Source organism: Mobula hypostoma, chromosome 25 (assembly GCF_963921235.1).
Source record: "Mobula hypostoma chromosome 25, sMobHyp1.1, whole genome shotgun sequence".
NCBI lineage: Eukaryota > Metazoa > Chordata > Chondrichthyes > Myliobatiformes > Myliobatidae > Mobula > Mobula hypostoma.
The window spans coordinates 29,595,488-29,739,666 of record NC_086121.1 but is presented as its reverse complement, the minus strand read 5'-3'; the positions used below and the strand labels follow the sequence as shown (position 1 = coordinate 29,739,666).

Sequence of the window (144,179 nt, the reverse complement as noted above, 5' to 3'; positions counted from 1 at the left end):
CGCGTCTTACTAAAATCCATATAGACAACATCCACAGCTCCACCTTCATCAATCACCCTCGTTACAAGACTCAATCTAGTAAAACACAATTTGCCCTGCACAAAGCCATGCTGGCTCTCCCTAATTAGGCCATGGTTTTTTAAATGCTCATAAATCTTATCCCTAAGAATGCTGTCCAGTAGCTTCCCTACCACTAATTTTAGACTCTCTGGTCTATAATTTCCAGGATCATCCCTAATTCCCTTCTTGAACAATGGAACAACATTAGCTACTTGCCAGGTCGCCAGGACCTCTCCTTGGCTAGAGAGGACATTAAGGTATCAGTCAGGGTCCCAGCAAGCTCATCTCTTGCCTCTCTCAATAACTTGGGGTATATTCTATCAGGGCCTGAGGACTTAGCCACCTTAATATTCTTTAAGAGACCCAACACTACCTCCTCCTTTACCTTGAAATGGACTAGCCTATTACTGCTCTTAGCACTGATCTCCCTTTCGTCCATATCCTTCTCCTTAGTAAATACTGAAGCAAAGTACTCGAGGACCTCACCCACATTCAAGCAAGGGTTCCTCCCTTTACTGTTAAATGGTCTCACCCCTTCCCTAGGTATCCTCTTACTTTTGATTTATGTATAGAATGCTTTGGAATTCTCTTTAATCCAACTTTCCAAGGACTTTTCATGGCCCTTGCTAGCTTTATTAATTTCCTTCTTGACTTTCTTATAATCCTCCAGAACTCTGCTTGATTCTAGCTTTCTAAGCTTTACATATGTTTCCTTTATCTTCTTGACTATATTTATCACCTCCCTCGATGTTCAGGGTTTTCTTACCTTAACACCCTTGTCCTTGTGACTGGAAAATGCTGTACCTGTACTCAGTGCAGTTGGTTTTTAAACACCCTCCACGTGTGGTATGGGGATTTGGCCAAAATCAGATGCTTCCAGTGAACTTCCCTGCAAGATCCAAGCTTATCCTTACCTATGGCCTAGGAGTTGTTACTGTTCCCTAACTGCTCACCCACTGAAGGTCAGTCACCTGGCCAGGCTCCCTGGCCTTTGCTAGTTCCAGTCCAACCCTTCATCTTGTTGGACTATTTACATATTGATTTATGAAAACCTCCTGGATGCACCTAACAAACTCTGCCCCATCTAAACTACGTATAGTAAGAAGGTCTCAGTTTATTATGAATAAAGTTGCAGGCCTCCATGACAACAACCCTATAACTTTTTATACCTTTCCTTAATCTGTCTTCAACTCCTTACCCACCTCTTTGTACCGTCCTTTCTATCTTACGGAAAACATCAAAACCCTTGAACGTTAAGCACCCATTCCTGTCCCCCTCTCAACCAAGATCTGTAAAGGCCACAACATCATAGTTCTCTAAGTGCATCATCTTTACCTGTAATACTCCTAGTGTGCAATACGTAGAATTCAACCTATCTGTCCTATTCTATCTACTACTTTGCTCCTGCCTGTTTTAACTGACCCTGATATTTACCCAACTCTTTATCTCGCCACTTTCTAACCTTAGTGCTCTGGTTTCCATCCCCCTGCCAATCTAGTTTAAACCCTCCCGAGTAGCCCTAGAGAACCTCCTGGCCAGGATGTTGGTTCCCCTCCATTTTAGGTACAGCCTGTCACATTTGTACAGTTCACTCCTAACCCTGAAGAGGCACCAATGACCCAAGAACCTGAAACCTTGGCTCCTGCACCACTTTTGCAGCTTTTCATTCATCTGCACCGTCATCCTATTCCTACCCTGACTAGCACCTGGCATCCGGGAGTAATCCAGAGATTTGGAAGTCCTGCTCTTCAGTCTCTTTCTTAACTCCTTATACTCCCTACGCAGGACCTCTTCCTCCTTTCTACCCATGCCATTGGTGCCAATGTGCACCTTGACCTCCAGCTGCAGAAGGATGGGAGAGGGAATTTAAACTGGAGAAGTGCCAAGTGATGCATTTTTGGAAGTTAAACCAAGACAGTACACAGTGAAATGCAGGGCCCTCAAGTGCTGAAGAGCCCTTTACCTAGGGGTATAGGTACATGATTCCCTGAAGGTCGTGATACAGGGTGTTAAAGAAAGCATATAGCACACTTGTCTTCATCAGTGAGGGCACTGTAACATGGCATCCCAAGAGTTGTGATGCCACGTTGCAGTTGTCCGAGACATTGAGATTACATTGGAGTATTATGTGCAGTTTTCGTTGCTGTGCTAAAGGAAGGGTGTGATTTAGCTTGAGAGGCTGCAGAATTGATTTGTGTGGTTGTTGCTTAGGGTAGTGGACCGTAGTACAGTGGACATGATCTTTTCACTGAGGCAGCTCCAAGAGAGATGTATTGAGCAGCAGAGAAGTCTCTATGTCACATTTGTTAATCTAACCAAAGCGTTTGACACTGTTGGTAGAGATGGCCTGTGGAAGCTCCTACCAAAATTCGGTTGCCCCCCCCCCCATGCCTAACCAACATCATCCATCGGTTCCACAAAGGCATGGAAGGCCGCATCAACAAGTGTGGTGAGTTGTCAGACCCATTTTCCATCAGCAACAGCGTAAAACAGGGTTGTGTTCTGGCTCCTACTCTGTTTGGACTATTCTTCACTACTGTTCTTCAGGATGCCACATCAGACCTGAAGTTAGGGGTCTTCCTACAAACAAGGGCTGATGGTGGGCTCCTCAGCCTCACAGGATTGAGAACAAAAACAAAAGTCAGGGACATTGTGACACATGAGTTACAGTTTGCTGATGACTGTGCACTGGTTGCCCACTCTCTCGAAGACTTACAGGAGATCACCAGTCGCTTTGCCAGCGCAGCCAAAAGCTTTGGACTGACAATCAGCCTGAAAAAGACGGAAGCTCCTGGCTCAAGCTACAAAGAACCAACTGCCCTCATTGATGACACTCGTCTCAATGCCGTCAACAAGTTTTGCTACCTGAGCAGCATAATAACATCCTCAGCTTCTCTGGATGTAGAGATTGAGTCAAGAACCAGAAAAGCCTGCTTTGCCCTTGGTCAGCTGAAAGATCGAGTTTGGTCACAGATCATCAGGTTGGCCACCAAGTGCAAGGTATACAGGGCCGTTGTCATATCAACCTTGTTATACGGATGTGAGACATGGTGCCCATATCAGAGACACTTATGCCAGCTTGACCAACTGCAGCAGTGTCACCTACGTTCTCTGATGAAGATCACCTGTCGAAACAAGGTTTCCAATACCGAGGTCCTCTTGAGCCAGAATGCCAGCAGTTTCAACCTTGGTAATGTCAGCCCAACTGCACTGGGCAGGGCATGTTGTCAGAATGCCTGATGGAAGACTGCCCAAGGACATCTTGTACAGCCAACTGTCCCGTGGTACCCGAAAACGAGGAGGCCAGCGACTACGGTACAAGGATGCTCTGCACAGGAGCCTCAAGAAAGCTGACATTGCCCCATCAACATGGGAGGATCTGGCTCAAGATCGCTCACAGTGGAGGGACGCCATCAGAAAAGGTGTGGACGCTGCTGAGAACAAGCTCAACGAAGCAACAGAGGAAAGGCACAGGAAGTGCCACAACAGAGCTTCTGCCCCTTCTGCCCCTGCTGCCCCTCCATGCCTCACCTGCCAAGTATGTGGCAGGCAGTACCCGTCAAGGATCAGCCTGTACAGCCACTCCAGGACGCACATATCAAACCCCACTAACTGACTGAAAAGAACTGTCATCATCCTATGGGATGGATAGCCAGAGAGCTTAGGGTAGAGGACTTAATGTCCCTGGAATAAAGAAGGCTGAGGTGTGACCTCATAATAAAATCTTGAGGGACATAAGTAAAGTAGATGGTCAGAGTCTTTTTGTCAGGGAGGGGAAGTCTAAACCAGAGGTGCTAAGGTGAAAGGAAAGTATTTAACAGGGAACCATGGGGCATCTTTTTCATGCAGAGGTCAAAGGGTATATGCAGTGAGCTACTAGAGGGCATGGTAGAGGCAGGTGGTCATTTAAGTCATTAGGACACGTTCATGGATAGGAAAAATTCAGAGGAATATAAGACCAATTTGAATGTTTCTGTGCGGGACATCTTTACGACTGAGCCTGTTAAGCACTGAGGCACTCTATTAGTCACAGTCTGGCGGTCTGAGAAGGAACAATTTATTCTGAGTCACATAACATGGGAACAGCTCCTTTAACGCACTGTGTCCATGACAAATATCAAGTAGTTATTTACCTAATCCTTTGGTTCTTTTTTAATCCTCCCCTCATTCACAGCATTCTTTCCCACCCTTTGCAATATATAGTCGGTTCTGCAAATGATCTTTTACCTCAAACTTTGACTCTATTTTTCTCTCCCGTCAGATGTAGTTGAGAATTTTTTATTTTTATTGCTTCATCTGCAGTTTTCTGGATTTTTCACTTTCTTTTAAAAAAGCTAATGTACAGTAAGGTACAATCAGTGTCACCACAGATGGGACATCCGTTCCTCAGAACAGACCTGAACCACTGACTTGTGTTTTGATGATTTGTCATGCCTGGTCTTTATGAACCCTGAAGTGTACTAAACATCTTTATTTTCCCACATAAAAATCAGTGGCATATAAGAACACAATAGCTTCAGAAGAATGTTGGGGGAAAAAAAGCACATAGACTGTATATCATAGCATGAAGGGAATAGATGTTGATGATTTTGGCTGAGGTAAATAGAATAGGAAGCATGGAACTCTTGGGCTGAATGTTTGCTTCTGTGCTGTAATATAATGAATCTCATATTGGGAAAGTAGGCATGGCCTCCCTCCAAGAGGATCACAACCTTGTAGGGTTTGGAGGCTTGGTGCCTCAATGACCTGGAGAGCTATGCTATGCTTTGGCTCTTGGTAGGGTCACCCATGCCGAACAGATCAAAGGGGAGAGGCCAGAGTAAGAGTGGGCCACCGGTCCTCCAGGTTCAGCGATTCAGCTCAGGGCTAACAACCCTGACTGGTAAAACAAAATTGTTGCAGAAATAACAATGAAGATCCCTCTACATTTGAGTGAGATGACTTTCCTGAGTCCGCTCCTGGGACTTGCATAGCTGACAGTAGTGAAAGCCAAAAGAAGCTGCTGACCTGCTGAAGGAAGCCCTGAGCACCACAGTTGGAGGACCTCCATTGCTGCCCTAAACACCAGTGGCGTAATGGACATTAAATACGTAAGGAAGCGTGGCTTCAGTATCTTTCCCTGTCAGTACTTAGTGATTGAGACAAACATTGCCCGAAAAGTCAACTATACTCTTTTCTATAGATGCTGCCTGGCCTACTGGGTTCATCCCGGCACTTTGAGGCTTTCCAGCGTCTACAGACTTTCTCTTGTTTGTTATTAGAACATTTTTACCTGCTCAGACCTGTGCATCAAATGAGACAGCATTGGAGGTATTGTGTGGAGAAGATAGAAGTTTTTTCTCATAGTTATCTTTTTCATACCCTCCAGGACCAGGACTGATGTTCAAACCTGCACAAGTTGGAATGCTCCTATCATTTGGGAAGGGACCTTTAACCCAACGGATTTCGATGAGATGTACAAGAAAAAGAACACCGTTATTGGTCTCACAGTCTTTGCGGTTGGCAAGTACGTATAGAACATAGACATAAAACATAGAACAGTACAGCACAGTACTGGCCCTTCGGCCCACAATATTGTGCCGACCCTTAAACCCTGCCTCCCGTATAACACCCACCTTAAATTCCTCCATATACCTGTCTAGTAGTCTGTCAAATTTCACTAGTGTATCTGCCTCCACCACTGACTCAGGCAGTGCATTCCACGCACCAACCACTCTCTGAGTGAAAAAAACCTTCCTCTAATATCCCCCTTGAACTTCTCACCCCTTACCTTAAAGATGAGCAGTCTCAATTCTAATAATCATTTATTTTAGAGTACAAACAAACATACAAATACTAAACAAATGAAAAACAATACTAAGAGGTAAATGAACGGCAAAGAATGTGAAGGCAAAAAGAATAAAGATGGTGCCTCTGAAAATCCATCACTTTTATTGTCGAGATAAGGAAAACTGGAAATAAACTAGTTAATAGGCTACATAATTAAAGCAATTCCATCACATGGGTAATGAGCTAATACTTAGCCGATGAAAAATGAGAAAGGTGATTAAACGGATAGTTTAGCTGCTATACCACCTTCTGCCAGTGACTGTGAAAAATACACGAGTTTGTTTAAAAGGTACAAATCTTATAAAAAGTATTATTTTTAAAAAAACAATTCTCTTTGCTGGTGTTCCAGGAGGAAACTGTCTAGACTTTGGGTTAAATTGATCTGATTGACTATGACATTCAATAGTTAAGACATGGATAGTTGGTAATTAAAAACGTAAAATGGAAATATAAAACAAAATAAAGATCCCTGAATATCTTTACGCACTTTCAAGCCCACATTATCCACAATGTGCTTAGCTTCTGGATAACAGAACTCATTTTGCACAGGAATTAATTTTACGATGGGCACGATCTAAATATGCCTGAGTGGCTGCCAAAGACCTGACATGATCCAAAAAGAACTAGTTAAGGAAATTTATTTAAAATACTACAGGAAGTAGTGTTATTTCCAGACATGTAAATCATTTCTGGAAGCCCACAAAAGTTGCCCGTGAGGCACTGATTAGAAAAGAATGATCTTTGTGGTCTCAGAGAACTTCAACATTACTCTTCCTTCGACAATGTTTCACTTTTATTGTAAAAAATATTCCATACAAACTTGCGTACTTACAAGCACACACTCAAATCAGCAGTACAAAACTTTTGCATTCATGGTCAATATATTCATTGGTGTCAAGCAACAGACATAAAAAATGCTGGTGAATGCAGCAGGCCAGGCAGCATCTCTAGGAAGAGGTACAGTCGACGTTTCGCGCCAAGACCCTTCATCAGGACTAACTGAAAGAAGAGCTAGTAAGAGATTTGAAAGTGGGGGGGGGAGGGGGAGCTCCGAAATGATAGGAGAAGACAGGAGGGGGAGAGGGGGAGGAATGGAGCTAAGAGCTGGAAAGTTGATTGGCAAAAGGGATATGAGGGGATTATGCTATCAAGTTGGAGGCTACCCAGACGGAATATAAGGTGTTGTTCCTCCAACCTGAGTGTGGCTTCATCTTGACAGTAGAGGAGGCCGTGGATAGACATATCAGAAAAGGAATGGGACGTGGAATTAAAATGTGTGACCACTGGGAGATCCTGCTTTCCTGGTGGACAGGGTGTAGGTGTTCAGCAAAATGGTCTCCCAGCCTGCGTCGGGTCTTGCGAATATATAGAAGGCCGCATCGGGAGCACCGGATGCAGTATATCACACAGCCGACTCACAGGTGAAGTGTCGCCTCACCTGGAAGGACTGTCTGGGGCCCTGAATGGTGGTAAGGGAGGAAGTGTAAGGGCATGTGTAGCACTTGTTCCGCTTACAGGGTAAGTGCCAGGAGGGAGATCTGTGGGAAGAGATGGGGGGAACGAATGGACAAGGGAGTCGCGTAGGGAGTGATCCTTACGGAAAGCGGGGGGGTGGGGGAGGAAAAGATGTGCTTCGTGGTGGGATTCCGTTGGAGGTGGCAGAAGTTACGGAGAATAATATGTTGGACCCGGAGGCTGGTGGGGTGGTAGGTGAGGACAAGGGGAACCCTAGTGGGGTGGCAGGAGGATGGGGTGAGAGCCGATGTGTGTGAAATGGGAGAGGTGCGTTTGAGAGCAGAGTTGATGGTAGAGGAAGGGAAGCCCCTTTCTTTAAAAAAGGAGGACATCTCCTTCATCCTGGAATGAAAAGCCTCATTCTGAGAGCAGATGCGGCGGAGACGGAGGAATTGCAAGAAGGCAATGGCATTTTTGCAAGAGACAGGGTGGGAAGAGGAATAGTCCAGGTAGGTGTGGGAGTCCTTAGGCTTATAGGAGACATCAGTAGATAAGCTGTCTCCAGAGATAGAGACAGAAAGATCAAGAAAAGGGAGGGAGGTGTCGGAAATGGACCAGGTAAACTTGAGGGAAGGATGAAAGTTGGAGGCAAAGTTAATGAAGTCAACGAGCTCAGCATGCGTGCAGGAAGTAGCGCCAATGCAGTCGTCGACGTAGTGAAAGTGGGGGACAGACACCAGTATAGGCTTGGAACATGGATTGTTCCACGAAGCCAACAAAAAGGCAGGCTTAGCTGGGACTCATATGGATGCCCATGGTTACACCTTTAGTTTGGAGGAAGTGGGAGGAGCCAAAGGAGAAATTATTAAGAGTAAGGACTAATTCCGCTAGACGGAGCAGAGTGGTGGTAGAGGGGAACTGGTTAGGTATGGTGTCAACTTTTTTACAGCCATAGCACCATGGCCACTAATGTGTGCCCCCCCCCATCCCCAGAGTGACACATCATTTCAATGCTTGAGGGCTTTTCACACCTGACTCAGCCCCTCCATGTGCAGTTGCAGATAGACCTTAGACTGTGATCCTTCTCCACAGAACCTTGGAGTTGGCTGCACTGAGCTTAGCACATCCCGCAATGCACACTCTTCAGCCTGGAATCTGCCAGTCAGCCAACTTGAGAGTGACTTTGACACCATTCTTCCAAACTTTAGCTTCCCACAGAAATTAGTCTTAATCTTATTTCATGCAAAACGTCATCTTAAACACTGTGTTTGTTGTGGACCTTGACTCAGAGAAATTTCAGGTCAAGTAACACTTTGGGCATCATGCCAACAGTGTCCTTAAATTTTTGCCATTGCTGTATACACTTTGGCTCTAACAACTTCTCCAATGAAGTGGAGATATTGTGTGGGACAACAGGAAACCATTCATTTTGTATCATGTCAGGAACCAAGGCTTTTCCAATGAGCTCTATTGTGCCGAAGATAGATGCGTAAGCACAGGTTCAGACGTTGTCTACTTGCTATGAGAGAATATGTCCTGCATTAAAATTCATAAAGCAAAGGTTTTCGACCAGTCTGACCTCATTGTACTGAATTGGTTACACATGAGATTGAGATCTAGGGACACAAGAACTGTTGGAATATCAGGGAAATAGGGTTAGTGAGAGGACGTTAACAGTTTTGAAGAATTTTAGCTTGTGAGTACAGCCTCTGCTACAAACATCAAATTGGAATGATTCCGTGTTGTGTATTTATGGCTTGGTGGAGCTTTCACCTCCAGACCCTATCAGCATAGGTGAAATGTCCAATATTTTTAAAACTGGCTTGCTTATAGACAAATTTAAATTCGTGTTGCTTTCACTTTCTTAAGATTGAGAGAGGGAGATCTAGGAAAAGAACGAATGAATCACAGTCACAGGAGATGGGCTAGTCTCTAACATCCATTATTAGCCTACCAACTGCCAAAGCTATCTTGACTACTCTTCTTCCCAACCTGCCTCCTCAAGATTTCCAGCATCTGTAGAATCTCGTGTTTATTTTTAGATTTAGATTATTTTATCTATGTTTTCCACTCTTAACTGCTCCCATTCATTCACTGACTGATAACCTTGTTTGCTGCTTGTTCACCCTTGTTTTGCATCATCAGCGACGTTCTCCTTCCCTGCAAGCTAACAAACCATTCTCCTTCCCAATTCTGATGAAGGGAAACATTCTGTTTGTTTGGTTTTTTTCTTTCTCCCACAGATGCAGACTGACCGGCCTAGTGTTTCCAGCATCTTCTTCTAACCACTTAAGGGTTGGATTAACACAATTTTAGGAATGAGGGATAGGGACAGATCTGTGTCAAAATTTGCAAAGTCCTACTTTAAGTTGTCAGAGTAAAGGGGATGTGTTTAGTGTGTTTACCAGTTGTAATTACTTGTTAAAATCTGTTGACTCAAATGTTCTGATGCCTGGGTTAAGTTTTCTTGGGTAAAGAAGAATTTGGTCAGTGTATTAGCTGAAAGTGTGCCTGTATTCCTGGTCTTGCTGCTGATAACTGTGATCTTGGGAGCTTATTGCTCAGCCCCCATGTTAAATTTTCCAGAATCAGAGGTTGGGGGAATGGTGGTGAGGTAATGCAAAGAAAGTGAAGACTGGTTTGGTCACCATTACGTCTGGAACTGTTAGTATTGGCTGATGTTGCCTCTGCATTTTCACGCAACTTCATAGCTTGAGATTGTAAAATTAGAAAAGAGTTGGTTGTGTGAGCCAAAAAGTGTGTGAGTCTGTTTATTATGCTTCTAAGAGGGTTTACCTTTCCATGTTTCAGCTACTTGGACTTGTACTTGGAGCATTTCCTGATGACTGCTGATGAACATTTCATGCCGGGATTCCCTGTCATCTTCTATGTGTTTGTAGATAACCTGACCAAGCTTGAGCAGATAGATTCAAAGCTGAGAGGAAGAGGGAAAGTCAGAGGTTTTAAAGTTGAACGGCACAAGCGATGGCAGGACAATTCCATGTTCCGTATGAAGCAGATCTACGAGTTGATTGACAATCATGCCAAAAAGGAGACCAGCTACATATTTTGCTTTGATGTGGATCAGTATTTTCAAAGCCGCTTTGGCACAGAGGCACTGGGTGAGTCGGTGGCTCTCCTGCACGCCTGGTTCTATAGAAAGCCAAAGTTTTTGTTCACTTACGAAAGTAATCCTCACTCCGCAGCGTACCTAGAGGGCGAGGGGGATTTCTACTACCACGCAGCTGTGTTTGGTGGCACTTGGCAGAGTGTGAGGAACCTGACAGAGGCCTGCTACCTGGGGATTATGCAGGACAAGGAGCGAAACGTGGAGGCCCTTTGGCACGACGAGAGTCACCTTAACAAATACTTATGGTTGCATAAACCCACCAAAATCCTTTCGCCAGAATACTGTTGGGATCCAAAAATTGGATGGCGGAGAGACATCCGTGTGTTCCGGCTGCTTTGGGTCAAGAAGCAGTATGCAGTTAGTCGAGAAATTAACTAATTATTTGAGAAAAGGGATTTATATTGACTTTTATCTCTTTCCCCTTGGTTGTTCTCCTGGCAGACACAGAGTGGACGAGGTGCAAAGGGGAATAGCTGAAGTCTGTCCTGAATTATATGTGCCTTATCTTCCCTCACACATATCGAATTTAGTAAAGGATCCCCTTTTCCACCAGTCTGTTGCAAGGCACCATCTTGAAAGTGGGTCTGAAGCTTATTTGAGGAATAATTGGCCTGGAGATGATTAAATCACTGAAATTTCCTGATGATGAAATGGTTCTTGGATGGCCCTCATTTCAGTTAGTATGTCCTCCTACTAAACAGCAGCCAGAAAGAACAGCTACCAACAAGCCACTCACATGCTGAGAGTTCGAGGGATTTTTTTTCAATGGACTATTCACAGATGAGGGTTCTGCAGAGGAAGTAGAAAGGGGAGATGAGGTCAGGCAGCCACCAGTTTGACAAGGAAGACGGGAAAAGGAAGGACACTACATAGGATGAGATGGAAGACGCCAGCACCATCTCGCATTCCAGATTGAATTGTCCTTCACTCTCTACCAGGACTTGAGCTGATCCTGTGTTTACCTACTGCTGTACTTGTGCACTGGGCTACATCTGTACATACATGCACGCTAATGCACGTACTAAATCTTCAGATATTTAGCGTCAGTCTATTTCAAATTACTGTAATCAGTAAATAAAATCAGAATTCTGCACTAAATTCAGATAGCCACCTAGGAATCTTTTGTTAGCAGGTTTAGCATAAATTCTCATAATTTCATTGAAACAGCTACTACCTTGATGATTTTTCATTGTAATAACCTTTAGCGTGTCCATCCAATGCCAGAAACAAATTCCTTTTAAACACGGTTCTGGGTCAAGTGGATAAAATAAACTAAAGCTTTAATGAAATATTTTTTTAAAGAATAAAAAAATCTGTGAATTATGTTTACAGAGATCCTTTAAGGTCAGCACTGATTTTATGTTGTTTTGATATCATTAATAATTTGCAGATCTTTCTTTTTGGGTATGAAATTGTATGTTTGAGTTGGGGTGAATAAATTTACAATTCTGGCGAATGTGTTTTCATTTTGAATTTGAGAGATGTACCTGTGCGTGTTTATTTTGGCACTTGTGTAGTTTTGCTGAGTTAACTCTACAAAATCTCATGGAATGGGTGAGCTCCAACTCCTTGGCATGCTTGCCTTTCTCTCCCAGATGATTGCCAGTCTGAGTCCATGCTGGGGAGCCCGGCAGATTAGACTACACTGCTGGAGCAAGTACACATACCACGTATTCGATGAGTTAGCAAAACTCAATGATTCATGAATCATTGTCAGCTGTGTCTTTAGCTTCACACGCCCTGAGATTTGCAATCTCTTCTCGAAACACAGTTCAGTTTTTTTCCCCACAGATTCCTTGGGGGATATCTGGGGAATATAAAGTTGGCGAAAACATAAGCAACAGAAGATCATGCTGAATGGTCTTTGAACTGTGGCAAGATGATTAGTGGAATTCTCTGTGGGTCTGTGTCAAGGCTATTACTTTGTTTTTCTCTAGACTAATGGCCTGGACATGTAGGGGGTGGGGTGTAAGCACAGTTTTGCAATTTTCAGTTGACATAAAAGCTAGCAAAGCAATGAACTGCAAAGAGGAAAGTGATAGCAGCAGGTTAGTGGAAATAGAAAATAAAATGTATTGGTGAGAAACATCAATTGATGCCAAGTAGAATAGAGATCAATGCAGTCCTTTTGGCTTGGATGTTATGCCAATACAAATGTACTCCACAATCAATTTAACCCTTCCTGCCTACACAGCCTGTACTCTCCATTTTTATTAAATCTGTGCCTATGTGAGAGTCTTTTCAATTTCCCCCTTGTATCAGCCTCTGCCACCACCGCCAGAAGCTCATTCCAGGCACCCATCATTATCTGTGTATTTAAAAACAAAACTAAATTGGACATAATTATAAACTTTTCTCCACTCATCTTAAACAGATAGCCTCTGGGATGAGCCATTGCCACCCTAGTAAAAGGTGCTGGCTTTCCATTCTATCTATGACTTGTAATTTTCTACACCGCTATCGTCCTCTCAGGTTTTCTTATGTGGACAGCATCCTAGTCAATCTCCTCTGCACTTTCTCTAAAGCTTCCACATCCTTCCTATATGAAGCAACTGGTACTGAACATAATACTCCAAGTGTGGCCAAAGCAGAGTTTTAAGGAGCTGCAACATTACCTGCTGGTTCTTGAATTCAATCCCCCGGCTAATGAAGGAGAGCACACCAAATACCTTTTTAACCACACTACTGATTCCCACAGCAATTTTGAGTGATCTGTAGACTTGGATCCCTAGATCCCTCTGTTCCTCAACACTGTTAAAAAATCATGACCTTGACCTTGTCCTCCATTTACAAGTGTGACCTTCCAAAGTGCATCACTTCACACTTTTCTGGATTAAAATCCATCTGCCACTTCTTAGCCCTGCTCTGCATCCTGTCAATATCCTGATACAACTACAACAGCTTTCTACACTATCCATAACACCTCCAACTTTTGTGTCACCTGCATACATACTAACCCACCCCTTCACTTCTTCATTCAAGTTATTTATAAAAATCACAACAAGCAGGGGTCCCAGAACGGATCCTTGCAAAGCACCACTAGTCACTGACCTCCAAGTAGAATGGACTCTAGCTGGCTTCTATGGGCAATCCAATTCTGAAAACATGCAGACATGTTTCCATGGATTCCACGCCTCATGAATTTCTGAATGAGCCTTCTATAGGAAATCTTGTCAAACAACTTACAAAAATTCATATGTGATACATTCACCACTCTGCCTTCATCAGTTTGTTTGTCACCTCCTTGAAAAACTCAACTAGGCTCATGAGGCATGACCTGCACCTCACATAGCCATGCTGTCTATCGATAAGAAGGCTGTGCTTCTCCAAATGCTCATGAATCCTGTCTGTAAGAACCTTCTACTCACCACTGATGGATTTTGGTTGGAAAAATAATTTGAAGCAATACAAAATATATTTTTTAAAGAAGATAAACTCAGACAATGTTGGAGGTGTGCAATTCAATTCATGGAAAAATAAAACTTTTATTTTTCAGTTCTGAGATGATCTGTCAGAACTGGGCAAGAGAAATCCTTAGTTTTCAGTAACAGTAGGATTGACAGAAGATAGGCAATATCTTTCATAGGATGAGACCAAATGAGCTAATGTGGCTTCAATATCTTCTGTATGGCTAATAGCAGGGTTGTGGGACATATTCAGCAAATCAGCTTATGCAAAATGACAGAGAAATACTGAACCTGTCTCCCAGTTAGATAACTGACAAAATGGTCATTTCTGAAACAGGAGGAAATAATGAGCAACACACAGAGAAGTTGCTGGTGAACGCAGCAGGCCAGGCAGCATCTTTAGGAAGAGATACAGTTGACGTTTCGGGCCTGGACCCTTCGTCAGGACTAACTGAAGGAAGAGCTAGTAAGAGATTTGAGAGGGGGAGGGGGAGATCCAAAATGGTAGGAGAAGACAGGAGGGGGAGGGATGGAGCCAAGAGCTGGACAGGTGATTGGCAAAAGGGATATGAGAGGGTTATGGGGCAGGAGGTCCGGGGAGAAAGACAAGGCGGGGGAAAACCCAGAGAATGGGCAAGGGGTATAGTGAGAGGGACAGAGGGAGAAAAAGGGGTGAGAGAAAAAGAATGTGTGTATAAAAATAAATAATGGATGGGGTATGAGGGGGAGGTGGGACAGTAGCGGAAGTTAGAGAAGTCAATGTTGATGCCATCAGGTTGGAGGCTGCCCAGACGGAATATAAGGTGTTGTTCCTCCAACCTAAGTGCGGCTTCATCTTTACAGTAGAGGAGGACCCCTTGTTCACACTGGTAACACTTTGATCACTTAGCAGTAAAATAGACTTCGTTTTTTGTTCTAATTGTATTTTTTCTTGTAAAAATTGGATATAATTTAAGTTTAACGTAATGTTTTGTGCACCTTGCTGAAATCATGCTATGTGCCTGTGATGCTGTTATGCAACATAGATAATTATAGGCTTCATCATCAGAAGATAAAAAATCAGGGAAGATGAGCTCAACTTTCACAAAATACTGGCCCAGCCTCAGATGGGATATGGTTTTAATTTCTGATGGGCCCCTTACAGGAAAGTTGTTTTACATTGCATTCTCTGGAATTGTGTATCACTAGCAATGTTACTCTTTGTTGTCTGTCCTTAGATGAATAACTAGCAAAGCCTTACTGTCCTTAATTATTCTGATTTTATTAAAATTCTTTGTGTTACCTTAGTGCTTTATTCAGCAATAAGGAGGGCTGGTTAGAGTTAAACATATTTGTGTGGGATTGAAGTAACAAATATGCCAGCCTAACTAAAGTCAGGAGGTTCCCTTATTAATTAACAGAAAATAATTGTTTGGATTATGATGGGGAAAGTTATTTTACCAGACTTTTTGAGTTCGGTAACATGTCCATGACTTTAGAACATAGAACAATACAGCACAGAAACAGGCCCTTTGGCCCACAATGTTTTGCCAAACTAATTAAATAAGTAATCATATGACCAACTAAACCAGTGTTTCCCAACCTTTTATCTTTAAGCCCAATGCCTACCCCCAAAGCACTTTCATACTTGACAACACTCCTGCCAAAAAGCATTTTAATACTTGCCAACGCCACCCTTCAGGAACAATATACTTTCTGGCATTCCCATTGTGTAAAAATATGTCTAGCATATGCTGACATGAGAAAAATTATTCTGCTTTAGATTTTTATTTGTCTTTAAACCTAGCTTCCACAAAACCTTGATATCAATATGATCCTTGAGCTTGATGGTCTTTAGCAAGAGTTGAAATAACTGGTTCAGGTTGTGATAGCAAAGGTCTCCATGCATAACAATGTTCAAGTAGTTTCTGCTTTTTCCACACAGTAGGCTTATTCAGAAAGTTAGAAGGCATGGGATCCAGGGAGGTTTGGCCAGGTGGATTCAGAATTGGCTTGCCTGCAGAAGGCAGAGGGTGGTGGTGGAGGGAGTACATTCAGATTGGAGGATTGTGACTAGTGGTGTCCCACAAGGATCTGTTCTGGGATCTCTACTTTTCGTGATTTTTATTAACGACCTGAATGTGGGGGTAGAGGGGTGGGTTGGCAAGTTTGCAGACAACACAAAGGTTGATGGTGTTGTAGATAGTGTAGAGGATTGTCAAAGATTGCAGAGAGACATTGATAGGATGCAGGAGTGGGCTAAGAAGTGGCAGATGGAGTTCAACCCAGAGAAGTGTGAGGAGGTACACTTTGGAAGGACAAACTCCAAGGCAGAGTACAAAGTAAATGGCAGGATACTTGGAAGTGTGGAGGAGCAGAGGGATCTCGGGGTACATATCCACAGATCCCTGAAAGTTGCCTCACAGGTGGATAGGGTAGTTAAGAAAGCTTATGGGGTGTTAGCTTTCATAAGTTGAGGGATAGAGTTTAAGAGTCGCGATGTAATGATGCAGTTCTATAAAACTCTGGTTAGGCCACACTTGGAGTACTGTGTCCAGTTCTGGTCGCCTCACTATAGGAAGGTTGTGGAAGCATTGGAAAGGGTACAGAGGAGATTTACCAGGATGCTGCCTGGTTTAGAAAGTATGCATTATGATCAGAGATTAAGGGAGCTAGGGCTTTACTCTTTGGAGAGAAGGAGGATGAGAGGAGACATGATAGAGGTGTACAAGATAATAAGAGGAATAGATAGAGTGGATAGCCAGTGCCTCTTCCCCAGGGCACCACTGCTCAATACAAGAGGACATGGCTTTAAGGTAAGGGGTGGGAAGTTCAAGGGGGATATTAGAGGAAGGTTTTTTACTCAGAGAGTGGTTGGTGCGTGGAATGCACTGCCTGAGTCAGTGGTGGAGGCAGATGCACTGGTGAAGTTTAAGAGACTACTAGACAGGTATATGGAGGAATTTAAGGTGGGGGCTTTTATGGGAGGCAAGGTTTGAGGGTTGGCACAACATTGTGGGCTGAAGGGCCTGTACTGTGCTGTACTATTCTATGTTCTATGTTGTTCTATGCATGTGGTTCACTGCACCGAAGCCTCTTTCAACAAGAGCAGGAGGATGGAAATGCAATGAAGAGCAGTTTGGCTGTTCTCCAAAGACCAGGAAACTTCATGTGACTGTGTAACCAGATGCCACAAAAACTGACATTTTTGAAAAGCATTTTTGCTGCTTCATTATTCTGAATTTCGATAATTATTTTTTGCAAGCTGTCTTGTTTTTCCACCTTGCAAGGAAATATGTTAATTACCCAGTCTAGAATTTGCAGATTGATCAAATCCTTGAATCGATTCTGAAACTCCCATCAGTGGCTGCAGGTGTAAGCAGTACTCCTGAAAATCAACGTCTGTGAAAGAGAGTGCCATACATTCCATACAGGGAAACTGTGACAATCTTCTATTCCGAATGTTTTGCTTATATATTTCCAATTTTCTGATAAATGTAGACACTACAATTTTTACCTGGATTAAATTGAAATTCTCAACCTTCAATTTCATATTTACAATGTTCATTTTGTCATACAGATCAGCTAGGTATGCTGTAACTCCACATAGAAGTTCAATCTTGTTTCCCAAGCTCTTGTCAACTTTGAGCAAAAATTCACCCCTGTTAAAAAGATCAAGGAAACATTTCAAGCAGCAGCCTTTTGGCAGCGAACACACTTCAGTGTGAAGAAGCAAGCGTTCAAACTTTCCATTGGTATCTTGGAATAACTGGTGAAATATCATGCTATTTAATGGATAAGTTTAATTTTGTTGATAGCAGATATTATAAGAGTCATCCCTGAAAAAAGTCCTTGGCTGTGCAATGTTGACGATGAATTACAGAATGGATTGCAAACAGATAGTGGAATTTCATAAATGCCACTAAACCAGGATGGCGACCTATCATATATGGTGCACAGTGTTCCTAACCAGAATACTTTTACCCTCAATATACACCTTGAGCTCTTTATATATTGACTCTCTGTTGATATTTGTTTTTCCTCTTTTTACAAAAGAGAATTTCTTCATAAACTTCAATTACAGTTGACTCATCCAGTTGTATCCCAATTTCTGTTTTTTGTAACTCTGTGCATAGTTGACACTCAATGTTTTTACTCATTTCGTCAATACAATGAGCTACAGAGTTATTACTCAGATAAATTGATTTTAAAATACTGGTATCCATTTGAGAACAGTTGTAAGCACATAATACAGCAGGCATTATTAATCTTTCACCAATTGTATGAGATTTTCCACACTTTGCTATCATTTTGGAAATGTTACAAGAAGCAATGAGACCACCGTCAAGGTCGTTTTTATCTTTCTTGGCAAAGGACTCAAGTGTGCAATACATTTCAAATGCTTCGTTCATCTTCTGGAACTGAGTAACACCACAAGTAGCCTTTCAGGAAGACTTTTACAGAAGTGTTCAGCAATCGTTATGGTTTCAGGGCTTCATTAGACAGTACAATATTACAAATAAGACATTTGGGGCATTGCTGATCAGATGGAAATAGAATAAAACAGTACTTCAGGAATATAGTATTGTATTGACACACTTTCTATAGCTTCTGTTTATTCTGCATACCCTTATACTATTCCAGTCAGCACGATTGACGAATCACGTGAGGTCTCATAATCCCCAAAGATGGCTCTTGACCGCACATATGAAGCTGAGGTCACTTTGAACACCTCGAGGAATCCTCAGAGTCAGCAGGTTCACTGATTGGCTCTATTCGACCGTTTGGTTCCGGCCAACGTGGTATTGTTGCGCGACCTGCTTTCCATAGATCTGCTGAGAAGGTTGAGAGCGTGCACTTGACCTACCATCCGTTAGATTGCATGAACTCGTTCTGTGCCGCGAGGCAAGGGGAACTGTTGGGCACCTTGGTTGCTTATTGATGCATCCCAATAGTGTCTGTAAGTTTGGATGAGATTGCTGAGTTTCAGATGCATTGTGACGAGTTCGCACTGCCTGCAGATCTATGGTTCTTCTTGTGTTCCAGTGCATCATCCCTGCTTTTTTGGATGTGCCTGCTCTACTAATGGCCGGTCAAGTCTTGTGCCTCAAGTTAGGGTGTTGCTTACTGCCACCCCTCCCCCCAAGAGTCTTGAATGCCTCCCAATGACTTGTATTTCCCCTAACACCCCCTTAGGAAATGTAAATGCCCCTTGGAGGGGCAGCACCTCCCCTGTTGGGTATCACTGAACTAAACAAATGCCTTCTGCCTACACAATGTCTATATTCTTCCATTTTCCTCATATTCATGTGCCTATCTAAACATCTCTAAAAGTCCCTAATGTATCTGCCTCTACCACGACCCCACTCTGTTTTTAAAAAAAACTTGCCCCTCACATCTCCTTTGAACTCGCCCCTCTGCTACTAGACACCTCAACTCTGGTAAAAAGATGCTGTCTGTCTTCATCTATGCCTCTCATAATCTTGCAAACCTCTATCAGATCTCCCGTCAGGCTCTACCACTCCAAAGAAAACAACTCAGGTTTGTCCAACCTGTCATTATAGCACGTGCCTTCAAATCCAGGCAGCATCCTGGTAAACTTCTTATGCGCCCTCTCCAAAACTTCAACATCTGACTAGAACTGTATACAATACTCCAGATGCAGTTAAGGGTCTTGTCCTTCACAGTGTACAGTCTCTTTACATTTGAACTACCAAGATGTAACACTTCACATTTGGCTGGTTTAAACTCCATGGGCTATTTCTCTGCCCATATCCACAAGATTTATATTCTGCTATATTATTTGCTAGTCGTCTTGTGCTATCCAGAATACCATCAATCTTCATATCATCTGCGGATTTACTAATCCACCCATCTACATTTTCATCCAGGTCATTTATACACAGTACACTACAAACAGCAGAAGTCCCAGCACAGATCCCTGTGGAATGCAATTAATCACAGACCTCGTCCCAGGATAAGTCCCTTCAACAATCAAAGTAAATTTATTCTTTCAGTACATATTTACCACCATATACAACCCTGAGATTCATTTTCTTGCAGGTATATTTAATAAATGCAATAACCATGATAGAATCAATAGAAGACAATAAGTTGTGCAAGTACAAAAAGAAAGAAATATTAATAAATAAATAAGCAATAAATATCAAGAACGTGAGATGGAGTCCTTGAATGTGAGTCCATAAGTTGTGGGAACAACTCAGTGAGGACAAGTAAAGTTATCCCCACTAGTTCTGGAGTCTGATGGTTGAGGGGTAATATCTGTTCCTGACCTGGTGCTGTGAGTCCTGAGGCTCCTGTACCTTCTTCCTAATGGCAGCAGTGAGATCCCTAGTCCCTGATGATGGATGCTGCTTTCCTGCAACAACATTTTGTGGAGATGTGCTTGATAGTGAGGAGGTCTTTACATGTGATGGGCCATATCCACAACATTTTGTACGATTTTCCGTTCATGAGCTTGGCTGTTTCCATACTAAACTGTAATGTAGTTAGTCTATATACTCTCCACTACACATCTATAGAGGTTTGTTAAAGTTTTACATGACATGCAGAATCTTCACAAACTCCTAAGGAAGTGGAAGTGCTAGTGTGCTTTCTTCATAATTGCACTTACATGCTGGGCCCAGGACAGGTCCTCTGAAATAGTAATACCGGGACATTTAAAGTTACTGACCCTCGCCACCTCTGATTTTCTAGTGAGAACTGACTCATGGATCTCCTGGTTTCCTACTGAGTCAAAAGTCAGTTCTTTCATCTTGCTAACATTGAGTGAGAAGTTGTTGTTGTGGCACCATTCAGCCAGATTTTCAGTCTTGCTCGTATATGCTGATTCACCACCTCCTTTGATTCAGGCTAAAACAGCAGTGTATGTCTGCCTATGACAGTGGCATTGGAGCTGTGCTTAGACACAGTTATAAGTCGAGGAAGGGGCTAAGCACACAACGTCTTGGTGCACCTGCGCTGATGGAGGTTGTGGAGGAGATGATGTTACTAATCCGAACTGACTAGGGTCTGCAATAGAGGAAATCGAGGAGATAGTTGCAAAAGGAGATATTGAGGCCAAGGCCTTGCAGGGTATTGATTCGTTTTGAGGGGATGATGGTGTTGAATGCTGAGCTGTAGTCAATAAAGAGCATCCTTATTTATGCATCTTTGCTGTCCAGATGTTGAGTGAAGAGCCAATGAAATGGTATCTGCTGTGGACCTAACTGAGGCGGGAGGAGAAGATGGCGGCACTCAGCCCTCCGGTGAAAAATGATATGGTATCTGTTAAATAGGGGCCGTGGACAATTCTGATTTGTTGGAGAATAGATGTGAAAGCACAGAGGAACATCTGGAGAAATTTCTGAAACGCCCGTCCGCTGCTGTCATTACTGTGTGGTCGTGAATCTTTCGGAGGGTAGGCCTCAAAATCCCCGGCCTTGCCTGCTTTTGGCGACCGAGAAGGAAGTCGAGTCGTTCGGACAGAGATGGTGCTCAGTACTCGGTGTCGGAGAGCTGATCAGAGCTTGAAGTTTTCGGATGACTCAGAGTCGGATTGTGGTCGGCATGGCAGGGAGAGTTTTTCTTCCTTTTTCCGTCTGCGTGAGATGTGGGACATTTGAGAAACTTTGAACTTTACTGTGCTCACAGACTTCTTCATCAATTTATGGTATTGTTACACTGTTTGTAACTATATGTTATAATTATGTGGTTTTGTCAGTTTTTTTAGTCTTGGTTTGTTCTGTGTTTTGTGATATCACACCGGAGGAAATAATGTATCATTTCTTAATGCATGCATTACTAAATGACAATAAAAGAGGATTACGTGTCTTCATAATCATAATCATAATTTGCCTGTGGGCAAATTGGAGTGGATCTACGAGGAGTTGATACGTTTTATCACCAACCTCTCAAAACACTTCATCACTCTGGATGGAAGCGCTACTAGAAAGAGGTTGCCATGTTCTCTTTAGGCACCAGTATAATCGAAGCTCGCTGAAACAAATGGATAAGTTGGACTTCCAAAGCGAGAGGCTGGATATGTGAGTAAATGCTCCAGCCAGTTGATCAGCACAGGTCTTTAGAACTTGGCCAAGTACCCCGTCTGGGCCAGAGGCTTTCTGTGGGTTCACCCTCCCGAAGGATGCTCTCACATTGGCCTCAGGGACTGAAATCGCAGGGTCATCGGGGGCTGAGTGAGAGTCTGATGGTTCCTCCTTTTTTTGACAGGCAAAGCGAGGATAAGAGGCATTGAGCTCATCTGGAAGCAAAGCCCTGTTTTCACATATGTCACTTAATTTCACTTTGTAAGAGGTGACAGCATTCAAGCCCTGCCACAGCTGTTGAGTATTCTTCATTGATTCAAGTTTTGTCCAGATTTGCCATTTCACCAACAAGATGGCTTTTCAGAGATCGTACCTGGACCTCTTGAAACTTCCTTTATTACCGCTACCCTCTATCATCTATTGGCAAGCTAGTTCTGAATCCAGATGGCCATGTCATCATAGATCCCATGTATCTCTAACTTCTAGATGAGCCTCCCATGAGGGACCTTGTCAAATCTATGTAGAGAACATCCATAACACTGCCTTCATCAATCACCCTCATCACCTCGTTTAAAAAAACTCAGTCAAGTTAGTAACACATGACTTGCCCTGCACAAAGCCATGTTGGCTCTCCCTAGTTAGGTTGTAGTTTTCCAAATGCTCATACATACAGTCCCTAAGGATTCTCTCCAGTAACTTAGCTACAACTGACCTGAGACTCATTGGTCTATAGTTTATAGAATTATCTCTGGTTCCCTTCTCACTTTACACTTATGACTGTGTGGGCTAAGCATAGCTTCAAGGCCATTTTCAAGTTTGCTGATGTTACCATTGTTGTAGACTGAATCAAAGGTGGTGACGAATCAGCATATAGGAGGGAGATTGAAAATTTGGCTGAGTGGTGCCAGAACAACGACCTCTTACTCAATATCATCAAGACCAAGGAGCTGATTATTGACTTCATGAGGAGGAAACTGGAGGTCCATTAGCCAATCCTTTTTAGAAGATTAGGGGTTGAGATAGACAGCAATTTTAAATACCTTGGTGTTATCATTTTGGAGGACCGGTTCTGGGCCAATCCATCACGAATAAACCCCTTCCCGTCATTGAGCACAACTACGTGTATTGTTGTCAATGGGAAGCAGCATCCATCATCAAGAATCCCCACCACCCAGGTCTTGCTCTTGTCTCACTGCTGCCATCAGGAAGAAGGTACATTAGCCCCAGACCACCAGATTCAGGAACAGTTATTACACATCAACCATCAGGCACTTGACCCAGAGGGGATGACTTCACTGAACTTCACTTGCCCCATCACTGAACTGTTCCCACAACCTATAGACTTACTTTCATGGACTCTTCATCTCATGCTCTCATTTTTTTTTTTAGGCAGCCGTTAGTCTCGTGAGACCATGGATTTGCGCCTTGGAAGGTTTCCAGGGCGCAAGCCTGGGCAAGGTTGTATGGAAGACTGGCAGTTGCCCGTGCTGCAAGTCTCCCCTCTCCACACCACCGATGTTGTCCAAGGGAAGGGCACTAGGACCCATACAGCTTGGCACCGGTGTTGTCACAAAGCAATGTGTGGTTAAGTGCCTTGCTCAAGGGCACAACACGCTACCTCAGCCAAGGCTCGAACTAGCAACCTTCAGATCATTAGATTAACGCCTTAACCACTTGGCCACGCGCCAACACTCTCAATATTTATTGCTTATTTATTTAGTATTATTCTTTCTTTCTTTCTCTGTTTGCGCAGTTTGTTGTCTTTTGCACTCTGGTTGAATAGCCAGTTGGTGTGGTTTTTCACTGATTCTGTTATGGTTTAAATTCCATTAGGGATTTATTGAGGATACCTGGGGGGAAACGAATCTTAGGATTGTATCTTGTGACATTTGAAAATAAATTTACTTTGAACTTTATTGAATGATGGAACATTAGCTGCTCACCAGTCCTCCAGGATCTTGCCTCTGGCTAAAGAGTACACAAGGATATTGGTCAAGGCCCAAGCGATCCCTTCTCTTGCCTCCCTCAATAACCTGGAGTATATCCCATCAGGCCCTGTGGACTTATCTACCTTAAATGTTCTTTAAGAGCCCCAACACTACTTCCTTCTTTACCTCAAAGTACCCTAGCATATTATTACGTGTGGTTCTGATCTCTCTGTCCTCCACCTTTTTCTCCTTGGTAAATACTGATGTAAAGTACTCATTATTGATCTCACCCACATTCTCTACATCCAAGCATCTTTATCCATAAGTGGTCCTATCCTCTCTCTAGTTATCCTCTTGCTCTTGATATATGCAGAGAGTTCCTTAGGATTCTCTGTAATCCTATTTGCCAAGGACTTTCCATGGCCACTATTGTTCTTTATTTTTGATGCAGGCATAGAAACATAGAAAATAGGTGCAGGAGTAGGCCATTCAGCCCTTCGAGCCTGCACCACCATGCAGTAAGATCATGGCTGATCATCCAACTCAGAACCCTGTACCTGCCTCCTCTCCATACCCCCTGATCCCTTTAGCCACTTTAGATATGTGGTGGAGAAGAATGGGACTGATCCTCAAGTTGATACTCTAAATTGGAGAAAGGCTAATTTGAGAAAGGATCTGGAAGGTATGGATTGGTTTAGGTAGTTTCTGGCATAGGAGAATGAGGGGAGATTTGACAGCGGTATACGAAATTATGAGGCGAATAGTTAGGGTAAATGCAAGCAGACAGGTTGGTTTGGACTGGAAACAGAGGTCGTGGGTTGAGGGTGAAAGGTGAAATACTTAAGGGGAACCCATCGGGGAACAACTTCACTCAGAGGGTGGTTTTAAGGCACTCGTGAGACCACACTTGGACTATTGTGTGCAGTTTTGGTTCCTTATTTTAGATATTGAAGAAGGTTCAGAGAAGATTCTTGAGAATGATTCCAAGAATGAAAGGGTTACTGTATGAGGAATGTCTGGCAGCTCTTGGGCTGTATTCCCTGGAGTTCAGGAGAATGGGGCAGGGGAATCTCATTGAAACATTCCGAATGTTAAAACTGAACAGATTGGATATGTCAAAGTTATTTCCCATCTTAGAGGAGTCTAGGATAAGAGGGCATGACTTCAAGATTGAAGGATCTCCATTTAGAACAGAGATGCAGAGAAATTACTTTTCTCAGAGGGTGGTAAATCTGTGGAATTTGTTGCCACGAGGGGCTGTGGATACCAAGTCATTGGGTGCATTTAAGGCAGAGGTAGATAGGTTCTTGATTAGCCAGGGCATTGAAGGGTACAGGGAGAAAGTAGGGGAGTGGGAATGACTGGAAGAATTGGATCAGCCCATGATTGAATGGCGGAGCAGACTTAATGGGCCGAATGGCCTACTTCTGCCTACAACAGGTTATTAAGAAAACAAATGGAATGTTGCCCTTCATTGCTAGAGGGATTGAATTCAAGAGCAGGGAGGTCATGCTGCAACTATACAGGGTACTGGTGAGGCTGCACCTGGAGTACTGTGTGCAGTTCTGGTCTCCATATTTGAGAAAGGATAGACTGGCTTTGGAGGCAGTGCAGAAGAGGTTCACCAGGTTGATTCCAGGGATGAAGGGGTTAACCTATGAGAAGAGATTGTGTCGCCTGGGACTATACTCTCTGGAGTTCAGAAGAATGAGAGGGGATCTTATAGAAATATACAACATTTTGAAAGGGATAGATAAGATTGAAGTAGGAAAGTTGTTTCCATTGGTAGGTGAGACTAGAACCAGGGGACATTGCCTCAAGATTCAAGGGAGAAGATTTAGGACGGAGATGAGGAGAAACGGTTTTTCCCAGAGAGTGGTGGATCTGTGGAATTCTCTGCTCAGGCAAGCAGCTGAGGCTTCTTCACTAAATATATTTAAGAAATAGTTAGATAGGCTTTTAGTAAGAAAATTAAGAGTTATGGGGAAAAGGCAGGTAGATGGAGCTGAGTTTACGGACAGATCAGCCATGATCTTATTGAATGGTGGGGCAGGCTCAATGGGCCGGATGGCCTACTCCTGCCCCTATTTCTTACGTTCTTATGCTCCTGTATCTCATGGTCTTATGAGTGTGGAACGAGCTACAAGTATGGATAGCTACTAGGTGGATCCAGGTTCAATTGCAACATTTAAGAGAAGTTTGGATAAGTGATTGGGGGGGGGGGGTGGGTGTGGGTGTCTATGATCCAAGTGTGTATCGATGGGACTAAGCAGAATAACAGATCAGCACGGACAATGTGGTGCTCTAAGACACCTGGATTAATGATGTTTTATATTCATGTCTATCCTGTAGAACTCACATATATCAGTTTCATGGATTTACATATGGTATACTGCGTGCAAATAAAGTATTTCACCACAGCTTAATCTTTTATGCGTACACTTATTTATTTTTGTTTTGCAGATGGTTGTAATCTTCTCAATCTTTGAGTAAATCACGTTAGTTGTTCATCATTTTCTGTGAAGTAAAAGAACTTCTGTTAGAATAGCTTTCTCAAAATAAATTGTCAAAGGATCAATTTAAATATACTCTTCATCTAACTCTTGGATGAAAGGTTTTCTTTTGATGAATGTGTGGGTTTGACTAACACATGATGAACAACTCACAATCTGAATCAAGCAATATTTAACTTTAATGACACTTAAATGACAATACTGCAATTTCTACTTGGAAACTTAGCTTTAATCAGTAATTAAAATAATTCCAGTTATAACTAATGGTTCCACTTCCTTAGACAGAGGTTACTTTTCATTTCAGTTCCTCATCACATATTTTGCTTTTTATTGTCTCATTACTGCCCTCTTTGGGCATCTGGATGAGACAGGTGCCTCTGAGGGGTACATGCGACACAGTACTATCCCTTGTGCCATTTTATCTCTCTTAACATTAGCCCCATAACAATCCTACCCTGGTGTTCTTTGAGGTGGTTGGCTTTGTCAGTCTTGTAGTAAGTTTTAATGGAACTTCCATACATGACATGGGCTACAGAAGGAGCATCCAGATGCTCATGGAATGTTGTTTGATGCTACTGACCTGCCCAGGTACTCCGTGTGTGAGCATTTCAGGCATATAGTGGATCCAGAATGAAAATTGTTGACTTTGATCCATGCAGTTTTTAGAAAATAGTTGACACACTGCACACAAAAGTAGCTCCAATTTCAAGCCATCCCGAATATTCCACCAAGACGCAACACAGAGCGTCATAGGAAGTCATTCCTGCCTGTGGCCATCAAACGTTACAACTCCTCCCTTGGAGGGTCAGCCACTCTGAGCCAATAGGCTGGTCCTGGACTTATTTCCATCCGGCATAATTATTATTTAACTATTTATGGTTTTATATTGCTATATTTATACTCTATTCTTGGTTGGTGCAACTATAACGAAACCCAATTTCCCTCAGGATCAATAAAGTAAGTATGTCTGTCTGTCTGTCTGTCTGTCTGTCTGTCTGTCTGTCTGTCTGTCTGTCTGTCTGTCTGTCTTTTATATTGGTGTAGCCCTCCTATGTGGCTGGAAGAGGGTTATGCAGAAACTCAGTCCCTAGCAATTTTCCTGAAATCCCAGGTGACCAGGTGTGCTAGTCACAGGGAAGAAAGGGCTAACTTGGAGTAGATTCCAGAGTTAGGAAATCAGAATCACATGGACAATGACTTTGTATTGCAGGAGCTGCCTCGGTATACTAGATAGGTTCCTGTTCTAAACAAGTGCCAGGAAAGTCAACAGCAGATGTTTTCCATCGAATGCTGATGGTACAATCTGTCTCAATATACCGTCTCTGCAAATGCTGAGCAAAAGCAGATACAGTCTCCTCACACTTCCACTTTAACCCTCTCGGTCGACAGTACGTGATGTAGGCCACCTGTGTGGAATTTCCATACCAACATACAGAAATCAGCCTCAAATCTTTCCAGTTATTTCCTTGTAGCCAGTATTGAGAACTTTTTCTACATATCTCAAGGCACGTTGCAGGAGCATTACTGAACCAGTTTTGACACTGAAGCACATAATAACGGGTGCCACAAAGCTTAGTTGGAGGCATGTTTTAATCAGTGAATAAAATGCTAAGTGCATTACGGAGGAATTTCCAGAACGTGTCCCCTGGGAGCCGGAGGGTCATCCATCAGGTATGAAATGAAGGAAAATGGGAATTCCAAGAGTGTTTGGGGGGAGGGGGTACAGAAATGTCAATGGAATGTGAGAAATGTGTTTGGTTAGGAGACGGCCGGGGAAGGACTTGAGCATGATGGAAGAAATGTGGTAGCAACGTTAAACGGATGGATATCCAGCAGTCACAAGAGCTGAAGCAAGTATACTGTTAAAGGATATCACCTTCCTTGCTACTTCAGTGACCATTGGTATTTGAGGGTGCAGAAGAGATTCACCAGGATGCTGTTTGGATTAGAGAGTATGAGCTATAAGGAGTGGTTGGACAAATTTGAGAAGTTGAGGGGAGACCTGATAGATCAATAAAATTGAGAGATCTCGAAAGGTAGACGGTCAGAATCTTTTCCCCATGGCAGAAATATAAAGTAGTAGACTACGTGCTTTTCAGATGAGAGGGGGAAAATTTAAAGGAGATGTTCTTGGCAAGTTTTTACAGACAATGGAATAGGCTGACGGGGGTAGAGATGGAAAGAGATATGACAGTGGTGTTAAAAAGTTTGTTAGTCACGTTAATATGCAGGGATTGGAGAAATGTGAATAATTTAGTTTAACTTGGTATTGCATTCGGTAAAGACATCATGGGTTCTTGTACTGCTCCATATTTAAGATCAGTTAGGGTACCTCAGTTAGCCATTCATTGTAGGCAGACACACGGGTGAAGACAGTTGGCTTGTTCTTTTGACTACAGAGGGACGATCCAAAGCTGACGATTCCGTGCACCTCCCAGGTACCTGCGTCATTTTGGCAGTTCAAGGGGCCTCCAGAATCTCCCTGGTGGGGTACAGAAACAGAGCAGAGTTGCTACAGAGGAGCTCGGCATCTGTCAATGATGCCTGTAAAACGATGGGCAATTTCTGCAGGTCAACTTACGTTGCATCCAGAGACAACTCCATCGCCACCGGCACACACCATTGACTCCTTTACCGTAAACCACCACCAGGAGGGCTTGGAACAAGTGGCGTAGTCCACGACAGGCAGGAAAGCTTGTTGCAAGACATTGGATACAGCACTACCACCACCTGGAAAGGAACCAAATCAGTTAGCACTGAGAAATTGGCAAAGATGTTTAAATGGTAATAACGTGTTCAAAGCTGCTGCTGCCAGACACTGTCTCCGTCCTCCAAGCTGTTCTATGGATTTTTCCATGTGTACTCTCAAAATCCAATTGGAATGTTCTTTATGATAAAGTCATCCCAGGGAGGTCTCAAGACCAATCATTGACTGTTACAAAGTAATGTAGCTAGAACAAGATACCAGGAGAACAAATGGTCTATTTCAACAAGTGCCTTGGGATATTAAAAAAAAACACACACTGAACGTTGGATTTGATCTCCCTTTTGGTGGATGACACCCTCAATAATTCAACCCCCCCCCCCAACACCCATCTGATAATTCCCACAATGTAGAGTCATAGCATCACTGAAAAGTATCATAGCACAGAAACAGGCCCTTTGGCCCATTTTGTCCTTGCTGAACCATTTAATCTGCCTACTCCTATCGACCTGCACCAGGTCTATGTCCCTCCATACTCCTACCATCCATGTACCTGACAAGCTTCTCTTAAACATTGAAATTGAGCTCGCATGCACCACTTGTGCTGGCAGCTCGTTCTACACTCTCACGACCCTCTGAGTCAAGAAGTCTCCCCTCATGTTCCCCTTAGACCTTTCACCCTTAACCCTTGATCTCAGGTTGCAGTCCCACTCAACCCCATTGGAATTTTGGATTATGTCCTCGAAAGTCAGTCTATTATATTGACTCAGAGAAACTCGTGGAACAAAAGGAGATGTAACAGCAGTGAAAATGAATGTTTGTGCCAGTAAACTTGGATTTAGAGGAAAGGTGTCTGCATGGTTTTTACACAGAGAGTGGTAGGTGCGTGGAATGGAGTTCTAGGGGTGGTAGTAAAGATGGATACATTAGGGACATTTAGGAGACTCTTAGATGGGCACATGGATATAAGAAAAATAGAGGGTTATAGAGGGTAGGAGGGAAGGGTTAGATCGATGGTGGAGTAGGTTTTTATAGGTCAGCACAATTTCGAGTGTGGAATGGCCTATACTTGCTGCACTGTTCTATAATCTGCTTACTTAGTTTATGTTCTTTATTCTATAATGTCCTGGAATCTTCATGCACTCATGACATGTCAGAAAGCTGGCAGTTAGTTAAATATTTTTTACCTAAGGCTTGAGTGGTGGAACTGATCCTTGTAATAAGTCTCTATAATATATTGGTTAGGAAGGGGGAGAAATTAGCTGGTGTTCCTGCTTCAACCCACAGCTGGGCAAAGCAGACATGTGGGTTTGACACAAGACTTCACAAATGAGATGTGGCCATAACTGAAGGATTTTCTGCCCCTCATTTGTGGCTTGGTTTAGTTTTTGGAGGGTGACCGGCACCATGGAGCCGGAATGCTTTGAGGAGGCGAGCAGAAAGCAAAGAGTGGAAGCAGTGGGAAAAAGCTGGAAAATTAGATGGGATCTGTAACAAAGAGTCAAGGTAATATCCAGGTATCAGTGTGTCTTAAGACCATAAGATATAGGAGCAGAATCAGCCCATCAAGTCTGCTCCATCATGGCTGATCCTGGATCCCACTCAAACCCATTCACCTGCCTTCTTGCCATATCCTTTGATGCCCTGACCGATCAGGAAACGATCAACTTCTGCCTTAAATAGACCCACGGACTTGGCCTCCAGTGCAGTCTGTTGCAGAGCATTTCACAGATTTGCTACTCTCTGGCTAAAAAAAAATTCCTCCTTACCTCCATTCTAAAAGGTCATCCCTCAAATTAGAGACTGTGCCCTCTAGTTCTGGATACCCCCGTCATAGGAAACATCCTCTCCATATCCTCCATATCTAGACCTTCCAACATTTAGTAGGTTTCAATGAGATACCCCACATTCTTCAAAATTTCTGTGAGTACAGGCCCAAAGCTGCCAAGCATTCCTCATATGTTATTACTTCATTCTGGGAATGATCCTTGTGAACATCCTCTGGACTCTCTCCAATCACAACACATCCTTTCTGAGATATGGGGCCCAAAACAGTTGACAGTACTAAATAAAGTGCAGCTGACTAGTGTCTTATAAAGGCTCAGCATTATCTCCTTGCTTTTATATTCTATTCCCCCTGAAATAAGTGCCAGCATTGTATTTCCATTCTTTACCATAGACTTGACCTGTAAATTAACCTTATGGTAGTCTTGCATGAGGACTCCCAAATCCCTCTGCACTTCTGATGTTTGAACCTTCTCCCCAGTTAGATAATAGTCCACACAATTGTTCCTTTTACCAAAATGCAAAATCATACATTTCCCAACACTGTATTCTAGTTGCCACTTTTTTGCCCATTCTTCCTATTTGTCTAAGTACTGCTGCGTTAACGCATTGCTTCCTCAGCATTACCTATCTTCGTATCATCTGCAAACTTTGCCACAAAGCCGTTAATTCTATTATCTAAATCATTGACAAACAACATGAAAAGTAGCGGTCCCAATACCGACCCCTGAGGAACACCCCTTCTCACCGGTAGCCAACAAAAAAAAGCTCCCTTTGTTCCCACTCACTGCCTCTTGCCTGTCAGCCATTCCTCTATCCATGCCAGTATCTTTCCTGTAACACCATAGGATTTTATCTTGTTAAGTAGCCTCATATGTGGCGCCTTATCAAATGTCTTCAGAAAATCCAAGTAAATTACATCCGCTGCCTCTCCTTTGTCCACCTTGCTTGTTACTTCCTCGAAGAACTCTTAACAGATTTGTCAGGCAAGATTTCCCCTTACAGAAACCATGCTGACTTTGAGTTACTTTATCATTAGTCACCAACTACTCCGAAATGTCATCCTTCATCATAGACTCCAACATTTTCCCAACCACTGAAGTTAGGCTAACTGGCCTATAATTTCCTTTCTTTTGCCTTCCTCCCTTCTTAAAGAGTGGAGTAACATTAGCAATCTTCCAGTCTGGGACCTTGCCAGAATGAAGTGATTCTTGAAAGGTCATGAACACGCATTCATTATCTATTCAGTAACCTCCCTCAGGACTCCGGGATGTAGTCCATCTGGCCCTTTTTCAAACTCAATCCCACATCTTTGCTACTATTTGGAGGCCTATATATGATTCCCATAATGGTTTTCTTTACCCGTGCAATTTCTTAACTCCAGCCACAAAAATTCAACATTCTCTGACCCTATGTCACTTCTTTCTAAAGATGTAATTCCATCTCTTACCAACAGAGCCACACCACCCCTATACCTTCCTGCCTGTCCTTTGGATACAAAGTGTATCCTTTGATGTTAAGCTCTCCACTATGGCTTTCTTTCAGCCACGACTCAGTGATGCCCGCATCATACCGACCAATCTGTAATGGCGCCACAAGTTCGTCCAACTTATTCCGAAAGCTACGTGCATTTAAATACAGCACCTTCAGTCCTGCATTCTTTGCCCTTTTTGAATTTTGCCTCTGTGGTACAGTTTAACTCTTTACTCTGTCTGCATTTGTACCCAATCATTAGCTTGCCCTTCCTTACATTCATATTACGTCCATCATCTACTTGTAAACCTGCTGGATCATCCTCAGCTCTATCATGCTGGTTCCCATCCCCCACCATATTAGATTAAACAACTTTAAACAGCTCTAATAAACCTGCCTGCAAGAATATTGGTCCCCTCAGATTCAAGTGCAACCTGTTCCTTTTGTACAGCCCCCACCTGACCAGAAGAGGTCCCAATTATCCAGAAATCTGAATCCCTGCCTCCTGCTCCAATTCTTCAGCCACACATTTATCTACCACCTCATTCTATTCCTATCCTCACTGTCAAACAAACTAACATTGCTTAGAGACTAAGCCGGGTGGGGAGAAGGTGTGTGATGCACTCTCCAATCCAATGACAAGTTTCCAAAGTCAAAGAATACACTTGATCTTTTACTAAGAAACTAGCAAAACAAACAATCTTAAAGTGATAAAAACTGATGGAAGTAAAACTAGTGATATAACAAAATAAACATTCTTAGTGTTTAAACGTGCTTAAGCAAACTTACTTTGTACTTTATACTTTATTGTCACCAAACAATTGATACTAGAACATACAATCATCACAGCAATATTTGATCTGTGCTTCCCACTCCCTGGATTACAAATATTAAATATTAAAAATAGTAAAAATTAGCAAATATTAAAAATTAAAATTATAAATCATAAATAGAAAATAGAAAAATGGAAAGGAAGGTAGTGCAAAAAAACTGAGAGGCAGGTCCGGATATTTGGAGGGTACGGCCCAGATCTGGGTCAGGATCGTTCAGCAGTCTTATCACAGTTGGAAAGAAGCTGTTCCCAAATCTGGCTGTACGAGTCTTCAAGCTCCTGAGCCTTCTCCCGGAGGGAAGAGGGACGAAAAGTGTGTTGGCTGGGTGGGTTGTGTGCTTGATTATCCTGGCAGCACTGCTCCGACAGTGTGCGGTGTAAAGTGAGTCCAAGGACGGAAGATTGGTTTGTGTGATGTGCTGCGCCGTGTTCACGATCTTCTGTAGCTTCTTTCGTCTTCAACAGGACAACTTCCATACCAGGTTGTGATGCACCCTAGAAGAATGCTTTCTACGGTGCATCTACAACATTTGTATAAAAATTAGTGAGGGTTTTAGGAGACAGGCCAAATTTCTTTAGTTTTCTCAGGAAGTAAAGGCGCTGGTGGGCCTTCTTGGCAGTGAACTCTGCTTGGTTGGACCAAGTCAGGTCATTTGTGATATTGACCCCGAGAAACTTAAAGCTTTTGACGTGTTCCACTTGCGCACCACTGATGTAAATTGGGTCGTGCGGTCCGCTACTCCTTCTGAAGTCAACAACCAATTCCTTCATCTTGCTGACGTTGAGGGATAGGTTACTGTCTTCACACCATGCCACCAGGTTCTTAATTTCCCCTCTGTACTCAAACTTATCATTACTCAAATTACGGCCTACAATTGTTGTGTCATCAGCAAACTTATATTTTGAGTTTGATGGAAACTTGGCTACACAATCATGGGTGTACAGAGAGTACAGCAGGGAGCTGAGTACACAGCCTTGTGGGACACTGGTGCTCAGAGTGATTGTAGAGGAGAGCTTGTCCCCTATTTTTACAGCCTGGGTCCTGTCTGTGAGGAAGTTGAAGATTCAGCTGCAGATCTGAGTGCTAAGGCCCAGGTTCCGGAGCTTAGGAATCAGTTTATTTGGAATGATGGTATTAAAGGCAGAGCTGTAGTCAATGAAAAGGAGCCTTGTGTATGCGTCTTTATTCTCCAGGTGTTCTAAGGAGGAATGTAGGGCCAGAGAGATGGCATTTGCCGTTGACCTGTTGCTCCGGTAGACGAATTGCAAAGCGCCAAAGTTGACCGGTAAGCTGTGGTTGATGTGTGCCATAACCAATCTCTCGAAGCACTTCATAGCAATTGATGTCAGAGCCACAGGTCGATAGTCATTCAGGCATGCCACCTTGCTCTTCTTCAGCACTGGGATTATCATTGCCTTCTTAAAACATGAGGGGATCTTAGACTGAAGCAAGGAGCAGTTGAAGATGTCAGCAAACACTCCAGCTAGCTCGCTTGCACAGGCCCGGAGAACCCGTCCCGGGACGCCATCTGGGCTCATCGCCTTCCTTGGATTTATCTTCAGGAAGGCCCTTCTAACGTCCTCCTCGGTGACGATGAATCTCGATGCCACCAGGTCCGGTTCATCCGGAGGGAGCAGGACACCTCTCTTCTGTTCGAATCTTGCGTAGAATACGTAAGTGGACTTGAGCAGTTCAAAAAGATATCACCCCCGTCCCACTCCCTAGCACTACCCAAACTAGAGACAAAGCATAAATGTGTAACAAAACTCTTTGTTTCTACCACGCCCAACCTACATGACTAACTAGCATAATAAATGCACGACACAAAATACAATACAGATAGAAAATAGATACAGTGCATGAATCCTACAACAAGATTCCAATCAGCATTAACTAAAAAAAACTCAGGTCCGCACAATGCTATTCCTTTGTTTTTCTTTAAACTTTATGTTTTCTGTTTTTATATCAACCATCATCTTTGCTTAAAATATGCAATTCCCTTTTTTGTTTCAATTTTGACCTCAACTTTTTCTTCGCCCACAGTGTACTGTAGCCGGCCATTCCCCTCTGTTTTCTGTGAGGAATATCTTTTTTCACGGATTTTTTTGTTCTTTGTCTTATTATGCTCTAATACACTTGTTTGTACCCAGATCCCACGAGCTGCAGCACATTAACTAAAATAAGAGCATCAATAAAGATCTGCAAACATTTGTGAAACTTTGCCACAGTTAACTGTTACGTAATTATAATCCAAAGCAACTGAATTGCATGGTCTTGCTGACACATTCGGTCCAAAGATTAGATACACTTGTTGTGAAGCACTACATTATTACATATATTCCTGTTTTTGTATAACTAATCAACTCACCCTTCAGCAATCCCCAGCCAGTGATATAACAGCTGTAGTTATTGGGAAGAATAGTGCCAGCAGCAGGGATACATCCCAATTCAATTTTGTCGGTCAGGACCACTGGTTCAGCAAGTTTGATAAGACCAATATCATAACTGGGAAAAAGAACGGAAAATAATTCAGTATTGATCTTTACTTCCCAGCACACAGGCCCAACGCAGGCCTCTCATGGTCTGAGGCGACATTCTGCCCCCCCCCCACCTCCCCTCCCAGCCCACAGTTTTTGAAGCAGCTATCTAAAGTGGCAGTGCCTAATACCTTAACTATCAGCTGTATTCAAGGTGACCAGATAGCAGTGGCAATGTACAGTGACGTTTTGCAGGCAGCTAACAAAACCACTAGTTATTTTGATAATATACTTTCTCTGGACTATGATTACTTCAGTCTGCATCCTGTTATCTTCCTTTTGGAGTTGTGCTTTTGAACCATCTGAATGACCGGGCATTTTTGTGTTATCCTGAAGGATTTGGCGAACTGGACTCTCGAGAATGTAGGTATGGCCATGGCAGTCATTGCTGGAGTGGACTTCAGGATGGATTGAAACTTTGGGCTGGACTACAGCAGTGGGACCTGGGCCCAAGAGTGAAAAACGAACTGATGTTATTAAGGTGATTTAAGAACCAAGCCACATGAAAAAGATAAAGGCATCAAGGGCGAGGGCGAAATCGAACCGGTGTTCAAATCACTACTCCGTGAGGCTTTATTTGGCTCAGCACTGAACTGACTGTACAGCTGTGGCCTGAGCCATCGGGCTCCTGCATCGCCTCAGTGCTGAACCGGCTCACTGACCGTGGACTCACCTTCAGGGACTCTGCAGTTTATGTTCTGTCTTTTTTTTTGTTTTTTGTTGTTGTTTGGGTGACTTATTCTTTTTTCAAGCATTGGATGTTTGTTGGTCTTTGCTGTGTGGGTTTTGTCATGGATTTTTTTGTGTTTCTGTGTTTTGTGGCTGCCTGCAAGAAGATGAATCTCAAGGTTGTATGTGGTATATATACTTTGATAATAAATGTACTTTGAACTTTGAACTATCCCCATCACAGTCTGCTTTCCCTAACCATCTTCTCAATCCCTCTCCCTGGAAATGTTCCAAAAATGAACTTTTACATCTCCAGCCTTCATGTCATATCTGGTATGAGCTTTGGACTATATCTCCACATCATGGCCTGAACCTTCTATCGCTGCACCCCAGTTATGAATCTTCCTCAGTTCTTTAACTGCTAAAATCCTCAAGCATGGCTTATATTTTGACTATTCCAACTCACTCCTATCTGCTTTTCCTTGTTCTATTATCCACAAAGCTAAGGACATACAATTTTCAGTGAATAAGGGATCTACTGGAACAATTCCCTCATTTACGGTGAGGAGTTCAGACCTGAAATCGATTTATCTCATTGATAGTGTAATTGAAGTCAGAAAATAACTGTGTAAGGAGTCATGAGTGGAGATCCAGGTTCTTCACCTGGACAAAATGTAGAAGAGTTATTGTGAGGAAAAGAATGGATTTATAACCAATGATACAATGTTGTGGTATCGGCGCTATTGTTTCTGGCTCGGCTAAAGGTGTATGGTTAATTACCTGTTTATTACAATTCTAGACTGTGCTGCTGTGAGTCAATGTGATTACTGCAATGCCTGAGTTCTGCTTAGAATGAGACAATGAGTCTATTCAGCACATTCAGGATATCACCAGTCAATAAAAAGTCATTTGATCTCATCCCTCCTTCAACACTTGGCCCATAGCACTCCAGGCTATGACTTTTCAAGTACACACCCAAGTCTGGTTTAAACAGAAATTGGGTTCTGCCTCTACCACCATTTAGTTACTGGGTATCAAATTCCCGTCACAGATCTATTTGTGATGAATATTTTAACTAGACACTACAAAGGATTTAAAGCAGAGCTATGGGCCATTTGACCAAGATATCCGTGCCATAGTTTTTCTCGGCTTGCACCTTCTCCCACCTCCCTTCTTGTGACAGCAATTTAAGGCCATTTTTTCCTTCATTCATTGAGCTAATTTCTTCTTGAGCATGTTTAATCTAACAGTCAAACACTCCATTTTGCCATAACAAGAACAAACAGTCTGAGGAGAGGAATGAAGAACATTTTCTCAATTAGTTACGTTTCTCTTCTACTGACCCATTGGCAGCAAAGATCATGCTGAACTTCTCGTGACCGAACATCTTCTCAACCGGGACGTAGACGGAGCCTGCTTCATCTTCTGAGAGGACCTGCTTGCCGAGACCCACTCTGTAGGTGTACTTGTTACTGTGAGAAGAAATCAATGCTGTAAGCATTGTGAAGGTGTCCGAATCAGCACCAGCATTACACAATTAGCAAACCCTTTTATGTCTGTTGAACCACTTGGGGAATGGGGAGGATAGTGGGGCAGAGCCCCTTTTCACCCCCACCCCTGAAATTAGGAATTCATTGTGCACCAATGGAGTGAAGCTTCCTCTGGGCTGAGGGGCTGTGAATGGATCATCTCAGTGCGACTGAGATTGGGAGGACCGTGCGTGACATGGCACTGGAACTGCCTGACTGGCTGACCAAAACCATTCTACTGCGAAAAAAAAAGAACTTGACTCATCTCAGCAACAAAATGCCACTCACTCAGCAGACAAGCTAGCAGAAAATGCAAAATGTCACACCAGTGTCACAGAGTAAAACTGAGCCCTTAAGCAGGCTCTGCAAACCGACATGTGCTGTAACTCGCTGCGGTTTCTTGACGCTGATATAGGCATTCACACAACATTTCCAATGAGCCCCTCTCCGAGGTTTATAAATCAAAGTACCATTTTACATATACAGCTTAAAATGAATGCTGCTCACGTTCAAGTAAACCAGGAATGCAGTGCCCAGTTGGGTCTTCTTGTTATCTACACTTGAGGTTTACGCCGACTCATTTGGTGTGAGAGCATCAAGTAAACACAGCCCTACTTGTGGCTCTGGGGTTCAAATGAAAACTGCAAGCACAGTCCAATCAATGTTATAAGAGATAAAACCTCTGATATTCAGAGCAACTCACCAGCCATCATAAGCAAAGCATATCCCACAGACATCCACTACACTAGGGAAGGAGTGAACAGTGTTCTAAGAGATAAATGGCTTTCATTGGAATAAAAAGAGAAAATGCCGGTAACACTCAGCAGGTCAGACAGCATCTGATGAAATATGAACATTAAAGGCCAAATACCCTTTTCAAAACACAGGAAAATAAAACGTGCCACACTTATCAAAGTTCAATCTCTTCGTGCACTAACAGTTGGAGCTCAGGACCCTCCTTCTTCACTCTGCGATCCCCTCGGACCACGTCGACATGCCGCCTGGGACCAACAATGGTGGTCAACCAGACGCTCCACACGAGTCCGTCTCCGTCTCCTCACCTCGCCGAACACCCTGGACCTCGGACTCCTGCTCGGGGTCCGACCCCGTTAGCGGACTTCACAGCACCTGGTCCATCCTCTATCTCTATCTCTCACCTTCTCCCCCAAAAACCCGCGCATCACAATATCTTACAGACACACAGAAAGCATAACAACTATCCCAATTGGTTCGTAACACCCTCTTATCAGTAACATGATCCAAACGAACTGCTAGCGGGAGGACTTTCTCAGCAGTTAACATAACAAAGAAGCCATTTTAATTATAACATAACAAAGAAGCCATTTTAATTAGACTATGCAGTTACATAAAAAAGAAACCCCTTACACTAGCACAAGCAATGTAACAAGATGTAACCATGTGAACAGTCTTAGCGAGCAGCCCACCAACCCTACCTTAACTCAAGAAACTTACTTTATGCAATGTGCTGCAGTCATAACCCATCTCGGATCAATGAGAGATCCCCCACAGATGTGACCCCAGCGACCTTCTCTGTTCACCTGGAGGGAGACCTGCAAGAAATTCAAATGTTCATCTTCAAAAAAAAATGTAATGAGGGAAATCAACGTAATGCAAATGATTTCTGAGAGAACATTTTCTCAGTTTTCTTCCTATATTTGTTGGTATAATGCCAGAATCATCACCTTACCTGAATGCAGGGACATTACAATTGGCCCAGTCACATAAAGTAATGATAACTTAGGCAGCTTATTGTCAAGTATTTCAGATTCCAGGAATCCTATATGAAAAATGGATTCCCACAGAAGAATGGGTAGCAATTGTACCCCTGTGCAAATAGGGATGGAGAACTTCTTCTTTACTCTTCCCATTGTTCTCATCTGTATGACTGCTGATCAGAGTTAATGTTATTCTTGTCCAACATTACTGTCCCTGCTCCTCCAGTAATGAACACAAAGTACAGATCAGGATCTGAAACTCTGGTTTGTTAATCCCACTGGTCCTACTTTGGTGAGATTTAGCTGGGAGCAGTGACTCATGACGTCACTCCTGATCTGCGTGATGCTGATCACAAGTATTGTGCTTTTAGCAAAGGAGACGCCACAGCTCAACAGCTTAAGCACTTTAAATATGAAACCATTTTGGTTTGAGAGTTGACGTACTTGCCATGGCCAGCTGTTGGGTCTAGCATTCTCACCGCCCACTACTCTGGAGAGGATGGGTTGGTGTACAGGATTACCACAACCGTAGACTGCAAAAGAAGACACTGTGTCAGTTTCAAAGTTTTTGGCTTTCCACCATTCCCTAGATTCTTCACCATTTTCAACTGCCTGAGAGATTTTATGGCTTCTTTCAGAATTCCTGATTGGTTTGGAATGAAACCTAGAATAAACCAACTCCTGAAACCCCCTCCCCCTCCCACTTTCAAATCTCTTACTGTCTCTTCTTTCAGTTAGTCCTGACGAAGGGTCTCGGCCCGAAACGTCGACTGGACCTCTTCCTAGAGATGCTGCCTGGCCTGCTGCGTTCACCAGCAACTTTTATGTGTGTTCCCTGAATCTTCCACAGCTTAGCACTGAACTCATCTGCAAGTTACGACAGAGGCACGTTCGGGTCGGAAATTTTATAACAATTATAAACTAATCAACAGGCCCTTTTAATAGAATGTCAGGCTATTTATTGATTTATAACTATTTTCTCTTTACACTATTTTCACTGTTTATTGAAAATACTGTCCAATTTTATAGATTGTCCCCCTATTAGCCATTTCCATTCCTTCTCCTTTACCTCTTGGTCTGTCACCTGAAATTGAAGAAGTGGTGGAAGTCTGGCTTCCAAGCTGCTGTAGCCATCACTCGGAGGGGCAAACGAATTCTTCGTCCCGTGAAAAGCACTGAAGGTGAATTCCCTTGAACTGCAATGAAGAAGGAAACTAAACGGGATCACAAAAATACTGAACTCACCTGTTGCGATAAACAGCGCAGCCAAGGCACATCGGATCATGTTTGCAATTTGTTATGGAGCTTCCACGCACATTCTGTGATCTGTATTTATAGCTAATGGGAAAAAAATTGACCTTCAGGAAAAAATAACATGATCTTAATTGTGGGAAAATAACATTTAATCGAGTTTGGTATATATTGATTGCACAATTTTTCCACACCATGAGAACAAGTCCTGAGACCCTAACCTTGAAGGAAAAATAACTTGAGGTTAGATCAATAAAGGAAAATAAAATCTATCAAGGTGAGAAGAGAAAGGCGGAAGAGTGGTCGGGGGGGTGGAGAAAGTCATGTAGAGAGAGATTTCTAATTAAAGAGAGAAAAAATGGTAGACAAAATGGCAGACAAAATGAGGAGTGATATCAATGGTTTAGAAACCAAGCAGAGGAGGTAGGAAGAGGGAAACAAGTATATCTTTTATCCACTTGGATTTATAGAGTGATATATTTTGGAAACAGGTCCTTTGGCTTATAAATTCCATTCAAATATTCATTTATATTTGTTCTATTTCATTCTCCCTACATTCCTGTCAGCTCCCCAGCGTCTCCAGCACTCACCCACAATTAATCCACCAACCCAATCAAGTCTGACATGATTATGAAGGCACAGGAACAGAGAGGGAAAAGAGAAGGAAATATAGAGAACGAGAAAGTAGACTACCACCTTATGTATGTGTCCTAATTTTCTGTTTGGATTGAAATTAAAACCAGGGTTTTTCTCCAAGGTGGAAAATGGTAAAGGCAGTAGGAAGTGAACCACTCAGAATTCCAACATCCTGGGTTCGTCCTTCGCCTTTGGAAAGAAGAAGATGGTCCACATGCGCCTGTGTACGTCAATGATGTTGAGGTTGAGAGGGTTCAGAGCTTCAAGTACCTAGGTGTGAATGTCACTGATAGTCTGTCCTGATCAGACCATGTTGATGCCATGGCCAAGAAAGCTCTCCAGCACCTTCTCTTCCTCAGGAGGCTAAAGAAATTTGATATGTCCTGTCAGCCCTTACCAATTTTTATCGATGCACCATAGAAAGCATTTTATCTGGGTGCATAACAGTTTGGTATGGCACTAACTCAACATGTGACCACAAGAATTGCAGAGAAAACAAGAGTAAATCTGCAGGTGCTGGAAATCCAAGTAACACACATAAAATGCTGGAAGACCTCAGAAGGCTGGGTAGCATCTGTGGAAAAGAGTAAACAGTGGACGTTTCAGGCCGACACCCTTTAGCAGGACTGGAGAAAAAAAGATGATGTGTAGGTTTAAAAGGTGGGGGGAGGGGAGGTCGACTGTAGTCTTCTGCATGCTGCGTGACCTGCTGATTTTCTCCAGCATTTTGTGTGAAAAACTGCAGAGAGTTGTAGACAAAGCTCAGCACTTCATGGAAAACAACCTCCCTTCTAAAGACTCTGTCTATACTTCTCACGGTCTCAGTAAAGAAGCCAGCAAAACCAAAAGGCCCCACCTGCCCCAGATCTTCTCCACTCCCCCATCAGGCAGAAGATTTTTTTAAAAAGGCCTGAAGGCATATACCTTGAGGTTCAAGGACAACTTCTATCCTACTGCTAGCAGAAACCTGAAGAGACCGCTTCAAATCAAGCAATTCAAATGGTTCAATTTTGTAGCAGAGAAGGTATACAATATACAACCTGAAATTCTTACTCCCTACAGACATCCACAAAACAAGAAACCCCATAGAATGAATAATAGAAGCATCAGAACCCCAAAGCTCCCCTCCCTCCCCCACACATAAACAGCAGTACCCCTTCCCCTCCCTACAGCCTCCCCCACCATCGAGCGAGAGAGAGAGAGAGAGAGAGAGAGGTCATCCCTGCAGCAGTGAGAGAGGAGACCAACAACTCACTGTCCCGATGAGATAGACTCTATCTTGTTATGATCTTGTACTTTATTGTTTACTTGCTCTGAATTTTCTGTGCAGCTTTTACACTTTATTCTGCATTGTTTTACTTTGTTCTACTCTATGCATGGTGTAATGATTTGATCTTTATGAACTGTATGAAAGACAAGCCTTTCACTGTTTCTTGGTACATACCACAAGAACAAACCAATAACAGTGCCAATCCCAAAAGAGTTAAGGTTTCATACTGAAGAGCCTTGGTTAGAACTGGAAATGAGACAAAAAAAAATTGCAGAGCAGGAGGTGAAGGAATACCTCTGATAGGGTGAGACCAAATGAATAAATAGAGCCAAATTATATTTCCTTATTTGAATTGAGTTTTGCTAATAGCGGAGCTGTGGGTCAAACTATACTAGTAGAAAGGGAAAAACTGAGCCAAAAGGGATAGATTGCGATCTGCTTTTGCAGTTTTTTTAAACAGCATCTGCAGTTTTTTCTTTGATTGCTTTTGCTCACCCTTAGTGTCCAGGACAATTTGTCCTGAACAACTTTAAACAAGATCATTGGTAAATTGGTTTATTATTGTCGTGTGTATCGAGGCAAGGAAAAGCTTTGTTTTGCATGCCATCCATAGAGATTATTTCGTCACATCAGTACTTTGAGGTAGTACAGGGGAAAGGCAGCATGAAGTGTAACAGTTACAGAGAAAATGCAGTGCAGACAAACAATAAGGTGCAAGACCATGACATGTTAGATTGTGAGGTCAAGGGGTAATCATATCATACAGGAGGTACATTCAGTAGTCTTATAACAGTGGAATGGACGCTGTTCTTGAACCTGGTGGTACATGCTGTTAGTCTCTTCTGCCCTTTGGGAGAGGGAAGAAGAGAGAAGGTCCAGGTCCAGGGTGGGTGAGGTCTTTGATAACGCCGGCCACTTTATTGAGGCAGCAAGAAATGTAGACAGAGTCCATGGAGGGGAGGCTGACTTCTGCAACGTGCTGAGCTGTGACCACAGTTCTCTACAGTTTCTAGGGCAGCCTATTTGTTGCCATCCCAATAGAATGCTTACGATGGTGCAACTATAAAAGTTGTTCAGGGCAAATGGAGACATGGTGAATTTCTTGAGGAAGTAGAGCTGCTGGTGCTCATTCTTGGCCATGCCGTCTATGTGATCAGACTAGATCAGGCTGGGGGTAATGTTTACTCCTAGGAACGTGAGGCTTTCAGTCCCCTCAGCCTCAGCACCCATGATGTAAACAGGATCATGTGCCCCATCCCCTTCCTGTAAGTCAATAACCATTTCTTTCATCTTGCCGACACGGAGACAAGGGTTCTTGTCAGGGCACTATTTTACCAGGACAAGCGGTCTACTAATAAATGCTCTGTGGTATGATTCAAAATCTCAAAGTTCAAAGTAAATTTATTATCGAAGTACGTATATGTGATCATATACTACCTTGAGATTCATTTTACTGGAGGTATTTATAGGTGTAGCCCCTCCCGGCCACCCTCAGGGTTGCTCGGCTCGCTGTCGTCTAGGGAAACAGCCTCGGCCCCGCCAAACTGGATAATAGTTTGTTTGGATGCTGTGTGAGGTACCCCACCCCGCCCAAATAACAGACAATACACCAAATGCAATTAAATGATTTACAGTTTATAGATATTACTGGAACTATATAATTAAGAGAGAATTAAATATAAAAGGAAAATAAAAGGCGCCACACTTATCAAAGTTCAATCTCTTCGTGCACAAAACAGTTGGAGCTCAAGGACCCTCTTCTTCACCCTGCGACCCCTCGGACCACCTCAACCGGCCGCCTGGGACCAACAACGGTGGTCGACCAGACGCTCCACATGAGTCCGTCTCCGTCTCCTCGCTGAATGCCCTCCTCGGGGTCCGACCCCGTTAGTGGACATCACAGAACCTCGTCCATCCTCTGTCTCACTCTCCCGCCTTCTGCCCCAAAACCCCGCGCATACAGTATCTTCAAATACACGAAAACCATAACAACTATCCCAATTGGTTAATAGCACCCTCTTATCACCCTCTAAATCAAAACAAGCTGCTAGCACAAACTTTCTCAGCATTTAACACAACAAAGCCGCATTCCCCACATTAACATAACAAATACGCCATTTTAATTAGCCTCTGCAGTAACATAAAAATCGAAACCCCCTTACATAGGAAAATTAATGAAGACAATTGAATTTACTCAAACTGTACATAAACAAAGAATGACAAATAAGCAGTGTGCAGAAGAAGACAAATTGTGCAAAAATATATATACTGAGAATTTGACCTGTAAAGAGTCCTTGAAAATGAGTCTGTAGGTCATAGTCACTTCAGAGTTGTGGTAATGAAGTTATCGCACCAGTTCAAGAGGCTGATGATTGTAGGGACTATAACTGCTCCTAAGTCTGGTGGTGTGGGACCTAAGTATTATGTAGCTACTGCCGAATGGTAGTGACAAGAATAGAGCATGACCTGATTGATAGGGTCATTGAAAATGGATGCTCCTTTCTTGAGGAGGGTTTGCATATGTGCTCAATGGTGCGGAGGGCTTTGCCTGTGAAACACTTACTGTAATCTTTTCTGTTCCTGGGTTTGGTGTTCCTTTAGCTGTGGAATTTTTTATCGTTCTCATGTGCACAAAGGTGTGCTCCTTGTTTACACAACAATGGAAAATGACTGAAATGCTTTTGAGATAATGCGGGGTGTGGTGGGGTGGGGAGGAGAGGGAGAACAAATCATGCAAACACTAAAGTAAGCAAAGAGCTTCAGAACCGGAGTTTTAGAAAAGACACAAAGCCAGGCCTCACCGCAGCTGGAGGAGGACACAGCCTCAGTTCATGGCAAAGCTGGGTAGATGGTGTACAGCCACAGATGTGAACCCAGGCGTCACTGTAGCCGGAGCAGTACAGAGCCTCAGTTCAGCACGGAGCTGAGTAGACGTTGCGGAGCAGCGGGCAGAACCGGGCCGAACACAGAACATAAGACAGTACAGGCCCTTTGGCCCTCCAAGTTGTGCCAACTTTTTAACCTACTCCAAGACCAATCAAACCCTTCCTTCCCAGATAACCCTCTATTTTACTTTCACTAGTGGGCCGATTTAGCAGTCTCTTAAACGTCCCTAATGTATCTGGCTCTATGGCCACCCCTGGCAGTGTATCGCATGCACTTACCACTCTGTGTAAAAACACTACCTCTGATACCACCCCCCCCATGCTTTTCTACAATCTCCTTAAAAGTAAGCCCTCTCAAATTGCCCTGAGGAAAAGGTGCTGGCTGTCTACTCCATCTAGGCCTCTTAACATCGTATGATTATGAAAACACGCAGTCCTCTTTTATTGTCATTTAGTAATGCATGCATTAAGAAATGATACAATATTTCCTCCGGTGTGATATCACAAAACACAGGAAGACTGAAAAAACTAACAAAACAACATAATTATAACATATAGTTACAACAGTGCAACTATACCATAAATTGATGAAGAGCAGTCCATGGCACAGTAAAAATGTTCAAAGTCTCTCAAACGTCCCACATCTCACGCAGATGGGAGAAGGAAGAAAAACTCTCCCTGCCATTGCCAACCACAGTCCGACTCTGAGTCATCCGAAAACTTCAAGCCTCGGATCAGCTCTCCGACACCAAGTACCGAGCACCATCTCTATCAGAACGATTCGATCTCAATCTCAGTCGCCAACAGCAGGCAAAGCTGGGGATTTTGGGGCCTTCCCTCAGAAGAATCTCAATCGCTCAGTAGCAGCGGCAGCGAACCTGCATTTCAGAAATTTCTCCAGATGTTCCTCTGTGCTTTCACGTCTGTCTCCATCAAATCAGAATTGTCCACAGCCCCTATTTAACGGATACGATATCATTTTCACCAGAGGGCTGCGCGCGCGTGGCGCGCTGCTATCTCCTCCTCTCTTATGTTCCTCTATCAAGTCACCTCTCATCTTCCTTCACCCCAAAGCTTGTGCAACCTTTCCTCATAAAATATGCTCTCTAATCCAGGCAGCATCCTGGTTAATCCCCTCTGCACCCTCTTGAAAGCTTCCACATTCTCGCCACAATGAGGTGATCAGAGCTGAACACAGTGCTCCAAGTTTGGTCTAACCAGACTTTAATCGAGCTGCAACGTTACCTCACGGCTCTTGGAATCAATCCCCCGACTAATGAAGGCTAGCACACCATACCCACGCAGATTTGTCATCAAGTGAACTACACTTTTCATGCATCGCATCAGGAGGTGTTTTGCAGTCCAACCTCCAGGGCAATGATACTGTGCGGCACTCCACACAATGTTATGCAGCTGTAGGACGGTTAGATATTCAGAGCACAGTGGCTTATTAGACACTTCCAAAGTAAAATATTTTTAAAACCATATAAAAATAACCTGGAAAAAGCTGGGAATATTCAGTTGATCAGACGGTAACAGTGGAAGGAGAAGCAAAGTAAATGTTTCGGCTCCAGGACTCTTCACCTTCACTGGGAAAGAAGGAAAGCAAGTTAGTTAAAAGTGGGAGAAGATGGGGTTGGGGGGGGTGGTGATGGTCGATTAGATGAAAGGATTCTATGTGATAAAAGAGGCCAAACTGGTGACTGTAGCAGTTAGAGGCAGACTATTCTTCTTTGTCTGACATGTAATAGTTTCACCAAATAGCTGGAGATTCACATGGTTGGACATTGCACTGGTTTCCAGCATTATATTCTCAGTAGGTGCCTCTTAAACATTGTTTTTGCACATGCTCCTACCACCTCTTGCTCTTCTGAACCCTCCAAATAGTCAATCTTGTGCACCCCATTGCAGGGTAATTATTAGTGTTTTCTCTGTAATTGTTATGTTTTCCTTGTCTTCGCAATGTTACAAATTTTCATTCATGTGCACAGAAAACAAAATACAGGAAGGTAATGGTGAAGGTTTCTGATCTGTTCAATTGAACCTTTTAACTACAGTTGGCACCTCCTGATTTTGGCTCAGTGCTATAATGATTGATCAGATTAGGAAGTAATTTTCTTTTTACCTCTTGTCAAGTGAATCTGGGTAACAATCTGGAACAAGTAAGGTAATTTAGTGGTAACAGCCTCTTCTACCCCTTCCTTCCCAATCTTGTCAATACTATGTATATTAAAAAATATATATCCCTTGATCAATGTTCTGAGGAAGCCCCAGAGAGAACAAGGTGGGTGGGAGGAAGGAAACTAAATGAATGATAAGTTAATAGTGCTGTTATGAGGGGTATAGATAGGGTAACTGAAAGCAGTCTTTTACTGAGGTTGGGTGGGAATACGACCAGAGGTCATGGGTTAAGGGTGAAAGGTGGGAAGTTTAAGGGGAACATGAGGGGCACCTTCTGAACTCAGAGGTTCATGAGAGGGTGGAATGAGCTGCCAGCACAAGTGGCGCATGTGAGCTCAATTTCAATGGTTATGAGAAGTACATGGATAGCAGGGCAGTATGGCAAGGACTAGATGGGCTGAATGGACTGCTTCTGTGCTGTAGCTCTCTATCTCTATGTTCTTTTCATATTAATACTCGACATAAAATAAGTAATCTGATTCTTAAGTTGTGCAGTAAGTCCTCCAAATTACACGTATCTCAAAAGGTGAAAGACTTGGTTCAGAGACTCATAGAAGGAGGAGGCAATACCAAATGTTGTTTTAGTCTGTTGAATTTCACACAGTTTGTGTATAAGCATTATGAAGAAAGGAATTAATCTACCCAAGGTCATGGAAAGACTTGATAAGAATATACATGTGCTTTCAAGGTCTTGGCACAAGGCAATGTGTATGAAGCAAGATGGATGGTGATAAAGTGGTGACACCGGGCCATTCCCCAGTGTTCTAATTATTAATTAAAATAAAAGATTAACCAAACACCTTAACCTTCAGGAAGGAGACACACTGCAGAATTAATGGTACTGCTACCTCACAGTTTCAGTGACTTGAGTTCAATTGTAATCTCTGGAGCCGTCTGTGTGGAATTTGCACGTCCTCCCTGTTACTGTGTGGGCTGCAGTTTCCTCCAAAACCTAAAGAAATGAAAGTTGGTAGATCAATTGGACACATTAAATTACCTTAGAGTGTAGAGAAGAGAGGTGGGACGTGGGGCAGTTGCTAGGAATGTGGGGAGAACAAAATGTTCGTGTTGTTGGGTGTTTGATGGTCTCACGGGCTCAGTGAATCAGGGAGCTGTTCTCATGCTGCACCACTCTGTGATTACTGAACTGATCAAACAGGACTCCGATTGGAGCCATTATCGTAATTAAAGTGACATCTGCAGTCTTGATGGTGACTAAGAATCTTTCCATGCAGAAAGGTAGCACAGGGTAAAGTTAATGGCATTGTGAACTCACAGTTCCAACGACCTGGGGTCAATCCTGATTTCCGGTGCTGTCTGTGTGGAATTTGTATGTCCTCCCTGCTGCTGAGTGGGGTTTTCTCCAGATGCTCCAAATTCCAACGATCTAAAAATGTTGGATGGTTTTATACAGGGAATGGATCTTTCCCCATAATTAGTCGCTTTCCTGAACCTGGAAAACCAACCCTCTCACACCTCCAGTCAGATACTTTATTGAGACTGAACTTTATTCATGATCAGCAACCAATTGAATATCATCTAATCCAGGGGTGAAGAACATTTTTGAGAGTGTGTGACCAAATTAACAATAATCTTACAAAATGATTTTGTGTGCCATGGCAATTTTGAGCAGTTTATCATGAATTATTGAATTATTAACAATAAGACCATAAAACATAAGACACAGGAGCAGAATTAGGTCATTTGACCCATCGAGTCTGCTCCACTATTCAATCATGGCTGATCCTTTTTTCCCTCCTCAGCCCCACTCCCCATCCTTCTCCCCATAACTTTTGATGCCGTGTCCAATCAAGAACCTGTCAAGCTCTGCCTTAAATACACCCAATAACTTGGCCTCCACGGCTGCCTGTGGTAACAAATTCCACAAATTCACCACCCTTTGGCTAAAGAAATTTCTCCACATCTCGGTTTTAAATGGGTGCCCCTCCATTCTGAGGCTGTGCCCTCTTGACCTAGACTCTCCCACCATGAGCAGAATCCTTTCCACATCTAATCTATCTAGGGCTTTCGGCTTTCAACATTCAAAAGACTGAGATACTCCTCATCCTTCTAAATTCCAGTGAGTACAGACACAGAACCATCAAACATTCCTTGTATGATAACCCCTTCATTCCCAGAATCACCCTTGTGAACCTTCTCTGATCCTCTCCAAAGCCAGCACATCTTTTCTTAGATGAGGAGCCCAAAACTGTTCACAATACTCCAGGTGAGGCCTCACCAGTGCCTTATAAAGCCTCAGCATCACATCCCTGCTCTTGTATTCTAGACCTCTTGAAATGGATGCTAACATTGCATTTGCCTTCCTCACTATCGACTCAACCTGCAAGTTAACCTTGAGGGTGTTCTGCACAAGGACTGCCAAGTCCCTTTGTAATCTCAGATTTTTGGATTTTCTCCCTGTTTAGAAAATAGTCTGCACATTTATTTCTACTTCCAAAATGCATGACCATGCATTTTCCAACATTGTATTTCATTTGCCATTTTCTTGCCCATTCTCCTAATCTGTTTAAGTACTTATGCAGCCTACCTGTTTCCTCAACACTACCTGCCCCTCCACCAATCTTCGTATCATCTGCAAACTTGGTAACAAAGCCATCTATTCCATCATCTAAATCATTGATATACAGCATAAAAAGAAGCGGTCCCAACACCGACTCCTATGGAACACCACTAGTCACTGGCAGCCAACCAGAAAAGGATCCTTTTATTCCCACTTGCTACCTTCTAGCAAGAAACCAACGCTCTAACCATGTTAGTAACTTTCTGTAATACTATGGCAGACATCCCACCTCTCCCAGAACTTCCGGGAGTCTCCCGCATATTAATAGTGGCTCCTTGATGCCCGCAAATTATATACAATATCACGGAAATCAATTTTTTTGAGAGCGAGCGAGAGAAAAGCAAGAGAGAGCGCGAGAGTGGCCACGAGAGAGAGCGCGCGCGAGAGAAAGAGCAAGAGAGAGTGCACGAGCGAGAGAGGGAGAGAGAGCGAGAGAGAGAGAGACAGACAGAGAGAGCGCGAGCGAGAGCGCGCCATGGCAGAGTGTTCCAAAAAAATATATAAAACGTACGTCACCCCAGACTACACTAAAGTGTACCCCTGCCTAATAGGGGTCAAAATAATGACAGTGCTGCTCGCTGCACTGTTTGCAACAGTGACTTTTTTATTGCCCATGGTGGGTTAAGACTGTAAAAGACATGTTGAGGTGAGTTTAACAGGTGTGTCATTCGTTCATTAGCATAGCTAATGTTATTTAAACTAGCTGGCTAGCTGCTAAGGAGCTACTCTATCGCAGACCTCCCACCTCTCCCGGAAATCTCCCGCAAGTTGATGGTGCTATCTCCCTGAAATGAGTTTTTGCGGGGTGGGCTGTCTGCCATGGGCTCTTAACTTGGTAAGCAGCCTCATGTGTGGCACCCTGCCAAAGGCCTTCTGAAAGTCCAAATACACAACATCCACTGCACCCCCTTTATCTATCCTATGTGTAATCTCCTCAAAGAATTCCAACAGGTTCGTCAGGCAAGATTTTCCCTTAAGGAAACCATACTGACTTTGTCCTATCTTGTCCTGTGTCACCAAGTACTCATCTTTAACAATTGACTCCAGCATCTTCCCAAACACTGATATCCAGCTAACTGATCTATAATTTCCTTTCTGCGGCCTTCATCCTTTCTTAAAGGGTGGAGTGGCATTTGCAATTTTCCAGTCTGCACCATGACAGAGTCCAATGATTTTTGAAAGATCATTAACATCAAATCCCCAACCCCTCCCTTACAAAAAAGAACAGCGGGAATAGCATCAAACTCCCAACCCCTCTTCTCACACAAAAAATTAACAGATCACCCACTCAGAAAACACCAACAAGAGCAGCTGGCCCCCAAATTCCCAACCTCTTCCTCTTACAGAAAGTAGCATATCATCCACCCAGCAATCAGCAACAAGAAAGAAAGCACTGGGAACTGAAGGAGACTAATATAAAGCACAGTTTACTAATCACACAAATCTCAGAATATCAAAAAACATCCTCCCGTAAGCAATTCAAGGAGAGTGGCCGCACAAACTCAGTCCTTCCATGAAGAGCAAGTGGCACGCCGGGTCCAAATGTTGCTGACCTGGCTACAGGCCGCTGTCAACCCCGTGGCCTCCGTTGAGAATGACTGCTGAATTCCTCCGCATTCACCTAGATGCTGCAATCTTCCCCAGTGCTTTGAAACTTTTTCACCCAGAGAGTGGTGGAATTAGGCGGGAGGAGAGAGAGCAGCGCACCGCGCATGCGCAGCCCTCCGGTGAAAAATGATATCGTATCCGTTAAATAGGGGCCGTGGACAATTCTGATTTGATGGAGATGGACGTGAAAGCACAGAGGAACGTCTGGAGAAATTTCTGAAATGCCAGTTCACTGCTGTTGTTACTGCGCGGTCCGGAATCTTCCGGAGGGAAGGGCCTCAAAATCCCCGGCTTTGCCTGCTTTTGGCGACCAAGATTGAGGTCGAATCATTCGGACAGAGATGGCACTCAGTACTCGGTGTTGGAGAGCTGATCGGAGGCTTGAGGTTTTCGGATGACTCAGAGTTGGACTGTGGTCGGGTATGGCAGGGAGAGTTTTTCTTCCTTCTCCCATCTGCATGAGATGTGGGACATTTGAGAGACTTTGAACTTTTTACTGTGCTTATGGACTTCATCAAGTTATGGTATTGTTGCACTGTTGTAACTTTATGTTATAATTATGTGGTTTTGTTAGTTTTTTCAGTCTTGGTCTGTCCTGTGTTTTGTGATATCACACCGGAGGAAGTATTGTATCATTTCTTAATGCATGCATTACCAAATGACAATAAAACAGGACTGTGTGTCTTCATAATCTAAATCTAAATACGTAGAATGCTCTGCCCCAGAAGGCAGTGGAGGCCAAGTCTCTGGATACTTTCAAGAAAGAGGTGGATAGAGCTCTTAAAGATAGCCTAATCAAAGGTTATGGGGATAAGGCAGGAACTGGATACTGATTGTGGATGATCAGCCACGATCACAGTGAATGGCGGTGCTGGCTCGAAGGGCCGAATGGTCTACTGCTGCACCTATTGTCTATTGAACTGGAGTCACTCATGACCCCATGCCTCATCTCTGGTCTTTTCCATGAGGCAGCTCATATTTTTGGTCCTCTCCAGACACAGCAAATTCCAAAATGCATGGCGCAGGCTCCAACAGTTTCCATAACACAATCAATCCAAAAAGAACAAGCACAAGTGAAATAATGGAAGAAATTCATTTTCTGGAAAATGTCACATCTTAGTGAGGAAAAATGTAAACATCGAGCTCAGGAAGCAATATACTGGCAAAGGATGAACCAAGATATCAACCAGACCACTGCTTCATGTGAAATCTGTCTTACCTACAGACCAAACATCAAACAGAACCACTTACACCACACCTTGTAGCAGACACGCCATACTTCAAAGTTGGAGTGGATCTGTTTAATTGTAATGGGAGGTCATACGGTTGTAACAGTTGACTTTTCCAGTTACCCACAGGTTACAACACTGAAATCAACATCCAGCTTCAGTGGTGACCTGGTCACGCTGGTGACGTTCAGAATAAAATGTTCTAGCACTTATCCACGCCATGCTTGTCTTTATTCTGAACAAATATAACACACATTTGCACAATCTACACATCTATTTACTGGTTATTAGCCCCCCCCCCCCACTTTCCCCTAGAACAGTAGGACGTATCAGTTTCAGTCACATTGGTTGAACTGTAACCCTGTGCAGTGCAGTGGTAGCTAATAGAGTTACTCCCATGCCTCTCAGTTAGCCGCTGTCACATGGGAGGAGTTCACATACTGTACAAGCAGAGTGTCAATAAAGTTTAGTTGAAAATCCTGCATGCTAGTGTGCTCTGCATTCTCCTTCAATATCTCCCTCAGACTATGTAGAATTGGCACATTACTACCTCCAGATGACGTTAGCACAGCAGACGGAACTTTTTAAAAGACAATTCAGTAGTTTCGTGCTTATCATAAAAAAGCTTCCGAAATACTAATGGTGGTCGCACAGTAATGTACCTGGTAGAGTTGCTGCTTCATTACTCCAATGACTCAGGTTCAATCCTGACCTCTGGTACAGTCTGCATGGAATTTGCATTTCCACTGGTACTTCCACTTTCCTTCCACAATACAGAGATATGCTGATTGGTCACTGTGGATTGCTTCTAGTGTATATATGAGTGGTACAATCTGGTGGGTGCGTCGAATTGATGGGAAGGTAGGTGTATAAAAGGCAATTAGTTTTGGGTGGTGTGCACAGGTTCATGATAGTTAATGCAGTCATAGTGGGCCTCATTCCATTAGATTAGATTATGAGGACACGCAGTCCTTTTTTATTGTCATTTAGTAATGCATGCATTAAGAAATGATACAATATTCCTCCGGTGTGATATCACAGAAACACAGGACAGACCAAGACTGAAAAACTAACAAAAAACACATAATTATAACATATAGTTACAACAGTGCAACAATACCATAACTCGATGAAGAACAGGCCATGGCACAGTAAAAAAGTTCAAAGTCACAGTAAACAAGTTGGAAGTCCCACATCTCACGCAGACAGGAGAAGGAAGGAAACTCTCCCTGCCATGCCCGACCACAGTCCGACTCTGAGTCGTCCGAAAACTTCGAGCTCTGATCTGCCCTCTGACACCGAGTACCGAGCACCATCTCTGCCGAATGCTTCAACCTCTGCCTTGGTCGCCAGCAGCAGGCAAAGCTGGGGATTTTGGGGCCTTCCCTCCGGAGATTCTTGATTGCACAGTAGCAGCAGCAGCGAACTGGGCATTTCAGAAATTTCTCCAGATGTTTTTCTGCTTCTCACGTCTGTCTCCATTCTGTAGGATTGAAGGGACTGATTGTATTGGGTGGGACAAAAGTTACAATGAGCCAAACATTGAAAGGCTAACTGGCTTTCTCTCCACTGAGCCAAATGGAATTTTGTATCAATCGATCAAGTTTAATTTTTCCAGTGTTAATATAGGATTTACTTTTATGGTAAATTCAGAACTTCAAACCATGGTGGAGTAAACTGAACTCAGGTTCTCCGGACAGCTCATTCAAAGATATATTAGCAAAATGCTGGTAAAATTTCCCTATGCAGAAAGAGGATAAAACTAGTGAGAAAATATTGTCGTCTCAGTTTTCCAATTCTGATCTTTGACCTGAAGTGTTGACTCTGTTTCTCGTTCCACCGATGTTGCCTTGTGTACTGGGTTTTTTCCCTGAGCTTTCTGTTTTAATTTCCAACTTCAACTCTCAGCCCTTTATTGATTTTCAATACGTCCTCGATGCCTAAATTCTACCTCACTTTCCCTCCTGTGGAAGTGTGAGCAAGAGAATAGCATTTAACTGTTTGAGCTTCCCTTGTTATTCAAAGATTCAAGATATAAGCATCCTGCAGGTTGCTCGGGATTGGAAAATGGACGTGGACTTGGAAAAAAAGCTTGTGTTTCCCCCAGACATTGCGGCTACAACACTTCGGCCAGACATGGTCCTGTGGTTCACAACAGCCAAGCTGGCATATGTTGTGGAATTGACAGTACCATGGGAAGATGGTGTCGAAGAAGCTTATGAGAGGAAAAAGACCAAGTACCCTGAACTGGCAACTGAAGCTGCCCAGAATGGCTGGAAGACCAAGATTTTCCCTGTAGAAGTGGGATGCAGGGTATTCGTTGCTACATCTACGACCAGTCTATTGAAGAAGATGGGGGTGAGGGGTCACTCCCTCCACAAGCAGTCAAGTCCTTGTCAAGTGAAGCAGAAGAAAGCAGCAATTGGATTTGGATTAAGAGGAAAGACAACAACTGGGCTGCAAGATGAAGACAGGAGGGTATGGAACTGAGGAGGGTGTATCTGGGACGCCAGGTAGCACCGTTGAGCCCTCTGGAGACGTCGTGGGCGTATCAACGAAACGTCAAAGAAGGAGGGTGCCCACATGATGACCCCGATGACGTACCTGCCCTCCCTCCTTGCCACCACTCCAAACCCACTGCCAACATCGAGACTGCCAACTTGCCATAGTGATTGAAACATCAGGTCCTAGTAGCTCTGCTATGATCAAAGCACGTATGCAGAAATTTGTCCTCTCCACAGATAGTCACAAAACAAGAAGAACCATGGAACCAACCCGTTCAAAGAAAAACATCGAACATCAACCCCCCCATGCGCAAAAGGCAACAAAAAACGAGCAAAAGCACAGAATATAAAATCACAAAATCAGAAGGTATATTTCAGTATAGTTCAGTACAATCGTCACTGATTCACCCATCATTACTGGCTATCTTGCTAGTACACACGCTCAAAATCAATGCAGGTTAATGATATAATGAAATACTGTACCAGCATCAGAGGAAGAAATCACCTGTAACTTTTTCCAGAGACAGAAGTTAAAGATTAACTGAATAAGCGGTAGGTGTTTTTTTTCAGTTATTTATTGTTTCCTCATTTATATTTGCACAGTTGGAACAGTAGAGATGCCAGGCAGGGTAGTTGAGTGCTCCACTTGTGGGATGTCGGAAGGCAGGGAAACCTCCAGTGTCCCTGATGACTACAACTGCGAGAAGTGCATCCAGCTACAGTTTCTTCCAGGAGCTGAAAGAATTGCGGATCATTCCGGAGGCTGAGGGGCTGATGGACAGGACATATAGAGAGGTAGTTACACACAAGGTGCAAGACACAGGAAACAGGGTGACAGTCAGGAAGGAGAAAGGGATTAAACAGCCGGTGCAGAGTGCCCCTGCGGTCATCCTCTCAACAACAGACATACTGCTTTGGGTGCCGTTGGGGCGATGACCTAGCAGAGGAAAGTCACAGTGGTCTGGTCTCTGGCACAGGGTCTGGGTCTGTGGTCAGAAGGGAAGTGGGGAGAAGAAGCGAGTTGTGGTGATAGGGGATTCATTAGTTAGAGGAACAGAAAGGAGACTCTGTCGACAGAATGAGGTTCCCGGATGGTAGGTTGCCTCCCAGGTGCTAGGGTCCAGGATATCTCAGATCAAGGCTTCAACGGGAGGGTGAGCAGCCAGATGCCATGGTCCATATAGGTATTGATGACATAGGTAGGAAAAAGGATGATGTTTTGCAAAGTGACTGAAGCACCTTCAATTACTCCAAAAGACTGAGGTTTGGTAAAATACTGAAAGGCTTTTATTCGCTGTACAATATGACCTCCACAGTGAGTGTCTGCCCCCGGACTGAGGGGGAGGGGCAAGGCGAACACCTTTATACAGGACTCTGTGGGAGGAGCCACAGGGGCAGTCAGCAGAGAGGTGTGTCCAGACAGGTAACCGAGTTATGACATATATACATGGTTTACCACATTCACCCCTCCTTTTTTTTAAAAAGAGTCCCGCGGGGTGAAGTGACTGACAATATTTACAAGAAGTATATTTACAGGTTAAGTCTATCAGGCGGTCGAGTCCGTCGCTGTGATCTACGTAGCACCGGCGATGGCGGTTGTGCTGGCTCCGGCCTGACTTCAGGTGCCAGCGCGTTAGGCGTCGGTAATCCCTTGTGCGTGTGCGTCGCGCCCGGTATGGGAGTGTCGTGTGGTGTCTGTATAGGGTTTGGGGTGCACGGTGTGTCATAGGTACATATATTGGTGGGTACGGGGTCAATAGTCACCACGGAGTGTTCAGGGTAGGGGCCCGGAGCTCCTGCAGGCGCCAGGTCACGGATGGAGACCATGTCTTCCCGCCCATCAGGTAAAACCACATAGGCATACTGGGGGTTCGCATGAAGTAAGTGAAACCTCTCGACCATCGGGGAGTATTTATTGCTCCTCGCATGTTTCCGAAGCAGCACTGGCCCCGGGGACGTCAGCCAAGTTGGTAGGGTGGTTCCAGTGGTCGATTTTCTGGGAAAAGAAAAGAGCCGCTCATGAGGGGTGGCATTGGTGGCTGTGCATAACAGGGAGCGGATGGAGTGGAGTGCCTCGGGAAGGACCTCCTGCCAGCGGGAGACCGGCAGTCTCTTTGACCTGAGGGCTAAGAGTGTGGCTTTCCACACTGTGCCATTCTCCTTCTCTACCTGTCCATTCCCCCGGGGATTATAGCTCGTGGTCCTACTGGTTGCAATTCCCCTAGCCAGTAGGTATTGGCGCAGTTCGTCACTCATAAAAGAGGACCCTCTGTCACTGTGGATATAGCATGGGTATCCAAACAGAGTGAAGAGCTTGCGCAGGGCTTTTATAACTGACGAGGTAGTGGTGTCAGGGCAGGGGATGGTGAAGGGGAACCGCGAGTACTCGTCAATTACGTTAAGAAAGTACACACTGCGGTCGGTGGAGGGAAGGGGGCCCTTAAAGTCAACACTCAGTCGCTCAAAGGGGCGGGTGGCCTTGATGAGTGGTGCCTTTTCGGGTCGGTAGAAGTGCGGTTTGCACTCTGCGCAGACTTGGCAGTCCCTGGTCATCGTCCTGATCTCCTCAAGGGAGTAAGGCAGGTTCCGGGCTTTCACGAAGTGGAAAAGCCGGGTGACTCCCGGGTGGCAAAGGTCTACATGTAGGGCGTATAGCCGGTCGATCTGCGCGCTGGCACATGTTCCCCGGGATAGGGCATCGGAGGGCTCGTTGAGCTTCCCAGGCCTGTACATGATGTCATAGTTGTAGGTGGAGAGTTCGATTCTCCACCTCAGAATTTTATCAGTTTTGATTTTGCCCCACTGTTGGTTACTAAACATGAACGCGACTGAGCGCTGGTCAGTTAGCAGGGTGAACCTTTTGCCGGCAAGATAGTGCCTCCAGTGCCTTATAACTTCCACTATGGCCTGGGCCTCTTTCTCTACTGCAGAGTGCCGAATTTCAGGGCCTTGAAGGGTACGGGAGAAGAACGCCACTGGTCTTCCTGCCTGGTTGAGGGTAGCAGCCAGCACAAAGTCGGAGGCGTCACTCTCTACTTGGAAGGGAATGGCCTCATCCACCGCATGCATTGCTGCTTTGGCAATGTCCCCTTTTATGCGGTTGAAGGCCGCGTGGGCCTCGGCAGAGAGGGGGAATGTGGTGGACTTGACCAGGGGGCGGGCCTTGTCTGCATAGTTAGAGACCCATTGGGCGTAATATGAAAAGAAGCCCAGGCACCTTTTGAGGGCTCTGAGGGTATTGGGAAGAGGGAGTTCCAACAGGGGGCGCATACGGTTGGGGTCAGGGCCAATGACTCCATTCTCCACGACACACCCAAGGATAGCAAGTCGGGTGGTCCCAAATACACTCTTGTCCTTGTTATAGGTGAGGTTGAAAGATTTAGCCGCTTGGAGAAATTTTTGGAGGTTGTTGTCGTGATCCTGCTGGTCGTGACCGCAGATGGTGATGTTATCCAGATATGGGAACGTGGCCTTCAGTTGGCACTGGTCCACCATCTGGTCCATTGCCCTCTGGAAGACAGATACACCATTCGTGACACCAAAGGGTCGCGCAGGAATTAATAAAGCCTGCCGTCCGCCTCGAAGGCAGTGTAAGGGCGGTCCTCCCGGCGGATGGGGAGCGGATGGTAAGTGGATTTTAGGTCTATGGTCAAGTACACCTTGTACTGTGCTATCTGATTGACCATATCCGCGATGCCGGGTAGAGGGTACGTGTCGAGCTGCGTGAACCTATTGATGGTCTGGCTATAGTCCACGACCATCCTATTCTTCTCCCTGTTCTGAACAACCACCACCTGCGCCCTCCAAGGACTTGTGCTTGCCTCAATGACCCCCTCCCTGAGCAGCCGCTGAACCTCTGACTTAATGAAAGCTCTGTCCCCCGCGCTGTACCTCCTGCTTTTAGTTGCCACAGGTTTACAGTCGGGGGTCAGGTTGGTGAACAGCGGTGGGGGAGGGATCCTGAGGGTGGAGAGGCCGCAAGTGGTGTCGGTAGGGTGGCAGTTGGCATAATGTTGGGTGGGATGCGCGGGTCGGTGTGTGGTCAGTAGCGGGGTACGTGACATATCTCTACAAAACAGGGGATTTATGACAGTAATTGGTGGGAGGGGCCCATCATACTTCATTGTCACACTTTTCAGGTGTCTCTGGAAGTCCAACCCCAACAGCACAGGGACACACAGTTGAGGCAAGACCAGTAACTTAAAGTCCCGATATTCTGTGCCCTGCACCACTAGTGTCGCTACACAACCCCCCCCCGGATGTCTGTTGTATGCGACCCGGAGGCCATGGTGACCCTCTGACTTACCGGCCGTATCATGAGTCCACAATGCTGCACCGTGGCCGGGTGGATAAAACTCTCCGTGCTGCCTGTGTCAAACAGGCAGCTTGTCCTGTGCCCCTCCACCAGGATGTCCATCATTGACCTTATTGACCTTGCGAGCTGGTGGGGAGCGCTTTGGTCGAGGGTCACGGAAGCCAGGGTGGGGTCGCTGTCTTGGTCCGGCGCGGTGGGGTAGCCTGTGAGCACCCGTTGGTCGTAGGCGGTGGGAGGTGGCGCCGACCAAGATGGCCGCCCCCATGTCTCGCACGTGGTGGCGGCGTGCAGGGAAGATGGCGGCCCCCATGTCTCGCACGTGGTGTCAGTGTGCAGGGAAGATGGCGACCCCCACGTCTCGCATGCGGCGCTGCTCGATCCCGCTCGCGGTTTTGACTTACAGACCTTGGCGAAGTGGCCCTTCTTTCCGCAGCTGGAACAGGTAGCTTGTCGGGCCGGGCAGCGTTTCCGGGGGTGCTTCTCCAGTCCACAGAAGTAGCACTTCACGGACTCACGACTGGCTGCAGCCAAGGTCGATTCGCCGGCGGGTTGTGGGGTCTGCGGCGCCCACGAGGCCATCGGGGGATCACGTGCCTGGAGAGCCTCGGAGTTATGCAGAGCGGCCTCCAACGTATCAGCCAGCTCCATCGCCGAATTTAGGGTAAGATCGGCTTTTTCCAGCAGCCGCTCGCGCACGTACACTGACCTGGTCCCCATAACGAAGGCGTCTCTCACTAGGAGTTCTGCATGCTGCGCTGCCGTCAGCTCCTGGCAATTGCAGGCCCGCACGAGTGTCTGTAGGGCCCGGACAAACTCAGCACTCGATTCCCTGGGGCGTTGTTGCTGTGTCGCTAAACGGTGCCGAGCATAGACGCTGTTTATCGGCCGCAGGTATTGTCTTTTGAGTGCGTTCATCGCGCTGTCGTAGTTCGGCTGGTCTCTGATCAGCGAATAGACCCGTGGACTGACCCTGCAGAGTAGAACTCTGCGCTTCGTTACGGGGTCAGTCGCTTTAATCTCCTCTAGATACGCTTCGAAGCAGGCCAGCCAGAGTTCGAAAGCGTTTCCAGCGTCAGGCATTTGCGGATCGAGGTCTAATTTGTCTGATCTCAGGTCTCAGAGCCTGTTCCATGTTTTAAAATGTACAGCGAATAAAATTGAAGCACCTTCAATTACTCCAAAAGACTGAGGTTTGGTAAAATACTGAAAGTCTTTTATTCGCTGTACAATACGACCTCCACAGTGAGTGTCTGCCCCCGGACTGAGGGGGAGGGGCAAGGCGAACACCTTTATACAGGACTCTGTGGGAGGAGCCACAGCGTCAGTCAGCAGAGGTGTGTTTCCAGACAGGTAACCGAGTTACAACATATATACGTGGTTTACCACAGTGACTTCAGAGAGTTCTGTGCTAAATTAAAGGACAGGATTTGTAACCTCAGGATTGCTACTGAGCCACATGCTAGTGAGGCCAGAAATAGGAAGATCATACAGTTTAACTTGTGGCTGAGCAGTTGGAGTAGGAGGGAGGTAATTTGGCTTATTTCCAGGGAAGGTGGGATCTGTACAGAAGAGACAGTTTGCACTTAAACCGGAGGGGGACTAATATCCCAGTGGAAAGGTTTGCTAACTCTGCATGGGAGGGGGTGGGGTTTAAACTGGAGCTGCAGGGGTATGAGAAACGGGTTCCAGGGTTCCATTGTTTGAGATGTGATAGAGCAGGAAGGAGGCTTTACTGGTCAGGGAAAATGTCACGGCAGTGCTCAGTCAGGACAAGCTGGAGAACTCATCTAGTGAGGCTTTATGGGTGGAACTGAGGGACAAGAAAGGTATGACCACACTAATGGAACTATATTGGGATTTGGGATGCTATTTTGAAGCTGTATCTGTGAGGCCTAATTTGGAGTATTGTGTGCAGTTTTGGTCACCTGCCTACAGGAAAGATGTAAATAACATTGAAGAGGACAAAGAACATTTACAAGGATGTTGCCAGGACTGGAGGATCTGAGTTATAAGGAAAGATTGAATAGGTTAGAACTCCATTCCCTAGAAAATAGAAGATTGAGAGAAGACTTGGTACAAATACAAAATTATGAGGGGTATAGAAAGGGTAAATGCAAGCAGGCTTTTTCCATTGAGTTTGGGTGAGACTGCAACTGGAGGTCATGGGTTAAGGGTGAAAGGTGAAATGGTTAAGGGGAACCTGAGGGGCAACTTCTTCACTCAGAGGGTACTGAGAGCTGCCAGTGCAAGTGGTGGATGTGATTTTGATTTCAACGTTTAAAAGAAGCTTGGATAGGTACATTGATGGGAGAACAATGCCATGGGCGATTCCAAGCCCAGCTGCAAAAGGAGGAGGGTTGTGCATGGGGATATCAACCCAATGCTACAGAAGTGCCAACAGAAGCTCAAAAGACCTCAAGCCTGGCGGAGGAAGGATTTTCTCCTGGAAGACTTATGAAGTTGCGTGGTGAAAGTGGAAGCCACAGGGCTGATCAACCTTCTCTCAGCCTAGGACAGGGGACCCTGTTGAGTTGCTGTTGGCTGCCTATGCCCCAGGAGGGGTGATTGGCTTACACACACAAACGTTGATGGGAGGGGTATGGTCAGGGTGCAGGTCGATGTGACTAGGCAGTTTATAGGTTCGTCATGAACTAGATGGGCTGTTTCTGTGCTGTGATTCTAAACTCCACATCCTTCCTCAGAAATGACTTCGAATTGAATATCTCATTTACTTTACGAGTTCAGATGAGTTCACATTTCTACCTTAACACCTGCCTGTCATTGAAAGATTGACGGTGAGCCAGTCACAGCTGACTGGCTCACCGTCAATGCATTTCAACACTTCTCAATGTTGGATAATTCAGCCACATAGGAAATGTGAATTGCTCTCAATTCCTAGGTACAGTGTCTACACTTTAAAACAGTGGTCACTTTTATCGCGGGAAGGGCCAGGCCGATAACCCATATGACTTCTGAGGGCCACGTGAAAAAAAATAATTTGGAGAAGTTAAATCTTAGAGATGCTCTGAATAATATTGTCAGCATGGAACTTCATATGTATTCTCTACACTTAATTAAACAAATGGAAGATGCTGTCATTGTAATTTATTGCAGTCTTAACCACAGACATTTAAGCAACTTATTCAATTTATTAAGCAATCTATTTATTCATGTAGTTCAGGTAACGAAAAGTTGGTCAATGTGAGGTGAATCTGATTTGCAAAAGCATGGGAGTGGTACCAAACTCAACTCCATTTTTTAGACATGTACAGCCAGAACTATCATTACATTAATTGTCTGAAGATTCCTGGAAACGTAATTGCACCAAAAGATGTTGGTAGTGTGAGATGAGCGGTCATAAAAATGGAACAAAATGATTAAGAGATAAGCTAGTGCAGACTAAACTCTTGCTGGTCTGATGTTGTTATATACAGCACATCAGCAGGCAGTGCTTAAACTCATGAAGTAAACAATTTATAGCTGTCTACCGATGATAGATTGATCCCAATAATTTGTATGTTTTTCTTTTTTAAATTCAAATTTTTATTATTGTTTATTCTTATTTTACAAAGCAGCACAGCATATCACAGAGCAGATACAGTACAGCATATTTGCACAGGCATCCCATGACAGGAAAACAAGTAAAACTTAGAGACAGAAAGAAGTTCTAATCTAAATTTAAATTAACATACACCAAAATTGATCCCATGTGTCTTGCACTTTTCCCTCACTGTTAATTCTTCCCAACATGTGTTCATATGATGAAATCTTAATCATTTCCTCAGTCCATTCCTTCACAGTGGGACATCTGGGTTTTTTCTAGTTTTGCAATATAATTCTTGCAACTGTGATTAGACCCCACCTTTAAAATAGTAAATTTGTCATTGTTTACATTAGGTTTCATTGTCCTACCACCCAAGAGACAAAGCTGTGGGCACAAGGGCAATTTTTATGTTTTTCTTCGTCTCCCACACATTCCATCCCCTGATTTCGAGAATTTGACTCATTACCTCCTCATATTTGAAACATGCGTAAATAAAAGCAGCAGTAACCGTCCCCACCCCCAGCAGTACAAAGAGCAACCGCATGCAGGGAGGAGAATTTGTGTCAGGTAATAGATAATTGCAAAGGTTCATGCAATACGGGAGGGAACGTGATGACAGGGTGGATGGAGACCAGAGGACCTGGGCATATCCAGTGTTTTAAAATCAACAACCTATTTATGGTTGGAGAAAATTCATACCAGTTAATATGTTACTACATGAAAGGATTAAATAAAGAGTTTAAAAAGAGGGTGCTGAGTTGCAAAATTCTGTTCCCAAACATTTTGCAAGTGTTTTACCATCTTGCACTACCTTTCCTAAATGGAATGTTACATACGTGGCCAATTTTAAGATGGGGAATCAAGGCAAAGTATTATCCAGGTCCTCGGGAAGATTAACATTTTGTAGTTTAGTAAGTTCTATTTTCTTATTATTGCCAGGTATTAAAACTAACGTCACTGCTTTCTAATCCTCTACCATGCGTCTTTCCAAGTTTTAACCAACGCGTCATGGGTTCCGGGGCATATTTAGTGAATGATGTGGTTTTTCAATCTATAATACTGAGGCAAGTGTAGTGAGGTCATGAGCTGGATCCAGATTATGGAAAAGGAGGTACTTACTGTCTTGAGGTGAATTAATAGGCATCCGTTAGTCTCATGAGACCATGGATTTGCACCTTGGAAGGCTTCCAGGGCGCAGGCCTGGGCAAGGTTGTATGGAAGACCGGCAGTTGCCTGTTCTGCAGGTCTCCCCTCTCCATGCCACCGGTGTTGTCCAAGGGAAGGGAATTAGGACCCATACAGCTTGGCACCAGCGTCATCGCAGAGCAATGTATGGTTAAGTACCTTGCTCAAGGACACAACACGCTGCCTCAGCCAAGGCTCGAACTAACGACCTTCAGATCACTAGACGAACGCCTTAACCACTTGGCCACACGCCAACACAAGGTGAATTGGGGTGGATTAATCACTAGGTCCTGACAAGGTATCCCTTTGGACCTTGCGGGAGGATAGAGCAGAAATTGAAGGAGCCCTGGCGGAGATATTTAAAAAGTCCCTAGCCATGGTGAGGTGCCAGAGGACTAGAGGATAGCAAATACTGCTCTGCTGTTCAAGAAAGGTTCTAAGATTAAGCCAGGATACTACAGGCCAGTGAGCCTGATGTCAGTTATTGGAAGGTATTCTAAGAGCCTGGACTACCACAATGACCCCCATATTTGATACAGGGGTACCTAATAGTCATAGTCATACTTTATTAATCCCAGGGGAAATTGGTTTTCATTACAGTTGCTCCATAAATAATAAATAGTAATAGAACGATAAATAGTTAAATAGTAATATGTAAAATTATGCCAGTAAATTATGAAATAAGTCCAGGACCAGCCTATCGGCACAGGGTGTCTGACCCTCCAAGGGAGGAGTTGTAAAGTTTGATGGCCACAGGCAGGAATGACTTCCTATGACGCTCAGTGCTGCATCTCGGTGGAATGAGTCTCTGGCTGAATGTACTCCTGTGCCCACCCAGTACATTATGTAGTGGATGGGAGACATTGTCCAAGATGGCATGCAACTTAGACAGCATCCTCTTTTCAGACACCACCGTCAGAGAGTCCAGTTCCATCCCCACAACATCACTGGCCTTACGAATGAGTTTGTTGATTCTGTTGGTGTCTGCTACCCTCAGCCTGCTGCCCCAGCACACAACAGCAAACATGATAGCACTGGCCACCACAGACTTGTAGAATATCCTCAGCATCGTCCGGCAGATGTTAAAGGACCTCAGTCTCCTCAGGAAATAGAGACGGCTCTGACCCTTCTTGTAGACAGCCTCAGTGTTCTTTGACCAGTCCAGTTTATTGTCAATTCGTATCCCCAGGTATTTGTAATTCTCCACCATGTCCACACTGACCCCCTGGATGGAAACAGGGGTCACCGGGACCTTAGCTCTCCTCAGATCTACCACCAGCTCCTTAGTCTTTTTCACATAAAGCTGCAGATAATTCTGCTCACACCATGTGACAAAGTTTCCTATCGTAGCCCTGTACTCAGCCTCATCTCCCTTGCTGATGCATCCAACTATGGCAGAGTCATCCGAAAACTTCTGAAGATGACAAGACTCTGTGCAGTAGTTGAAGTCCGAGGTGTAAATGGTGAAGAGAAAAGGAGACAAGACAGTCCCCTGTGGAGCCCCAGTGCTGCTGATCACTCTGTCGGACACACAATGTTACAAGCACACGTACTGTGGTCTGCCAGTCAGGTAATCAGAATCCATGACACCAGGGAAGCATCCACCTGCATCGCTGTCAGCTTCTCCCCCAGCAGAGCAGGGCGGATGGTGTTGAACGCACTGGAGAAGTCAAAAAACATGACCCTCACAGTGCTCACTGGCTTGTCCAGGTGGGCGTAGACACGGTTCAGCAGGTAGACGATAAAGTGGTCAGTGACTGTAGTCCCATATGTTCATGGTCTTCTGCTGCTGTAGCCCACACCCACTTCGAGGTTTGATGTGTTGTGCACCCGGAGATGCTCTTCTGCAGACCACTGTTAAAATGCATGAATATTAACAGTTTAAAGTCCTATGTAGTTTATAGTAATTTCTCGTCAGCTTGAATCAGTCAGGCCATTCTTTGTGGACTCCTTCAATTCATTTGGATATGCACCAAGTACAGAGAGGGAGAGAGAGATACACTGAAGCGGGTCGATAGTTCAGAGACTCTAATGTGAACAGGGTTTAGGGTTTTAAGAGAAACGAGACCAATAAGGGCAGTTAACTAAATCTCTCAAATGGAAAATTAGTTGCAGTAATGTATGGATCTAGTTCTTTTAATGTAATGCCCCCCACTGCATAGCACTACTATTGATTTGTTGTCTGCGCATGTGCTGTTGAACACATGCGCATTGTTCTCTCTCTCTCATTGCAATGTAAATACCCCCAGTAAAGCCATCTCTTGTGTGCGTGCTTTTATTAATTGATATGTAGCTGTGCACAGACACAACAGATACCAACACTACAGCTGAAAGGGAATCTCTAAATATATAATCAATACTGCGAGTCTTCAGTGTCAGTTGACTCGATGGTCCACTTTCTCAGGCAAGGCCAAATGCAAGTAGGTAGCATAACATTGCTGTGCTTTGTTCAAGCATCGACAAGCGCTACAACAAAAAGAAGGGAGTTAACTACTGCCATAATGAAATAGTAATTAACTGACACTTGCATATTCACAAGCGCAATTGCCAAATCTGCTGTGCAGCCGAGTCCACGTTTGTCCTCTCACTAACCAGGTGCTTTCACCCACAAAACTGCTGCTCACTGGATGTGAGCACCCATTAGCCTGATATCATTCATAAAGGGAAGTGAATGATATCCCTTATGATATCATTCATAACGGAAATGTAATTTCAGCAAGGAAGTGTAACAGGGCACTTAGAATATAATAGCAAAAATAGGTAAGATCAATATGGCAATCATGTCAAATAAAAGAGAATTTGAGACTATAGTTCAGTGGTTAAGGATGAATTAGTTGAAGAAGTATATTTGTCGTTCAGGAAGGTCTTCAAGAGGAGAACCCTCAGTTTATTACATAAGGTTCGAAGGCACAGAATTGTGGATAATAGTGTGTTTAGTGAACAGAGGGTGGAGAATAGGAACAGATAATTGTTTACTCTGGGGATTGTGATCAGCGCAATGCTGCAGGGATTGGTGCTGAGGCTTCCGCTGTTCGCAGTCAGCGCACGTCAACAATTAGGATGACAAGCCATGCAATATATCACAGAGTGCTAATGATACGAAGGTAGGTGACAGCTTGGGTTGTGAGGAGGATACAGAGGGACTATAGACTGACTAGGAGAATAGGTGAAGACAAGGCAAGTGCTGCCAGTCATTATATTGGAAAGGGAATCGTTGAATATTTATTAAATGATGTGAGATTGGATAACATTGGGATTGAAAGGAACATGGGAACAAATTATTGAAGGTTAATTATGTTAGCTCAGCAAACATTAAGGAATCAAATGGTATTTTCAGAATACTCAGTGATGCTTCTACCTATGGCAATCATGTTAACATTGAGTGAGCTGTGGATTCTGTGACCAGCTGCATGGAGCAGTGTACTGAGGATGTTACCATTATGAAATACATCCAGGTGAGGGCAAATAAGAAACCATGGCTTACTGCAGGGGTCCGTGCCAGGCGGAGAGATTGTGATGCTGCTTTTAGATCGGGAGATGCGACAGCTCTCAGGGAGGCACGCTTTCAGTTCGATCCAAATCGATCCACTGATGATGCAATAGCCTCTGCCCTCCACTCCGTCCTATCCCACCTGGAAAATGGGGGCTCATACGCCAAACTGCTGTTTATAGACCAGTTCGACACTCATTACCATCACACCCCAGAAACTGGTGTGGAAACTGTCCTCACTGGGTCTCAACACCTCCCTCTGCAATTGGATACTCAGCTTCTTAACAGTAAGGCCACAGTCAGCCCGTGTGGGCAGCAATGTCTCTGATCCCATTACACCGAGCACTAGCACTTCCCAAGGCTGTGTCCTCAGTTCACTGCTGACGTACGACTATGTCGCAAGATCCAGTTCAAACCATTTTATCAAGTTTGCAGATGACACAACGGTGGTTGGCCTTATCAGGAACGACGATGAGACAGAGTATAGAGGGGAAGGAGAGCGGCTGGTAGATTGGTGTGAGAACAACCACCTGAGTCTGAACGTGGAGAAGACAAAGGTATAATCATTGTGGGCTTCAGGAGGGTGAAGACCAGTCCTCTGCCTCTGCGAATACATGGCTGCTCTGTAGACAGAGTTAAGTGCACCAAGTCCCTGGAAGTTCACATCAGGGATGATATCACCTGGTCCCTTAATATCAGCTCCCTGAACAAGAAGGCACAGCAGCGCCTCCACCTCCTAAGAAGACTTAGGCAAGCAAAGCTCCAACCTCCCATCTTAACTGTGTTTTACAGGAGCACCATTGAGAGCATCCTGACAAGTTGTATCTGGTATGGGAGCAGTCGAGCATCGGACCTGGAGTCCCTACAAAGGACTGTGAGAACAGCTGAGAGTATCATAGGGGTCTCCCTACCATCCATCGGAGACATTTATCAGGAGCGCTGCGTACACAGGGCTCTTGGTGTTATTAAGCATCTCCACCCATCCATCCAGCATTGTCTTTTGACTTTTTTCCACCAGGCAGGAGACTACGAAGCATAAACACAAGAACAGTCAGGATGAGAAACAGTTTCTTCCCCCAGGCCATTAGGCTTCTGAATTTCTGGCTGCATCACATTTGAAGTGTCACTGGTTAATCTGTTCTGTACCTTACGATATTTAATATTAATGCACTTTAGTTCGTTATTTATGTGTGATTCATCTGTAGACTTTATCTTCACCTTGCTGTGCTATTGTGTGTTATGTGTACTACTGTGGTTTACACCCTGTTTCGGAGAAACGTCTCGTTTCTATGTACATTATATATGTTATCGGCATGTATGTAGTCAGATGACAATCAACTTCACTTGACTCCATCTCTGGAATGTTATGGATAAACCTGACCATCTAATGAAGGATATAGTGGCTATGGAGAGAATGCAATGAAGGCTCACCACTCTGATTCCTGGAGTAACAGTATTGTCATTGCTATTGGTATCAGTTTATTACTGGCACACGTACCAAGAAACTTCTTGTTCTTTTGTTTGGTGTGCCACCCAGATTACATCATACATAATATACATTGAGGGAAAGCATTCCAGATCGGAACCGCAAAGCTATGAAAAATCCCTTATCAACTGAATCCTTTGCTATTTAGCTTAAGCTAAGGTTAAGGTTTAGGTTCACTGCTAATTGACTCACTCTACTTGTTTCATTTGTTTGTTTGTTTATTTGTTTAGAGATACAGCGTGCAACAGGTCCTCCCCGCCCAACGAGCCACAGCGCCCTGTGACCCACTGATTTAACCCTAGCTTAACCGCAGGACAATTTACAATGACCAATTAACCTACTAACTGGTACATCTTTGGAACGTGGGAGGAAACTGGAGCACCCAGAGGAAACCCACACACCCACAAGGATAACGTACAAACTCCTCACCGATGGCAGCCCGAGCTGCATTAGCATCATGCTAACTGCCCTGCTACTATGGCACCCAATGTTATGGAAGTGCTTTGTTAAATTTCTAAATCCACTTGTGGTGACGTGCGAGAAATGTCTAACCCCCTTGATTTTAATCATGGGTGAGTGCATCTGAGTAACTGCTAAGTGGCTTAGATAAACCAACTTCCTGTTCTGCACACTGGGTATACTCGTATGTATATCACTTATTCCGCTTTAAGTGTTAAAGTGCATTGAAGGCATGAAGAGTGGAGATTTTCCTGGCAAGAGCTTGTCAGCAGACAGTAAGGCTCCAAAATCGCCCATTAGACAGTCAGCCTTTTCTCGTGATTGAAAATGAATCAGCCTGTCTCCTTGGGGCATTGAAATGCCTTGAACAGCTAAATTTTCCTCAGCTTGTTTTAATACCATAAAACCATAAGATGTATGAGCAGGATTAGGTCATTTGGCCCGTCGAGTCTGCTGCACCAATTTGTCACAGCTGATCCATTTTCCTCTCAGCTCCAATCTCCTGCCTTCTCCCCATAATCCTTCATGCCCTGACCCATCAACCTCTGCCTTAAATATACCCAGTGACTAGGCCTCTGCAGCCCCCCTGTGGTAACAAGTTCCACAGATCCACCACTCTCTGGCTAAAGAAATTCCTCCTTTTCTCCATTCTAAATGGACAGCCCTCTATTCTGAGGCTGTGCCCTCTGGTCTTAGACTCTCCCACTATGGCAAACATCCTCTCCACATCCATTCTATCAAGGCCTTTCAACAGTTGTTGGGGTTCAATGAGGCCATCCCTCATTCTTCTGAATTCCAGTGAGTAGTGGCCCAAAGCCTTCAAACACTCCTCATATGACAGGTTTTTGAATCCCCAAATCATCTTCATGATCCTCCTTTGAACCCTCTCCAATGTCAGTACAAGGAGCTCAGAATTGCTCACAATACTCCAAGTGAGGCCTCGTGAGCCTTATAAAGCCTCAACATTTCATCTTTGTTTTTATATGCTAATCATCTCAAAATGAATGCTAACACCCTATTTGCTTTCCTCATCACTGACTCAATCTGCAAATTAACTTTTAGGGAATCCAGCATGAGGACTCCGAAGTCCCTTTGCAGCATGTATTTTTGAATTTTTTCTCCATTTATAAAATAGTCTATGCTATTAGTCAAAGTGCATGACTATACACTTCCCAACACTGTATTCTAGCTGCCACTTCTTTGCCCATTCTCCTAATCTATCTAAATCCTTCTGTAGCCTCTCTGCTTCATCAGTACTACCTGGCCCTCTACCTATATTCATATCGTCCATAAACTTGGCCACAAAGCCATCAATTCTGTCATCCAAGTTAATGAAATGTAACGTAAAAAGTAGTCCCAACACAGATCCCTGTGGAACACCACTAGTCACCAGCAGCCAACCAGAAAACACTCCCTTTATTCCTATTCTTTGCATCCTGCCAATCAGTCAGTGCTCTAGACATGCTAGCATCTTTCCTGTAATACCTTGGCTCTTGTCAAGCAACCTCACGTGTGGCACCTTATCAAGTGCCTTCTGAAAATCCAAGGACACAGCAACAACCAATTCTCCTTTGTCTATCCTGCTTGTTATTTCTTCAAAGAATTCCAACAGATTGGTTAGATTGGTCTTTTTTAAGGAAATCATGTGCCTCCAAGTTCCCTGAAACCACATTCTTAACAATCAACTCAACATCTTCCCAATAACTGAGGTCGGACCAACTAGCCTATAATATCCTTTCTTCTGCCTCTCTCCCATCTTGAAGAGTGGAGTGACATTTGCAATTTTTCTATCCTCCAGAACACTAAAATCTATTGATTTTTGAAAGATTATTACTAATGCCTCCACAATCATTTCAGCTACCTCTTTCAGAACCTTGGGATGTACACCATCTGGTCCAGGTGATTTATCGAACTTCAGACCTTTCAGTTTCCCTAGCACCTTCTTCCTAGTAATGGCAACTTCACTATCTTCTGCCCTCTGACACTCTCAAACTCTGGCATACTGCTAATGTTTACCACAGTGAAGACTGATGCAAAATACTTATTCAGTATGTCAGTCATTTCCTTGTCCCCCATCACTATGTCCCCAGCATTATTTTCCAGTGGTCCGATATCTACCCTTGCCTCTCTTTTACTCTTTATATATCTGAAGAAACATTTGGTATATTCTTTAATATTATTGGCTGGCTTACCTTTGTACTCCACCTTTTCTTTATTTATGACTTTTTTTTAAGCTGTATTCTGTTGGATTTTAAAACATCCCAATCCTCTAACTTCCTACTAATTTATTCTATTATATGCCCTTTCTTTGGCTTTTACTTCTCTAGCTAGCCTTGGTTGTGTCATCTTCCATTTAGAATAGTATTTCTTCTTTGGGATGTATTTAACCTATACCTTCCGAATTGTTTATGTCCCCTTCCAGTCACCTTTGGCCAGCTCCGCTCTCATGTCTCTGTAGTTCCCTTTAGTCAATTGTAATACTGATACATCTGACTTTAGCATCTCCTTCTCAAATTGTAGGGTGAATTCTATCATATTATGATGACTGGTACCCTAGGAGTTCCTTTACCTTAAGCTCTCTAATCAATTCTGGGTTCATTGCACAACACTCAATCCAGAATAGCTGATCCACTAATGGGTTCAACCACGAGCTGCTCTAAAAAGCCATCTTGTAGGCATTCTACAAATAGCCCCTCTTGGAATTCAACACTAACCTGATTTTCCCTATCTACCTGCATATTAAAATCATCCCTGACTCTCGTAACATTGCCTTTTTGACGTGCACTTCCTATCTCCTGTTGTAATATGTCGCCCACATCTATGCTTCTGTTTGGAGACCTTATATATCTCCCTTCAGGGATTTTTTCCTTTGCAGTTTCTTAACTCACCCACAATGATTCTATACCTTCTGATTCAATATCACCTCTTTCAAAGGATTTGATTTCATTTTTTTGCCAACAGAGTCACCTCAACCCTTCTACCCCTCTCTGTTGGTGTTCAAGCATGGAGATTATTCTCGTGAAGCTTGTTTCTGTTTTCAACAGGGTGAATGAAAAAGAACCCTTATTTTTTTTTTAAATAATACAAACCCACTACTATAAACAACTTTTGATTAAAATTTCTTTAGCCAGATGGTGGTGAATCTATGGCATTCTTTCCCACAGACAGCTGTCTGTGCAGGCCAAATCATTGGGTATATTCAAGGCAGAGGTTGATAGGTTCTTGATTGATCAGGTATCAAAGGTTAAGTGGAGAAGGCAGGAGAATGGATTTGAGAGGGTTAATAAATCAGCCATGATGGAATGGTGGAGCAGAGTTGATGGGTCGAATAGTGTAATTCTGCTCCTATGTCTTATTAGTAATGTCAATCTATTTAAGTAAATTATGTTCTTGCTACAGAATCAAGCCATGGGGTTTAGACCACACACCTGGCATTAAATCGGTAACCCGTACCAATAACTAGTAGATAGAGCCCCGGCCTCAAAGCACCAGAGACCTGGGTTCAATCCTAACCTCAGGTTTTGACGGAGTGGAATCTGCATGTTTACCTTGTGGCTGTGTGGGTTTCCTCCGAGTGCCCTGGTGTTCTCCCATTTCCCAAAATTGTGTGGGCTGCTTGGCTAGTTGGCCACTGTCAATTACCCAATGTGTGTAGGTCATCGGTAGAAAATGGGAGCCATTGATAGGAGTGTGGGAGAAGAGAATAAAATGGTTAGTACAGCATAATGTTCTGTAATTGGGTGCTTGATTCCAACATGAATGTGGTGGGCCAGAGGCCTGTTTCATTGATGTATGGTTCTATAATTTTTTTGCTTTATTTGTCTGGATATTCAGTAAATAATACCACAACACCACTTGAAGGAGAACACGGAGCTTGACTAACATCTTGGCCTTCTTCTATCCTTCAACTTACAATCCCAGTAGGGTCGTCACTCAATTAATTCACTGTTTAAGGAAAAGTTGTGCTCACAATTTTTCTTATGAATTTAACTACACAAATATGAGGATTTCATTCAGTGAATGCAAGTTCTTTCTTTTTTAATTGCTGCAGATGAATGACTTAGCGGATGGTGTAAAGAATAAAGTTCAGTTGTTTAAGCGACTGCATTTTATGTTCGCGAACATTGTACCTGCATGTTTATTTTCAGTACAAGGCTTGTCATCATTGAAAATTACTACCACAATTCTTAGGGTAGAACTAGATTTAGCATTGTCGTCATATTTGTCACTATTATTGAAATTCTTCCCTGCCTTTTGTTGACACAGGTGTTTAACCATTCATTCAAACTGTACCAAAGGTAAAAGTGGGGTATATGCTCAAAGGTCCTGATCCTATTTTTTTGGGCTATCTTCTTGGTTTGTGAAATTACCTCTACCCTTCAACATGGAACTAGCTTGTGTGAGGATATTTTATGCTCTTGATGGAAGAAGCAACAATTGTAATTACATGCCAATAATCTGCTCACCGATGTTCAGTTTAGTTGTGGAGAGCACTATCAGAGCACAGTTAGGAGCAGGTGGTTGAAGAAGAAGGGATCAAATCAGATAAATGGGATTATATGCATAGAAGATAAATATCTGCAGTGACTGGTTACTGTGAGCAACCTGTTATTGTTGCTGTAGTTCCTCATTAAAGCCTCATTAAAACATGATCGATGTAGAACATAAATTTTTTTTGTCTACACATGAGCAGTCCAAGCCACACTTGCCTTAGCTTGGGTATTCAAATAGCTAATTGATAAATGTTTTCCCTAGCCCCCTTTCAGTCCTACACTTTCAAAATAGGGAGATAAAAGAAGATTAGTACTGACTACAGGACAAACATTGACAACAGAACACAAACATATGGATACAAAATGATAACGGACAAGTTCTGGAAGGTTGTTGTGGGTGGCAGACTGGTGCAACTGGTTAGAACTTCCACCTCACAATGTCAAAGAGCTGGGTTCAATTCTTAGCTCGGGTGTCCTCTGTGTGGAATCTGCATGTTCTCCCTGTGAGCCCTTGAGTGCTCCAGTTTCCTCCTGTGTCTCAAGGATGCTGGAGGAACTCAGCAGGTCAGGTAGCATTTAGAGAAATATATAAACGGTTTACGTTTTGGGCCAAAACCTTTCTTCAGGACTGAGAAGAGGGAAGGGGAAAGAGGTTAGCTAGAAGTTGATAGGTGAAACCAGGTGGGTGGGAAAAGTTAAGGGCTAGAGAGGAAGAAAAAAAATCTGATAGGAGAGGAGAGTGGACCATAGGAGAAAGGAAAGAAGGAGGGGACGTAAAGCAGGTGAGGTAAAAGGTCAGAGTGGGGAATAGAGACGGGGGGGATTTTTTTTTCATGCTAGATAGTAGGTTAATTGGTTACTTTATAGTGTGCATAATTGAGAGGTGGAATCCGGGACAAATTGGTGGGGATATGGGAAGTATCGGTTACAGGGAAAATTAATGGGGAAATAGGACTGCTTGGAGAGATTGCAGAGACTTGATAGGCTGAAGGATCTCCTTGTGTGCTATAAGGCGATACTAAAAACTTTGGGTCAGGTACCAGAGGCAAACGTTAAAGTAACATTCAAATGCAGAGAGTTGCGTACGCAGCTCATCAGATCACAAATACCAGCCTCCCCTCCATAGACTCTGTATACTTTCCTGCCTTAGTAAAGCAACTCCTATTCTGCTGTTATAAGATTACTGAATGGCTCCCTGATACAATAGATGGACTCTTGACTTCACTATCCACCTTGCTATGATCTTGCACCTTATTGTCTACCTGCACTTCTGTAGCTGTTCCACTTTGTTCTGCATCTTGTTATTGTTTTAACTCGTATGGTTTCAATGCACAGTATAATCAAACCATAACACATAGGAGCAGGATTAGGCTATTTGACCCATTGAGTCTGCTCTACTCTTCCATCATGGCTGATTTATTATCCCTTGCAACCTCATTCTCTTGCTTTCTCCCCGTAACCTTTGACACCCTGACGAATCAAGACACTAAAAACCTCTGCTTTAACAACCAGCCTGCACAGCATGAATTGATCTGTGTGAATAGTATGCAAGACCATCTTTTTACTTTACTTGCCATGATAATAAACCAATTCCAATCCCATTTCCAGAAACCATTTGGATCGGGTTAGCAGAAAAAAATTCTGAAAACACAGGATAAGATGTATTACAGGTTTCAAGTGGCAATTAAGTTCTTTTTACAGAATAATTAGAACATAACCAAGACTATGGTAGCCAACCATTCTTATAATGTAGATAGGGCAGATACAAAGAACATAGAACGTAACATAAACAATAGGAGTAGGAGTCGGCCATCTGGCCTTTCGAGCCTGCTCTGGCATTCATTAAGATCATGGCTGATCTGACCATGGACTCATCTCCACCTAGAAGAAGTCCTATCCAGCAAAGGAACCTTGATGAATTTGAGGGTTCACACAGTTTCTTGTACATGTGGAGGAAGTCTGTGGATCAAAGATATCAGGATCCAGAATGGCTCTGAGGCTAATACATTGGAAGTTCAGGTAGCAATCGCCGGTGAGATTGCTCTGCTGCCGGAGAGGGGAGACTGTCTTTTGATCACTGATGAGATCACTCTGCTACAGAGAGGAGAAAATGCCTTTTGATCACTGGTGGAATAGCTTGCTGCCAGAAGGGGAAAAGCCAACCACTGTGCTCAGGGAGTGTTACCCAGGTTTTCTGCAACTTGGACGTGGACTTGGACTGTAGACTATTTTTACAGTCTTATCGTTTTTTTTAATATTGTTTTTTTTCTTACCCAATCTTTCTCTTTTTTTGTGTGCAGGGGAGGGGAATTTAGGGGTCGATGTGCATGTTCCATTTTTGTTCATTTTTGTGCGGGAGGAGGGATTTGGGGAATCTATACTTCAAGAATTAATAAACCTTTGAACCTTTTGAACCAAGTGACCTCTCCACTCCTCCTCATCCCTGTTATCCAACATCATTGACCTTGTCTCAGTTGTAAAAGTATTTCTCAGTTGTAAAAGGTCACCAGTGTCAATGAAACCTGGTGTAACTTTGAGCAGCTGCTAAAGATTCAGGGACCACCTGCCTCTCTCCCATATACGCTACTGTCCTTTCTCCTCTAAAGGTTAATTTGACACCTAGATTAATAAGCTGTCAGATAAGAGACAACAGGCTCTTTATAAATTCTGCTCCAGACAGCTTCATGCATCACTGGTAGAGAGATGATCTCGCTTGTGGTTGCTGCGTTCCTCCTGGCTGGTGGTAAGATAACTCAAAGTTTGGTACTTTTCTTGCCTTGCTTGTTCTCTCTTGCTTTCTCTTCACCTCCAAGTATTGACTCTTTCGTGGGGAATACCAATGCTATTGACCTGGAGACTCTTGCAAGCAGAAAATAAATTCAGGACGTGCCTGCCAGCAGACTGTTCAATGGAAGGGGGGAACTCAACAATGAAAATGCAAATAATAACTCCAGTTATGGGAAATCTGAATTAGAAATAGAAAATGCTGGAATTTGTAGGTCAGGATGCATCTTAGAACATGGTCACAATTCTCAGTGAGGGGAACCCAGAACCAAGATAGGGATGGGATGAGTGGAGACTATATGGTGAGTGCTGTCTTGACTTTTAAAATAGAAGTGGTTTCCAATTTTCTTTTACATCCTGAGGCAAGAAACAATGGAAAAGTGGCCCCTATCCCAAGGAAACAGACTTTGCACGTCAGATTCCACAGCTTCAGTCTTCAGCAAGTGTATAAATTAGTTTGAGAAGAATAGCGAAGTTGACGGTGTGGCTCAATGAGGCAGCAAGTAGTCCAGCTGTCTCTCAGCTTTAGCGACCCCGATTCACTCCTAACCTCCAGTGAGCGACCCCGATTCACTCCTAACCTCCAGTGAGCGACCCAGATTCACTCCTAACCTCCAGTGATGCAGCAGTGCCAGGAAAGACCCGAGATTTGGCTGATTTAAGCACCGGGCCAGTTTGAAAAGGTCAGGGTGTCAGGGTCAGAGGCAAGGGATGGGCCGGTGGTCAGCTTACTGCTCCGCCAGATTTACTCATCTCTGTGCTGAACTGAGGCTGTGGCCTGCAACTAACGGGCTCCTGGATCAGCTGTGGCTGTGGACCCATTTTCATGAATTTCAGTTCCAAAAGTAAGAAAAGAAAGATGGCGCCGGTAACTGGTGACTTTGCGCAGGCTCTCCCAAGCAAATTGCCCTCTCCACTATCCTATACCCGAGAAACCCTTCTAAACCTTCAATCTAGCAAGATCAAGATCAACAACACCCTGGTGAAGCTACTGACCCAGCCGGAGACCACCGCGCCAGAATTGCTTCTTAAACTCCGGACCCGACCAGCGAGGCCCACCACGTTCCCGGAGACCCGCGGTCTTCCACCGTGCCGGAGCGCTTGGAGACACGGCCCATTCCGACCAGCAGCTCTCCGCAGCAAACAACCACACAGGAGTGACGGCGGAGACCTCAAGGTGCCCCAGACGCTTCCCCGGAGCGACCACTGTAAAGCCCCGCTGGTGGCCATCCACAGCTACCGGAAGTGAGGCCTCTGCCGCCAACCTCGGAAATCGAGCCCGAGGCTCGGCTGGAGCGGAGGCCTCCGCAACCGTGACTTAGCTTAAGGACTTGTTTCAACCAGGAGCCCGGCCATCCGGGATTAAGTGTCGGCTTCGGGGCCTGACCCAATCGACAGCCCGGGCCCCCGACAGCTGGAAGTGGCAGCGGAGCCTCTCCCATTACTCGGCCCGACCCGGAGCACACGACGACGCGACCCGCTGATCGATTCCACCAACCTCAAAGAGCTGACAACAACACACTGCATCGATGGAAACCTGGAAAGATGCACTATTTACCGAGGAAGCGTGGGAAAAGAGCTGGGCTGCTGGTCAGATTGAAGCTGAGGGGCTTCAGGGCCCCTATGCCCACCATCCTCCTAGCTAATGTGCAAGCCATAGAGAACAAGGTGGGTGATCTTAAAGGGAGACTCACCTACTGCAGGGAGATGCAGAACTGCTGTGTATTCTGTTTCACCGAGACCTGGCTCTCCCCTGCCACCCGACTGTGCCATCCGACCAGAGGGATTTTCAATCCATCCGATGGACCGCACAGCGTCTTTGGGCAAGACGAGGGGAGGTGGTGTCTGCCTACTGATCAACACTGCGTGGTGCTCAGACACAGTGGCACTGACAAGCTCCTGCAGCCCGGACCTGGAACACCTGTCAGTGAAGTGTCGTCCCGACTATCCGCAACGGGAATTCACCTCGGTCATACTGACAGCGGTCTACATTCCCCCCAGGCGGGCATGGAGTGTTGTCTGAACATACTGTATGCCAACATCAGTGAACTTGAGACCAGGTATCCAGAGGCTTTGCTCATTACAGGCGGGGACTTTAACCAGGCCAACCTCAGAAAGGTGCTGCCAGAGTTATACCAACATGTCTCCTGCCCCACTAGAGGCCCGAGTATACTTGACCACCGCTACACAGCAGTCAAGGATGCCTACCGTTCCGTCCCACGACCTCACTTCGGAAATTCGGACCATCAGGCAGTACTCCTCCTCCCGGCTTACAAACAGAAACTGGAGCGGGAGGTCACGGTGTCAAAAGTAGTGTCGCGTTGGATATAGGATTATAAGATTGTAGCTGTCTTTGTTGAAGTGTCTATGGCAATACAGATGGAGATACACAAGAATTGACCTGTTGGTTCCACATGAAATGGTCAGCAGAGGGAATGTGGCTACAAATAACATTGCGTATAAACAATCTTTGGAGGGGGATATACTATTAATTACAGTACTTGAATCAAAACAGTATTTTGTGATGATTGGATACAGACCAATGCTGGGGTCTTGTCATGACTTAACAACTAAATGATACTACATTCATGGAAAAAAAATCATCACCCCTTAGATGTAACCATAGAATTAGTTACCTAGTGACCAATGAAATGTTATAAGTATTATTGCACAGGTTGTGGTTTTAAGTCATCTCAGAACTCTATATCGGGTGGCTTCTCCTTAAATTGTCAAATAAACTGAGAAACAATCTATCTGGGATTTAATCTAGTTTATGTAGATGCAGAGGGTGATTGAACTCCTAGAATATTTGGTGTATTTTCAGGGTTTGCTAGAGCCACTCCAAGGGCAAAATAAATGTTCTGGTGAGTACTATTGATTTGAAAAGTCCTCCCATTGAACAATTCACATCCAACTAGAAAGGTATGCAAGAAAGTAAATTCTGGCAAAATTAGAATGTCTCAAATTCAAAGCTGTAAGAGCTTGAAGACATATCTTCAGCCAATGAAGCAGAACTCGATATATAGAGGAATGGATTTGATGAGGGAGATCTTTCACCTTTCTCATAAACTTCAAAGAGATGGATTCAGATGACAGAGGAATGGGTTAGAGAGGGGAGATCTTACACCTCTCTTGTTAACATCAGAGACACAGATTCAGATAATTGAGGAATGGGTTGGAGAGGGGAGATTTTTCACCTCTCTCATAAAACATCAGACACATTCAGATGATGGAGGAATGGGTTGGAGGAGGAAATCATTCACCTCTCACGTAAACATCAGAAAGAAGGATACAGGAACAAGACAGGCGTTGAAGGAATGGCTTGACCGATGATAATGACCACCATATTGGGCAGTAAGAAGATTTGTGAGGAACATTAAGAAAAGCTCTCCAATATCCTTAAAAAAAAAAAGAGGGGTATTCGAAGTTGGTACGTGCCTGGATTCTTCCACACTGATCACCACAGTAGGGCAGATGAAACAGGACAACATTGTGTAGTGGTATGACTGGGATAGCTGTCAAATACCAAGAGGGCATTATAGAATATACTATATTCAGAGTTTTGTTTATGGCACTTGACATAAAAAGCATGTTGTAGCAGAACAAATGTCCTGTACCATTAAACAAGCCAGATGTGGTGCGAGTACAACAATAACAAACATCTCACTGGTATGCTCTCCTGAAGACAATGAAGTCACAAGGTGGTGACTGTCTTTGTAGTAACATCTATTCCAGTACAGATATACAGTAGGGAAGAGCTCATTAACCCATTGGCTCCAGATAAACAAGCCCTACAAGATGAAAAAGATATAAAAGCTATGATACTTTCAACAGTAGGGGAGGTACTGGGGAGAGGCTTGTGCATGCAGATGGTCAACAAAAGAACTGAGGCTACAGGTCTGTTGACGACAATTGGTTTTAGGTGGGATGTGATATTGATTGGTTGATTGATTGAATCGAAAGAATCTCTTGTTCTGATCAGAAGTAGGAGTCTCAGCTCAAGTTGTTCAAGATGTAATAACTAAATATCCATATAATGGTCAAGAAAATGTTCAACTATGATGTGTGAGCTTTGCATAAGCACCAACTGTGCTTAGGGCATAACAAAGACACTATGTGTTGCAATTTTGATGGAACACTGCATCTGAGTGACCTAATTAAAACTGTTCAATTGTATCAATTTAAAAAAAGAGAACTCAAGTTTTGATTAATTAGTATGAATGTAGAGGGTGAATGTATGAAAAAAAAATTTAATCCAAAAGGTGGACTGAACTGCCATTTACCTTGCAGCCTATGGATGTGGTGTCCAAAGGATTCCACCTCTGAATCCCAAGGTTGTGGGCGGCGTAGAAGCTGTACCTCACAGTTGGCCTTGGCAGGTAAGACATCCAAATGCTTAAAGTCGTAGAGTCATGGAGTAGCATGAAACAGGCCCTTCAGCCCAACTTGTCAATGGTGCCCACCAAGCTCATCCCAAAAAAATAACTTCCTCCAAATTTAAAAGTATGTCAGCAAGTGAGGTGGTGGAATTCCAGCCAAATGTAGTCAGATTGGCATGATTCTCATGATGTAGTCTGGCAGTGGAGCACAGAACTGTTCAGAGTTTCAAATATGAATGCAGAAACTACTACACCCACTAATCTGTACTTCGAGATCAACAGAGGATATTGTCCCTGGGAATGTTTACTGGGAAATTAGAATTTTCAAACAGTTGTATTTAATGTGTACAAACTTCATTCTTTTATTTAGGAAGCCCTTTCACATCATAATCACTTCCATATGATACTTCTGTGAAAGTTATAGACAACATTTCCCACAGATGCTCAAGACTAGAAGCCAACTATACTTTATTAGGACCTGACATAACCGAGCAGTCTCAATATATTTCAACTTAGATTAGTCCCCACTAAAGAATGGCTCTATAGTTTCCAATACAGCTCACCAAAATTTAGTTTAGGATTTAAGTTACTGGAATCATCTCATTTGGCTGACCAATTCACACTGCACGTCATTGCTTGGTTCTAGTTTATTCCTGAGCAATGTCATCTAATTTTAAAGTAACCATCAATTCCTTTCTTCATGTCCTTGATTGGCTTCCACCAGTAACATCTCTGCCACACACCTTCACAAATCTGCGACTGAATTCCTGTTTCTGGGGAAATAAATATCTTTGGCATCTTTCCTAAATTCCTTTATAGAACGTGGCTCCTTTTCTTGCAAGACCATCTTTTATTTTCTACATTCAAGTCTGCATTAGCAGATGGATGGAAGTGATCCAACTTCTTCACATTCTGTAACACTACTGATTAAGTTACTGCCAGGAGAAGTTAGCCGTGTTACATCAAAGCAAAATAGTTGCAATATTGGCTCCCCAAAAATGTAAGTTTGAAGATTCAAAAATAATCAGAATTGAGCAAAAGATACCCAAGGCATTGATGAGCCTTGGGAATAGAATACGAGGGAGTGAGAAATTGGAACAAATGAGCTGAAGTTAATATACTTCCCCAATGACTGCGACTGGAAACATTATATTGAGGAATAAAGAAATCACTGCCTTTTTGTGCCTTTTTTTTTATAATGGAAAATTAAAATCTCCTGGAATTATTGAGAACCTTGAGTTTAGTGGAACTCGCAGAAATTAACATTGGAGCAAATAATGGGGCTGAAAGCCAATAAATCCCTAGGATCAGACTTGAAGATAACGGATGAGATGACTGCCATCTTCCAAAATCGCATCAATTCTACAATGGCTCTGAGACCAGAAGACAGCGAAAGTGATCCCACTATATATGAAAGGAGTGGAAGGCAGAAAGGAAGGAAAATTCTGTCAGTGGTGATGGGACACTTGCAAAATAATAGCAGGATTGGGCCGAGTCAATGTGGATTTATGAAGGGCAAATAATGTTTCACTCAGCTTTAGAATGGATATTAACATTGGGGAATCTCACTGAAACCTTCAAATATTGAAAGAGTGGACTTGGAGAAGATGTTTCTTTTAGTAGGCGAGTCTAGGACCAGGAGGCATAGCCTCAGAATAGAAGGACAACTCTTCAGAACAGAAATAAGAAGGAATTTCTTTAGCCAGAGGGTGGTGAAGATGTGGAATTCATTGCCACAGATGATTACGGAGGGCAAGTCATTGGGTTGATAGGTTCTTGACTAATCAGGGTGTCAAAGGTTATGGAAAGAAAGCAGGAGAATGGGGTTGAGAGGGCTAATTAATCAACCATGGAGCAGACTTGATGGGCTGAATGGCTTAATGCTGCTTCTGTGTCTTATGGTGTTATTAATTGTACTGAGGCTGACGCTAGCAGAATAAATACGGGAGAACTAGTGGCTTGTTTGGAATTTCAGAAGATTTACATTTTTGGTCATTTCTTTATAGGTGGGAGTGTCCTACATTTTAGAATTAGCTGCTGTTTCCATGTAAACTTAGTTTGCAGTCATTTCACGCCATTTCCTATTACAGCAATCAGTTTACCAATTAAAATTGTGCAGGCCAAGAAAATTGGTGAGTGAAATAGGGAATTCCGGATCTTGAGCCTGCCCCTCTCTTTAACGTGACACTGCTACCACTTTGCTGAAGTATCCTCATACCTATTGTGATTTAATGACATATTAATCTTTAACTTGAATACTTTCAACAACTGAATAAATAGGGATAGAGAATTCCAGGCTCATGATCCCTTGAGAAAAAAAAAATCGCCTCTCCTTTTAAACTCCCCAGTCAAGGCTTTGTGTGCATCCTGTAAAGAACTTGTAAAGAAACTGTAAAGGTTTGGGGCATGGGCTTCATTGGACTTGAAGCATAAGACGACTCCTTCACCCATGAATCAGCCTTGTTGCCTTATCTCTAAGACAAGTATATGGGCCCCTTGATAAAATGACCAAATAATACAGGTGTGTTTTCATCAAGTGATGGGAACTGTGACTGTACAACACCGGAAGGAATCTGGAATATCCAAACGATAGGATCTGCTCCTGCTCACTCCATTTTGTATGATGGAGATCCTCGGATTTCTCCAGTAGCAGAATCGCAACATCTGGTAAAATGGCTTAAAAAAAAAATCCACAGAATCTATTCCTCTTGGACGTTTGCCACTAGATGTCAATGAAGCCTATTCAAATTCTCCAGGCTTCAGCACTTTTGGACAAATCTACCACACAGTCCATGCATTCTAATTCTTCTCCCTGAACCTTTCTTCAGCCTCACATTTCGGACACAAGCCCCCAAGCTCTCTTTTCTCATCTCTCTCTGCCTCCTAGTAAATCCCCTCCATTTGCTAAGGAATAACAGTGATTTGAGAAAAGCTGAATAGCTGGAGGGAATTTGGTGGATCAAACTGCAGAGTGCAATTTCAGTTGCAATCCTCTTGGAACGAGCCTGATAAAAGTTCGTTGACTGAAAACATTAACTCTATTTCTTTCCACAAAGGAGCAGCCTGACCTGCCGAGTGTTTTGAGGACTAGTCCCCATCTTATTTGGTAGCCTGGTCCTTGTCTCTCGAATTCCTTCCTCAAATCTCTCCACTCCACTGGGTTTAATCTTTTATGCTCTATAGAAGTTCCTACTTTCACCCTTTCTTGCTTGATAGGGTCTTTAGTTTTATTCAGTATCCCTCCCTTGAATCACTTTGTAGCATTTCAGATAGTTGAAGGTGAGACACAAGTGTATACTGTCTAGAGGAGCTCTGGTTTGTGAGGGGATTTGATAGAGATATTTAAAGCCCTGCTGAGGACTGAAACAGCAGATCTAAGCAAATTGTTCTCGTTAGCCAAGTGATGATAACCAGAATGAAGCTGACTGGCTAAAGAGTCAGCAATGAAATGAGGAATCTTTTTCCTTTTACACAGGGTTGGTTTAAGGGTTTTGCAACTCGCTGCTTTAGGATTGTAGTGGAGGCAGATTCAATTGTAGTGTTCAAAAGGGAACTCGAAAACTATTTTAATTTGCAGGACTGGAAATGGATCCAATTGGATTGCCCTTATGTTGGGGAGATAAGCATGTAATAAACTGAATGGTCCCTACTATTATTCAGTGATAGTGTAATTCTGTTGCTACCGCATATAAGTGCAAGTATATTCGTAGAAGAGTAACGGCACCATCTGGTGGCGACTAAGGACTATTACAGGTCATCAAATCAATGGTTCCCTACAGGGAAACATTTCTATCATCCAAGGGGAAAGAGCTCAAACGTTAAATATTCCTTTATATTTGTCTGTAACACTTGAATCGTATTAACCAAGCCAAATATATTTCCCATGTCAATATTTTATGAAAGGCTATATAAGTTTCTATTTCATTGTGGTATCTTTGGGAATACAGCTATTGCCATTAAGTCAAGAATTCCAATATATTGAACCCAAATTAGGATGACTTTAAAAGCCCCCTCAGCACAATAGTACAGTAATTAATTTAATCAATGAGTTTACAGGGACCTCAAGTTCATCTTGGGGTGTGGGGTTAAATCACACCAGCAGAATTTAAATTCAAGTAATTAAATATATCTGGAATTCAAAAAAATCTAACATCAATAATAGTGACCATGACACAACACCTACAGTATGATTCACCAATGTTTTACTTACCCAGTCATATTGCAGAGGAAATTTGTGACCTCAGGTCCATCATGTGGTTTATTTGAAATGGCTTGAGAGCTACCCTATTCAGGGCGCAAATGATGACTGTTAAGAAATGGTGGCTCTCTCTCTGTATATCTATCATTTGAAAATAGGAATTAAGAAAATGTCCTTCCTGTTCCCTGTCTGAAGAGGCTAAATGAGGGAGATACATGGGAGGTGGTGTATATAGGAAATGCTGGCAACACTCACATCATCTGTAGGCAGAGTTAATGTATCATGTTGAAGACCTTTCATCAGAACTGTCCATTAAGGAATCATAAGTTAGAGTTCCACAGCTTTTGTAACTGTACCTCCCTCCACTCTGCTTCCCATAAGGACTCCCTCCTATTCTCCTGTTTTTATGGCTCTATCTTGATATTGAGAGGTTCTATACCACTGTTTGTGAGATGACTCCCCTTTGCCTTAATCTTCATATTGAGCATGTCACCCTCCCCCGGTCAACTTCAAAGGGAACCCACTACAGGGCAACAGCCCTTCTTCTCCCCTTTCGGTATTCCAAATGGGACAATTCCCCCTGCACCTCTGTTGGTCACTCTTTCCTCTCCACCAACACGCATTCCAATTTTCACAGCACCTCCCCATACAACTGCAGGAGACTCAGCCACTACCTTTTACCTTTTCCAGAAACCCAAGCATTCTTTGCAATCTAACAACACTGTGTTCATTGCTCATGGCGCAGTCTTCCCTTTGGTGGAGAACCCAAATACAGACTGGATGTCTGCTTTGCAACATAACTCCTTCTATTCTGCAAGGGTGGCCCTAAGTTTCCAATTGCTTGTCACTTTAATTCTCCATCCCACTTCAACTCTGTTTGGTGTTCCACTGATGTCTAAAGCAATCCTAAGGAACTGTTCATCACCTTCCACATAAGCATGTTACGGCCCTCAAGATAGGGCAGAGTTCAACACACTTCAGACAACCAGCCTTTCCATTTAAGTGAGGACTGGATGGTCTTGATCAAAGACCATCCACCTCTATCATTAACTCGGTGTTTCTCCCACTATAGACCCAAGTACTTCCAGCATTCCTGATTACTTCAGATTTTCGGTGCATTCTGCACTCTGTGTCACAGTCGCAGCATTATTTTTGTAGTTTCTTTTGTCTTCATTCCTCTCCTCCACATTTGAGCAACCATGATGAGCAAGCCTTCCCCACCTCTCCTAGTGAGCATTAACACCCCTTATCATTCAGACTTCCTTCACATCTACCCTACCAGACAACTCCTTGGTTCTCTCTAGCCCAAGCCTTACTCTGTAGCTTGAAACGTTTTTGAATTCTTCTTAACTTTCAGATGAAAGCTCGTTCTAGACTCAAAACCAGTTACTTCCCCCAAGTCATCAGGGCTAATCAACATCGCCACCCATTAACCCACTCCACCACCACTATCTACATATCATCTAGCATCATGTTATGTACAGACAGTTGATGTATATATTTGCACAGTTTACTTATTTTTAAAAATTGTGTTCTTTATGCTGATTGTAGTATTTTTTTTTAAATGCTGTATTGGATCCAGAGTAACAATCATTTTGTTTTTTTTATACTTGAGTACTGAAGAATGGCAATAAGCAATCTTGAATTGACATGAAAGGTGAACTGCAAATATCCCTACACAAATGGCAGATGATCAGCTGAAACTTTCCATGATTTCAGTTACAGTAGTTGCAGTTACTTACTCTTATAGCGGATATAAACCTGGTCAGTCCATGGCAAACACCTCGAGCATTAGCCCAGCTGCTTCCATCCATCACACATGATGTGACTTTTGCCAGAGCCACAGCTTCCATTCTGGTTTTGTAGACACCATTTTGACTGACGTCTGGCTAACAGTGACACTGATACACTGATGCTGGAACACTCAGCAATGGCAAATATTGATGCAAGAGAATAAGAACTGTTTCACCCACACATCACCAGCTCAGTTTCTCTGCTGTGCAAAGCAGCAGCTCATCAATGTATTGCCAAACCACTAAATAAGTGGGACATAATTCTCTGTCAAAGTGGCTGTAGAAGTAGTGACAAGTGTACATCATAGATAACAGTTTTCTTCTAGAAGGATTACTCATGAAGATGATCCAAGTGTCTAGTGGAGACATGAAGAATACTGTTAAAATCAGCCTGAACTCATCCATAGCTTGTCCTAAAATCAGGTCATATGGAAGGTAGAGGGATTGAGCAAAGGACAATACATTGGAGGTTCAATGGTGAAAGGCAGAGGAAATCTTACGAAAGGCCTCACTTTGAAATTTGAGAAGGAGAAACTAAATTCCAATGTGTTGGTATTTCAGTGGAAATTACAATGGCTTGAGTGGGGAACTGGCCAAAGTTGACTGGAAAGGGACACTAGCAGGAAGGACAGCAGAGCAGCAATGGCTAGAGTTCCTGCAAAAAAAAGAGGGAAGTGCAAGACAGATACATTTCAAACAAGAAAAAAATTTCAAATGGAAGGAGGACACTACCATGGCTGACAAGTGAAGTCAGAGCCAAAGTAAAAGCAAAAGCGAGGGCATACAAGGAAGCCAAAGCTAGTTGGAAGATAGAGGACTGGGAAGCTTTTAAAAACTTGCAGAAGGAAATGAAGTATGAGAGGAAGCTGGCGACTAATATCAAAGAAGATACTAAAAGCTTTTTTAAGAATATAAAGGGTAAAAGAGAGTCGAGGGTAGATATAGGACCAATAGAAAATGACACTGGAGATACTGTAGAGATGGCAGAGGAACTGAATGTGTATTTTGCATCAGTCTTCACAGTGGAAGACATCTGTAGTATACCAGACATTCAAGAGCATCAGGGAAGTGAAGTTTGTGCAGTGAAAATTATGACTGAGAAGGTGCTCAGGAAGCTTAATGGTCTGAGGGTGGATAAATCTCCTGGACCTGATGGAATGCACCCTTGGGTTCTGAAGGAATTAGCTGGAGAGATTGCGGAGGCATTAACATTTGAGTTTTCAAGAATCGATAGATTCTGGCATTGTACCGGATGACTGGAAAATTGCAAATGTTACTCCACTTTTTAAGAAGGATGGGAGGCAGCAGAAAGGAAACTATAGGCCTGTTAGCCTGACATCAGTGGTTGGGAAGTTGTTGGAATCGATTGTTTGGGATGAGATTATGGCATACCTGAAGGCACATGACAGGCCAAATCCAGTATGGTTTCTTGAAAGGAAAATCCTGCCTGACTGACCTACTGCAATTGTTTGAGGAAATTACAAGCAGAGTAGACCAAGGAAATGCAGTAGATGTGATGTACTTGGTTTTCAGAAGGCCTTTGACAAGGTGCCGCACATGAGGCTGCTTAGCAAGGTGGAAGCCCATGGAACTACAGGGAAGTTACTAGCATGGGTGGAGCATTGGCTGATCGGCAGAAAACAGATAGTGAGAATAAAGGGATCCTATTCTGGCTGGCTGACAGTGGAGTTCCACAAGGGCTGGTGTTGGGACCGCTGCTTTTTACGATGTATGTCAATGATTTGGACGATGGAATTAATGGATTTGCAGCTAAATTTGCCAATGATACAAAGATAGGTGGAATAGTGGGTAGTGTTGAGGAAACTGAGAGCCTGCAGAGAGATATAGATAGTTTAGGGGAATGGGCAAACAAGTGGCAAATGAAATACAATGTTGGAACATGTATGCACTTTGGTGGAAGAAATAAACAGGCAGACTATTATAGGATTTAGATGGGAAAAGAATTCAAAATGCAGAGGTGCAAAGGGACTTGCGAGTCCTTGTGCAAGATATCCTAAAGGTTAACCTGCAGGTTGAGTCGGTGGTGAAGAAGGTGAATGCAATGTTGGCATTCATTTCTAGAGGTATAGGATATAAGAGCAGGGATGTGATGTTGAGGCTCTGTAAAACACTCGTGAGACCACACTTAAGTATTGTGTGCAGTTTTGGGCTCCATATTTTAGAAAGGATACACTGACAAGGGAAGAGGGTTCAGAGAAGATTTACAAGAATGGTTCCAGGAATGAAAGGGTTATCATATGAGGAATGTCTGGCTGCCCTTGGGCTGTATTCCCTGGAGTTCAGGAGAATGAGGGGAGGATCTCATAGAAACATTCCAAATGTTAAAATGCCTGAACAGATTAGGTAGGGCAGTTATTTCCCATGGTAGGGGATTCTAGGACAAGAGGGCACAACTTTAGGATTGAAGGATGTCCATTTAGAAAAGAAATGCAGAGAAATTAGTCAGAGGATGGTAAACCTGTGGAATTTGTTGCCACAAGTGGCTGTGGAGGCATTTGGTGCATTTAAAGCAGGGATAGATAGGTTCTTGATTAGCCTGGGCATCAAAGGGTATGGGGAGAAGGCAGGGGAATGGGGATGACTGGAAGAATTGGATCAGCCCATTATTGAATGGTGGATCAGACTCGATGGGCTGAATGGCCTACTTCTGTTCCTATATCTGATGGTCTTATGATCTCACAGGCTAAACATGAGGAGTATGCTTCCCCCTCTTGGGAAGAGACTGTGAGCTAGGGGCTTAGCCTTAAAGCAAGGTACCTCCCATTTAAGGCAGATGAGGATGAATTCCTTTTGCAAAGGGCTGTGCATTTTCTAATTTCTTGCTCCAGAAAATTGCAGAGAGGCTTTCTTTTTGAACAGAGGGTGATTTTCAAATCAGTAAAGGAATCAAAGGTTATGTGGAGAGTGTGGGAAATATACACAAGTTGAATGATGAAGCAGGTTTGAGGGATTGAAGGCCTACTCCTGTTCCAATTTCTTTTGGCCTTACAATATCACAACCTCACCTCTTCTTCCACAACAGTCACCTTGAAACTCACTAGCCCAAAATGAAAGCAAGTCTACCTTCACAAGGAGGAAATGCTTATGAGAAAATTTCATAGTTTTGGCTTTCTAACCTTACAGACAACGGACAGGTCTGTGTTTAACTTCATATCCAGCATCTTAATTATGTTTTTCTTGTTCCATCCTCACTGAGGTCTCTCTCCAAAATCAAGAATATGGCTACTGGGAGCACGCTTGTGGAGGATCCCTTATTGCTGACAACTGGATACTGACTGCTGCCCACTGCTTCACGTGAGTTATTCGATGACACAAATTAACTGAATGATTGACTGAGACTAGTAATTCACCAGTTCTCTGCTCATTGATATCTTGATTTTTTTCAACACTGCTGCACCTCAATTTTGCATCCTCTAATTAAATGTGCCTCCACCCATAATACCCTCAACACAGTATGATTATGTCACATCTAGAATGATCATGAAATGGTGAAAAGGAGGTAATCAGGGGAAGAGTAGAATAATAATTTCCATTAGGATATCAGATGTAGGCTCATAGGGGGAAATGAGAACAGAGGGGGTAGGTAAAACCCAGCCGACTGCAGTCTCATTTTTTCAGCAGACCTAATTCTAAAGTATTCCTTCACTACCCCTCCCCCACTACAAACTATAGGAATCAGGATCCCAAACTTATTACCATATATTATATGAACAGAATTAAGCCTTTTGGCCCACCTGCTCTGCTCCATTTGATCACGGCTGATCCATTCTCCCTTTCAGCACCAGTCTCCCGCTTCCTCCCATATTCCTTCATGCCCTGACTAATCGAGAATATATCAAACTCTGCCTTAAATATACCCAATGACTTGGCCTCCACAGCCGACCTTGGTAACGAATTCCACAGGTTCACCATTCTCCGGTTAAAGAAACTCCTCCACATCTCCATTCTAAAAGCACACCCCTGTATCCTGAGGCTGTGACCACTGGTCTTAGACTCCCCCACCATCCTCTCCAACCTCTTCTCCGTTGGTGCTGCCCTGCATTGCAAACCAGCGTCCTTCATCAACCTTCTTTGCTGCTTAAAATTAAAATGATGACCCATTACTCATTGTTCTTATTCTTCCTATTTTAAGAGACTGCCCGAGGTGCCGGGTAGTGCTCGGCGCACACAATATCAAGGATCCAGAAGCGGGATCTGTTGTAATTAGAATTGACCGAAGGAAATTCTTTGTCCACAAAAAATGGAATTCAATACTTTTCGCTGGGTAAGTTAACATCTTGTCAAGGAAGATGTGCAATTAGGTCTCAATGAACATTGATCTGTCACATGGGGGGCATTGGGAATGGACCCAAGTGCAAGACACAGACACTGAAGTACAAAGAACAGGACTAGACTAGAGTAGGGACGTGACAGGATACAGACAAGGAGCAGGGACAAGAACGCAGACTAGGGCTTGGACCCCGAGCCAGAGACTGGACAAGGACCCAGAACCTGGGTCTTGCCTCGGGCTCGGGCGCCAGAACCAGGCATGGACATGACCTGACTGCAGGACTGGAGGCTGGGGTCTTGAGGCTTGAGGCTGGGGTCTTGGTCTTGAGGGTTGAGCTTGGAGGCAGGCTTGGGTCTTGGTCTTGAGGCCTGCAGGCTGGGGTCTTGGTCTTGAAATGCGGAGGCTTGGGTATGGACTCCGAGCCAGAGACTGGGCAAGGACCCAGAACCTGGGACTTGACTCAGGCTCGGACTCCAGAACTAGGCGAGGACAAGACAAGGCTACAGGACTGAACATGGCTTGGGTGAGGAACTCCTGGGTAGGGCGAGACACAAGGACAGGTAAAGGCACATGGACAGGACTCAGATAGGACTGGACTGGGCACAGACTGGACGAGGGCCTTCAGGAGCATGAAGCCTTGGACTAGAAGAGACAGGAGCATGGAACACAGAGCCGGGACCCCTCCTTGGGAACAGGACGTGGGGCCAGGACTCATACACAGAACACTGAACATGAAGAGACGGATCCCAACACAAGGTGGCGGCAAACAGCCAGACCCACCTAGCGAAGGCGTGGACACAGAGACAGATCCCAACACTAGGTAGCAGCAAATGGCCAGACCTACCTAGTGAAGGCGTGGACACAGAGAGACAATTCCACACAACGAAAGACAGTTCCTTATCTTGACCTACAAGGCTCCGGTCTTGCTCCAATGCTAAGACTTCAGTGATACAGGCGGGGTATCCAGGCTAGGTGAGCAGGCAGAGTCAGGCAAGGTATCCAGGCAGAGAGTCAGGCAAGGGGGCAGAAAGACAAGGAGGGAAACAGAACAGTCCAGCAGGGAATCTCAAGTTTGCAGAGGTATTTATGTCTCAGCCCCAAAACGAGAAACAGGTGCCCACAACAGAAACTGGGGAAACCAGAAACCCCGGAACAAGGAACCATGGACCAGACCGTGAACCAGAACACAGACTTCCTGGACCAGACCATGACAGGATCCCAATTTCAGTGATGTCATAACATTAAAAAATAAAATGTTAGAAGCACTCAGGTCCGGCAGTGGCAGCGCAGGTTGACATTCTGCAACTCACATCAGTTAGTCACTTTGATTGTTCAAACTCAGATCAAGGGGCCGACTCAGTCGCAGAAGGTACAAAAGCTTTGTCATCAGGCTCACTGGATACTGTCCAATAACTTTGGAATCTGCTGCTAAGGCTGCAACTTCAATTAAGCTGCAAATAATTTCACTAAATACTTGTTTACAAACACTCAACCATAGTTCAATATTACTTCTCCCTGGTCCCCCTCCTCCTGTGGTCCACTCTCCTTCGTCTATCAGATTCCTCCAGCCTTTGATCTTTCCCACCCACCTGGCTTCACCTATCACCTTCCAAATGACCTCTCCTCTCCCCCAACCCCCACTTTTGTTTTTATTTCTGGCATCTTCCCCCTTTCTTTCCAGTCCTGAAGGGCCTTAGCCCAAAATGTCAACTGCTTATTCATTTTGATAGAAGCTGCCTGACCTGCTGAGTTCCTAGACATGTTGTGGGTGTTGCTATGGTTCAATAATGGTGGGAGTTGACACTGAACCAGAGAGCAGGATTCTTCCCAATCTATTCTACGCATTGATGATTGATTTTCGAATTCAGTAAATTCTAAAACCAGGATGTGCCTGATAATTGTATTTCCTGAGAAATCTCTTAAGGTTAAAAACAACACAATTCCAACACATGTACTGGAAAATTGTGCATTTTTTAAACTTGGTATCTTCAAATTCCTGGTCCCAAAATGCCAAATGGTCATACGTAAACTCTTTTATTCAACAGGAACGACATTGCACTCATCAAGTTGACCAGCCCGGTGACCCTAAGTAAGCAGATTGATCTGATCTGTCTTCCGAAAGCTGGCACTCTACTTCCCCTTAGATATCCCTGCTACATCACAGGATGGGGTAGATTCTACAGTGAGTGATGCAAAAAATGTTTTCAACACACTGTATGTAGTTGATTACTATTTGTGACAAAATGTCACTGTGAAAAATATGTTCATTTTTTGATAAGTATTTATATAATTTACAACTGTTAAGGTCCAGGGTCATTTATTTACACTAAACTTGCTGTACTGTGGAAACTACCCTGGGAGAAAAAAAACTAAGAGGCTAATCTCACCTGTCAGAACAGAGTACAATCTTACTCAATATTACTCTGTGAGGGTCTGTGCTCTATTCTAACCAGTGACTTTTAATTTCATTTCTGCAAAAGCTGTTTTACACCCCTATTTACTGCCTCCTTCTGGCACCAGTGGAGCTTGTCCCAAAACATACAGCTTCCACTTTCCCCGAGTATTGGTGACAAAGCCCAACATTCCAAACCCATTTCTAACTGCAATAGTTTAGTCATAATCAATCTTATTTGCCAATCCTGGTGAAATGCCAACTTCAATTCCATCAATGCTGCCTGACCTCAGTTCCTCCAGCATTTTGTGTGTTGCTCTGGATTTCTAGCATCTGCAGAATCTCGTGTTTATTTGCCTTTTGCCAATTTGTAACCCAATGAGGCGATAATCCAGATGACCCCTTTTGAGGTTCTTAGTATCTGGAGCCTCACAATGAATATGCAGAACCTGTTACTATTGGGAGGCTGAATATCCTACAGCAAATAACACCCCCCCCCCCCGACCCCCAGTCCAAAGCCTTTCCACCATTTACAATGAATCAGTTAGGAAATCAATTCCTCTTGCTGGGATGAACACAGCTCCAAAAAATACTCAACATCCAAAGACAGTAGTTGCAAAATCCCATAGTAGGGACATGGAGGGCTATGGTCCCAGTTCGGGTTGATGGGAGTGGGCAGTTTAAATTGGTTTGGCATGGACTAGATGGGCTGAAGAACCTGTTTCTGTGCTGTACTTTTTTGACTCTACCCTGTAAAGGGGGAAGGGTGTGGGGTGGAGGGAGAGATACCATCTTGTCAGTGATGCCCAGTTCACAAAAACAACTGATGAATACAGCAAAAGCCCCCACTTTCTCCTTATTTCCTTACATCATCAAATGATACGGGATGAAGGCAGGGGAGTGGGGATGACTGGAAGAATCATATCACCCCATGATTGAATGGCAGAGCAGACTCGATAGGCCAGAATGGCCTAGTTCTGCTCCTATATCTTACAGTCTTTAACATTGTAGGCCATTTCAAGCAAGTCTATGCCAGCTCACGGAGCAACCTCCCTTCAACCAATTTGCTAGCACTTATCTGCATACTATGGCCAACTTATCTACAAACATGCATCTCTTTGGGGGAAGCCCACTCAGTCACAGGAATAATCTGCAATCTACAGAGCCAAGTTGCAGGAACTGCAAGGCAGCTCTTATTATCTGTGCCATGATACAGCCAATACAGACATTCAGACTCACCTACCTAGTAAAGAAATGAATTGGAGTGGGTCATCACCATACCAAACAACATCTAGCTAGCTTTATAATCACTTTAAAATACACTGCCAATTCTCACAGGCAAGATTGCCATTAAAGAATCGGAGCATCCATTCTATATCCAGAGGAAACGTTTTGGAACATGATGAAGAGCAATCGTATCCAAAATTTTAATTCACTTGTTTGTTTCATTCTCAATACAGCAAACGGTCCCTTTGCTGATAAACTCCAGCAAGTTCGTGTGCCGACCTTTAACTATGCACAATGCTCCAGCCCAGGTGGGTGGAGACCTTTGAAAAGTATAATGATGTGTGCTGGAGGAGATGGTATTGTTTCTGCGTGCCACGTAAGTAATTTGAAGTATGAAATTATACTGTTTGAACACTTTAGAAATAGCTTTTTGTTAAATAATAGTGGGAGCCTAGATAAAAAATCTCACTTCCAAAATATAGTTAAAAACACTGAGTGGAACACAAAATGCACTCTACTTGATTTTTAAAACAGCTCAATGGGCAACTAGGATCAAAAAGTAAACATTCGGTAACTTTTAGCTCTGGGTAAATGTGAGTAAATTGGTGAACTCTACACAGTTAATCAAACAGGAACATTGCTAGGGACTGGAGTGAAATTAATGTTAAGGCAGGATGCAGAATAGTCCCCAAACTGACAACAAACTGTTACTGCCAAGTCAAAGAATGTTACGGCACAGAAGGGTGTCATTTGATTCATCCTGTCTCACCTGCTAGTGATAAACATGATGAAATTAGTTTTAAGTTGGTGCTCTAACAAGGTTTGTGACACTGTACTGTATTATTCCCTGCATCCCCACCCATGTGAAGGTGTATTTACCATAATTAGAATATAAATGCTCATTTCTAGATGTGTTTTTTTTTCCTCAAATCAATAACTATTTCATGACCAGATTTTGTGCATTTATTGCCAAGGAACTAGCCTCAAGAAGCACAAATAAGTATCAAACTCAAGTGATAGGTTTCTACACACCAATCTACCTTTGTCTTCAGCTTGTGCGATGAAGTGGCCCCACAGCCAACATGTAAACAGGAAAAATGGCAGGAGTGTTCGGAGATTACATTTAAGCTTATCTTTATCTAAAAACAGGGTGATTCAGGTGGACCCTTGAACTGCCAGGTTGCTGCTGAAAGATGGGAAGTGCATGGCATCACCAGCTTTGTTTCCACATTCGGTTGCAACATCTGGAAAAAGCCAACCATCTTCACCCGTGTATCCGCCTTCAATGACTGGATTTCAGAGGTACATTACTGCTTAATTAACAGCCATTGTAAGAGGCTCAAATACAGTAGTTCTGGATTCATGAAAAACGAAACATCTGTGTCTGCTTTAATTCACCTCGATTTATTTCATCCAATTCCAGTCAAGTGTCTAAAAGAGAATGTGGACTGACTTCCATTTTTGCCTACTACCCTATACCAAGCTGCAGCTATTCGAGACAACCAAAGTGATTTTTAAACCACACATAACAAAGCTCACCAGCAGCTGTTTAAAAAGTACGGATGGCTAGGAGAAACAAAAACTTCGTAGTGTGCATTTCATTTCAATTACATGTTCTGCAGTTAGTTATATGTTTGAGATTTGTAAGATTTGGTAGATAGAAAATAGGCAAATAGTTGTCAGGATTTTTTTTGTGCATCTACTGTGTTCCCAAGTAACTTCAATCTGCAACCTTTTACCAGTCTGTACTAAAACATTACCTGATAAATGTACTTGTGTCATTAAGGTCCAGTCAACCTGCATTCATGTACATAAAGCACAGATCTCCTGCAAAATACTATTGCATTTGCTTATTTTATGCCATTTCCAACATGGACAAAATGTCTGCAGAATATCAGGGTGTGTGGTTCAGTCAAGTTGAAATATGGTAAATTTACATCCAATCCAGAAATCTGCAGTGCTCCATCTACTTTTTAAACGATGGCAGCAAAGTGCAAATTAAGTACTGTAACTCAGTGAAATATATTATGAAAATAGTATACTCACGACATTTTGAAAAACCAGCATGCCAGTAGAGAGAATACTTCTGGTAATATCTGCTTTTATTCAGCTTTGAGCACGAAATGATTGCTAATTAAAGTTTCTCAACTTAAATACGATTCCCTTAGTCTTGTTTATCCTGTTCCTTTCTGTAATCTTCCATAAACCAGGTTCCTGCTCAAGTACAGCTTCACAGCCCTTAGTGTTTGTTCTTTATGCACTGGTTAGGTCATTGAACAGTGGCAGTTGATTCACATTGCAACCCAGCTAAATGCAGTAGTCACACTCAATCAGCAGGTGTCACTGACAAGGAGCAGAACCCTTGATTGTGGGCTGGTAGCAATTAAGGCACAGCATAATTTAGCTAAAACAGTTCAGAAGTGAAACCAGGCATAATTATAGTTTTTGTAAATTTTGGACACGCAATTATTCATTAGGGTTGAGGAGTTAGCTCCTAGTTTCTAAAATGGACTGTTGACTCAATAAATACAAGTTTTTCATTTTCCAGATACAGCAGACACAAACATCTGTGACAGAATCAATTTTGTAGTATCTGATTGTTCAGGAAAGGAGTTGCATTTCTTTGCCACATCAAAGTAATCATCTGTTTTATTTCACAGATTATGGTAAACAACTGAAGTCCAAGGGGATGAAATATATTATTCAAACAGACTGCCATAAGTCAATAAAAACATTTGCTTACAGGTGTTTTCTTACTCTTTTGTTTTTTTTTAAATTAATAGTTGACACACACACACAAAAATCTGAAAGAAGCTATTGAGGGCTATTCTCACCGCTAACATCCTTAGTTTTTGTATCCAGTAGACTGGAAATAATTTCCAGCTAAGTCGTAGTGCTATTCTTCAGGAGGTAGAATTAGGTTTTGTTGCACAGAAGTATAATGTCAAGAATGACAATCTACCAGTAAACTTGTCCTTGAATTAATTAAAGCAATGAATTTCTTTAATCCAATCAAGTGCAAATCTGTAAATAGGCTAAATTTAGAACATGTGGTGTGTATAGCATCAAAACATATAGTTTCATGTTCATATTAGTTATTGTTAACTGGTTTCGTACAGTTGCAATTTTTTTTATTTTTAAACTTGAGGAGAGAAGATGGTCAGGGATTTAAAAAAAAATCCTATTTACTAATCAAATGCTTGGTAGGAAACCTAACTGTAAAAAGGTAGCACACAATTCTTCCATTTCCTCTTAAAATCGCAGAAAAGCCATATGCAAATTAGTCCCGAACCTCTCCTTCAATGGTATTTTATCCTCCTCAGCCTTTGGCATTTCAGTTCCCATCTCAAGCTTCAGTCACCCAAAGCCTCACCATTCCTGCAATGTAACTTTCTTGATTACTATTCCAAGTTGCTCCCAACAATTTCCACATACTTTACCCAAGTTACCAGGAAAAGAGAGTTCACTAGTGTCTGTAATTCCCACCTAGTCTGTTATTCCAGACCCAAAGCAATGTTGTTGACTCTTAAACGTCTTCAGAAATGATCTAGCAAGTCATTCTGTCCCAAATGCCAGATGAGTAATAACTGTCTGTTCCAACAGCTATACTATTTCCATTATGCAAAATCCTTGGATATCCTCACAACTTTCTGTCCATCACCACAATTGCTCATCCATTACAGCATTATTTCCTTCATAATAATGACCCAATTATGTTAGATTTTCTTCATCAAACACCCCCATAAATCTCATACTAAGCCCCAGTCTCTCAAAACTGTAACCTAATTACTGTTTCGCTGTCCTGTAGATCACAACAGCTGACTTGCAAGTCTCCTGACTTCATTCCACAGCAGTGATATCCTGGGGCTGAGAAATGTGACAATAGGATGCCTTGGGTTCATACAAGGTGACATGTCATAACTAGCCCACCCAAAAAATCATTTCTACGTAGCCTTACCAGGACCCCTCCCTCTTACACTTGGCATGTTCTTTCCTCCAACCTAATCCTAGGACATTGTATTACACCTTCTCAAAGCTGGCAACCTCAGTCTGTCCCCATCTAAATACAAACCTCTTACTGATTCATTTGCACACAGATTGTCAGAAGGCAAATAGGCAAAGCTAATTTAAAGCCATAAAAATAATGAAAACCATGTGACCTAAGTTCTGCAACAAGGTGATCAACTGAGGAGATGGTACAGAAGATTATCAGGATGTCTGATGTCACATGCAATACAAACAATTAAAATATTTCCTATTAAAACACAGCAGACAAGTAAATGAACACATTCCTTTTCCAAAGCTGCAGAGATTGAAGTCAATGTTAGGTGAACACTCAAATGTTTGGATTCTCTTAATCCATTACAATTTCTGGGCCAATATTTCCAGTTGAGTCAGATCTTTAGGACAAAAGTACGTAAAACGTTCTTTAAATTTTAGATTTTAAAAAATCTTTTAACTTGGGAGCACACATTAACATATACTAGGTGTTTTCACTATACAATAAACTGGAAAAAGAAAGATGATTTATAATGAATTTATAATGAGTAATCCTTCCAAATTCTGCAGCTGTAAATAGATCAACCAAGTCAAGAACCAAATCCATAGTCTCACATAGTGGAAGGAAACACGAGGCAAAATTTATTCAATTTATTGCAGAAAATACAAAAGTAAAAAAAAGGAAAAAAGGTTTACAGCACTGAACAGGCAACTAATTTGCTACAAAATCACTTTCTAAACCTAATGATGCCAAGAAGCTAGTCACTATTAACCAGAATGAAAAGGAGATGCTCCCTCCCCACCCATCCATCTTACTAAACAAGCTGACAGTTCACCTCTACTTGGAAAATGTCAAAAATTTGCAAATATTCAATTTTATTCGTCGTTTTGAGATGACTGGGAAGCCATTAAACACAGTGGAATTCCCTAGGCACAATAGTAACACAATGAACAATTCAGAATTGTTCTCCTTTGGGGTAACAGCTGAAGGAGGACAAAAAAAATCAAGCCCCTATTCCCCCAACAATTCTTCCCCCCAAAAGCATTTTGTGCTGTTGTGAGGTTTAGTGAGAAGAGTTTGAACTACAATAGCTTCAAGTCTTGGTCAACATCTTTTCCAAAAGATATTTTTTTTTTTTTTTTAAAAAGATGAACTTATAACTTTACCTGAATATATGCTTTTCTAAATTTGGACAATTGAAATGGACAAGTGAGTCTTGTTTAAAGACCAGCTGGACTCCCAGTATCAAAATTTAAATGGACACGATCAGGTTGTACATATCTGGAGTGAGTAACTCAAACTTTTCTGTACAAGCACAAGGAATATTTATGTTCTGTAATAACAAGTACAGCTGATTACAGGCCATTTGGCATACAAGACACCGAACGGCATCAACAGCTTGCATTTACCCCAAGGAGAAACATTTAAGAAAACAGGTTCAAACTTCCCAAAGGACAACACTGTTATCTTGCACTAAGTCTAACTATGCTAATCATTTTATATCCAAATTCCAGCTAGCTCAGTATTTGAAAGATAGCAGCAATTCCAAAGTTAATGAAGTTACTTTATTTTTGAGATAGTCTGGTGGAATACCATGCAACACTTACAGAAAAGAGTGCATACTCACAGCTACTGGTGCAATACACTGTCTGTGCAACTTGCACCTGCAAAGTTCTGTGGTACATCTATACCCAATGCTATAAAGGCTGGACCTTTGAAACCAGAAGAAAAAGAAGAGTAAAAATTTGGGCCAACTTTTCATGTTTGCCATCTTGGATATTTAAACATTGGCTGTTTCAGGAAAACATGAATGCAATAGAATCACACAGGGTTATTAAGTCCCACTGCAGATAAAGGATCAATATTTTAAAAAAAACACATACTCCCCTTCACAGCACTATCAGCTTTTAGCATGGTGGCTTAGCAGGGTTTCACAATCCCAAGAGAGGGGACAATTAAAGTCAGACAGTCCAGCATGAAGGCGGACAAAGTAACTGATAAATTAAAACTGAGGAGGAAAAAGCATTAAATGTTAGGAGAACTTATTCACCATTTTACAAAACAGAATTTTGCTTCACTTCTTCAAAAGGCCAAAATCAGGAAACTTAAGATGTGCTTTTCTAAGATTTAAATATGCGATTGTTTGCACACAACTTCGACATTGGTGCAATTTTAAATTCTGACGTGGCAGCCAATTTTCAGTTTCTTTATAGAAAGGCTGCCCAGCTTGAAGCATCCCCAATGCTAAAGGTAAGACAAGACATGTCAACACTGCTAGCATTAAGATGCCTGCGCCACCTTTTGTCAGAGGCTGCATCATAAAAAGAGAAGTCACCACTGCTGACCCAGATATCATGAAGCAATAGCAACAGGAGTACAAAATTGTGAACAAGTTGTGGTTCTGCCAAACCACAATTGCTAAATATATTAGTCTGAATCCTTCATCTTACCAGCACTGTTTATGGAATGATATAACCAAATCATTAAGGTTCTTCCAGCACCTGGGCATCAGAAGACCAAATCAGTTTAAATTTTTCTTAATACATTTCAAGGCTTACATGATGAAAAACAGGGTAACTACTAATCATTATGAGTCTGTGGTGGCTGAACCAAGTGCTGAAGAGATCCTGTGCAGTAAATCCCATTTTTCTACTATTGCATCCTTCAAATAGAAAGCTTTATGTAGAATATTTTTTATCCTGTTCAAAGGCCACAAGAACCAGCTTTAAAGTCTCGCGGGCATAGTTTTGTTAAAGTAGAATCAGCCGCATGGTTTTCTGAATGACCCCAGCAAGAACCACACTTACTTGAGTGTGTAAAGATGGCCATGCTGTAACATCAATGTAGTGGCACCATTCAGAAACTGTCAATATTGCACACATTACAGCTACTCAGGCCACAAAGTAATGGAAGAGATGCCAAAGGAGGACAAGCATTGAAACTCTGGTAATTAACAGAGAAATGAGAAAAACATTTGAGTTTACTATATGAGGATCTGTTTGTTTGGTCTCATTCGTGCGGCACAGTTTAAATGAATGACAACTAATCCTAATGCCCTTGGTTTGTCAGGAGTAAGAACAAAATAATGAGGCTGCAGTATGCAGATTTTAACATGAAAAATTGGGACTAATGCTATAAGAAAAGTCAATATGTTTATCATACCCATCGTGTCCATATAAGCTTTGCCAATAAGGGGATAGGCTGTATTCAGAATATAAATACATTCTCAAAACAGCCTTTAGTTGGAGAAACTGTTCTACACCCAATAAAACACCTTTTGAAAAAAAATTGCTCCAATTCATTTTCTGAACACCAAAGATATCAGATAATGAACAATTGCTAAGCCATTGGTACTCAATGTAAATGGGACCCCCATTTCTTTATCTTGGCAGTTTCCTTCCATTATGTTCCTTGGGACCTTCCAATTCTTCCTGACGGTAGTGTCAATTTCACTCCAAACCCCTTCCCATCAGAAAAACAGCCAAAAAAATGGTTTAATCCCAAACATATACAAATGAGAGAGTTTTGAAGTCTCAAGACTGCAATGATTCCTAACAAAAAAGACCAAAACAGTGGAGATTTGGGCTGATAAAGTTAGTGCACAAAGATTTGACCTAGAGACCCACTAATCCCCTTGAAGGAGAAAAAAATGGGGGAATGGACTAGGGCTGAAAAAAAAATCACTACTATTAGCTTATCAGAAATAAAGAACTGTAACCAAACATGAAGCTTAATTAAGGTACGAGAAGAAAAGTTAACTTGGGTTTATGATAGGCAAATCACCAAAGTTCAGATCAATATATTGGCAATGAATTGGGAAACAGTAAGGCAGTTTTACACTGTGTGCTGTTGACAGGTATGTTGTGCACCTGCTATCAACAGCAATACAACATGACCCACAATCTCGTGGAAACAGAATTCCAAGTACAGCAGTCAAAAGCATGGAATGCAAACTTTTTTTCTTTAGACTCTTCAAAACACAGTTTATCAAAAGAGACTAAGCAGTTTGCAAAGTGACCAGGGGTCTTTGCTAAAGTACAACTCCTCCAAAAAAACTTCATGGGCAGAGCAGAAGTGCCTTTTTACACCGAATCTCAACATACTACCCATGTATCTCCTTGCCCTACCAAAATATACTGTTTGAAAACATGGATTGCCATATTTAGACTAAGGGAGTTGGTTGAACTATTGAAAAATTCCTGCACCCACCACAACTAACGAGGAATAAATTTAACAAACAACAAATATATCCATTGGCCATAACATTTAGCCAGCCCAGAAATAAAAGGTTAGAAGTTAAAACTTGCCAGTTTGATAAATTTAGCGCAGCTAATTGAAGGTCAGGGTTCCAAATGTTTCAGCTTGTTTACACCACTCTTACTGGCCAATTAAAAGAGCCAAACCTGGGTTTAAAAAAAAATACAAGGAGTTCCAATACATCAATAGGAATTAGCCTTAACCAAACAAATAGTAATGCAATGGCCAAAGAACACAAGTAAAATTAACTATCTGCGTGCATTGTTAAATCAGTTGCTCTGGAAACACTACATAGCTGCATTTGTAATTGTGATCGTGTAAGTACCACTAATATTTTTTATGAATTGGAAAATCTCTTTCTAAGATGTTGTCCATTGCCTGGCTCCCTGTTCAGTGTGGATTTTTTTTTATCTCATTGACCAGTGCACTGTAAACTTCAGCTGCCTTTGTTCAAGTGAAGCTTTCATGTGTGGCTGCTCAGGCTACATCAGATAATCCGTGGGTTATATTCAGGCAACTTCTTAATCCTCTCTTTTTCTGCTTCACTTTCATCTCTTGCTATCATCAGTGAATGAGCATGGCCCATAGCAACCTGCAGGAAGAAAAAGTAAATGAAAACGTGTTCCTGTAAAGTGCCACTGGGCACAAGGTGGTGACTGGCACAGATCTCCAGAAACAGTTATACTGCATCTTTTACCTCAGACTGCCCCAAAGACTCGTCAGTACTTCTGAGGGCAGTCACATAATGCAGGAAATGCTGCAGCCAATTGGCACACAGTAAGAACTCCAGATTACGCAATAATTAAAACAAAATAATTGTCAGAGGGATCTTTAAAAATCCCCTATTTTTCTCTGAAATAGCTCAAGGAGATTTATTTTTAAATTTTACGTAAATGCAGAAAACAAATAGGACCTGATTTGGAGTCTGATCAGAAAAATGGTACCCCACAATGCAACATCCCCTTTGTAATACAGGTGTCAGGGAACTATTTAGTTTCTGTGATAGGACTTGAGCCCACAACTTTCAGGACAGTGGTCAAGAGTGCCATCTACTGAACCATAATTAACCTATCAGAATACACATATGAATCAAATAACAGAATCAGAACAATACAGAAGGGGAACAAACCTTTTTGACCCACCTCTTCTCTGCAGACTCTGGATACCCATCTACAGTAACCCCTTTTGCCTTCATTACAGTTGTTGCTCCCCTCTACATAATTCACATTCAATTACCTGCTGAAAAATCTTTTAAGATAGTAACTGCATCTGCCTCTGCCACTTCCAGTGCCAGCTCGTTTTATGTGATCAGCACTGGGTGTGTGGAAAGACTTATCTTCACATCTCTACCCGACAGTCATGAGCTTTTTCCAAACAGGTGAAGATCAAATCCCTTTTTATGATGTCAGCAATACAGAAGCAAACATTTTCTAGAAGTCTGTGTGACAGGAGATGAACTTCTACCCTCACTGGAGCTTCTTTAGGAGGGAAAAGATTGCAGGCCCACCTCAGAAGATCCTACTCTTCACACCAGGCAGCATAGCTTAAATGATGTATCCTAATATTCCTGAAAGCTTAAAGACGAAAGCAAATACAAGTAGACTCTCTTACCTGCTCAATATAAACACCATCCAAGGTCTTTATCTCCTGTGCAGTAGTGGAGGATTTGGGTTTGTTGTCTCCATAGCCCTGCAACATTAGTTATGGTTTAAAATTATACTGAGACCATCACATGCAGCCCCACCAAGGAAGGGCACCTTACCAAACGATTTTGTTTATGAACAAGCTGCAAGGCACAAAAATTATCCGACGATAAAGTAAAATACCCTCTGCATATTAAAGTGGTTATTCTCATCAAACTTAACATCGATTGCCAAATTTAATGAAGAATCTTATCAAATTTTATTGACTTGAGTCGTGGCGGAAAGAAAGTATCTGGGTAGTATTTGGTTGTGGGCGGGCTGCTGGTGTAGAGGCATCAGCACTAGACTTCAAGGCAGATGGTCCTGAGTTCAAAGCCAGCCGGGTCCCAACCTGGGCAGCAGCAGTATCTGAACAGAAGAAAGGTCTGGCAATCTACTTCCGTATCTTGCCATGAAAACCCTACAGAACCTACAGTCCAGGAGGTCCCGAAGAGTCAGACTCGACTTTAACAACTGAACAACGAGAAAGAAGTATTTGGTTATAGCATCAATATCAGTTGCAACTGATTTAAATGGTATACTAAATTATACTCTTACCTTGGATACAAGTTTGAAAATCTAAGAACTGTCATGCTTTTCCAGACAGCTTCCACCAGATGTCTCCCAAAAAGCAACATCTGGAGGTTTCCAAACCTGCAATATCCTTCATTCTAATACAAGTCAACATAGCTTAACAATTAGCTTCTTCCTTTGCTGTCAACATAGCATTATTGCTCGGCTAATTTTTAAATTATCTCCATAAAATTCTTCAACCCATTCTAAAACCTTCTGGCTGTAGTGTCAAAAGTAAATTCAAAATTTACAAATAATACTGCACAATTGGACATGCTTGAGCAATGATTCACAAAACTGCTTCCTAATGTCAGGGAAACTTCCCTCATTTCATCTCCTGTTCCAGATTACCAACACTAAAATCTCACTGTTAACACTATGGAGACCAAGGCACTAAGGCAAGAGGCCAGGCAATGTGTCACACCAGCACTAGATGGTGTCGAGGGAGACAATCCCCCGGTTCTCTGCTCCCCACTCAGCCTCCCCTCCCAATATGCCCTCTATATATACACACACACAAATATAACTAGACAGCCTGAAGCAAGATGAGATTAGGAGAGAATCCCTTTTCTGTTAAGTCAAGCTGGGGCCTCACGCACTACTGTAGGACACTGATGCACTCAACTCACTAAAACCCATATATGCTCTTGCTTTATTCCTCCTTTCCCTGCACTAACTATCCTCTTATAAATGCAATTATTGATCCATACAGAAAACCCACATAGAAAATTCTCAACCATTCGAGCATTACAATTAGAATCATGGAATTCACAGATCAGAGCAATGTTTCCTCAGGAGCTTCAACAACAACCTAGCAAATGAACTCATTCTCAGGATATATGCTGCCAAACCAGCTGAGCGCTTTCTGTTTACAAATCATCTATCTCACTGCACTCCAAAACTGACAGTGGTCCACCCTTCATTCACTAACACTAAATATCCACAGTAGTACAAACTTTGGGCTGGGATCTTTCCTCCCAAGTTAAATGACCACTCAATCTGAAAGCTGTAGTCTGTCCGAACACCAGTGAGAACCATAAAAGTGCCAGCATTATTTATGACAATTACCTGAAATCCTAAAAGGAACATGCTCTAAAGAAGCATTTCCCTGTAAGTATCAGAATGTAAAGAATGCCAAAGACTTCGATTGAGCTCGCTGCAAACGTTTAGATTATACTGTAGCTTTGAATTAATATTTTCTATAAGAAATGAGAACATTTACACCAAACACTGCAATACTGACAATAGTAGTTTTACTCTAACACCATAAAGAGCAGAGAACAAATAAGCCTACAAATTGAGTCCCAGCTGAAACCCTGTGTCAAATCCAGACCCCCTACAGGAGAGAAGCTCACTGTCACTACAATCAGCTTCACCCTTAAGCTGGTGTATGTGGAAAGTGAAAAAACACATTGAACCAACAGATGTAAAGGCTCCATTAAACACCATGCTAATGTAACTTTCTCCTCTGAAAGTTTCCGTATCAATGAGACCTAAAGGCAAACTGGAAAGTGGATATACATATTTAAATCACCAATCTTATTTCATTTTCAATGAACATTTCTGACTCTTATTCTCACTCAGCTCACACCCAAGTTTTGGCAATTAGACTTTTCAAACAGAGGGCGACCAGATTCTTGTGGGGATGAGCTTGGAATGAAACTCAGTTTTTGAGCTGCAGTTATCTTCCTACCACCATGGGTCTTACCAGTTCTCCAAAAGTAGGCGATGGTCCCCAGCTGATTGTGCTCTCATCAGCTGCCACAATGATGCTGCTTTTCCTGAAAAAAATAACAGCAAAAGTCGTCCACACTATTGAAAATTGGCTGGCCATAGAATATTTTGTAGAAGTAATATTCGGGTCATATTCTGCATGGAGGTCAGTCACCAGTGATGTGCCTCAGGGATCTGTTCTGGGACCCTTACTCTTCTTGATTTTTATAAATGACCTGGATGAGGAAGTGGAGGGATGGGTTAGTAAGTTTGCTGATAACACAAAGGTTGGGGGTGTTGTGGATAGTGTGGAGGGCTGTCAAGTGATTCCAGCGGGACATCGATACGGATGCAAAACTGGGCTGAGAAGTGGCAGATGGAGTTCCACCCAGATAAGTGTGAAGTAGTTCATTTTGCTAGGTCAAATATGATGGTAGAATCTAGTATTAATGGTAAGACTCTTGACAGTGTGGAGGATCAGAGGGATCTTGGGGTCCGAGTCCATAGGACGCTCAAAGCAGCTGCACAGGTTGACTAAAACAACAGGAATTCTGCAGATGCTGGAAATTCAAGCAACACACATCAAAGTTGCTGGTGAACGCAGCAGGCCAGGCAGCATCTATAGGAAGAGGCGCAGTCGACGTTTCAGGCCGAGACCCTTCGTCAGGAAGGGTCTCGGCCTGAAACGTCGACTGCGCCTCTTCCTATAGATGCTGCCTGGCCTGCTGCCTTCACCAGCAACTTTGATGTGTGTTGCACAGGTTGACTCTGTGGTTAAGAAGGCATACGGTGTATTGCCCTTCATCAATCGTTGAATTGAATTTAGGAGCCGAGAGGTAATGTTGCAGCTATATAGGACCCTGGTCAGACCCCACTTGGAGTACTGTGCTCAGTTCTGGTCACCTCACCCTACAGGAAAAATGTGGAAACCACAGAAAGGGTGCAGAGGAGATTTACAAGGATGTTGCCTGGATTGGGGAGCATGCCTTATGAGAATAGGTTGAGTGAACTTGGCCTTTTCTCTTTGGAACGATGGAAGGATGAGAGGTGACCTGATAGAGGTGTATAAGGTGATGAGAGACATTGATCATGTGGATAGTCAGAGGCTTTTTCCCCAGGGCTGAAATAGCTGCCACAAGAAAGTACAGGTTTAAGGTGCTTGGGAGTAGGTACAGAGGAAATGTCAGGGGTAAGTTTTTAAAGCAGAATGGTGAGTGCGTGGAATGGGCAGCCGGGAATGGTGGTGGAGGTGGAGGTGGATACGATAGGGTCTTTTAAGAGACTCCTGGATAGGTACATAGAGCTCAGAAAAAGAGAGGGCTATGGGTAACCCTAGTAATTTCTAAGGTAGGGACATGCTTGGCACAACTTTGTGGGCCGAAGGGCCTGTACTGAGCTGTAGGTTTTCTATGTTTCTAAACAGACTGAAATCTGATGAAGCACAGCGAATGAAGTTTTTCCATTATACAGATGCTACTTGACCAAGCTCTGCCTTAACTGCTTGTCACATTCTGTTAGTGTAGCCATTTGGCCCACTGATTCTTTCACAGATCACAAGAGAAATCCCCTTCCTCACTCATTTCCCTGCAACCAAGTCTTGCCTGATAATTAACTACCCTCCATTTTCCTACCACTGACCCATACACGAGAGAACTTGCAAAGAGCCAGCACGTTTTTGGGAATTGAGAGGAAACGAGAACTCTCAGAGATGCAGATGGTCGTGAGAAAACAGGAGATCTCCTCCCAAGTAGCACCAGAGATCAGGATTGCACTCAGATCACTGAAGCTGAAAGGCAGTCGCTCCGCTGTGCCGTCCATTTGTTTTCTTCCCTTACTTTTTATTTTTGATTTGTCACAGCCTCATAAGCTGGAAATTTAATTTCTGCTTAACCTAGATAATGTGTGCATTTGTTCACCGTTTCCAGGACACTCATGGCCTTTATCTACCAACGGCCACTGAGGAGAAAATTTTCACTGAACACTCTTGTAGTATTGTAGATGCTCCAGACTCTGCGGGTATGATACACTTGAGGGTAGGGAACAGGGGAGGAGGGATGTTCTTAAAGATATATTCCAACTTTTCTTCCAGCAGATTGGCAACTCATGCAGAAGCTATCAATTATCTTCCCATTTCCTTCCCAAAGCCCATTTGTGTCTCTTCCCTTCCTGGATCTCTCCTGCTCCATCTCAGGGGATAACCAGCCATAAACATTCACTACAGAAGCACTCACTCCTGTAGTTAGTTGTCTTGACTATACTTCCTACCACCCTGCCTCCATTCCAGTTATTCAGTTCCTCCATCTTCATCATATTTTCTCCAATGTTACATTCCACATAGATACCTTGCAAAACCTCTCCCTTCTTCCTTAACCTTGGCTTCCCCTCTGCTACTGCGGACAGAGTACTTGGCTGCATTACACCCAATTTCCACGGCTCTGTTCTATCTCCTCTTGGATGGCGCAAGAACAGGGCTTCCTTGGGCCTGGCTTCCGAACCCATTAGCCTCCATATCCAACACTCAACTGCAACTTCCAGGTCACCAGCAAATAAATTATTTTACTCCAGGTGAGCAAGTCAAACACGAGAAGCTACAAATAAAGATCTACATTTCACTGATATATGGCTGAGCTGTAGCCATCTACTCACCCACTAGAAAGGCTTCGAACCTTCCACCCACACAGGTCCTGCACCACTTTGGGATACATTGTGCAATCCCGAGAGGTGTTGGTTGCACCCCAGAAGAACAAGCCACCTATAGGGAAAGAGAAAAGAAGTACTTACAAGCCAAGCAACACACACAAAATGCTGGTGGAACGTAGCAGGCCAGGCAGCATCTATAGGAAGAAGTCCAGCCGACGTTTTGGGTCGAAACCCTTCATCAGGACCAATGGAAAAAAGAGATAGAAAGGGATTTGAAAGTGAAAGAGGAGAGGGGGAGACCCGAGACCCGAAATGATAGGAGAAGACAGGAGAGGGAGGGATGAAGCCAAGAGCTGGGAAGTTGATTGGTAAAAGGGATACAAGGCTGGAGAAGGGGGAGTATCCTGGGATGGAAGGCCTTGGAAGAAAGAAGGGGGGAGGGGAGCACTAGAGGAAGATGGAGAACAGGCAAGGGGTTATTGTGAGAGGGAAAGAGAAGAAAAATAATAATAATAAATTAGGGATGGGGTAAGAAGGGATGGGGTTACAAGACTGTAGTGACCATTAACTAGGCAAATAAATTTATTACAAACGTAGATACAGTGCAGAACAGACTCTTCCAACTCTTCAAGAACACTGCCCAGCAACCCTAATTTAACGTTAGCTAATCACTCGACAACTGACGTTGGCCAATTAACCCACCAACTTGCATATCTTTAGACTGGGGGAGTAAAGTAGACCAGCCGGAGGAAACACACAGTCACACGGGAAGGAATGGAGAAACTTGCTTACACAGGAAGAACAAGAATTGAACTCAATGCCCTGAGTTGTAATCGCGATGCGCTAACTGCTGCACTACCATGATGCATGGGATGAGCTTCAAGTTAAATTGACATGGTATGTTTAACCAGTGTTGGCCCCAGAAATCACTGTTCTTTAAATGATGCTGCAGAATTATTCACAGCTACCAATTGCAACAAGAGGTGTTCCTTCATTGTCTCAATTGATCAATTATTCAAGAACGTAGTACTCCTTTTAATGCACTGAGGTGTCAATGTAATTTAGGATTGTTCAAAGTGAAGTGCAAGTAGCAGAATATTAATTCAGTCCCACCAACTGTTGGAGAGGGAAGAAAGAGTAAGTAACAAACTTTCCTACCCAACCTGACCAAAGTGCTGATCTCAAAGCCTGCGATTTTTAAATGCTGTGTCAGAACTTTATCACAATTGCTCAGTCTAAATTTGCTTTTATACAGGTCTACTTGCATTTGTTGGAACTTCTCAAAGCGCACCAAACCTCAAGAATCACTTTTGACCCGTCGTCTCTGGTATGTAGGCAAACATTGCAGCCAGTCACACACAGGGGTTAAAATTTAATATGCAGTGCTTAATTATGCACAGGAAGCTGACAGTAATGCCTCGACTGGATCGGATCTGCTAAAGAATGCAGCTTGTCACTCAGGCACCCTACACAAACTGATACAGCACACTAATGAACAGTACACAATGCCAAAGGACTGAACAGAACCAGATGCCCAAGTCTGCACCCTTAGGAAGAAAATAAAAATCCAAAACATATAGCCATCGTCACACTGAAAGCTTAACGTGTACAATCAGTATAACAAACACATCTTAACAGAAACAAAGCACAAAACCAATGCAGGCACAAGCATACATAGTATACGGTATATATACACACAGGTTAAAACACTAACACAGGGCTTACACATGTCTTCCAATATTGTCAAATACTAAAATGTACTATATTTCTCATTGGGCTGTGCTCACAAATACCTTAAGTCTGCAATAGAAGTGTAAGTTTTTATTTCATTTACAAATGGACACAAAACATTGTATTCAAAGAGTAATCACACAGGTCCAAAACTATTTTAAGAATATTAAGTCCCTTTTCACTTGTGGAAACTGAGTCACTCCATCTGAAAAACACATGGCGAGTTGCAGAAAAAGAAGAGGCCAACAGTATGATTAGACAACCACGGAGCAGCAAGCCTGCAGAGATGGTGTAGCAGAAATGGCCCCTGTGATATATTACATACAGAAGCAACAGACACTTTACAACTAGTCTACATTAAAAAAAACATTATTGAAGACAATGTAGATTACTAACCCATCTCACTGACTGCGAACGAACAGGTGTTTCCTGCGCAGATCTGTACAGCACCACGACCAGGGAAGTCAAACAATTTAACAAGGCGTGGGACCATCTCATCCTTCTGTTCAGAATGTCCAAGGCGACCGTATCCTCCAAAGCCCCAAGTGAACACCCTCTTCTGAGAATCAAGAGCAATCTAAGGAACGCACATCTTGATCAGTAAAAAAGGAACCATTCTTCGATTTCCACCCCCCACCACCACAAGTCTGCAGTAGCAGCTGCACAATTTGTTAATTCAAAGGATTACAGCAGAACAACCTTCAAAGACATGTGCACTGAGGACTGACAGGGGAGCAGCCAACCCGACTTCACAGCGGCAACGAGAAAAGGACAGGTGCCATCAACCACAGAAAAGGGCTATGGGAACTGTGATTAAAATTAGCACTTGGGATAGAACAGAGTAGCGACCAAAAAACACACTTAACATAAATACAAAACGCTGAGCAGACACAGCAGGTGTGTCAGCAGCTGGGAACAAAGGAAGAAAAGACTCCTTAATATTTCAGGAGCAACCCCTTGACCAGAAGTTACTCGGGGGGAAAAAGAAACAGCTACCCGCTGAATGAGTGCAAGGCAAGGCAGACAAGATTTTCTCACCCAAAATATCAAGGCTGGCCAACAAATCAGGAAACAGAAAGTAAAAAGAAATTCTCTTCAGGTAGATAAATGGTACAGGGCAGCCAAGGAATACATTCTCTGCTTGGTTATAGAGCATTAAGAGGTCAAGCATTCTGTGTCAATTTGATATCCACCCCTGCTTAGATTGTGATGAACTACTGGAACTGTAACAAGCCATGTGCACCCTCTTACCCCACCCAAAAAAAATGTTGCTAGCAAGTTGCAGGATTGAAAGAATGAATAGCAATACATGTTCGAGCCAGAATAGCTTGAAACTTGACTTGCTACTGTATTTGTTCATCTCTGAAGTAGCTCTACTCAATAGTGCATCCTGTAGTCAGGACAGCAATCCTGATGGAGTTGCCACAGATATTTAAAAAAGTTAAGGTGAGTATTGATCCTTTAGATTAGAACATGCCTCAGGAAATTAATAATGGAAAATAAAGCAATTGTGGATGAATTAAAAAGGCATAGTTGCATGAGACTTCAATATAAAAGATATGCAAGAACACTGGACAACAAGAGCAGAAGCAGTTACTTGGCCCCTCAATCCTACCCCAACATACAACTTGATCATGCTTGATTTTGACCCAGGCCTCATTTCCTATTCTGTGCCAGTTCTCCTTCGCCCTCAATTACCCAATCCTCTAAAATGTATGTATTTCCACTATCACAGAAGTAGCTATAAAATTAGGAATGCAGGGAGGCAGAGAGACAAACTCAGGAAAGTTGCAAGTCACCAAGGAAATGCTACTGAACAAATTGATAGGCTGTGAGCAGAGCTGTCCCCAAGTCAAAATGGAATTTTCCTTACTGATGCAAAGATTTTAATTTTCAAGAATTCCATGGATTGGGACAAGTACTAATTCAAAAGGGGAGACAAACGAGAAAACTGTAGGCCAGTTAGCAACATGTACTATAGAGAAACATTATAAGCTATTGTTAAAGACTTTGCATCTCGACATTTGGAAAACGTAGTCAGGCATAATCAACATGGTTTTGTGAAAGGAAAATAGTGTTTGACCAATTTAATGAAGTTAATTTAAGTAGTAATGGGAGAACAAATCGTTGTACTAGACTTAGATTTCCAAGGAGTACAGGACCAGGGAGGTACTACTGCAGTTGTACAAGGCCTTGGTGAGACCACACCTAGAGTTTTGTGTGCAGTTTTGGTCCCCTAATCTGAGGAAGGACATTCTTGCCATAGAGGGAGTACAAAGAAGGTTCACCAGATTGATTCCTGGGTTGGCAGGACTTTCATATGAGGAAAGACTGGATTGGCTAGGCTTATACTCTCTGGAATTTAGAAGATTGAGGGGGGATTGAAACGTATAAAATTCTAAAGGGATTGGACAGGCTAGATGCAGGAAGATTGTTCCCGATGTTGGGCAAGTCCAGAACGAGGGGTCACAGTTTGAGGATAAAGGGGAAGCCTTTTAGGACCGAGATGAGGAAAAACTTCTTCACACAGAGAGTGGTGAATCTGTGGAATTCTCTGCCACAGGAAAGAGTTGAGGCCAGTTCATTGGCTATATTTAAGAGGGAGTTAGGTAAGGCCCTTGTGGCTAAAGGGATCAGGGGGTATGGAGAGAAGGCAGGTACAGGGTTCTGAGTTGGATGATCAGCCATGATCATACTGAATGGCGGTGCAGGCTCAAAGGGCCGAATGGCCTACTCCTGCACCTATTTTCTATGTTTCTAAAAGGCATTTGATGAGGTCCTGCTTCAAAGAGGGCAAAAAAAAAAAAAAAAAGGCTCATGGTGTCAGAGGAAATCTTCTGACTTGGATACAAGATTGGCCGGTTGACAGGAAACATCAAGCAGCATAATCGGCTCTTTGCAGGCTGGCAAGATGTATTTAATGATATGCTATAGGGATAGGCATTAAAGCTTTTCACAATTTATATATCTAAAGATACTGTGCCTAAACTGGCTGACGACACACAAGTTAGAAAAAGTGAAGATAACAAGGAGGCTGCAAAAGGGACACAAGATAGTTTTCACGACTGGGCAGAGATCTGGAAAATGGAGCATAATTTTGGAAGTGAAAATGTGCCCTTTGGTTGGGAGAAAAAGATTATGTGCCATTTGGTTGGAAAAAAAGTGAGACTACAGATGTAGAGGGATCTAGTGATCCAGGTTTCAATCCTCAGGAAGTTGGTATGTAGGTGCAACAAGTAATTAAGAATGCTAACAATATTATTGAGAGGAAGCTTCACACAAAGTGTGAGATTATACTTCAGCTATATACAGTGCTTGCAAGACTACATTTGGGGTAATGTGTATAGTATTAGTCCCCCTACTTTATGACACAAGTGCATTAGAAACAGTGACAGTAAGTTTAAGTAGACCAATATCCAAAATGGGCAAGTCATCTTTGACTTATTTGGTTAGCATTCTGAAGAGTGAAAGGGGACTAGACTGAAACAAGATCCTGAGGGGACATTAGGGTCAATGTGGAGAGGACGTTTTTAAAATTGTGCAAGCATCTACACTAGGGCTCACTGAATAAAAATAAGAGCTTGCCCATTTAAAACAGTGGCAAAGTTCCCCCTTTCAGGGGTTGAGAGTTTTGGAAATAATTTTCCTCATAGGATCATTTTAAAGCAGGTTAAATATTTGCAAAATGAGGTGAAGTTTTCCATGGTAGATGGGAAATGGAGATGTGGTTACAATCAAATCGTCCATGATCTTATTAAATGGTGGAGCAAGCATGGCAGTGATCAAGTGGCCTATTCCTATCTTTATCTGTTCCACATATACTCTGGCAGTTAAGCACTTCTCATTTGCCAATATATGTCAGGAGAATATTAATATTCAGAATAACCTAATGTCTCCAGATCAAATCATAACCTCTTTTTTCTCTCCCTCCCCATGAATAGGGACTGAGTACAATACGGCAGAATACAAAAAATGGGTTAGCTGATTTTCACTGTATCCCTGAAGAAGAAAAAACAATGAATTTCAATCTACTTTGTTCTCGTCCAAAGGACAGAAATATTGCCTCAATCACAATTTCCCCTCAAATTATTTCCTTGGATTAAAACTGCAAGGGAGATTATACTGAGCAAGGAGTTTGTTGATAGGCTCCTCAAAGTGATGCCATTACTGGCAGAGAAAATAAGGTTCCAATGCAGCGGGCATACCCCACAGGTTTTATCACAAACATATATCATTCTCTCATACCGTATGGTTTGCTCCACAAGCCACTTCACGGACAACAACATTTGGCACTGGTAAAATTTGACCATCCTTGGTCTTCTCCAGAAAGATGGCCACCCGCCGTGGTACCACCTCGCAGTCAAACTCAATTCTCTGGGCCCGAGCAATGAATTTCCCATCAGAGTTGTGACCTATTTGAAAACATAAATTACAGCATTTTACACGAAGAAACAAGTCTTTATCTGTTCCACAGATCTTCCATCATCTCTGCCACATTTTGAGTAAAGATATTTCAAGAATTCACTTATGAATAATCTTTGGTACCAATGCCTCTAATTTTGTACACCAATGTGTGGGCACATTGAAGACCGCTCATTTTTATATCAACTTTCAATCGAAAGATCAACAAGTGAAGCTTTAAATGTTAGCCAAAAAAATGGATGAATTCTCCAAAATATTTCACAAGGACCTATCAGTACAAGATATCCAACACATTACTAACATGGAAAAGTACTTCAGGCCTAGAATAACTGGTCACATTTATTGTTTCTCCACATCCAATGGAAGACAAAAAAGACAGGCCGAACTCTGGAAAAAATATACTTAGGATAAGGATATAGGTAGACTTTCGTTATATTTAAAATACAGAACCGCTATCATTCATATTAAAGATTTCCTTTACATCGAAACATTATGAAGATGCTCACCACTTAGAATCACTAAAATATGGTGTAGGATGCAGACATTTTCCCCATTATGAAGAGAGAAACAAACAGAACCACAGTACAAGTCTGATTAAAACTAACAGAAAAGCCTCAGGGCTTTGTATCTTAACACAAAACATTTGTAACAAAATACATAACCTAATGGCACAAACAGACATTCACAAGTTCATAGTCAAAATATGTGTATGTAACCGTATTACCTTGACATTCATTTTCTTGTAAACATTTACATGGAAATAAAGCAATACACTAGATTTTACAAAAAATCTATATAAATAGACAAAGGCTGATAAATAATCAATCCAGGCAGAAAGCAAACTGCACAAATAAAGAAATAATACCAAGAATGAGTTACAAAGAGTCCTAGAAAGTGAGCCTGTAGGTCGTAGAATCAGTTCAGAGCAATTGGGATTGAAATTATTCACGCCGGTTCAGGAACCTCCTGCCTGAGGTTAGTAGCGAGCAGAGGGCATAACCTGGATGGTGAGAGGCTTTCCTGTGCCAGATCTCCATGCAGCACTTCCAGTGGTGGGGAGGGATTTGCCCATGATGGACTGAGCTGTGCCCACCACTTTCTGAAGCCTTTTCCGTTCCTGGACCTCGGTGTTTCCATACCAGGCTGTGATATAACCAGTTAGGATACTCCCCACTGTGTACCTATAGAACTTTGTAGAAATTTCTGGCAACACGCTGAATCTACTCAAACCTCTAAGAAAGTAGAGGCAATGTCATGCCTTCTTTGTGATGGCACCCATACACTGGTCCCAGGATAGATCCTTTGATACATTAGCGACAAGGAAATTAAAGCTATTTTGACTCTCTCCACCTCCATTCCCTTAATGAAGGCTGGCTCATGGACCTTGGGCTTCTTCCCCCTGCAGTCACACCGCTCAACCAGATTTTCAGACTCCCTCTACGATTTGGCCAACAGTGGTGTCATCAGCAAACTTAACTGGAGAAGTGCCTTCCAAACCGTATTGCACAGTAGTTCTATATTAATATAGAGAGTAGGATTTTGCTTTGGAACTTCTATGCTGCCCAAGAGGAAGAGTTAAGCAGCTTGGGTTTCTGTTTTAGAGAGTTTAGAACAATTAGGAGGTAATGCAATTGAAACAAATCTGGTGGGGGTGGGGGGCACGGAGGGTTCTGACAGGGCAGCTACTGAGAGGGTATTTTCTCACAGGAAAGCCTGAAACCAGATTAAATAGATTCAATACAAGGGGCTGCTCTTCAAAGACAGATGAGCAAGAAACTCTTCTTTGGAACTTGCAGGTTTTGAAACCCCAAGGCAGAGAAAGCTATGGAAGCAGAATGCTCCAGTATTTAAGGCCATGATTCATAGCTTTATGGAAAAGAGCAGGAAAGTGGGTGAAGGCTGTCAAACAGCCACAATCATATCCAGCGTTTGGATCTGAGGACTCTGCTTTGGTATGAAATGCTGTTGTTTGCATGATTTTTTTTTCCTCTTGTGCATCAAGTGTTGGTCTTTTTTTTAAATTGTGTTCTTTTGGGTTTCTTGCTTAGTGGCTACCTGTAAGCAAGTAAATCTCAAGATTGCATGATTTATACATTCTTTGGTGATAAATGAATCTTGAATCTTTATTGCCAATAGCCAATCACCAAAATATCTACTGACCAGTGCCCTTTAGTTCTTGCAAATGAGCCTATTTTGGACCAAATGCCGCTCTTCCTTGGATGCCATGGGCTTTTATTTTTACTGATCAGACTACCATGTGGATTTTTGTCAAAACACTACTAACTTACTGAACTTACAGTGTACAACACTAATCTATGGTACTTCAAAAAAAAAGTCCTAACTTATTAAGATTCATCTTGTCATATACAATTCTGCCCTCTGCAAAATAACTAAATTGTCCTAATTTTCTTTACGATAATTTTCTAATCAATGTTGAGCTGCTTGTTCAGAAATTTGCCCTTTACTTTCTGCCCAACCTCTCCGTAGGAGCCACGTACCTATTTTCCGTCTGGCTGTCTGTATTGTATTTCGTATTGCGCGTTTTACTATGGGTTATGGTCATTTGTAACATGGGTTTGGGCACGGGAGAAGTAAATGAACATAGTCACATGTTCACCCTTTGTGCCGTTTGTTTAGTTTAGTTCAGAGAAATACCGAGCAGAGGATGGATTTTTTTTTAATTGACTGCTTATTATGGTAGTTTTGCTATAGCTACTTTAATCTTAGTCTTTGCTGGTTTCATAATAAAGGATCGAACGTACTTTTTTCAGACTTGGATCTCAATTATTTGGAAGCACAAAACAGTGTTTATTCCATCACTCAGTTTCTCAGCAGTTTTGGTTTGCTCCCCCCCCCCACCCCCCAAATGCAGCTGACATACCCACTTCCTCCAAGTCACTTGGTCATATTTACCCTTCAGACAGAACCTACTACTCTGTTCACATTTTTTTGATGTTGCTTCCGCTTTTAATAGGTCAGGGTCTGAATGGACACAGTTGAGGGAGAATATGGAATAGGTTAGGACTTTACTCATTGGAGCGCAGGAGAATGAGAGGAAATTTGATAGGGGAGGGAACGTCGACTCAAGCCATGAGAGGCCTGTATCGGGCATTTTCATGCCTTACAAGGCGCAGATTGGAAGTCTGTGTGGGGCACCACTCCTCACACAGACTAGAGCAATGTGTGATTAAGTGCCTTGCTCAAGAGCACAAACACGCTGCCATAGCTGAGGCTCGAACTAGTGACCTTGAGGTAACTAGACGAACACCTTAACCACTTGGCCACATGCCCAACACAGATTTGATAGAGTTAATCAAGATTATGAGGGTATAGATAGGGTAAATGCAAGCCGGCTCTTACAACGTGGATTGGGCAAGATGAGAACTAGAGGTCACCGTTTAAGAAGCTGAAATATATTTAAGGGGAACTTCTTCACTCAGAGGGTGGTGCAAGTGTGGAGCAGAAGTGGTGGGTGCACATTCGATTGGAACACTTAAGAGACGCTTGTACAAGTACATGGATGGAAGGAATATGGAGAACTATAGTCCAGGTCAACGGGACGAGACAGAATAACAGTTCAGAATGAACTGGATGGGCTGAAAGGGCTGTATCTGTGCTGTAGTGCTCTAGGATTCCAATTCCGTGAACTAACAGGAAAAAATGACAAACGTCAGATACAAAATGACAGAGCATCAGTGCCGAAAAGTATACCACAGGGAAATGCCATTCAACCCACCTGAAGTGATGCTTTTCAAGGATATGCCATTATTTTGACTTTTCCCTCGTGACCCAACCCATGTTTATTTGTCAAGATCTACACTCCTAACAGGTTTTCTGGTCATCAACATAGTATCCATGGGATCCTGGCCACTGTACTTCCTATGTCACTGCAATGTTTGGAGAGATCAGTCCAGCCACAATTTTCCATCAAAAACAACATAGGAAGGGGAGAAAAATAACAGAAGGTATGTTCTCTAATTACACGAGAAAATCTGCCGATGCTGGAGATCCAAGCAAAAAAAAGACACACACACACACACAAAATGCTGGAGGAACTCAGCAGGCCAGGCAGCATCTATGGAAAAAAAAAAGAGCACTGTTGACGTTTTGGGCCGAAACCCTTCAGTCCTGCCAAATGTACTGGCAGACATCTACACCCTCTCATTTACATTACAAATTTCAGGAATACAATAAATACAGGATAGAAAAAATTATTTAAAAGGACTAGGAGGAGAGGCTAAAGGAAGCAAGTGATAACCATTAACACCAAGCTGAAATCCAGCAAATCCTGTTCCGTCTCATTAAACTACAGCTTAAGAAAAGCCATATTCACACAAGGAAATTAAACATGAACATCAGCTAATGCCTTTCAATGCCTTAATCTGCCATTGATCATAAACGAAGCACTCACTAAAAGCAATAATGATTTCTTTGTAAGTTTTTGAATCCAGGCAAGTTCCTGAATCCAGGCAAGTTCCTCACTTTATCAGGGATAACATTCAGTCCACTGTATAATTGGAATCTGCGCTATATTTCACGTTGAAAACTTAGTGCACCACCACACTCTTGGAAGTGAGGCAGACTTGTATTTGTGGCACATTGCACATCCGTTCCTAAGCGTCCCAAACTGTTTTGAAATACAGTCACTGTTGTAATGCAGAAATATCAAAAAGGAATTAAGACCAGCCAAGAAAGCATCCATAGAGAAAGAAACAAAGCTAGCATTTAACGCCACACTATCATCAAAACAGCTTTCCTGGTTTGGATGAAGGATTATTGATCTGAAGTTCCACTTCACTGTCCATAAATACTTCATGACCACCAAGATTTATTTTACATTTGTTTCATGGAGCTGGACATGTTGCATCTGTCAATTAAGAAGAATTCAATACAATGCATCATGTAATGATGTGTCAATTTCCATGGGACATTTAACAATGAGGCATCACGGGAAAATAAAAGCATTTACAATCATCCTCATTCTATCAAGACATCTCAAAGCACTTCACAATCAATGATCACTTTTAAATTTGGGAAACCTGTTGGCAAATTCAACAGTTAACTGCACACAGCAAAAACCTAAAGAACAGTTCTGAATGTTCAGTGTGTGGGCATTTCTTTTTTTGGTCATTTGCAGTGGCTTACCATCTTCATTCCAGTTCGTAATTTGAATATGTGGTAAAATGGGAGATTTGGAAGAGAAGTATCAATATTCAAAGGGTTGTTCCCCACCCCTCAGAAGCACACACAGACTTACCAAGCTGTCCATATTCCGGATGGCCAAAAGAATAAAGGTTCCCTTTGCAGTCAGCGATCATACTGAATTCTGCACCACAGGCAATTTTCACAATTGGCTGGCCATTGTACATAATCTGAAGAAAGGAAAATGAGAAGAATAATCAGAACTAGCCGATTAGTCCACTGGAGATTAGATAAGGTCCAGTATTAAAATGGTCACAACACAATTTTAAATTGCACAAAATTTATTGTCCTTTCTGCAGCTATGATAGTCTAAACACACCCTTTTGATCATCTGATTGCTAAGCATGCATATTTTATTTACTGACAAATAAATTACAGTGACACATCTTCAGTCACCCCTTGTGACCATGACTGACTATACTACAGGCTCCTGCAAACCTTATCATGCTCCCACCAAGACCCCATGAACAAGCAAAACTTATAAATATTGTGGGAAAATATGCTTACAGCAAAATTCACTGGAAAATCAAATGATGATTTTATTCTGGAATTTTCCCCCTTCCTTTCAGCCCAAAGTGCTGACTGTTTATTTATTTCCATTGATGCTGCCTGATCTGCTGAGTTCTTCCAGCATTTTGTGTGCATTTCTCTGGATTTCCAGCATCTGCAAAACCTTGTGTCAATGTAGAAATACCATGCTACATGGTTTAGAAGGCGCTTCTTCAAATGCCAAGCCACTACTATGCACCTTTAACCTCAAGTTCTTTACAAAGAATATATTTTAGTGATGCACTACATAAAATCTGCATACAGAGGGAGGGGAGAAGGCAAATGCAGAATACTGAGAAAACTCAAGAGAGACAAGCAAAATGGCTATGAGGTCCTGACTGTGACTATTCATACTCAATACCTTTGCTGAAAACATGAACAGAGACCAGAATGCAATGTCCTCAATCTCCATCATATGCAAACAGCTAAACATTCAATAAACTCGCATGAAAACAGGTTCATTTGCAGAGGGTGCCACTGAATTACATTTCACAGGCTCAGAGTTTGAGGTTGCGAAATGTAATCCATTAGACCACGCAATTATGAGAGATTTAAGAATAAACTGCAATAGGTTAGGTGGATGGGAAGTATCTGTTAGACAACTCTTTACCTGTGCAGGGCAAGGCTCTGCTTCAGTCTGGTTTCCAAGGCCAAGCTGTCCCATTTTGTTCTCACCAAAGGCATAAACTGTTCCATTTTCTAAACAGAAAAATAGGAAAACTTGTAGCTCACTTGTCAATCATAAAACTAGATAGCTCTCCAACACTGCAACAAAGGGGATTACAAGAATTACTGACACTCGCCTGGATTTTCAATATTAAAATTAGTGACTGATGTTACCCAATACCTGCAGCCAAGCTTCTCACTGGCTCAAAACACTGAAGCTGCCACTTGCAGGCAACCAGTCAACCAAGCAAACAGCAGAGTTTTACTCTGCTCAAAGCTTCATTGTGAAGTTGGTACAAGCTTGGTAGTTGATCCATCTCAGTTTAAAATTGGGGAACCGATACTGGGTTTAAAGGATGAGTCAATTCGATAAATCTGCGCGAGTTAGAAAGACGGACTTGCACATTGCCAAGCGATGTGAATGACAAGCAAACAAATTCACCATTTTGATAGTCAGCCATTTGGAATTAATAACAGGGATCACTTGACAAGTTGAACAACTTGCCGCTACACATCAGGACACTAATGAAGAGCAACATTGTTTGCAATAGAACTGTAGGACCACTATCAATCGGACTCAGAAGACAGAGACAGAGAGAAAGAAAACAAAGTTGTTTTTGCAACAGGGAAATTATTTTTTGATTAGTCTCCAGTGCAGTCAGATGGGAATCACTTCCTTTAGTCAACAGAGTCTAATGCGTTTAGTCATCTTGATTTAAGTTTGCTGGATAATAATTTACGCAACAATGACAAATGCCTTGCAGTTAAAAAATGTTCAGAAGTTGCAAATTGTTTGGTAGATTCACAGCTTTCACAATAACTTCATTAGGGTGCTGGTGCTATAATAAACACAGCTGTTCCGCAGGAAATTATCTGCCATTTCTGATTTGAACTGTCTTCACCTCCAGCATGTTATCTGCAGCACCAACAGGACCTGCAAGGCCACAAATCCATCTTCGCACCACTTAACCATGAGCAATACAAAAATTACTCAACATTAGTGAGCAACTGAAAAAACATTTCCATTATTTTCACCCAAGTATGAGAGAAAACACAGCAATCCTACAAACCTTGGCAAATGAAAATAGAGAAGAGCTGGGAGCTCCTGGGCTAACTGGAATAGTTTAAACTGCACTGCTCTACAAGAGCTCTAGTGCGCATGCAACGGTCGTGCATGCAGCCTGGTACAGCCGTTCCGATCTATTCTTACTTTCTTCTTCTTACTTTTTAATTTACGTTATTTTTTTGTATTTTTTTTCTCACGGTAACACATCGAAGCTGCACCCTCTCTAACATGCTGGTAGAGAGTTTTATTCGGGTTTTTTTTTTAAGCACTGGAAGTGATTACATCCCGATAAGTGGGACTGAAGCAAGGTCGCATTGTGTATTCTAGAAACCAGCTAATGCCGGCTGGTTTAGCGAGCAGAGCGGCCGACATCCCTGCTGAAATCCGGAGGAAAATACACACAGGATGCAGAGGGGGATCACAAAGTCAAGGAAAGAGGACCGGGTCAAGACAACAGAGACTTATGGAGAAGAGGAGTTCGGTGGGTAATACCGTTCTGGCTGACCGGAAGTGCACTGAGAGCGGTAAGCGTAAAGGAGTTGGGTGCTTACTGATCTGGTTAACAACAGATGGTGCAATCCGGGGCATACTACGATCGAGGAACGTGTTTGCAGACTGGATATTGAACTTTTTACTGTTGGACTTCAGCCACATTCCACTGTGATACAACACTTGGCGGCACGAGAGGTCGTTCCTGCCTGTGGCCATCGAACGTGCAGCTCCTCCCGTGAAGGATCAGACACCTTGATCCAATAGACTGGTCCTGAACTTATTTTCCATCTGACATAGTTTGCATTTTGTTGTTTGATTGTTGGTGGTTTTTGTATTGCTATATTTACGCTCTATTCTTGGTTGGTGTGGCTGTAATGAAACCAAATTTCCCTCGGGATTAATAAAGTATAACAATCTATCTATCTACAAATTGGGAGCTAAAAGTCACAAGAGAACAAACAAATTCTTGAGGCGCAGTCCATGACTTAATAGGCAAGAGTTGTACATGTTCCTCCTCAGATTGTTAAACCATTTTGGGCTAGGAAGTTGAAGAATAGCATTGTGGCATTCAGAAGACAACCAGACACTTCAAATAATTAGGAAATTAAATCAGTCACTGATTTAACAATCAGCCGAAGTATCCTCCCCATCAATTGCTCTGCTTCACTTCCTCGTCAATGAAATGGACATCGGTGACTATACATAGAATCTATTTACTCCCCTTGAAGATATCAAAACCCACATTTAGATTCAGTCAAAATGGGAGATTAGACAGCAATTCGCCATGCAGAAGACAAGTTCTAGCAAGCAATGAAACTCATCAAGAAACTCATTAGAATTATATTTGGAATAACATTAACAGGATTTTCTCCCACAAACTCAGCCTTTATTAGGTCTCCAGTATGAAAGAGGGAGGGCTGTGGTGTGACGTTTCCCTCTCCCATCTTCCCCAATCAAATTTTAAAGGGGTATTATTATTACAATACAACTGCTACAGCTAATAATCCGTTTAAATTGTCAAAAAGGGAAGATTCTTGAAGGATACAACCAGAAGAGTATCCAGCCCAAATTCCCTTCCTCAGAATATATTGTACATGCATTTTTACTGCATTCAATGCAAAGAACTGCAGGTATCAACAACTGTTTTAAAAAAAAAGTGGTGCCTTAAAGTTACATCTGTTCTTTTTATGTTTATTACAGACAGAAATATAATTATTTATAGCTTACTGCTAAACTACATTTCCATTATTACAGAACTTAATAACCTTAAATTCAGATTAATTTTCAGAATGGTAGTTTTTGGAGAAATGTTAAACACCAATTTGAGGTAGACTATGTTACAGAAGTTTTCAAAGCCAATTACCTCAGTTCTGTCCAGACAGAAAAATAGAGTATCTGTTCAGTATAAAAAATTACGAAGACAACATTAGGGTTTTCCGTACAATCCAAACGCTACCTGTTAAACAGAGACTGTGATTACGTCCACAGGCTCCTGCAACAATTGTCTGATCTTTGAGAGCATCAATCAGTCTGGGGACCTCTCCTCGCTTTGTGTCTCCATGTCCAAGCTGCCCTTTCTCACCTCGACCTAAGCAGTGAGAAAACAAACAAGAGAAAAAGAAAATCTGTAAATAAAATATTCTTCAACATGAAATGAATGCTCTACTGGAGCCAATATTACCAAGACCTGTAGGTGCCTTCCTTGTTCTGATGCATGGAATAGTTTGTCTTAAAGTGTTTACCTTTTATCAAAAGAGCAGTTTACATTAAAGTTATTCAAGTTGATCATTTAAGTGAACAGTACTGATAAGGCAATACCAAAACCCACAGCTTAATTACAAGTACAATGGTTGTATGGAAGTTGGCAAAACTGTTCCGGTTCATCATAAATGCAACAATGGTTTTCATAGAAGCAAAGTGATGAAAAAACTGTAAGCTACAATTGTAACCAATGAAGAATTCAAAATATTTCTTGTAAGAATAGTTACAATGTGGAACTCACTACTTCAGGGCACAAATAGCATTGACAAAGATGTGGGAGATAGGAATAGAATGTTAAAACAGATGAGACTAGATGAAAAGACACAGAGAGACATTTTGCACTTTTGGTTTTTATACCCATGTGAAATTTACAGCACAATCATGCAAAAACAGGAAATGTACCAGAAACTGGAGTCACTGATTATATCCTTCTCAAGCAATTGAAAGAGACTGCAAACTGGCATCATACTTGACCTATCATGGCAAAGCCACCTTCAGGACCACCAACTTCCACCTCACCAGATTCCAACCTTGCTTCAGTTCAACTGCCAGTAATGTATTCATGCAGATCTTTGTTAGCACCGTGAGCATTTCTGGCCAGCCTGCTTCATTTCAAAGCAGCCAAAGTTCTGGCCGACTACACGACAAAAGGCAGGAGTAACTCAGCAGGTCAGGCAGCACCTATGGAGGCAGAAGGAAGGCAGCTAATGCCAAAGAGGGAAAGGGAGAAGGGCAAGACAGAAAAGTGATGGTTGGAACCAGGTGAAGAGTGCTATGTATGATGGGCAGATGGAGGCAGATAAGGAGAAGGGGAGGATGAACACAGGCACATCTGGAAGACTAAACCTTTCCCTCTCTACATCTTTCTGCAATTGCCCGGATCATACATCCCTCAACCACTCCACTCCATCCCATCCCAGGCACTTGCCCCTGCAAGAGTAGGAACTGCAATGTCTGTCCATACGCCTCCACCCTCAACATCATCCAGCAACCTAGAGCCCTTCTGGGTGAGGCAGAGATTCACATACATGTCCCTCAAAATTAATTTATCTATTGTATTTGGTGCTCACAATGTAACCTTACCTACATCAATCAAGACCAGCTGTATTTCAGGTGACCACCTTGTCAACAAGCACCTGCATTCTAGGCACCAAATTCTGAAATTGCTCCCAAAACCACATAGCCTCCCTTAAAAATCACTCACAAAATGGTGGAGGAACTCAGCAGACTCGGCAGCATCTATGGAAAAGAGTAAAGGGTCTCGGCCCGAAACATTAACTGTTTACTCTTTTCCAAGGTGCTGCCTGATCTGCTGAGTTCCTCCAGCATTGTGTGTGTGTTGCTTTGGATTGCCAGCATCTGTAGATTTTCTTATGTTCTTAAAACTCAACCCATTTGGTCATCTATATTTATGTTACTATACATAGATTGGAGCACTGTTTTACTTGAAAATGTCTGGCGATCATCGAAGACACCAAATAAATAGATGAAAGCAGTTATTTTGATGAAGCAGGGCCTTAAGGTGTTTTGTGGCAGATCTGATGATGAATAGCAAAACCAATTGTGTGCCAGTTCCAATCACGTGGCATAAACAAGAGGCCAATCTGTATTCACGACCTTAAGAATGTACAGCACAATTATAAAATATTTTGCAACAGCTGGACTGATAGGAGTGGATTTTAAGAATATGAGTGTATAACAGGTAAAACTCAATTGCAGGAAAAGAAAAACTATGCACTTTAGTAAAAACAATAAGGAAAGCAAAAACAAATTAAATGGGGTACAAGAACAGACACAAGGTAGATGGCATTTGTGCACAAAACTTCGAAGCTGGCAGGAGGTTAGTAAATTAATAAGGAACACACAGTCGAGCATTTCACAATCATACAACAAAGGAAAAGCAGCAAATCTTCGCAACCCATTAATTGATCTCAGTTGGAATACTATACAACTCTGTATAGCATATTTTAAAGAGAAAATTTGATGAAGTTACAGAAGTTTACTAAAACATTTCCTAGAATTGAAGGACCATATTTTCTTGACAGGCCATAGAATGCAAATGTTTTGGAGTGGAGAAGGTTATGAAGTAATCTAACAGAAGCATTTGAAAACTATCAAGAGTTTAGACCAACAGCATTTCAACAGCTTAAAAGATCAATAATCAGGTAATAGATTTAAAGTAATTGGCAAGAAAGTTTTTGTTAGAAAATGCCACCAGTGTATACGGTTGAGAATGAACCATAATACTCAAATTCCATAAAACTGGACTTCACAACCAGGTCGAAGTAAAAGCAATTCAGAGGAAAATACACAAGGAATAAACTGTCGTTTTCTTTCTACTCTACTGCACTGCAATATTGAAAATTATATATGTATAAAAAGAGAAGCTGGAGGCTTAGAACCAAACCTATGTACAAAATTGATAAGCAAAGTTCTGCTGGTAACTGACTTTTAACCAAATTAAGCATTAAAAACTTCGCACATAGCTGTCAAACTGTTGCTCAAGTTTCAGCACCACTTACCCCAGCTCCAGATCTTTCCCTCCGTAGTAATGATGAGATTGTGAGCAGCACAGGATCCTGATGACACTGTCCGCACACGTATTCCCGACAGGCAGCCATACCGATTTGGACCCCACAAATTCTGCCCCAAGTTGCGGTACGCAGCTGAAGGAATTAAGATCGATCAAGTCATTGCAAGAAAAAGGATAACAAAATGACATTACACACTGCCTAGTTGGCATTCCATCACATTTTATCACAACACAAAATTACCAGCACCATTTTCAATAATCAAGATGTCTGTAAACATACCCATGCTCATACCATCAAAACTGTTATTGTTATTGATTTGTTCAGTAAATAATATTAGTGTTAGCTGCAGGCAAAATCAATACAGCTGAACCCATTACTAAATATCAAATATGAGGGTACTCAAATTTATTCCCTCAGTAGCACATTAAGATATACACAGGTGAAATACAAAATACACAGTGCAAGTGATCCACTAATCTCCTTCGTGGTATAACCAATTTTTTGGAGGCAATTATGGGACTAACAGCAAGTTAGACCCTGGACTCTCGGGAGTAACTAGGGAGAGAGTAGAACCATTCAAGGACAAAGAAGGGAATTTATGTTTAAAGCTAGAAGTAGGTGAGATACTATACAAATACTTCGCGTCAGTATTCATCAAGAAAGACATGAGTATAGTGATATCAGGGGTATGCTCATATTCGAGGGCATATTAATATCATGGGGCTGATGGATTCTATCGTATAGTACTGAGAGAGGAAAAAGAGGATATTTCTGGAGCATCAGATCTTTGTATCCTCTGTAGGCACAAGAAAGTTCCAGGGGACTGGGAAGTTCCAGTGTTGTTCCTTTGCTTAAGGACATTAGAGACAAAACCAGGAAATTATAGGCATTTGGAAATGTGGGCAGAGAAATGGAAGATAGACTTGTGTGAGGTGTTGCACTTTGCGAATTCCAAGTTAACGGGCAAGTATACATTAAATGGAAGGTCCCTTAGGAGCATGGATGAAAAGATATCTTGGGGTACAACTCCATAGCTCCCTGAAAGTAGCAACACAAGTAGACGGGTGGTAAAGGGGTGTACTCACATCCATTGGTTAGGATGTCGTGCACAAAAGTCAGGAGGTCATGATACAGATGTATAAAACTTTGTTTAGGCCTTATTTGGAATATTGTGTAGTTCTGATCACTGCATTACAGAAAGGATGTGGAAAAGAGCACAGAAGGATGTTGCCTGGTTTAGGGAGCATTGGCTATAACTAGTTAGGACAAATGGATTGTTTCGACAGCATGGATGGCTGAGGGACATTCTGATCAAAGTATATTATGAGAGTAAGGGTGGGGACAGGAGGGGTTGAGAGTTTAAAGGAAATGTGTATAGCAAGTAATACAGAGAGAGGCAAGTACCAATGCTCTGCCAGGGATGCTGTGGGAACAAATACAGTAGCAAGGTTTAAGAAGCTGTTAGACAGCCATATCAACAGATAGGGAATTGAGCTATATACATACCATGTTGACCAGAATGCCAGTTTAAACTGGTATTAAGGTCAGCAAAGACATCAAGGGCTAAAGGACATGTTCTTGTGCTGTACTGTTCTATGTTGTAAACCTTGATTTTAAAGATGATGTGCTTTCAAAAAGAAATGTGCTTTCTAGTGACATGTACTGTAGCAATAACTTAAATGACCAAGACCATGATCGTGCAGCAAGGTCATTTGCACAGAAGCCTCTGCGGTGGAAACATTGAATAGAAAACCTCCCAAAAATGTTTTGTCATGCAGAGTTGCAATTTCAGTTAATAACAAGGCTACGACCCAGGAAGTAGTACAGCCTACCTTGTTGCTTGGGAACTTCTTTACGGCCAATCAAATCCCAGTTTGTGGCTCCACAGATAAGAAGCTGACCTTTATGCTTGGATCCTTCTAGTTTCTATGAATATGCATTGAAAACAAAAGAGGAACATTCAGTTTACAACACTGCAAAAACCAGTCACTGCGATAAATTGCAGGCCACGCTATATCCTTTTAAGTGTTCACGATCAGATAATGTTGCATTTCAATGATTAAAATTACATATGGAAGCCTAGAATGCACATGTGTATTTAACAATTCTACAAGGACACTTTTAGCAATGGCTCACCTGGTAACTCCTACAGAAGCTAAATATATACTCAAGCAAAGTTGCATTTATACAGCACATGACCTAAACAGAACATTATTTACATCGCCTTAAACATGACCTCGAGATGTGTCATTGGAGTCACCAAAAAAATAAAATCTGACATTGAGCCACATAAGGAAGTCATGTGGCAAGTGATCAATCCCTCAGTCAAGTACAGTTGGAGGAAAGCAGCTTGGGAGGAGATTCTAAACATTCAGGCCTTGCCAGCTAAACAGCTGTGGTCACACCACTGCGTACTGAGAAGACTTGAACGCAGGGCTGGAAGAATTTACAAAGAGGGGGAAAAAGAAAGCAAAAAGCCATTAAGACGCTGTGAAGTAACAAAAGCAGATTACACAGAACCAGAAGCCAATGAGCACAGGGAAAGCAGGCAAAGATCTGGGACAAGTTGGAGGACGTGAAGAGCAGAGTTCAACAACCTCAAGTTTATCGGTAGAATGATGGTCAGCTGGAAAAGATTAGGACTGGAGGTTAGATTAGGATTTCAGCAAGAGATAAACGTAATTGTTTGCTGTGATGCTACAGCATTCTGTCCTAAAACTTTTCAAAAGGTCACCTATAACTTTAAAGCTGCAACCAGTCAGATTTTACCTGAGGAAGATACAGGGGGTAAATATATACTAGTCAGTAGCTAGGAAATGAGGCTTATGGGAAGGACTGAGGGCAACATCCTCAGTCGTCGTGTTTCGTCGGAAGAAAACTCCGTCAGGCATTGCAGAACCATTAGAAGCAGCAAGAAGGAAAGGCTGGATGCCATCTACAAGCAGGGAGAATTCTGGAGGAGCAGAAGCCTTCAGATCCAAAGCTGCAGTAACATGCAGTTCCCTGGCTATATCTGAACAAACATGGAACCAAGCAAAGGCTTCTCCCAGGCAGTTCAAAATCAATACAAAGCCGCTGGAGGAGGATTGTGTGTAAAGCTGTTGCCAGTTCGAATCAAGAGACATTGCTAAGAGCCACCTGAGTACGGTGGCAGTTGTGAAAACTCAATTGAGGGAGCTTCTGAAAAGGCTACAAGATACGATATATCGCTTGAGGGCAAAGGGTTGTGGTTTTGAGGCAAGCTGCCAGCAGAACTGAAGAGGAGAAAAAATATTGAGGAGAGAGAACCAATTCAGCCCATGAGGGACTGAGGAAGGGAAGACCAGTGTGGCAGTAGGGGGTAAATAACCTGCCAGCATAGAGTTACGGTAGGTTTCAAGGGAATGAGCAGAAAAAAAAACAAAAATTAGAGAAAGATACAAATTCACAGGACAGTTTGGTCTGTCACGATAAGAAAAGTGAGTGAGTAACAGAAGCAGCCAACTGTTTGACAGATCATTCATGATCAAGACTAAGCTCCTCTCACACCTATCAGAAGGGTGGTGGAATCAGGCTTTAATACTTGGTTTTTCCCAGGATGGCCCTGATAAAATCCAGCTGTATTTTACTACTGCCCTCGTTCCAACATCCACTACATTGGCAGACAGTTTGTCTGACATCCAAGAGTAGATGAGTAGAAATTTCCTCCAATTAATAACCATTTCAGTGCCTTTCCTAAAACCATCAACTCTGTCACCTTTCTGACTGAACTGCTGAATTAAACCAGAAGGGAAATCCATGCCATAGCCAAATCCAAATTGCACCTCCGTTTTCTACTTCCAAACGCTGACCCCTCAATTCATCTGCTGTCAAGTTATCTTCAGCCATCATTTCTGTTTGATAATTCTTCTACCCCTGCAAATCTATTGCACGTATTCTAAGCTGTACAAAATTCTGCTCCCCATTACCCTTCTGCTTTCTAAACCAGAATGGCTCAGAATTAAGGAAAATTTCCAATAAAATCTCTTCACTTTCAGATCACTCCATGGTCTCATCATCAGCAACATCTCCATAAATCTCCTCTAGTTTCAATCCTGAGACACACAGGCCACTTGAGTTTTGGGTTCACATATCAGAATCTCGTCACGCCACCACTGGCGGACATGGCTTCATTTGTCAAAGCTCTAAAATCTAGTATTGCCTCCAAAAAAACATTTTGCCTATTCACCCTCCTTATATGCAGTCATTAAAGTCCATTCGTTGATCACATTACCTGTGGATGATTTATCCAGATGTTTCTTTTGTAGTTTGCTGTTCGTTTTTTCTCTGATACGTCACATTAAAGGTGCAAATGAAAGTTATTGTTTTGCTTAAAAGGGGGCCTGAATATTGCCCAATCAGCCGCATGACACACAGCATTTAAAAACTATACGCCTGGGACATAAGGAGTGAAAATGCAGCCCAAAATAGGGAGCTGCTCAAGCAGCAAAGCATTTTACAGGGGGTAGGGGGCCAAAGTTGAATTCAGGCACATGATGGGGCAGATGAACAACTGCAAGAGGTCTACAAGGTCAGAAAATTGGCATCTGAATACTAAAGTTGCAAGTGAAGACAGTTCAAAAGGATTAAGAGAGAATATTTAAAAACGTAAACATGAGAATTCTGCAGATGCTGGAAATTCAAGCAACACACAAAGTTGCTGGTGAATGCAGCAGGCCAGGCAGCATCTCTAGGAAGAGGTACAGTCGACGTTTCGGGCCGAGACCCTTCGTCAGGACTAACCGCGTTATTGAATATAGAATTGCAAAGAAAGAACAGAAGAGAAACAGCCTATTAAACATGCCGGTATTTATATATACTGGGAATCTTTACTCTCAAAGCACTGCTGTACATCAAATAGAAAACAACTTTATTCTGGAGATTGAGACAAGAGCCATCAAAGACACATTCTGAAATAGGGACTTGTTTTCTCTGCAGGATGCTAACTAATCAGACAAGGTATTTTTCAATATTTATTTTTATTTCATGAGTGTATAATGTGTGCATGCATATAAGGATATTTTATTTCATAGGAACAGGTCAGAAATTTAAATAAGATACTATTCACTTGCTGCTATTTGAGACCATCCTAAATGAATATGCAAAAACTATTGTGGCATGGCTGATATACTGACAAAATTTGGAGATTAAAATATATCAAACTGAAATTGATTACATTAGAATGCTTAAAAATGATTGCCATGAAAACCTTCCCAAGTCTACTGCTTACAATTTCATTTGCATGCCAAGATCCATAAGATTTCTTTTTTAAATACCTTCCATAAGATAAATATTTTAACTTTCTTGTTGAAGTCATCAGTTCACTTCTGTAGTTTTACTTCCAACAACTGTAGAATGATGACTGATTAATCTCATTTGCATTAGATAAACTAAACAGGCAAGTCATAAATGCATTCACAGTGGTGTAGATGACCTTGAAGTGGACATACTGAAAAGGGGATCTTTATTTTGCATAAGTCTTTTTAATGTTCACATCACCAGCTTTTACATTCCATGACCCACACCACTGACCACACTACTGAGGACACTGCAACTATTCATCCAAATAGGGGTCTTTGATAGGCCTCTGCATCTCCTTTTGGTTTCTAAATTGTATTATCAGTTTTTTTTAAAAACCTGGGCCAGAAAAACACTCCCTAATCTAACTGGTTCTTTTATAAAACATAGAAAGGGAACTTATTGCCAAGTTTCAACTACTTTAAAAAAAAACAAGGACTGAAGCAATGTTCAATATGGTAGAATTACATCCTTTAAGACCAATACTTGGGTATAATGAAAATATCATTTACATTTAAAAAGATCTGTTAGTCATTGCTTACCAAAGACAGCATACTGTACAACCATGAACATGCGTTTTGGAAGCATGACAAGTGTGCAATATTTGTAAATACATTTTTTCCATGTATAAAAGCTTACTAGTTATGTTAATTGACTGATATCTTTGAGAGAAACAAATTCAAATCCCTCCACAGTAAGTGGGGGATTTAAAATAAGTCAAATAAATGTGAAATTAAAATCTGCAATATTGCATTAAGCAAAATAGTAGTAAAAATCTGCTTTGAGGATAGAAAATCTGCTGTTCTTACCAGTGACAACATATCCACACTAATATAATTACTGTTCAACTCCTCTCTGAAATGGCACACAAACCATTCAGATCAAGATTAAATTGGAATGGGCAATTAGTGGCATTATTAGTTAAATTCAGGGTCAGTACACACAGAGAAGTTATGGCATTTCTTGAAAGCAAACAGTGAATGAAGCACAGTACAGTATCACTGGTCATTTAGTAGCCCTAAGAGCCAAACTGTGGAGGCAGAGTGATAGTGCCTTTTCTGACCTAAAGGCAGTATTTGACCAATGTGGCAAATTTAAATCAGTCAATGGGCAAAGGGAAAAAAAACACTCCAGTCACTGGAATCACATCTTATGACAGCTGTTGTGTAGGTGGTCAACCATCCCAGGCTCAGAACATCACTTCAGGAACTCATCAGGAAACTGCCCTAGGCCCAGCTGGAGTCCTTGAAACAAGGGATCACAGTCTCACATTACAGGTCAAAAGATATAGGGCTCAAATGAGGAGTGACTCTGAATCAATTGCAAAGAGATGGCTTTAGTGGCCAAGTCGCTGAACACCAAGGAGAGAGAAAAAATTGCACCAACAGATAGTTCTAAAGGAGGAATACTCATTCCTTCTCCCATGTTTCTATGTGATGGAATACCCTACACTTGTCCAGCTGCATCAACACTTAAGAAGCTTAACATAATGCAGAACAAGGCAGCAAAATTGATTGGCATTCCATCCATGACCCTAAACATTCATCCTTTCCACCAGCTTCTGCAATGTGTACTATTTATGTAATTAATTATTCACCCAGTTTCCAACAGCACCTCCCAAACCACCACTACCAGCAGCAGCAAATATATTCCAGTTATTCTCCAAAGCAGCCTGACTTAGGAACAATGCTAGTGCTTTTCACTTCTGGGTCCAATTTCTGTAGGGCTGCAACAGTTCAACTAAAGGTGGTGATGTGCTACGGTTAAGGCCAGCCAATTAAATTAATGGCTGGTCAGATGATGAAAAATAAATGTTAAAGCAGTCAAGATAGTGGCTCAATACAGTTTCCTAGGAAAAAATGCTTCCCCCCCCCCCCATAATCTGCTATCCAATGTTTTAGCATCTCCTCACCAAGTGACATTTGCTATTCCCCCTTTCAACTCACCAGCACTCTAAAACTTTTACTTGCACCAATTAAACTTTAATTTATTATAAAGCAGCAGCATAACATCTTTTTTAAGAGGTACAAATAGTTTGTATTTCAGGATGTATATTCTATACATTTCTCTGACATTAAATGTACCTTTGAAAAATCCAATTGGTATTTCTAAGAACTACAGAAAATCTAAATTCCTGAGCCTACAGTTTCACTGTACACTCATCCCCAATAATGTGCATTATTTGATGTTACACAAAGTGCAGTTGCCACAAGTTGACTCCAGTCTCATGGTGTACGAGGTGCACAAGCCCTTGAACAGCCATAGTTCCTTAACGCACTGAAAACTGGATACAGGGAAACTAGGCTATTTCTGTCAATGAAACTTATTCCATTACCTCTGGGATGACACAAAACTACCTTGTTATGTCCCGTAAACAAAGACCAAACCCCTCACCCTTCACAGGATATTTATCACAGTATCAGAAGACCGCTAAATATCATTCTTGCCTGCACCATTGGATCCCAAACAGAAAATATAAAATTACCTCTAGAATTAAAAAAGTTCACAAGAATAAAAAAAGACACATGCACATAGATATTGCTCAAGCTAGTTCTTCAGCCTTGAAGCGCTAGGGACCCTTGATTGATCCTGACCTCAGGTACCTGCAGTTTGCACCTATCTCTTCATGGGCCCAGTGGGTGAATAGCTTTCTCATGTACACTAACCAATAGGTTTCCGTAGCTAGACAGCTGCAATTCCCAGATCAAACCAAGGGCTTAAAAATAATCTGTGCAAGTCACTAGCAGGTAAGTAGACTGCTGACGCTTCAGGCCCCCCCAAGGAAAACGTTCTCCAATTTGCCTCACAACCAACATGAGTCAACTTCAAAGCTGCACAAATTTCTCCCCAACTTCACACAAAGACTCCAACACCGCTATAAGCCAAAAATTAACTCCCACCCGGTTCAAACCAGTTTAATTGCACAGCACAAAAACTCAAGGAACTTCTCAAAAGTACTGAGATTACAATAATTGCTACAACCTCCAAAATGCAACACAAATGGCAGGTTTATAACAAAAATTGAAAACTTTGTAACAGTATAAATTTAGTAAGAGACAACTATACTAAAATTTTTGACAGCAGAGTTATCAGCAACTTAAATAGAATCACACTGAGGGTCACTGCTACAAAAATCCATTCATATTTTCTACTTCAGAAGAACGGGGCATTTTGTTACATAGGGCCATATTTACAATACCGATTCTCAAACCAAAATGATAAACCCTACCTTACAAGATACCAAAAATCACACTGCAGTTGTTTATTGGGCCCTCCTAAAGCCAATAAAGGTTTTAGTGTAAATTCATAATGTAGAGGTTTCAGCCAAGTATGCTTTCTCATTAGCCTATGACAATGACAGCCATTTTGTCCATGGGCTTCACGCCAGTCAACCTCATCAGTTCTCTCTTTTGTGCTTGAACTCTGTTATTCTTCCCCTCATGTACACCAATCATTCATTTTTGCCTCTTATCTATACAAAGGATAATTTATATTAGCCAATTAAGAGTAAATGCTGTAATTATACCTGCCTCTACCACTTCTTTAGCTCATTCCTTAAATGCATCATCCTCTGTTCTAAACAGTTGCCCCTCTTGTACTTTCTGAACCTTATTAAACACCCCAACCCTGGGAAAATAAAAGATAGTAGCTATGCATCTTGATCATGCCCTCTCAATGTTATAAACCACAGCCTGCTTCACAGGCCTAGTTGCTGCACCATTGTCATTGTTAACCACCTTGCATGGGATTCAGAGCTCCTCTGTGCCATGGGTAAGACAGGGTCACTCAATGTACCAGTGCATGGTAATTCTAGACTTTTGGCCACCAGAGAAAATGCACTGTTAGGGAGGTGACAGGAAAGGGAAACTAAGATGCAAGATCAGCTGTAATGTTATTTAACGGGAGGAAAAGCTCAGCTTAAGTGGCGAGTGGAATAAGTTTGCACTTACCAGCCAGTGTTTGACACTCTGCAGCTTCACAAAAAGTTAAAAAAGTAGAGAAGTACCCAATTTCTTTCACGCACAACACTTTATTTAGATACAGAAAAATAAAAATATTTTGAGCAACTTTCCCTTTAGACACTTGTGCCATGACCTGAGAGTGATCTGAATAGCTGGTAAGGCTATAATGGCTTTCCATTATAGTTTTACCAGAAGCATGAAGAGCTGCTTTATAAGGCTTCCCAGAAAATAGATCCAGAGTTTTCAGAAGTAAAGACTCATAATTTAGGTAGCCAGGACAAACAAAAACAATTAAATTTCTCTCCCCCCCCGCAACCCCACACAAATCCGGGGGGAAAGGACCTGTATGCTACTACAAGATCGACTGTTTCTGACCACATTTCAAGTCTATGATTCTCAAAATAAAATTTCGAACGCGCAGATTGGAATGCAAGTTTCGTAACGGGAAAAAAAAAACAAAATATTGCCCGTTTTTCAGCTGTGGCCGCAGATCATCGGCCTAAAATGTTGCGTGGTTTACTTGATAGATGCTGTCGGAACTGCAGCGCATTTCCAATTATCTGCCTTGTTTTCTTTTCCATGTGCGTTTCCAAACTTCCCTTCCTTCCCCTCCGGCCTCTTGCTGCCAACAGACATTGTCCCACGCTCCAATTGCTCCTACAACCTACACTTAAAACCAGTAATACAGAAATCCGCATTCGAGTACGCCCACTCGATTACACGCTCCAGGACGGCCGTACTTCCACACTGTCACCCCGCTCTTCTTTCCCAGCTGACACCAAAACGTTTGAACACTCATCGAACAAATATAAGCGTTCGGGTTCAGTACTTGCGCTGGCGTTTCAGTTTCTCCCGACACAGCACCCAAAATTCTCACAGGAATCGAGCGCTTTGTGTGTCAGATGCACATGAAACGATCACCCTGTGCAATGTGACTAAATACACATTTTTTTTAAAGCAGTTCTGACTCAAAGATGCCAGCGGAAAATACGACCCGCATCTTCTCACGCTATATAAATACCAGGACAGTGTCTGAGTACCGCCGCTCGCCCTTTTAGCGCTCCTAGTCCTAATGACTTGCGGCACGGCAAGGATCCACCTCCGGCCGCGGCACAAGGCAGCCCGGGACTCCCGGTGATTGACAGGCCAGCGTCGCGCCTGCGCACATCCCTCCCGTCTCCCGGACCGGGGAAATGGCGGGAAATTAGAGCCACAGAAACGGACAAAATAAACATTTTATATACGAGAAAAGTTAATAGTAACCATCTCTAACGGCTTCGGGCGAAATGCAACAAAAGGTAAAAGCACAGAAAAAGAAACAAGCCGTAAAGACGGAGTTTAAAGAAAAACTCCGGACTATTTTAAGGAAAGGTGAAAGTTTCAATAAAAATAATAAAATTGGAACGGATTCGTGTGAATAAAAGCGGCAGGGGTTTATTTAAACTGCGAGGGAAGGTGCGGCGGTAGGGGTTGCGACTCCTGGCCGGTGCGCGGCCTAGTCAGCCGAGAAGCCCAAGCCTCGGGCCGGCCGACATCCGGAACCTTGTTCGGCCCATGGATGAGTTTTGCAGCCCCCGGAGGCGGCTGAGAGAGCAGCGGGTGACAACTCGGAGTGCCCCGTTGTCTGTCTCTCACCGTACACCCCTCGGTCCTGGGCGTCTCTTTGTTTGGAAGCGAGTGGGGCCGAGCGGCGGAGCGCAAAACAACCGGCCGCAACCGAACAAAAACAATAAATGATCCAAATTAAATAAAACTAAAAACGATCTGCTTCCCTCCCGATCCTCGGCAAGCGAGTTGGAGAGGGAGGGAGAGAGCGAACGGCGGACGGCTCGAAGCCTTCCATTAAACACCTTCCCCCGAACTCCCATCCCGGGCTCGGGCCTGACGTCAAAACTTCCAACAAAATCTCCAAAATTCAAACAAATATTCCCGGAAATAATAAACACACTTCGCACAGGAGTCGCTTTTGTTACTCGCTGCGGAAATAATAATAAAAAAAGTTGCTTTCTTCTCCCTCTTCCCTACTTTAAACTTCTATACTTTAAATTTAAAATAAAACTCTTCCCCTCCACCCAATAAAACAACTTTGAGGGGAGTTTTGATGGGGTTAGTGACAAAACGGGAATGGCGAGAATTTTATTTTTAAACTATAGTGACTTCTCCCAGCCCCAAGCGAGCGGCCCGCCGAGCCCCGAGCTTGCTTACTATTTTCTCCTTGGTCTCCTCGGGCTCGTTGACGGTCTGCAGGGCCGGCTTGCCCATCTTCTTGCCCGAGTTCTCCAATTCCAGCTCCTCTTCATCGCTGAAGTCCCTTTCCCTCTTCCTTCCACCTTTTATTTTCTTCTTCTCCACCTTCTTGCGAGGCATCTTTTCTCAAGCAGCAACAACAAACAAAAAAAAAATTCGTTTCCCCCTTTGAGCAAAAAAAAATCCTTCTAGTTTTCCTTTAAAAGCAAATTTAACTCTTTCTCCAGGTGATCAAATATCCACCAACTTGATTGAAAGTCGTAAAATATATGTATATTTTTTGTTTTCTTTTTTTCTTTCTGCCGGGTTTTAAATCCAAAGATTTGTCTCCTTTTCTCCCTCAGACTCTGCCTTTTTATTGATCTGAACAATAGATCTCTATGTCTGAAAAAAACCACGTGGACCCGCCTCACATCTGTCTGCCTCTTTTATATATATTTTTTCTAAATAATTAAAGCATCAAACTTCCGCCTTTTCTTCCTCTCTCCAAACGCTGCACGAAAGTGCCTTGCTTTTTTTCTTTGCCCCGTTCGCAGATCAACTTTAAGTACCTGGATTCGTTTAATTGGGAAGGAATGATGCTGTTGTTGCAAATGTGTTATGGGGGAGGGAGACTGGGTTATTTTCTGCAGGTTTTTTTTATATTCAGCCCACCCGCCGTTAGGTTAAAATGTAAATCTGCCCCTGAGTCTGTGACATGATGTGACAGCCCTCTATTCACAATCAGTCATGGACACACAACTCAGGAAGGAAAACTAGCTTTTACAAAAGAAATCTCCTAAGCTCCTCAGACATTGACATCTGCTGGTTGGGAGGGACTCTTTTAAACTCCGTATTTATGATAGTTAAAAGAGTGAAAAGTTACTTTTATTTCAATGGTAAGGTCAGAATTTTGCAGTTCTAATAAGATTATGGCCCTGAAATTGAACTCAGTATTTCTACTTGCAAATGATTCTAGAGTATTTACAGCATTTTCTGCTTTAACTTCAGATTAAAATTTATTTTAATTTTTTACTAATATTTACCTGTCATTTGTTATCATGATGCATTGTAAAACAGGGTCAGGGGAAGAACATATCAGTGATAGCACACAATTATAGGGGCTACAAAGACAGATTGAAAGGAATAAAGTGTTCTGAACAGCAGATACCTGTGGACACCACTACTTGGAAATCCCCCTCCAAGTCACTCACCATCCTGACTTGGAAACATATCGCCATTCCTTCATTATTACTGGGTTAAAATCATGGAATTCTCTCCCTAACACCACCATGGGTATACCTACACCTCTGGGACTGCAGCGGTTCAAGAAGATAGCCCATCACCACCTTCTCAAGGGCAACTAAGGATGGGCAATAAATGCTGGTTTAGCTGGCGATGCCCACATCCCGTAAATGAATCAATAAAAAAAGAATTTTAGTTGGAAATAATCATATTGCTCAATTTTATCAAATTTAGGTTTATTAATGTCAATTTGCTTAATTGCCCTATAATTATTGTTATTCTTCAGATAAATGATATTTGAGCCTTTAGTGAGTGAGCAATACATACTCTGAATTCTTCTTATGCAATATTATTAACAACATTATGTTGGCCACACCAAAATGTTAACTGTTGAATGGTTTCATCGAGAACAGATATGATTATGGCTTCGCCTGGTGGATCTTTGCTTTCAGCAGTCAGACCAATTATGGTATTGTTAGAATTTGGAAAGGAACTACACCCAAGATTATACATTTAAAGGTATAACATAATTTTGAGTTACTTCTTTGGCATATTTGCTTGTTAAATGCCATAATATTAGTTCAAGTATTCCTATTGCAGCTTTGTGTTGTTCAAAAGGACACTGCAATGATAACAAAATAAAACACATTCGATCTTACAATCTTGACTTACAGTATAAGGAAAGATTCCTTGATGGAAATCCTATAGATTCTCAATTCCATTCCCAGCGTATCTGAGCTCCGGAAATTTGATTAGAATGCTGTGTTGCAAAATCTGTAAGGAAAGTGCCCCAGAAATTTAATTGTGCACTTTTGCATTTATGTGCATCCGGTAATGGAATGATCAGAAAACTGATCAGAGTGTTAGATTACTTTCAATGCAGTTCTTGAAAGATGCCAGATTTCTACAGGGTTCAGCATGTATGTGGCACTCGAAGACATACAGGCTTTGGACACATGCAATGTCATGTATGGTGTACAATACACATCTGATTTCCCTGTAATACAGCAACTAAAAACATAGGAGACAAAGTAAAATATATAGTTCATATGGATATTACAAACATCTTACAATGTATGGTTTAAAAGCACTGATATAATAGAATTACAAGTTTAATCAAGGTTGTAGATTCTTCACTCTGTGATCTTCCCAGCAGCATCAGGTTTATGAAAGTTCTAAGTTCAGCAGGTAGCTTTTGGAGTACTTCCATCTTTGAATTCAACAATGTCATCTAACCTCAAGTCTTTTTTGAAACAGTACATGGTGGCTCTTGAACAATAGTTGGACTGACTTCAGATACATCATAAATCCTGCAGTTTTTGCTAATCTCTTGGATGTCATTTGTTAGGATTATATGGGTCAATGTGGAATTTCTTTCTCGTCTTTGCAAGATAATTTTAATGTTTTTTTCTGGCAAATAGCGCTTGTGCATTCTCACAAAGGAGCAGGCTGTAGCTATTTGCATCAATGTCTTGATTACTAATCGTTAATTTTGAAATAGCTTTGTTTTCTTTTACCATTGCTAGTGGTTTATACATGTACTCCTTAATCTCTGTAAAGCTCATTTCTGTAATTCGACCTTTTTCATTGGGACACTGCTTGACTATCACGGTTTAGGCTTAATGCACTCTAGTTCTCTATAGTAGACCTTCCTTTCTACAGTTAAAGCATCTTATTGGTCTGAATTGGCATACTTGGGCAGGGTAGCACATGGGAAGTGTGGAGAGGCATGAAGAACATCATTGTCTTTAATCAGCCTAGTTTTAGAGCCTTGGAATGGGCTAATGAGTTAAACCAATTCTTTAATAGGTCCGACAATTGCCCTTCTGGTCACATCCACCCCCCCCTCCTCCTGAACACACCAGTCCAGGTGCTGAGGCACCCAGTACTCCCTCAGCACCAATGCCCCACCTCCTCCCTCCTTCCCCTTCCAGTTCAATACGCGGAAGAACAACACAGGCTACCCATGTCTACATCCCCTCCTTTCCCTGCATCTACCACCACACCTCCACATACCAACTGCTACTATCCCGATAATCACCTCACCCAGCCCCCACCTTCCACCAACTGCCCAGTCGTCATGGACTCACCTTCACTACTGAGCAGGTGAAATGGGCTCAGACACGGCAAAGCATTGGGACAGGGTGGTGTGAACCCCAAGGTCTTGAAGGAGTGTGCTGAGCAGCTGTGTGGAGTTCTCCAGTGCATTTTCTCGCTTTGAAAGGGTCCCGAATGTGTGGAAAACATCATGTGTGGTCCCAGTAACCAAGAAGGGCCGACCGAAAGTCTTGAATGACTATCATCCAGTGACCCTGACCTCACACATCATGAAGACCCTAGAGAGGG

The 144,179-nt window shown here is 42.7% G+C and overlaps 4 protein-coding genes across 9 annotated transcripts in view; 2 read left to right on the top strand and 2 right to left on the bottom strand.

Annotated features, from left to right (window-relative positions):
- The window catches only part of LOC134337709 (N-acetyllactosaminide alpha-1,3-galactosyltransferase-like), a 90,139-nt gene extending 78,214 nt beyond the window's left edge, over positions 1 to 11,925 (top strand). For both annotated transcript variants that reach the window (XM_063032908.1, XM_063032907.1), the window contains 2 exons: positions 5,429 to 5,566; positions 10,156 to 11,925. In XM_063032908.1, the coding sequence (XP_062888978.1) occupies positions 5,429 to 5,566; positions 10,156 to 10,852 (835 nt within the window). In that variant the 3' untranslated portion in view covers positions 10,853 to 11,925. The remainder of the gene's footprint in view (positions 1 to 5,428; positions 5,567 to 10,155) is intronic.
- Positions 11,926 to 26,269: 14,344 nt separating this feature from the next.
- Positions 26,270 to 98,298, bottom strand: LOC134337878 (chymotrypsin-like elastase family member 2A). Of its 5 annotated transcripts, XM_063033191.1 has the most exons (12): positions 53,247 to 53,268; positions 49,115 to 49,225; positions 48,687 to 48,790; positions 47,155 to 47,246; positions 40,861 to 40,953; positions 40,060 to 40,148; positions 39,353 to 39,450; positions 37,694 to 37,822; positions 35,513 to 35,649; positions 28,931 to 29,079; positions 28,682 to 28,831; positions 26,270 to 26,353 (listed from the first exon to the last, which is right to left on the bottom strand). In XM_063033191.1, exons 5-12 carry the CDS (start codon positions 40,898 to 40,900, stop codon positions 26,336 to 26,338), a joined length of 810 nt encoding a protein of 269 aa, XP_062889261.1. In that variant the 5' UTR covers positions 40,901 to 40,953; positions 47,155 to 47,246; positions 48,687 to 48,790; positions 49,115 to 49,225; positions 53,247 to 53,268; the 3' UTR covers positions 26,270 to 26,335. The 5 variants fall into 5 exon arrangements, with proteins under 5 accessions (XP_062889261.1, XP_062889259.1, XP_062889258.1 ...); XM_063033189.1 differs by lacking the exons at positions 47,155 to 47,246; positions 53,247 to 53,268 and adding an exon at positions 56,244 to 56,264; XM_063033188.1 differs by lacking the exons at positions 47,155 to 47,246; positions 49,115 to 49,225; positions 53,247 to 53,268 and adding an exon at positions 97,843 to 98,298.
- On the top strand, positions 77,436 to 98,534 carry LOC134337880 (chymotrypsin-like elastase family member 2A). The gene is made up of 8 exons (XM_063033194.1): positions 77,436 to 77,475; positions 81,807 to 81,895; positions 91,104 to 91,201; positions 92,040 to 92,171; positions 94,223 to 94,359; positions 96,030 to 96,172; positions 96,946 to 97,098; positions 98,457 to 98,534. Exons 1-8 carry the CDS (start codon positions 77,436 to 77,438, stop codon positions 98,472 to 98,474), a joined length of 810 nt encoding a protein of 269 aa, XP_062889264.1. The 3' UTR covers positions 98,475 to 98,534.
- Positions 98,535 to 100,412: 1,878 nt separating this feature from the next.
- rcc2 (regulator of chromosome condensation 2) lies at positions 100,413 to 141,306 on the bottom strand. Its single transcript, XM_063033187.1, has 12 exons — positions 140,568 to 141,306; positions 130,917 to 131,010; positions 129,073 to 129,216; positions 126,246 to 126,377; positions 123,176 to 123,264; positions 122,072 to 122,186; positions 116,638 to 116,804; positions 112,789 to 112,969; positions 110,668 to 110,773; positions 108,017 to 108,089; positions 105,665 to 105,742; positions 100,413 to 104,645 (listed from the first exon to the last, which is right to left on the bottom strand). The coding sequence occupies exons 1-12, from the start codon at positions 140,727 to 140,729 to the stop codon at positions 104,541 to 104,543; spliced, it is 1,446 nt and encodes a 481-aa protein (XP_062889257.1). The 5' UTR covers positions 140,730 to 141,306; the 3' UTR covers positions 100,413 to 104,540.
- Positions 141,307 to 144,179: the final 2,873 nt, after the last annotated feature.

Coding starts and splice junctions, on each gene's coding strand:
- rcc2 (XM_063033187.1), bottom strand. CDS start 140,729: ATGCCTCGCAAGAAGGTGGAGAAGAAGAAAATAAAAGGTGGAAGGAAG. Junction 122,187..123,175: donor CAGAGCCTTGCCCTGCACAG/GTAAAGAGTTGT, acceptor TCCTTTCTTCAG/ATTATGTACAATGGCCAGCC. Junction 108,090..110,667: donor GTTCGAAGCCTTTCTAGTGG/GTGAGTAGATGG, acceptor TATTTTTTTCAG/GAAAAGCAGCATCATTGTGG.
- LOC134337880 (XM_063033194.1), top strand. CDS start 77,436: ATGATCTCGCTTGTGGTTGCTGCGTTCCTCCTGGCTGGTG. Junction 92,172..94,222: donor AATTCAATACTTTTCGCTGG/GTAAGTTAACAT, acceptor TTTATTCAACAG/GAACGACATTGCACTCATCA. Junction 94,360..96,029: donor AGGATGGGGTAGATTCTACA/GTGAGTGATGCA, acceptor TTCTCAATACAG/CAAACGGTCCCTTTGCTGAT.
- LOC134337878 (XM_063033188.1), bottom strand. CDS start 40,900: ATGATCCGATGTGCCTTGGCTGCGCTGTTTATCGCAACAG. Junction 35,650..37,693: donor ATGATCTTTGCTGCCAATGG/GTCAGTAGAAGA, acceptor TCTTTTTCCCAG/TTATGATATTGGTCTTATCA. Junction 28,832..28,930: donor GAGTTGTCTCTGGATGCAAC/GTAAGTTGACCT, acceptor GTACCCCACCAG/GGAGATTCTGGAGGCCCCTT.